Below are 144,179 nucleotides of genomic sequence, written 5' to 3' on the forward strand. Positions count from 1 at the left end.
CCTTCCTTCCTTCTTTCCTTCCATCTTTCCTTCCTTCCTTTCTTCCTTCTTTCCAGTCTTTCAATCCTTCTTCCTTTATTTCCATACATGAGGGTATACCATATACAATATTCTCTATCTTAATTCTTTCACTTAATAAGGTGTTTTGGCAGTTGTTCTATATCAGGGCATCAAGAGGATCCATTATCTTTTCCTATAAGTGCATGATTTTCCATTATGCAGATATACCACTAATTTAAATAGACTTCTATTAATGGAAATTTATATTTCTGATTTTATACTTTTTGCAAATTTGGATTAAAATTCTTTAATAGATAATGATGTTCTTTTATCATTTTCTGAATTGGTGGGAGTTCAGGGATTTCAGGGTTGATTAAAGAAAAGATGATGCCACCACATGAAAGTAGCAAACAAAAATCTTTATTTGATCAGAGTTTTGTCAAGGTTGCATGAGAGGAGAAGTCCCTCCCAACAAACAGTATGAGGCCACATTCAGAAAGAGTGTAGGGCAAGATATACCCCAGGGAGAGGGAAATCATAGAGGCACCTTAAGTGTCTAGGTGATGTCATGAAGCAGCAAGGTTAGGATTCTCTGGGTCAGAGAGCTATGAAGAGCAACAGCTATTTGGGGTCTGTGCTGGTTTGAAACTGTCATGTACCCCAGGAAAAAACATGTTCTTTAATCTTTATTCAATATGCTGGGTGGGCTCTTTTTTATTGTTTCCATGGAGATGTGACCCACCCAATCGTGGGTGGTAACTTTTGAACATAGTTTCCATGGAGATGTGTCTCCACCCATTCAAGGTGGAATTGCTTACTGGAGCCCTTTAAGAGGGAACTATTTTGGAAAAAATTTCAGAGCCAACAGAGGCCACACAGCCAGAGAACTTTGGAGATGTAGAGGAAAACGCCCGCAGGGAAGCCTTAAGAAATGAGAAGAGAAAGCTAGCAGACATTGCCTTGTGATTTCCCAGCTGAGAGAGAAACCCTGAACTTCATTTGCCCTTTCTTTGGAATTAAGTATCTTTCTCTGGATGCCTTTGTTGGACATTTCTATGGCCTTAGAACTGTAAACTTAACAAATTCTCCTTTTAAAATCCTTTCCATTTCTGGTATATTGCATTCCAGTAGCTTCAGCAAACTAAAACATGATCTTTTACAGCTGTATAGATTGTTTTATCTATGATTACCAGATGTCAGATGCAGTTTTTCAGGATGTGAAAAGTAGACAGGCATTAAATGACTGAAAAATGTGCTTATTTGGCCTATATTTAAAGCAACTGGATGTGTAAGAATTGACGTTTGGACCAGCATGCTTTGGACTAATGGTCCTAGCCAGCCGTGAAAGAGTAGACAATATAGGGCCAGTGCATAGGTGCCATCTATTACAGTGAGTATTATCTGTGAGATAAATTCCTAGACGTGACAGAGTGTATGCCTTAATTACTCTGATAAATGTTTATAAATATTTCAATAAATATTGCCATAATAGCCTCCAAAAACTCATTCCTATTGATCTCCCTTTAACCATGTATGAGACAACTTTGTCTATAAGATGTATTACCAAATGTTTTCACTTTGCCAATAGGATACGGAAAAAAAATACTATGTTAATGAGGTTTTAATTTTAATTTAGTTACCATGAATAATGAATATCTTTAATGTGTTTAAGGACCATTTACATGTGCTTATCCGTGAACTATCAATTCATATGCTTCACCCTCCCTTGTATTGTATTGTTGGCCTTTTCCTTAATGATTTATATCTTTTACATATTAGGAAATTTTGCCATTTGTTTTCTAAATGAGTTGCAAATAGACTCATTTCTAAATAAGTTTATTGTATGACTTCTGACTTTGCTTATAATAGTTTCTGCTCTGGAGAAAAATAGATTTTTAGGTACTCCAATGTATCAATCTTTTCCTTTATGGATTCTGAGTCTTTATGTCCTAATTAAAGACCATCTCTGCCTCACACACTTTCTTCTAATACTTATACATTTTGTATTTTTGCTTTAAATGTTTGATGCATCTATATTTTGGTTCAAAATGGATCTATTGATCTAGTGATATTTTTTACAGAAGTCTATCCGTTTGTCTCTACATTATTTATAAACAACTTATCTTTTCCCTACTAATTTATCCTACCTTTCTCATGTATATTCATATTTCACATATGCTAGAAAATATTTCTAGGCTTTCACCTTGTTTTATTTATCTTTTTTTCACATATATTGACATTGTCAGACTGTTTTAATTAAGCAACTATTTATAACTCTAACATATCTTTTAGTGGGCCTAATTCCCCTTCATTTTTTGATCTACGAATTTAATGGCTACTCTTCTTTACTTATTTTTTCCCTTTGAACCTTAGAATCACCTTCTCTAGTTAAAAAATATTAACTATGTGCTGACCTAAAATGAATATATTAATTTAAGGGATGTTTTATTTTGCTAAACGTGCTGGAATGCAGTATACCAGAAATGAAATGTCTGTTAACAATGGGAATTTATTAGTTTACAAGCTTACAGTTCTGAGGCTGTGAAAATGTCTAAAACAAGGCATCAACAGGTGATCCTGTGATCCTGGAATCCTCTATCTCATGGCCAGGCACATGGCAGTGTCTGCTGTCCATTTTTCCTGGGTTTTGGTGCTCTCAGCTTCTGGCTGCTCTGTCTGTGGTATGCTTTCTGTGCTTCTATGCAGATCTTTCTCTCTCAGCTTCTCTGTCAGTTTCTATTTTTTATCCTCTTATAAAGGACTCCAGTAAGAGGATTAAAACCCACTTGGGGCATGCCTCAAACAAATAACCTGATCAGAAGATCCCGCTCACAATAGGTCTATACCCACAGGAATGGATTAGCTTTAAGAACGTGATCTTCTGGGTAGCTTCATACCATATATAATATATAAAGATATAACAGAGAATTTATATCTTTATGAGATTATGTATACCTATATAATTATGCAGTATATTTTTTCTCTGTTTACATTTGCTTTTGTGTCACTACTTCTAACATGCCTGCCTGTACCACAGAGGAGGTCAAGCGGATGAGTTTTCCACAAAGGAGACGTATCCAGGAAAGAATTGGGAGGGAGACTTGAGCAGTGTGATGTGACAACTAGACTTGGGGAGACCAAATTTTCATGGCATCTGTGGCAAAGGTGCTACCATCACAAATGTTCACAAGTGATAAGGAGTCAGTGGTGGCAGCACTGGCATTTACAGGAGTTTCACATGGCTGCATCAATCCTGACTGTATGTGATTTTTGTTCTGATTAAATGATCATATGAACAACGGAACGGAAGAAACCAAACTACATAATAAAGACTTAATTGAGGCCTCTCTTTCCAAGGCCCCACAGAATCACATTGTTTTTCTAAAGATTTCCCTGCATTTAATGCAATTAAACATACTTCACAAATTAGAAAATGCAGAGCTATTTGGCTGAAAATTTTAGAAGTGGCATGTAAATCTAAAGAGTTATTATGATTATCATTGTCATGACTATTATGACATTGAAATTACTGAAGAAATATCAAAATGGACTATCTATTATCTCTTTCTAAGACTTTTGAATAGGTAATGTCTTTACTATATTATTTTGTTTGCTATACTATTAAATGCAGAACAATCCAGGATATTTTATTTTCACATTGTTTTTTATTTTTATGGGGTTTTTATTTTATTTTCAGTTATTATTTTGTGACACAATAATTACTTTGAAAAAATCACAGGTCATATTATCTCCGTGAACCATAATCATCTCAGACTCTGTTTAATTAAAATAAATCCATTGCTCATCCAGCTAATTCAAAGTAAAAATTCTGGGTAATATTTGTTTCTAGAACCTTATCGTTTTGCCTTAAGAACAGTGATACAATGCCATCTACTTGTTAGTTTGGAAGATTAGCCACTGAACAAATTACTTGCTAAAAAATTGCCACCAAAGAGAAAGGATCCCAAATATATTTTAAATTATTATATACCAGAGAAAAATTAACAGCAATGAGGTATCATCTTAGATTTTTTTCAGACAAATATTTTTCCAAGCGAAATTTTCAAAAGTCATGATTCTTTTGATTTTTCTATTAAAATATTGCTATTTTCTTAGATGGAATCTCATTATCACTCTCCCCAAATACTCTAGCTGCGCTTATATCCTTGAAAAGTTCACAAATAAAATGCCTCTGCATGGTTATTTATACTACACTAAAGTAATTTTTGTTCATGGGAATTTTTTAATGATGTAAATATTTTGTGGTTGATACAAGGACTATAGTTAGTGTTAATCCCTAAAATTTTACAACAAACAAAAGTGCTTCCTTCCTTATCTTTTTTCCATTTATCCAATTATTTTACCCTTTGTACCCCCTATTATTTGTTTATTTTTTATCCATATTTTTTACTTTATCTGTCCATACCCTGGATAAAAGGATCATCAGACACAAGGTTTTCACAATCACACAGGCACACTGTAAAAGTTAAATCTTTATACAGTCATCTTCAAGAGTCAAGGCTGCTGGAACACAGCTCAACAGTTTTAGGTACTTCCCTATAGCCACTCCAATACATCATAAACTAAAAAGGGATATCTATATAATACATAAGAATAACCTCCAGGATAAACTCTCAACTCTGCTTGAAATCTCTCAGCCACTGAAATTTTATTTTGTCTCATTTCTGTCTTCCCCTTTTGGTCAAGAAGGCTGCTTTCTCAATCCGTTGATGCCAGACTCAGGCTCAACCTGGGATCTCTGTCCCATATTGCCAGAGAGATTTACACCCCTGGGAGTCATGTCCCATGTAGGAAGGAGGGCAATGAGTTCACCTGCCAAGCTTGCTTAGAGAGAGAGGCTACATGTGAGCACAAAAGAGGTTCTCCGGGGGTGACTCTTAGGCCTAATTTTAAGTAGGTTTAGCCTATCCTTTGCAGGAATAAGTTTCATAGGGGCATACCCCAAGATTGAGAGCTCAGCCTATTGATTTGGTTGTTCCTACTGCTTGCGAGAATATTAGGAATTCTCAAATGGTGAAGTTGAATATTTCCCCCTTTCTCCCCATTCCCCCAAGGGAACTTTGCAAATACTTCTTTAACAGCCCATAATATTCTGGGATGTATCACAGTATCACACTAACCTGGACAAACCAACCAAATCTCACACCTTATTCAAGATTCCATATGTTTATGGTGTTCAACTAAACTGACCATACAAGTTAAATTAGGAAATGCACTACCCAAAATATAAATTTTGCACCAAATAAACATCTCTCACTTTAGTCTCACATAGAAGTCGAAGTTCTGAAATATGGATGATATCGTCCTTTACCCTGTATTCTGGTATACCTTAGTCCTATCCAAATCAGCTTTATTCATTTCTCTAGTTGAAGTCTGATCACTTTTTCAGCTTTTTGAACAATTCCTCTGTGGGGTACTGCTGACTCTCATACCTTCAGAGCTCTAACTCTGAGTCTCAGGTGTCACATAAATACCCAAAGCTTCTGGGAACAACCAGGTTATGTACAAACAGCTCAGTATCTCAGAATTTAGAAATAACAGTGACAACTCCTGGATATATGTGATTGCTGTAAGAGCTGACAATTTAGGACCCTTTACAATAGGCCCCAACGTGATAACCCACGTTCTCAATTTCAGTTCACCGCATTTTTATATTATAATTAGTCCAGATGACTGAGGCATGATAATATTGTCTTTTCCTGACATTTCTTTCAATATACCACCCTTAAGGTTCATATGCCTATTTGCATACCTCATAACTTCATTCCTTCTTGCCTCAAATCAGTATCCATTGTATGTATACACCACAGTTCTCCCTTCCATTCCTCAGTCCTTGTATTTCCTTATCTTTTTATCTCAAAGAAAAACGATCATAAATGACCATAAAATGAACTTTCCATTTAATTCTTCATTAAGCATTTTCTTGAGCTAGGTGCTGGGTTTACAAAGAGAGAGACATGACCTCTCCCAAATGAAGTACTAAATTTAATGTTGATTCCTGAATATGCAGCAAAATATAAATATACCATTTCAAATAAATAATGGGTTTTGCATATTTGTTTAACTTCATTTAGTCCAAAGTCACTTTAATAATAATTGTATAAACTAGCACATTTAGTAATTATGCCAAGCATTTGCAGATAATGTAACTAAAATTTTTTAACTTTTTCTTTTTAAATACAGAAATAATAATGAAATCCAATTATTACAAAAAATACATCATAAAAGCATTAAATAAAATAAAATGAAAAAAGAATAAAGTATATATTAGAAGAGAATGAAATTCAGAGACAGATGCAGAAGCCAAGAGAGATAGCTACAAAAACAGAGAGGAAGCCACTGAAGCCCAAAGCTGGAAGCTGGAAGTTGAAATCCAGAAGAGAAGTGAGAGACCAGCAGAAGTTGCTACGTGCCTTGCTGTCTGACAGAGAAGTCCAGTATCGCCAGCACCCTGTCTTCAGGAAGAAGGTATCATCTTAACGATGCCTTGATTTGGTCGTTTTCATGGCCTCAGAACTGTAACCTTGATAACTAATACATTCCCACTGTAAAAAACCTACTCTTTTCTGGTATATTGCATTCTAGCAACCTAGCAAACAATTTAAAAAGGATTTGCTATTAGAAATTCACAAGGATAAAATATTAGAAGCATTCACAACAAATTCAGGGGAAACACAAGGACGCCTATTTTATTCCTCGAAAATGAAGTAAGAAAATGAAAAAAGAAATAATATGTGTAAAGATTGGAAAGGAACTTTTTAAAAGTTATTATTTTCCCTTGATATGAATGTCAATTAAGACAATTTAAGAAAATTGCATGGAAAGTTATTAGAACCAATAATTCTAATAAAGTGATTATCAAAATTATAGCTTCTTTATATATAAGCAACAACCTAATTAGAAAGGAGAGTTTAAAATGTCCCATTTACAATAGCAGTAAAGACATAAGAAACCCAGAAACAAACATACTCAGAAATATAGACTTAGAAAAAGCTGTACCAAGTTAGTGAAGATTCTATCATCACAGATTTTTCCTTCTAGCTGCTCCAGAACATTGGAGGCTAGAAGGAATATCTTTTTTTTTTCATGGGCAGGCACTGGGAATCAAATCAGGGTTTCCAACATGGCAGGCAAGAACTCTGCCACTGAACCACGTCACACCGCCCATAGAAGGAATATCTTTTTTTTTTATCATCACAATCGACATTTTTTCTTTTTTGTAAAAAATATCATGTATATAAAAAAAGCAATAAATTTCAAAGCACAGTGCAGCAATTAGTTGTAGAACAGTTTTTAGAGTTTGGCATGGGTTATCATGATAACCCATGATAAAATCCGGGATCTGTTCTGTAACAACTTGTTGAAGAGTGCTTTGAAAAATATTACTTTTTTTCTTTCTTTGCTTTGTATAAATGTTATACTATACAATAAAGTTTTTAAAAAGCTACTAAAGAGCATGAAAGGAGACCTGACATATTATATTCCTTCATGAAAAATTCTTACCAAATAATCCTTAAAATTCAAATAAAATCTCCAATGGTATTTTTCTTGGACCATGACAAATATATTAGAAATTTCATCTGGAAGAAAAGTGCAAAAATAGTTGAAACAAAATTTTAAACCCTCAAAAGGAGCTTGTCTTTCCAGATGTCAAACATCTTATAGAGTTACAGCAAGCATTGTAGTATGGTATTGGTGCATGAACCAACAAATCAATCATTGAATTCACATAGAAACTGCACTAGCATACCCAAGTAAAATGGCAATTTAGCATATTCTAATGGTGGCCCTTTTCTCTATTTCTCTACCTGTATTCTCCCCTTCAGTGGTTATCATCCAGTCTCATGACTTTAAATACTATCTGGATAATAGTGATTCCTATATTTATATCGTCAGCCTGTTTTCTCTAACTGATTCAATTACTATCGAATCATCAACCCAAAGTTAACAAAATCAAATAGAACTTTTGATTTCTAGCCCCAGAAAACTTGGACCTCACTCTATATTCTTCCCTTAAGGAATAGGAATACCATTTACCCAGCTAAATGTCATCCCTCATTCTGCCTTTCCTCTTAACTCTAAGCAAGTATGGTTGGCTCTACCTCCAAAATAAATCAACCATTTTCATTGCCACCATCCTATTCCAAGCCACCACATCTCTCACCTAGACTGCTGCTACAACTTCTTAAGTTTTCTCCTGCCTCCACTCTTGTCTTCTTCAATCTTTTCTCCCAGACCAACCAAAGTGATCCTTTAAAAAAATGTATCATTCACTCAATCAATATAAGTATTATTGAGTACTACTATGCACCAGACACTCTTCTTTCTAGGCAGAAAATACAGCAAAGAACAAAATAGAGAAAATCCCTTACCCACAGGGAACTGCATTAATCTAGTGGTTAATGCAGACATGCACAGGGGTAGTGCACTCCAGAGCACTACCTCCCTGTTCCCAGCACATAAAGACTGCAGGGACTAAGTTCCATCATCAGGCTACCCTGCTCCCCCCCCACCCCCCACCTATAGTGTCACACAGCCTCACCCTGCCCTCCCTGAGTACTGCACCTCAGTTTATGGCACTCCTAGGCCCACACATGTGCACAGTCCCCCAACCATGTCATTCAGTTCTGGGAACCACACTTTACAGCAGTCCTAGAACTGTGCATGCACACAGCCCTCAGCCATACTTCCCAGCTCTGAGAAAGTGCTGACCTGTGCAGCCAGGTCACATCTGCCCCCAGTCCACAAAAGTGTAATGCCAACCTGCTGCCACAGCTCTATACATGCACACAAAGGGTCCCATGCCTTAAACCAGTGCACACCAGGGTTACAACACCCAGACAGGTACACCCACACAGCTACATCCCCCTGACTGCTGGGTGCCCACATTTACCCAGTGTATCAGTGTAATATCCCCAACCTGCAACTATACTTACCTTGAAACACTGAGTGCCCCACCCCAAACCCTGCACACTGCTGTACAACTATCCCACAAACACAAGGCCTTAGACTACTGAAAGAAATCAACTCCCAAAGTAAGTCAATCAAGATATTTACATGCCACAAAGACAGCAGAAGATCACTAAGCATAACACAATGCAGACAGATATAACCCTGCCTAATGACCAAATTAAAACACCAGAGGAGACACAGATGTTGGAACAACTCTATGTTCATGCAACTCTACTTAATAAAATAGGTGGGATAGCAAATGGCACAAAGGACATCAAAAATACAGTAGAAGAGCATAAAGAGGAATTTGAGAGAATAAATAGAAAAATAGCAGATATCACAGAGATCAAAGACTCTGTTGACCAAGTAAAAAACAAACTAGACACACGTAACCCCAGATTTGAAGAGACAGAAGAGAGAATAAGTGATATAGAGGACAAGAGAACTGGCTTCGAAGACTCAAAATAGAAAATAGCAAAAAAGATGGAAAAAATTGAATTGGGTGTCAGGGAAATAATAGACAAAATAAAGCACACAAATATAAGAATCATTGGTGTCCCAGAAAGAGAAGGGAGGAGTAAAGGGCTGGGATGAGTAATTGAGGATATAATGGGGAAAAACTTCCCAACCCTCATAAAGGGCATAAATACACAAGTCAAAGAAGCCCAAAGAACTCCAAACAGAATAAATCCAAATAGGCCTTCCCCAATGCACATACTAATCGCCTATCAAATGTTGAAGAGAAGCAGAAAATCCTGAAAGTGGCAAGAGAAAAACAATCTAATACATACAAGGGAAACCAAATAGGACTGAGTTCAGACTACTTAACTAGCACCCTGTATGATATATTCAAGATCCTGAAGAGAAAGACTTCCAGCCAAGAATTCTGTACCCAGCCAAACTGACCTTCAAAACTGAAAGAAAGATTAAAGTTTTCACAGGCAAAGAAATCAATAAGAGACTGGCACGACAAGAAATACTAAAAGGAGTTCTGCCACTGGAAAAAAAAAGACAAGAGAGGGAGGTCTGGAGGAGGGCACAAAATTGAAGAGTACCCCTAAGGGTAATTTAAAGAATACAAAGAGAAAGAGAGAAAATAGTATATAGAAATGATGAATAAAATGAAAAAGATAAGATGGTGGATTCAAGAAATGCCTTTTCAGTAATAACTTTGAATGTTAATGGACTAAACTTACCAATTAAGATACAGATTGGCAGAATGAATTAAGAAACACAGCCCAGCTATATGCTACTTATAAAGAGACTCATCTTAGACACAAGGATACGAATAGATTGAAAGTGAACAGATGCAAAAAGATTTTCCACACAAGTTGTAACCAGAAGAAAGCAGGAGTAGCTATACTAATATCAGAATAGACTTTAAATGTAAAGACATCATAAGAGACAAAGAAGGACACTATATACTAATTAAAGGGTCAATTCACCAAGAAGATATAACAATCATAAATGTTTATGCTCCCTTTGCCACAGTCCTCTGGAAAGACCCATTAGATAATACATGGCATGGACCAGATCCTGTTCTAATATGGGGTAGAGGATCAGTCTGTATATATTCCAAGGAATTAGATTCAGCCAGATGGTTGCCAGAGCGATTGGTGAAACAAATAAACAATAATAATCTGTCCAGGGCCAAGAAATCGCCCTGAGAGAAGCTATTATTTCTCTTTCTTTTCCAGCACATCTGAAGCCGCTAACAAACCAGCGAGCCCTGCTATAGCCCACCCGAAGACGGCTAGTCTACACACAGCTGAAGTCTAAGAACTTAACCTACTAGTAAACCGCCCCCACTGGTGTCACATAAATTGCTAGCTCTTACTGCCGATTGGTTTCCTAGCCCTGCTGCTTGCAGTCAGACTAGCGACATTTGCCCCTAAGGATTGGGATCCATTAGAAAGAATTTTGATCGCTGTAGCATATTTATGCACAGTAGGGTGCTTTGCTACGTTAGCTTGTCTCCCTTTCTAAGAGCCGGCCAATAGCACTGTAATCAAAGATGATTCCATCAGGAATAATACCCTGCATACTTATCATCTTGGGTTTATTCCTGAAAGGCTCTTATGGTGGCTGGGATGACCCACAGGCCATCAGAAAGCTGGTAAAAAAAATCCATGCCAGCGCTTGCAACTGCTACGAGGAAGTTGAAGCCACACCCTTGACGGGAACGTACACATTGCAGCGAAATTTTGGTGAGAAGGTAGCCTACTTATTAATTGGTCACGCCTCTGAGGCAGGGAATTATCAAAGATGGGTTTGTTTAAAGCCTCCTGACCTAGAATTCCCTGTTAATGGGGTATTACTGAAGTGTAATTGTACCACAATATATCCCTCTATTAATGCTCAATGCTATATGGTGTATTTGCAGTGTATAGACAAAAGCAACAACAAAACTTACTATTTTACTAAATTGGCTCACACGAATTTGATGTTTAAGCTGCCTGAAGGCTTAGGCAACTCTAAGCTCCAACTAAGCAACTGCGGCAGCAGCAACGCCAGAATAGGGAAGGAGGTGTGCTGGCCACCTACACCTCCAATACACATGTCAGACGGAGGAGGTCCACAAGATCAGGCCAGAGAGCTTGTAGTCAAGAAGAAATTACAAATAATGATTGATCACTTGTATCCTAAGCTCCATTATCACCCGTTAGCTAAAATAAAAACCCAAGACATAAATCTAGACCCTCAGACTTTTGATATTTTAACTGCCACTTGGAAGTTACTTAATAGCTCCATGCCAGATTTAGCTTCTGATTGCTGGCTTTGCCTATGGATGGGAGGCCCCCTGCCCCACGTTGGGTACCACTTGTCCCATTTAAGTGGAACCCTAGATATGTGTATGGGTCTTGTAACTGAACCTTTTCAGGGGCTATTTGGAGTCCATGAAATGCTAAAGCCTTAGTTAGATCATAATAACATTTTAAAACGTCCTGACTGTCTTTTCCTGCTATTAATATATCATCTATATAATGAATAATGTAAAGAGTTTCCCAATCCAGGGTATTTATGCAGCAAGAAAGGGGAGGTGACTTGTATCGGGCGTTAGCAGAGGTTGGGCATTACCCTGCGGTTAAGCAACAAATCAGCAGAGACTAAGTTAGGAAAGGCAGAATAGCCAAGGTTGGTCAGCTGATTTTGGGGAAGGGCAGAGCAGAAGTGAGGAAACTTAACTTGAGATAGAAACTTAACTTGAGTTAGTACCTAAGATGGCATCAGACCACAAGATGGCCGGCACACTGCCGGTGCCATAAGCAGTTTCCCACAACTATATACTAATTAAAGGGTCAATTCACCAAGAAGATATAACAATCATAAATGCTTATGCTCCCAATTAAGGAACTCCAAAGTACATGAGATAGACATTGACAAAACTAAAGGGAGTGATAGATGTTTCAACAATAATAGTAAGAGATTGCAATACACCACTCTCCTCTATAGACAGAACAACCAGACAGAATATCACCATGGAAAGAGAGAAGTTAAATAACCTGATAAATGAATTAGATCTAACATACATATATAGGTCATTGCACTCCAAAACACAAGAATAGACAATTGTCTCTAGTGCTCATGGATCATTCTCCAAAATAGATCATATGCTGGGGCACAAAACAGGTCTTTATAAATTTAAAAATATTGGAACTATTCAAAGCACTTTCTCTGATAACAGTGGGATGAAGCTGGATCTTAATAATCTCCAAAGAACAAGAACATTCACAAATATATTAAGATTAAATAACACACACTTAAAACCAGTGAGTCAAAGAAGAAACTGCTGGAGAAATAGTAGCTAACTGGAGATGAATGAAAATCAGAATACAACTTATCAGAATTTATGGGATGTGGCAAAGGCTGTGCTGAGAGGGAAATTTATTGCCCTAAATGTCTATATTAAAAAACAAGAAAGAGCAAAAATCAAGGACTTAACAACACACCTGGGGGAACTTGAGAAAGAACAGCAAACTGACCCCAAGGAAAATAGAAGGAGAGAAATAACAAAGATTAAAGCAGAGATAAAAGAATAGGAGAACAATAAAAAGAATCAATAAAACCAAAAGGTGATTCTTTGAGAAAATCAATAAAACTGATGGACCACTAGCAAGACTGACAAAAAAAGAGAGAAGATGCAGATAAACAAAATCAGAAATGAGAAGGGGTGTAAAGAAACAAAAGAAATCATAAGACGATATTATGAACAACATTACGCCAACAAACTAGACAACATATATGAAATTGACAAATTCTTGGTCACACACAAACAACTATGTTTGTTTGTGTGTGACTCATACTATGAGTCAGGTCTACACTGACTCAGGTAGAAACAGAAGATCTCAACAAACCAATCACAAGCAAAGAGGTTTAATCAGCCATGAAAAATCTTCCAACAAAGAAAAGCCCAGGATCAGTTGGCTTCACAGGGGAATTTTATTAAACATTCCCAAAAGAACTAATATCAATCCTGCTCAAAGTTTTCAAAAAAATTGAGGAAAAAGGAACTCTACCTAACTCACTTTATGAAGCTAATATCATTTTAATGCCAAAACCAGATAAAGATGCTATAAGAAAGGAAACCTACAGACCAATCTCCCTAATGAACATAGAAGCAAAAATTCTCAGTAAAATATTAGCAAATCGAATCCAACAACACGTTAAAAGAATTATACACCATGACCAAGTGGGGTTTATATCAGGAATGCAAGGATGATACAATGCAAGAAAATCAATTAATTAATTAATGTAATATAGCACATTAACAAATCAAAAGGAAAAAACACATGATCATCTCGTTTGATGCTTAAAAAAAAGCATTCGACAAAATTCAGCATCCATTTCTGATAAAAACACTCCAAAAGATAGGAATAAAAGGTGTTATGGTCAGGTTCATGTGTCAACTTGGCCTGTTGTTACTATGAGGACATTTCATAGAATTCAATCGTGATCACGTAAGCTCCATTCACAGCAGATTCCATTTGTAATCAGCCAAGGGGAGTGTCTTCTGCAGTGAGTGATGTTTAATCTAATCACTGGAAGCCTTTTAAGGAGGATTCAGAAGAGACAGATTCTCTTCCTGCTTCAGCCGGTGAGCCTCTCCTGTGGAGTTTGTCCAGACCCTACATTGGAATCGTCAGCTTCACAGCCTGTCCTACAGGTTTTAGACTCTATGTTCCCATGGTTACATGAGACACTTTTATTAATTTTAGATTTATAAATATTTCCTGTTGATTTTATTTTTCTAGAGAACACTAACTAATACAAAAGATAGCTACCTCATTATGATAAAGGGAATATATGAAAAACCAATAGACAGCATCATACTCAATGGAGAGAGACTGAAAGCATTCCCCCCAAGATCAGGAACAAGACAGGAATGCCCACTGTCACCACTATTATTCAACATTGTGCTAGAAGTTCTAGCTAGAGCAATCAGGCAGGACAAAGAAATAAAAGGCATCCAAACTGGAAAAGAAGAAGTAAAACTCTCATTAACTGCAGATGATATGATACTATACTTGGAAGATCCTGAGAAATCTATAGCAAAGTTACTTGAGTTAATAAATTCAGCAAGGTGGCAGGATATAAATTTAATGTCCAAAAATCAGTAACATTTCTATGCACAAGCAATGAACTAACTGAGGAGTCAGTTAAGGAAAAAATTCCATTTAAAATAGCAACTAAAAGAATCAAGTACTTAGGAATGAACTTAACTAGGGATGTAAGGGACTTGTACACAGAAAACTCCATAATATTGCTAAAAGAAATCAAAAGAGATCTAAATAGGTGGAAATACATTCCCTGCTCATGGGCAGAAAGGCTAAATATAGTTAAGAGGTCAGTTCTCCCCAAACTGATCTATAGATTCAACACAGTACCAATAAAAATTTCAACAATGTACTTTGAAAATTTGGAAAAGCTAATTAGGAAATTCATCTGGAAGAGAAAGAGACCCTGAATAGCTAAAAGCATACTAAAAAAAAAGAATGAAGTACAAGGATTAATGCTCCCTGAATTTAAAACCTATTATAAAGCCACAGTGGTCAGAACAGCATGGTACTGGCACAAAGATAGAAGCACTGACCAATGGAATCAAATCGAGAGTGCAGAAATAGACCACCAAATCTATGGTCAACTGACTTTTGACAAGGCCCCCAAATCTTCTGAACTGGGACAAAATCAAATGCTTCTCACCTCAGATGACTTTCTCAAAAAGGTGAAGAGGCAGCCAACTCATTGGGAGGAAATATTTGGAAATCACTTATCAGACAAAGGCTCGATTTCCTATATATACAAAGAAATCATATAACTCAACAACAAAAGAACAAATAATTCAATTCTAAAATGGGCTAAAGATATAAACAAGCATTTTTCTGAAGAGCAAATACAGATGGTTCAAAAGCACATGAAGAGATGTTCATTTTCACTGGCTATAAAGGAAATGCAGATCAAGACTACAATGAGATACTACCTCACACCTATAAGAATGGCTGCTATAAAACAGTCAAGAAACTATAAATGTTGGAGAGGATGTGGAGAAACTGGGACACTTATGCACTGCTAATGGAATTGCACAATGGTGCAGCTACTATGGAAGACTGTTTGGTGGTTCCTTAGGAAAGTAAATATTGGGTTGCCCTATGACCCAGCAATAGCACTACTTGGTATATACCCAGAAGAGCTGAAAGTAACGACACAAGCAGACAATAGCACACCGATATTCATAGCAGCATTATTCACAATCACCAAAAGATGGAAACAAACCAAATGCCCATCAACAGACAAGTGGATCAACAAAATGTGGTATATACATATGATGGAATATTATGCAGCAGCATGACAAAATGACATCCTGAAGCACATGACAAGATGGATGTGCCTTCAGGACATAATGCTGAGTGAAATTAGCCAGATGCAAAAGGACAGATACTGCATGATTCCACTTTTATGACCAGCATAAAGGTATAATTCTTATAATACACAATACAGGGGACTTAGAGATACATAGAAGCTAGAGATGGGTGAACTGTTAGCTAATGTGGTTGAACTCCAGCATAAGGGAATAAATAGGAGCAAAGGTGATTCTGTAGTGGGTCTAGAAGTAATATTACCATATTGAAGATGAACAAGATTGAAAGGAGTTGTATAGAGCTATGTGTCCCACTGACACACTAGAAATATGAATGAGTTCTTGTAAGAATTACTTCAAAGATATGATTCTTGTAAGAATTACTTCAAAAATAGATTCTTGTATAAAGAGTGTTTTAGTCCAGGGTACAGGGGGAAAACTGTTATTGCATTCTATGAGCTATGTTCAGAAGGGAACTATCAGCACTACCACAGCAACAGCAGAAGTAAATAATGGGGTGAGGGACAAGAGTTAAGAGGTTTAGATCTCCTATTTGGTGAGGGAGTGTTTATTGTTTTATGTCTCTTGGGAGCAGTGAAATTATTTAGAATTCAGAATGTTGATAGAGAAGTAGAATGGTGAACGATGGTGTATGCTTATGAATGAAGGCTGTGCTGCTACAAAAAGGAACAAAGTTGTGAGGCATGCAACACTGTGAATGAACATGTGGGACATTTAGTGGACATGTGGAGAAACTGGGACACTTATGCACTGCTGGTGGGAATGTATAATGTTGCAGCCACTATGGAAGACTGCTTGGTGTTTCCATAGGAACTACAAAATAAGTCAGAAACAAAAGAACAAGAGTGGTATGGTCACCCTTAGAAAATGCTTATAAGAAAACAGGGGCCTAGATTGTAAGCTTTTAGAGCAGACATATTAAGTCCATAGTGGTGGTTATTATTTCTGGATTTTGAGAGGCTGTTTTATATATAGAGAGAACTAAGAACAAAGCCAAACAGGTTGGGGTTAAAGTAATTCAGAACATAGAGGTAAGGAAGACAGTGTCTATATTTTAGAACTGCACATACTCTTTGAGACCAATGGAAGAAAGGTTTATTTGGTCTGGAACTGAAATTTTCTGAAGTGCATAATCTAATTCAACCTATCTGTATAGCCCATTTGAACAACTGAAACACAGGGAGCACAGAATAAGAAAGAGATCCTTTAATCTTATATAGATTATTGTAATGCCTGGATACATCCTAGAGTATATTAAGCAGATAATCAAAAAGTATTGGCAAAGTCCCCTGAGGGATGAGAAAAAGAATATGGAACTATTAAATCTTACCATCAGGGAATCCCCTGATACTGTGTCAAACTTTAGGGAAACCGAAATTAATAGGCCATGCCCTCGATCATGAGGCTTACTCCTGTGAAGCTGTGTAGTTAGGAGAAATTTAGGCTACCTGTAGGCATGCCTAAGAGCTACTTCTTGAGGACCTCTGTTGTTGCTCAGATGTGGCCTCAGTCTCTCTAAGCCCAACTCTGCAAGTGAAATCATTGCCCTCCCCCTACATGAGATATGACATCCAGGGCTAAAAATCTCCCTGGTAATGTGGGAAATGACTCCCAGGGATGAATCCAGACCTGGCACCATGGAATCAACAATTCCATCCTGACCAAAAAGGGGGAAAGAAGTGTAATTAATAAAGTATCAGTGGCAGAGAGAGTTCAAATAGAGTCGAGAAGCTACTTTAGAGGTTGCTCTGTGCAAGCTTCAGATAGATTTTACTACCTAGCATAACCTGCCAACCTCCAGCCAGGACCATTCCAGCCAATCCTACAGAACACCTAGAACAATATATAAGATTCCACAAGGGTTCCAGTCACTAGGGTAACTTTCCAGAAACCTACAACCTCCAGATGGGTCCCTGGTCCAGATAAGTTCTGAAACCTAGTCCAGCCTCTCCAGAACATCAGATGATTCCATCTCTCTACCCCATATTAGTGACAGACCCTTCCAATATGAAAAATTTAGAATTGCCACAGCCCAAACACCCCTAAAGAGAGGGATGGAAAGATCAAAGGTAATGGTGGAGTTAGATAGGTTTAACAAATGAATATGAATGCTGAATCATTGAATTGGTATCTATTTTAGTCTCCAGTATTTTAGAGCAGCTAGAAGTAAAAACCTAAAATTGTGAAATTGTAACCCATGTCAAATTGTGAAATTGTAACCCATGTCACTCTGAAATATGTTGTACAACTAATTGTGGTGCTGTGCTTTGAAATTTCTAGCTTTTTTGTATATATGTTATTGTTCACAAAAAAAAGTGATGATAAAAAAATATTTTTCCTTCTAGCCTCCTATATTCTGGAGCAGCTAGAAGGAAAAATATGAGAGGATCATATAGTAGCCAATGACAAACACTGGGATCTGTCCTGTTACTACTTGTTGAAGAGTGCTTTGAAAACGATTGCTTTTTGGTTTCTTTGCTGTGTATATATGTTATACTATACAATAAAAAAAGTTAAATATCAATATATATATATGAAAGTTAAAGATATATGTGTGTGTGTGTGTCACTGAAAAGAATAATTTAAAAAAATGTGAAAAGACCAGAGAAGTTTAAACAGAGTGAGGGAGAAAGTGGTTGGGTATGATGCCAGAGAGATAAAGGGGCAGGGGCAATGGAGCTAATCATGTAAGGTATCATGGGTCATAATAAGAACTTTTAATTTTACTTTGAATGAGATGGGATGCCATGAGGGCTTTTGAGTAGAATAATGACGTAATCTGACTTATGGAGACTGAGATGACAAGATCTCTCTGTCATGGTGAAAAGTCATGCTGATGAGATAAGTAAGGGGGGAAATTGGTAAGGAGATAACAGAAACAATCAAGGCAGGAAGTGACCATGTCTAGACCCAGAGTGGTAGCAATGAGTGGTAAATGATAAATTCAGAATATATTTTTAAAAGTAGTGTTGAAGGATTGGCTATAAGATCAGATGAAAAATATAGAAAAAGAGAGGAGACAAAACAGAGCCATGGATTGTTGCCTAAACAACTTGAAGAATGGAATCGTCAATAACTGACATGAGAAGGACTGCAGGACAACCAGGGTTGATGAGCAGTATCCTGAGTTTTATTCCAATCTTGTTAACTATAAGATGACAAATCCAAACAGATGTTGATTAGACAAATGGATATGTATGTCTGCAGTTCAAGAGATAGTTACAAGCTACATATATAAATTTGGGAGTCAATAGTTCAAAGATGATATTCAATGTCATTATTCTGGATAACAAAAAGTTAATGAAGGAAGTAATTTGAAAAAAAAGGTTCAAGGACTGAGTCCTAAGGAAATGCAACAGTTAGAATTCAGGGAGAGAGGAAAAAAATTCAGAAAATAGGTTTATAATCTGCAACCATAAACATAGAAAGAAACAAAGTGTGGTGTCTTAAAAGCCAAGTAAAAGATGTGTTTTAAGAGAATATAATCAAATACGCCACATGCTAAAAAATAGGTCTAATATTTTGCTGATTGGTATTTAAGCATCCAGTTTAACATGGATGTGTCATTGTTGACCTTAATAAGGACAGTTTTAGGTAGAATGGTAGGGATAAAATCCTCCTTGGAATGGGTTCAAGAGAAAATGGAGGCAAAAATAGAGAAACAGATTGGATTTTCCTTGCAACTGGAAAGAACTAGAACAAAACATACAAAAAAAATTATGAAACAAAGATATTTAAGACACTTGATATCAGGCAGTGAGGGCAGTGATATTCAGAAGATGGGATATAAACAAGATGAATACTATGATTGCCCAAAATTCTTCCTTGAGAAAGTGATAGCGGATGGAGGGGCCACCCCAGGAGAAGGGATTGTTGAGGAGATGGAAATGAGAGCCCAGTGAGAACAGACGGCTAACATTCACAGACTATAGTACAGGAGAGCAGAGAGCTATACAGAGAGAAGCACTGAAGATTTGCAGAGGGTCCTACTGAGTTTTCATCCGAGTACTGATCATCTCATTCATATGAGGAAACTTTCTGAGACTTGGGAAATACCTCCTGAAGGGATTAAAGGGGCAGTACCTGGTAATCACACAGGACAAGCAGAGTGCCTGTTCCCACCAGCCAGACTGGAAAACCACAGACTGGGAAATAGGCATTGAATATAGTACTCAGAAGGAACTTGCCTCATTTGTGGGAAAAGAATAAATAAATTTGTGGGATAGCTCTGTATACCTATATTAGAAAAGAAGGTCTCAAATCAATGACCTTCAGCTTTTACTTATGACTCTAGAAAAAGAAGAGCAAATTAAATGCAAAATTAGCTGATGAAATGAAATAAAACTCAGAGTAGAAGTCAGTGAAATAGAAAGCAGAAAAACAAAGGAAATTAAAGAAAACCAGAAGCCGGCTCTTTGAAAAGATCAATAAAATAGATAACCTCTGGCCAGACTGAGTAGGAGAAAAAAAGAGAAGACAAATTTACACATATCAGGAATGAAACAGGTGACATGACCATAGATTCTTCAGATAACTTGAATAGCTCTGTATTTACTGAGGAAATTTAATTTATAGTTAAAAATATTCCCACAAACTACCAGCCTTTGTGGTTTAACTCATGAATTCTACCAAACATTTAAGGAATAAATAATACCAATTTCTACACAAGGTATACCAGAAAATTGAAGAGAAGTCAACACTCTCCAATCCATTCTCTGAGACTAGCATTACCCTGTTGTTTTTTTAAGCAGACATTTCAAGTAAAGAAAACAACATATAAATGCCCCTCATGAACCCAGATGTTGGAAAACTGTAAACAAAAATTCAGCAAATCAAATATAATAATATATAATAAAGATAATATACCATTACCAAGTGGGGCTTATCCCAGGATATATAATATTTTAAAACCAATCATTAACCATATTTAAAAAAAAAGAAAAACCATATGACAATCTCAATAAAAACAGAAAAGGCATTTCACAAATCCAACATCAATTTCTGATTTAAAATTCTTAGTCAACTAGGAATAGAGGAAAATTCCTTTAACCTGATGAGGATTATTTATTTTAAAATAATACCTATAATTATCATTCTTAACAGTGAGAGACTGAATGCTTTCCTCTAAGATTAGGAACAAGATAAATATGTCTGTTCTCATGACTTCTATTTAACATTATACTAGAGGTTCTAACTAGTACAATCAGGCAAGAAAAAATAAATGGCATCCACTTTGGAAGAATCTACTAAGAAAGATACTAGGTTAGGTGAGTGTAATAAGGATGCAGGATACAAAGTCAATAGATAAGCTCTATTTTATTTCTATAAACTGTCAATAAAGAATTGAAGATTTAAACTAAAAAAAATACTATTTAGTGAAAGGATAAATGATAAATTTAAACTAAAAAATACTATTTAGGGAAAGCCCAAAGTATATGGGCTCAGATGCAGGCAGATGGGCCATTGTCACAGTGGTAGATGTGCAAGACCTGCACACTGAAAACTACAAAATATTGCTGAGAAAAATTCAGGACTCATAAAAATGAAGGGAAATTCCTTGCTACTGATTCAGGAGATTCGATATTATTGAGTTAATTATACTTAAATTCTTTGATTCAGTGCAATCCCTATCAATATTTCAGCAGGCATTTTTTGTAGGAATTGGTAGGCTGATTCTACAATTCATGTAGAAATGCAAAGGACTTAGAATAGCCAAAACAACTTGAAAAAAGAAGAATAAAACAGGTCTAAAGCCACCTGGTGTCAAGACATACTATAAAGCTATTGTGATCAAGAGAGTGTGGTATTGGCATAAAGATAGACAAATAGATCAATGAAACAGAATATGAGTCCAGTCCAGAAATATATCACATACCTATAGACTTTTAAATTTTAACAAAATTGCAAAGCCAGTATTGCCTTTTCAACAAATGGTGCTGGAAGAATTATGCATCCATATGCAAAGAAATCAACTTTGATCCATAACTCTCCCTATATACAAAAATAAACACAAAAGAGATCATAAACTTAAATTACAAACTAGAAATACAAAACTTCTAAATGAAAACATAAGAGAAAGCTTTCATGACCTTGGATTAGGCAAAAATTTCTTATATAAATTGATAAATGGACTTCATCATATTAAATACTTCTGATCTTTGAAGGTCCCTGGTAAGATAAAAAAAACAGTGAGCTGGTGAAAAAATATGTGAGGCATATATCTGATAAATAACTAGTTTTCAGAATATATAAGGAATTCTTAAAGGTCAATATTAAAAAAATACATATAAAAAATGGGCCAAAACAATTAGACAGATACTTCAACAAAGATTTACAAGATATGAATAAGCACATGAAAACAGGTCAACATTATTAGTTATTAGAGAAATGAAAATTAAAACCAAAATGAGATGCAACTTCACACCTATTAGAATGGCTGAGATTAATGACAAACCATACCAAGGGTTGATAAGAATGTGAACAACTGGAATCCCCACACAGTTTCTGCTGGTTGGAATGTAAAGTGGCATAATTACTTTGGAAAACACTGTGGTACTTTTCTTAAAAAGTTAAACATACATCTACTATATATACTTACATGAAGACATGCGAAGTGTTCATAGCAGTCTTACCTATAATAGCCAACACTGGAAACCACCACCCAAAGGCCCATCAACAGGTGAATTGATAAAGAAATTGTGGTATTTTCATGCAATGGAGTATAACTCACCAATGAAAATAATGAACTATTACTGCACACAACAAGATGAGTTAATCATGAAATAATTATACTGTGTGAAAAAAGTCAAGCATACCATTTATATAATTACAGAAAGTAGATCAACAGTTGAGGAGGGTTTACCAAGAGGCTTGAGGAAACTTTGGGAGGTGGCAAGTGGGTCTATAATCTTGAGTACAGTGACAGTTTCATGGGTGTATACATATGTCCAAGCTATTAAATTGTACACTTTAATTATGTGCAGCTAGTTGTGTATCAGTCATTCCTCAGTGAAACTGTTTAAAAAAAAACTAAAGGAAGGAAGGAAAGAGGGAAGGAGGGAGGAGAAAAATTGGAGACATCAAGTATAAACAATTCTTTTAAGGAGTTTGGGTATAAAAGGAAAGAGAAAAATGTAGTAGCTGGAGATGAAAGTGGAGTGGGAGAGGATGTGGGAGTTTTGTTTTTGTTTAAGCTGGGTGAAATGAAAGTTTGCTTGTATGCTGGTGGGAATGATTCAGTTGAGATGCAAAATTATGCAGAAAAGTAGAAGGAATATTGCTGGAACAATGTCATTAGTGGTCATGAGGGGATGAGATTAGGGCACAAGTGGAAGAACTGACTTAAATAGGAATAGAGACCATTTATAATAATAGGAAAGAAGGTGGAGTGGGATATATGGGCTCAGAGGAAGGCAAATGGTTCAATATCATGGTGGCAGCTTGTGAACAATTGTTCACACCCCAGCCCCAAACACTGTACCAAGGAATCATGTTGAATTTAGAATAATAACCAAGTCTGGTATGGCACTTGTCTACTATTCTGACGGCACCTCCTGAATCACTGAATTCCAGTCAGTTTGGGTTTTATTTCCTGCTTAACCTCCCTGAGTTCAGTACTGCCTTAGGTGAATTTGTATTTCCTGCCTCTTATGCATAGAATATTCTTTCTGCTGACCTCAGCTTACTGGCTTCTTCTTGTCCTGCATCTCAGTGGTTTCCTCCTCCAGGAGGACTTCCTTGACTGTACTTCAACTAAATTAATTCCCATACCCAGCAGTCCTCTATCACATACCCTGTTCAGTTTTGGTTATTGAACTTTTTAGTGTCTGACTTTTTCTTGTTCACTTATTTGTTCGTTCATTTTCTTCCTTTGCCCACTAGAAGTTAAGTTCCATGAGAGCAAAGGCCATGGCTGGCATGCCCAGCACCTAGCGTAGCAGGCAGCCCCTGTTTGCCCAAGCCACTTCCTCTTGCAGCAGGCAGGCCCTTCACTCCTCCTGGCAAATTTAAACTACCTCCTCTTTAAAAATTCCCCAAATTCCTCTGAGCAGTCAGAACTACACATAAACAGAACGCTTGCCCCGAAAGCAGGTAAAATTGCACTAGGCAAGGTAAAACAGATTCCTGTGAAGAAACCCCTCCCCTAACCACCCATCCGCTTCTGTAAACCCAGCTTCGCCCCTTTCCCAATTTAAATCAGCCAATCGTTTTCTTCCAACACCACCAGTTCCTAGCTTGTCTTTAATGTGTCATCCTGACTGTAAAAGCTTTTGTAGCCTTTTGGTCAGGGCTCAGACTTTTGAGTGGACTCGACTGGGCCCCGTGCACACGGACAAATAGAATCTTACTTCCTGAAGCTCCGGAGCCTCAGTCCCAGTTCCCTCGGTGTCGGCGCAGCACTAGGAATACGGCCTCATTTTCAGCAGTTCCTCAGTGCATTTTTTTGAATAAACACATGAAATTATTTCAAGTCAGTGGGGGATTTCAAGTCAGTGGGGGAAGAGAATTGAGAAAATTGTGTATCTATAAGGAAAACAATGTAGGTAGACTACGATTCACGCTACAATTCAATATAAATTCCAAATGAGATAATGTTTTAGAAGAAAATATAGAATATTTTTACAATCTAGAGATAGAGAAAGGCTTCCTAAGGAGGAGTTTGAATCCAGAATTCATTTTTAAAAGACTGATAAATTTGGCTTCAAAATTGTTTAAATCTATCTCTGAAAAAATAGAAAGGCGGGAAAATCGTGGGTAGAGATAAATTAAAGACTAAGAAAATAAAGACTACCAAATTGATAAATAACAGATTAATAAAGAGCGTACAAGTACATTTAAAATTACCATCTGATGACTAGGTAAGCAAAGAATATTCACAGGCACTGAACAGAATAAATTCAAATGACCAACAAATATGGAAAGCTGCTCAAGGTCACTATTAATAAGGGAAACACAAATTTACATTGCAAGTTTTCTCTCCCACAATGGAAAATTTTTAAATAATTCATAATGCCCAAATATTAGACTGTGGTGGATAGCCCATTCATACAATGCTTTGCATATGTAATTGATACAGTATTTGAAAATGGCAATTTGGCAATGTCCATTAAAAATCAGTATTCATACCCTTTGAAACAGCAATTCCAGTTCTAACAGCCTACAAGTATGTACAAAGACGTAAGTACAAAAAGATATTGCTGACAGTGTCCAGGCAATGCTCTAAATACTTCGTTTATATGCACTCTTTGAGTTAGGCACTGTTTTTATCCCACATTTCACAGTTAAAGAGAAGCACAAAGAGACAAAATACTTGGCCCAAGCTCACTTGTTCAAGTTTACTACTTGGGTTCAAATGCAAGCTGATTAGATACAGAGACTGCATCTTTAATAACTTTTCAAAACAATGTAAAGACCATCAGTGGAAAAATTTAAATAAATTATGAAACATCCAAATTATAGAACTCTATTTTTTAAAAGATATGCATACAAAGAGACTCAAAATATATTGTATTGAGGGGGAAAAGAGTAAACCACAGAACAATACTTATAGTAGGATCCCATTTATGTCAAATGTTAAAACCATAAAATAAATGTTTATGTACATTTCTCTATTATAATCTGCAGAAAACTGTCTGGATATCAATATCATGGAGACCATGATATTAGAAGCTAGAGGAGAGTTTTCAGATTTCTCCATGGTTTTGCTTGTTTGGTTTTTTTTTTATTAATCAAAAAAAAATTAACTAACACAGCATTTAGAAATCATTCCACTCTACATATGCAATCAGTAATTCTTAATATCATCACATAGATGTATGATCATCATTTCTTAGTACATTTGCATCGATTTAGAAAAAGAAATAGCAAGATAACAGAAAAAGAAATAAAATGATAATATAGAGAAAAAATAAAAATACAAAATACAAAAAATATATATATGAAAAAACAAACAAACAAAAAACTATAGCTCAGGTGCAGCTTCATTCAGTGTTTTAACATAATTACATTACAATTAGGTAGTATTGTGCTGTCCATTTTTGAGTTTTTGTATCTAGTCCTGTTGCACAGTCTGTATCCCTTCAGCTCCAATTACCCATTATCTTACCCTGTTTCTAACTCCTGATTGTCTCTGTTACCAATGACATATTCCAAGTTTATTCTCGAATGTCGGTTCACATCAGTGGGACCATACAGTATTTGTCCTTTAGTTTTTGGCTAGACTCACTCAGCATAATGTTCTCTAGGTCCATCCATGTTATTACATGCTTCATAAGTTTATTCTGTCTTAAAGCTGCATAATGTTCCATCGTATGTATATGCCACAGTTTGTTAAGCCACTCGTCTGTTGATGGACATTTTGGCTGTTTCCATCTCTTTGTTTGGTTTTGCCTAAGTTTTTTTTAGGATTTTTCTAGAAAACATATATAATATATAAGTAGAATAAATAAATATTGTTCCTGGTACCTACCAAGCAGCTTTTAAAAATAGAACCTCTGCAGGTTCTTTGTGCCCTACTAGGCCCATAATGAAACTATCCCAAAAGCATGGGGCTACATATACACGGTCAGGTTAAGTGTGATGGTTGTTTTAGAAGTATTTTATTTTCATTACCATTACTTTTTTTTTTTCAAGGTTGTGTGGACTCTATGGGAAATGTGTATGTGGTCTTTGTGCTTTGTGATTCAATTTATTATTAAAAAAAAATCAACAGCATGTTGTTCCTTTGCAGTCACATTGCCACATCTACAATGTTATGGTCATGGTTGCCTGTTACAGGAATATGGGAAAAGCCGCAGTTGAAACACAGCAACAGAACTGACCTTCACTCCAAGAAGGTTAAGAAAAAGTGCTAATATTGTGGACCTGGATGACATTAGTCATCTTTTACATTTAAAAGAAGTTGTATATTGTAATCCACATGGGTAATGCAGAAGACCAAAAAGATACACTATGATGACACTGCAGATTGATCACGGCTCTAAAGGGAATAATTATTGACCTGCAGACTGAGATTTGGAAGTGAGAATCTGATATTATTCAAGACAGAATAGACAATATTCAAGACAAGGTTTTACCACAGATTCAGAGAAAGACACATCAAGCGGCTCCCAGGATGTGGCCAGCCTCCTGCAATATCCTATATCCAGCAACAATAGAGTCAGAACAGCTTTTGGCTACTTCATCATCAGTTCCAGCCTCTGACATCCCAGAAAAGGGTTGGAACAGCCACTCAGCAGCTTGCACCCCTAAGGACACAATCCCAACTCCCCATCACACCAACAAACAATCTTTCAGGATCCTCAGAAAAACAAGAAAGGGGTTCTGAATTCACTGAGAAAAGGAAAGGGGGATTAAAATGACACTGGGGAGTTGTGCCTTGTTAGGTTAGACATTTCCAATAGTTTGAATAGTACAATAAATACTATATTTTGCTTTGTAAACTTATCCAGGATACCAGCTATGGAAGTGATTAACTGGAATTTGGAGAGATTCAGTTATAAGTTTCATGGAGAAATGGATCTGGAAAATTTTGGACAGCTATGTCATTAAAGAAGGTATAAACAACTCTCTTTTCTTGAAGGTCAAGAGCTGGCATGCTAAATGCTTTTATATATCCAACTCATTTTGCTAATACGGTACAGAACAACATGGGGTTTATTTGTGCCAAGTTAATGATAACAGTGGAGGCAGTAAGAGTTTTGGGCAGAAAGTTTAAATATCTTAATTTTATATTCAAATGACCTGTGTAATTGATGCCATTTTAGAAATTGGAATTATCTGGAATTTAATAGTTTCACTGTGGCAATTTTGTCTCTATGACAGGGATAGAGCTCAGTCAAAGCTGACTTCCCAAAAGAAATACTTCTTTAGGCCCTAGGTTTTCCCATTCAGGATAGAATCCAAGGGATGTCTGTGTTTAAGGGATATTGAAATTTCCTTGGGTAGTACAATATGCTAGAAATGCATTACTTAAACATTAGACATATTAACACAGGAATTGTATAATTTTGATTCTGAACCATGTTTAAAAATGGAGAAAGAACCCTTACTTCCTGGAAATCACAGGTATTATGGAAACTTTTGATAAAAATAGTAATAATTTGCTATTATCAGATTACCCTAACTTGCATTTAATAATGCAAATGGTTTTTGTGGCGTTGTACAAGGTTGATTTTGTACTTAATGTTTATAAGGTCCTCTGGGTAATGATTATGTCTGTGGCCAGCGTCACATTGCTTATGGATATACACACCAATAGTCTGCTCAGTCAATGCTGGGGGAGAAGTGTGCAGAACCCTCAACTGGTTGCTCCAGTATGAGGCCATATATTCTTCAGAACCTGCTTAAAATGGCAAAAGGGAAGGCTGACGGTGGGCAAAAGAGCCATAAAGAAGGAATAATTGTCTGGAGGGTGCTTCTGGGATTTTTCTCCCTTTAAAAATAAGAGCAAAGTCCATTATTATGGCATCTCTATAAAAGCGTTCTTACAATTTTGATAAACACCTCTTTTGGGGGTCTCCCAAGAGGTACACTCTTTATGATATAAACATAAACAAGCAACTGAGATAAATACCCAAACTATATGTATGCTGCCCATCTGTTTTAGACAAAGTGAGAGTGGAAAATTTTTTGTTATAGGTTATGCTTAGAAGTTTAGAGAAAAATATATGCCTGCTGATTTTCTGGGATATACATTTATCACCCATTATTTAGTACAGAGTGCTACATAATTTGACAATCACTGTGTGAGAAAATGTTCCATAATCTTAGACCCCAAAAATATGGGTCTTATGTTTATGTTCACAGAGGTAAAAAATTAACCATCACTTTAACTCTTTATATTCTACCTTCAAAGCTGAATAGGTTTCCATAATACCTGTGATTTCCAGGGAGTAAGGGTTCTTTCTCCATTTTTAAACATGGTTCAGAATCAAAATTATACAATTCCTGTGTTAATATGTCTAATGTTTAAGTAATGCATTTCTAGCATATTGTACTGCCCAAGAGAGAAAGAAGTACCCAAAAATTAATTTTTATTGTTAAGAGGTACCAAAAATTAGCAGGTTCTTGATCTTTAGAAAGACTTGTGACATTATTCTAAATTGGATATTTAGATTTGGGAAACGCCCTAAAGAGATTACTTCAATGTTCTGTACACAATGTTTTCAGATACACAGGTCAGGATATCGCTACCTCTTCCACAGCATATATGGACACCTTTTAGTATCTGATACTGTTATCTATTCTGCTTAGCTATGTACAGCATACAGCCTGATACTTGTTTTTATCACCTGCTAAATGTTGCCATTAATACAAAAAGTGATATCAGTATTGATATATATTCATTGGCTTGAAGAGTGACTGACCCCCAAAATTCATATCCATCTGGACCCAGTGAATGTGGACTTATTTGGAAATAGAGTCTATGTAGACACCATCAAGTTAAGATGAGGTCATACTAGATTAGGGGAGGCCCTAAATCCAATATGATTTGCATGCTTATAAGAGGGGGAAATGGACACAGAGGCAGAGATACAGAAAAGGAGAATGCCAGGTGAAGATGGAGAAGAGATTGGAGTGAGGTTCCTGCAAGCCAAGTAATGTGAAGGATTGACCAGCAGAACCTTGGAAAGAAGCATGGAAGAGATGCTCCTTCTAAGGCCTCAAGAAGGATCCAAACCTGCTAACACCTTGATTTAGAACTTATAGCGTCTGAAACTGTGAGACAATAAATACATTGTTTCAAACCACCTAGTTTGTGGTACTTTATTATAGCAGCCCTAGAAGACTAGTGTGAAGCAATATGATGACATATCATCTGCCATGCTTGCTGGGTTAGTAGCCTGCCCATCAAGCTACATTTTGAAAATGGTTATGCTATATTTCAAGTTTAAGATTTCTCCATTGGCTTCAAAGAAGCTACTTTCAGAGCTTCAATTTTAGGGTTGAGTCTAACTGTAAGACTCATGGTTGCTTTTAAAGACCATTTTTAGGTTCTTTTGGGGGTAAATAATATCTTTCTATACTGTGTTTCACCACGTGGGGAGAAGGCACACTACAATGTCATCACACACTTTTAACTTTTTGTAACCAAGTCCAAGAAATATTTTGGAAGGCACCACTCATAAACAAATTCTGATAATTTTCAAGATCTTCTGAAATCCTATTTTAGGCTTTTGAAGGTGAAATTGTACCCAAGTTATTATTTTTCCCAGCCTGCACTCCAGGGTAGGTGGAATACTCTTGTTCGAGCTTGGCCATACCTCTCCTGAGATCCCCTGACCCACCAAAAGAAGCCACACAAGTGAAGAATGTTGGTCAACAGAAGCCCGGTGTGATCTGGTACTGGGAAAGAGTTCTCGGTGCTAAGATTAATGAAGCTTGGCACTTAAAACAAACTTCCACTAAACTCTTAATGAACTTTTTGAGTACATTTGTAAGCCATAAACCCATAAACAGAGGCTTCCAGTTCCCCCAGCTGTATGTGATTCCAAATCAAAAGGCACAAATGTCCAGAGGATTAGCACCCTAAAGGGGATTTGTATTGAATCCCCAGCAATTGTATGAGAAGTCCACCAGAAGGCAGGCTGCTTTCACAGTTTACTGTGATATAAATTGGTTCAACAGTTAAATTTTTTCCACGCCATTTTAATGAGGATTTCTGCGAAGCTTGATCATTTCCTGTTTTCTCTTTCTTACGCTATGCCCTGGTACCAATTCATAGACAGTTATCTTGTTATAATTTTTTGTGAGTGTGATTAAAAATGAAATTACCTACCTAATATACAGCAATGCTAAAACTAGTGTTGCCTACTTTAACTCTGCATTTGCCTACAAGGAAGTTTATAATCCAGTTAATCGTTTAAACTAATCCACTTATTCAGTTAATCAGTAGTAAAAGATTCCATTGTTTTTAGCAGCAAAGGAGAGCAACTAGACCAAACTGACTAGTGGACCTGTGTCCGGGTGTCCATTGCAGGGGTTACCCCAATGCATCAGGGACCACATGCTGCCCTGGCTCAGAATTCTTGCACAGAAAGCACCCAAATCAATGCTGACACCTTGAGGACTTCAAGCTTGTCCACATGCCTCAGTAAGGGCAGGTAAACCTAAAAGAATCTTGAAAAAGAGCAGGCCATTGTGTATGACAATGTGGAAAAAAATTTCAGGGAATTTTCCATAACCAACAAGGCTTGGTGACTTTAAAATACTTCCTCTTACTAAGTTTCTGATAGTCCATGACAACTGCCCTTTACATAAGACTGGACAGGCCCTCTAATTTGGGAGGTAGGTGGAAGCTATTTTTGACAATCTATGGGAAGACATAGAAAAAATGTATCATTGGAGAGTTCAGTGAAAATTATCTGTCCTGTGTTTACTGACCATGAGAAGACATAGAAAAAATATATCCTTAGATATTTCAGTGAAAATTATCTGTCCTACGTCTACTGACAATGAGCTGCTGCACTGCTCCCCACAAACACTTTCTGGAAGTTCTTCTTGCAGCTTTTAGTGCTAACCTCTTGGCTACATGCATGTGACACAGTGGTTGTGGATGAGTAAATCAACAGAGCCCAGGCCAATAATGAGTAAGCAAACACTCACCAAGTATGTTATCACTGAACTTCAACCTCCTTTACATTGTTTAAAATGTTTTTCTGCAAGGGCAAGAGACATATGTAATCAAAGAGAAGAAAAAGTCATGGCTCATTTTTGTGTGTGTGCACTAATTACAACTGACACCACCCATAGAGATGCAAAACCAAACCCTTTTTAGACTGAAAGCCTGGCCTGAATCATCAGAGCCTCCAGGGATGCCTGCTGGTAGATGGGAAAACACCAGCTGTATGCCAGGTGCAAATAAATTTCTTTTATTTTACTGATGGGTGGTGAACATCTTTTCCTAGAGAAGTCTTTAGAGACTACATTCCCTTAGGGAACTGCCATCAGCCCTTCCGGAACCCATGTGGCAACAGCCATGTCTTGCTCTGTGATGAGAAGCCTAAACCTTTTGAAATCACTTCTGCAAATATCCACAAGACAGGAAAAAGCATGCTCTGACGAGGGTCAGAGGATCTAGTTTTTTCTAACCATTGAGATTGCAAAAAGGCATCACAACAGATCCAGATTGCAAAAGAAAGGCAGGAATGAGCAGAAATTTGAGTGATAACAGAGCCCCCTTAAAAGCTGTTCTAATGAAAAACCTGAAGAACATACCTGCTAAGGAAAATGTGATCACCACCAATACCCCCATGAAAGAAGCATTACATACACTGAGTTACAAAAATAAAATTTGGAGAGATAACAGATTATGAGTCTATGTTTCGACAAAACCTGACATGTGCTAGAGTGAGCAAGAAAAAGAAACTTTCGACTTTTGTTTTACTGAGAAGTCAACTGACATTTACCTAACCCTGCATGAATCAGCCATATAAAAATATAGAGAAGTGCTCCCAAACATGATGGAGCAAGAATAGAGGTCACTATGTGGTCAGAATAGGGACCTTTAGGGCACAGGAGCCAAAAAAAGTCCTTAAGCCTAATATCAGCGACTCAGTCTGTGTTTGCCAAACACCTGGGTGCAGCTAAACACAATATATAAGGTTGGGAGCTATTTGCAAGAGTCTTACCAGTCATTCCATCTTGTATCTTGTAGAAGCATGCTTGGAGATGGAAGCAGATGGAACAGATGAGATTCATGTCATCAGTGACTGAATGACACTGATATATGACTGCCTGGTATGTGACCCTGGAAAAGTGAAAGATTATTCCGATATGGAAATATACGGACTAGAAATTTTTAAGAAAAAAACACTAGCTTTCTTTGTAAAAGAAAAAAAGGTCAGTTTTGAGAAAGATAGGTGCTTTAAAGAGTTTGTCCTCTTTAAATGGGAAAAATGTACAGAAAGAGAGAGAGAATAAGAGCATGAGCAAAGGAACAGAGTGATAGTGGGTTGGTGAAGGCAAGTGGTGTGGAGTTGGGATCATGGTTAGGATAGAGCAGGGCTCAGAAAACCCTTTCTATAAAGAGCCATATAGCAAATATTTCAGAATTTTCAGGCCAGTCTCTGTTGCTTCTACTTATCTTTACCAGTGTAGCGAAACAGCAGCCATAAATGATACATAAATGATGGATATGGCTGTCTTCCAGTAAACATTTATTTACAAAAACAGGACTTGATTCACACAACCACAACTTGCCAATCCCTGCAATAGAGCAATTAGAAGAGGAGATGATAAAATAATTCACAGAGTAGGAAAAAAACAGATTTTACATTACAAATTGTAATGAATTTTTAAAAATATTTTTATTGACAAATCTTCACACACATCCAGTCTCTACATGGTGTACAATCAATGGCTCATAAATTCATCACATAGTTGTGTGTTCATCACCATGATCATTCTTAGAGTACTTGCATCATTCCAGAAAAAGAAAAAGAAAAAAGAAAAAAGTCTTACATCCCATACTGCTTACCCCTCCCTCTCATTGATTACTAGGATTTCAATCTCCCAAGTCATTTTACTCCTTATCCCTCCTATTATTTATTTATTTTTTATCCATATTTTTTTACTCATCTATCCATACCCTGGATAAAAGGAGCATCAGATACAAGGTTTTCATAATAATATAGTCACATTGTAAAAGCTATATAGTTATACAATTGTCTTCAAGAATCAAGGCTACTAGAGCACAGCTAATTTAGGTATTTTCTTCCAGCCACTCCAATATGCCATAAACTAAAAAGGAATATCTGTATAATGCATAAGAATAATCTCCAGGATAGCCTCTGGATTCTGTTTGAAATCTCACAGACACTGAAACTTTATTTTGTCTCATTTCTCTTTCCCCTTTTTCTCAAGAAGGCTTTCTCAATCCCCTGATGCCAGATTCCAGCTCATTCAGGAGTTCTGTCCCACGTTGCTAGGAAGATTTGCACCCCCTGGGAGTCATGTCTCATATAACAGGGAGAACAATGAGTTTACATGCACTCTAAGCAACAAAAGAGGTTCTCTGGGAGTGACTCTTAGGCATAATTATGAGTTTCATAGGGATATACACCAAAATCAAGAGCTTGGCCTATTGATTTGATTATCCCCACTGCTTGTGAGAATATCCGGAATTCTCCAAAGGAAGGTAAATATTTCCTCCTTTCTCCCTGGTCTCCCAAGGGGACTTTTCATATACTTCTTTATTCTTTGCCCAAAGTATGTGGTATTTATTCTGGGCCATCACACTAACCTTGACAAGCCAACAAGATCTCATTCCCTATTCAAGATTCCATGTACTTATGATATTCAACTAAACTGACTGTACAAGTTAAATTATGTAATGTGCTGCCCAAAATATAAATTTTGCACCAAATACACATCTCTCCCTTTGATCTCACACAGATGTTTTGAAGTTTTAAAATATGGAGATATCATCCTTTACCCTGTATTCTGATCTCCCCCAGTCCTATCCAGATCAGCTTCATTCACATCTCTAGTCAATGTCTGATCCCTTTTTCTAGTTTTTAAACAGTTCCTGTATGGGATAAATGCTGACTTTCCTAGCTTCAGAACTCTAACTCTGAGTCTTAGGTGTCACATAAATCCTGAAGTTTCTGGGAATGACCAGGTTACCTACAAACAGCTCAGTATCTCAGAATTTAGAAACAACAGTTAAATCTCCTGGATATATGTTACTGCTGTAAGAGCTTTACAATAGGCCCCAACCTGATAACCCATGCTCAAGTGAATTCAAGTTCACTGAGTTTTTATATTATAGTTAGTCCATAAGAGTGAGGCATGATAATATTTGTCTTTTTGTTTCTGACATTTCATTCAACATACAGTCCTTAAGATTCATTCACCTAGTTGCATCCCTCACAACTTCTTTCCTTCTTACAGCCACTCAGTAGTCCATTGTATGTATATACCACAGTTCCTTCTTCAGTTGTACCCTTAGGCCACCTCCATCCTCCTTAGGCCACCTCCATCCATTGTAAAAACTGCTGCTAGTGTGCAAATGTCCATTTGTGTCTCCATACTCAATTCCTCCAACTTTGTACTGAGCACTAGGGTTGAACGATCTTATGGCAACCCCACCCCTAGCCTCCTTTGGACCCACCGCACTGCCCTCCGTGGATGCATATCTCAGTTTCCCTACCAACAGTGAATAGGTACATTCCTTTCTTCACATTTTTCCTTGTTCTCGCTCTTCATTTTTAAACAGTTTCATTCGCACATCATACAATCCAACCAAAGTAAATAGACGTGCCTTCGCCACCATAATCTATATGAAGACATTTCATTTTCTTCCACAAAGAATCCTTACCTCTCCCCCATGCCTTGCAGCTGTTGACATTTAATTTTGGCATAATGCCTTTGTTACATTGAGTGAAAGCAAATTACAATGTTGCTGTTGATTATAGACCCTAGCTTGCATTGATTGTACTTTTTCCTGTACCTTGCAATGTTGACAATCATTTGTTCTGTCTCATGCAAAAACATTTTTATTTGTACATTTAATCACCATCTTTGTCCACTCTAGGCATTCCTAAGTTATACTGTCTTGTCTTTATCCTCTGTCTTTCCTTCTGGTTTCATATGTGCCTCAGCCCTTCTCCCTCAATCATACTCACATTCAGCTTCATTCAATGTACTTATATTATCATACTACAATCAAGTAGTATTGTACTATCCATTTCTGAATTTTTGCAATCAGTCCTGCTGTACATTCTGTACTCCTTTAGCACTAAATACCCAATTTCTACCTTCTTTCTATCTCCTGATAACCTGTGTTCTTAAATTCAACTTTCAAAGTTCACTCATTAATGTTAATTCATATCAGTGAGAGCATACAGTATTTATCCTTTTGTTTCTGGATAATTTCACTTAGCATAATGTCCTCAAGGTTCAACCACGTTGTTACATGCTTCATTACTTTATTCTGTCTTACAGCTGTGTAATATTCCGTAATATATGTACACCACAGCTTGTTTAGCCACTCATCTTTTGTTGGACATTTGAGCTGTTTCCATCTCTTGGTAATTGTAAATAAGGCTGCTATAAACATTGGTGTGCAAGTGTCCATTTGTGTCCGCCTCTGTTCCTCTGAATACACATCTAGTAATGATATTGCTGGATCGTATGACAATTCTATACTTAGCTTCCTGAGGAACTGCCAGACTTCAAGAGCAGGTGTACCCTTTCATATTCCTGCTAACAATGGATACATGTGCCTCTTTCTCCACATCTTCTCCAGCAGTTGTCGCTTTCTGTTTGTTTTTTTTTTGTTTTTTTTTTTGATAATGGTCATTCTGGTGGGTGTCAGATGATTTCTCATTGTGGTTTTGTTTACATTTCCCTGATTGCCAGTGAAGTTGAGCATTGTTTCATGAGTTCTTTACCCACGTTTATTCCTTTGAGATGTGTCTATTCATGTGTTTTGCTCATTTTTTAACTGGGTTTTATTTTAATTGTTGTTGAGTTGAAGAATCTCTTTATATAATCTGGATTCTAAACCCTTATCTGATATGTGGTTTCCAAATATTGTCTCCCATTACATAGGCTGCCTTTTTATTTTCCTGACAAAAGTTCTTTCATGCACATAAGTGTTTAATTTTTAAGAGTTCCCATTCATTTATTTCTCTTTTCAATGCTTGTTCTTTGGGTGTAAGGTCTAGGACACCATCTCTTATTAAAAAATTTATAAGATATTTCTATAGGTTTTCTTCTAAAAGTTTTATGGTCTTAGCTCTAATGTTTAGGATTTTGATCCATTTTGAGTTAATTTCCATATACGGTGTGAGTTAAGGATTCTTTTTCTTTTTTTTGCATATGGATACCCAGTTTACTGAAGAGGCTGCTCTGTCCCAGGCAGGGAAGCTTGACTGCCTTATCAAAGATTAATTGTCCATAGTTGAGAAGCTCTATTTCCAAATACTCAATTCAATTCCATTGGTCAGTGTATCTATCTTTATATCAATACCATGGTTATTGGTTTTTCTCTTTCTGCCAAGTAAGTTTTTGGAATTTTAATTATGATTACATCAAATCTGTAAATCAATTTTGGTAGAATTGAAATCTTAACTATATTTATTCTTCCAGTGCATGAACACAGTATGCCCTCCCATTTGTTTAGGTCTTCCATAATTTCTTTTAGCAATTTTTTGCAGTTTTCTGTGTATAGGTCTTTTGTATTCTTAGTTAAATTTATTTCTAAATATTTGGTTATTTTGGTTGCTGTTGTAAATGGAACTTTTTTTTCTTGATTTCCTCCTCAGGTTGCTCATCACTAGTGTATAGAAACACTAACTGATTTGGGGGTGTTGGTTTTGTACTTTCCCACTTTGCTGTACTCATTAGCTCTTTCCTGTAGATTTTTTGGAATTTTCAACATATAGTATCATATCATCTGCAAACAGTGAGAATTTTACTTCTTTCTTTCCAATTTGGATGCCTTTTATTTCTTTTCTTGTCTCATTGCTTTGGCTGGAACTTCCACACAATGTTGCATAAAAATAGTGATAGTGGGCATTCTTGTTTTGTTCCTGATCTTAGAAGGAAAACTTTCAGTCTTTCCCCATTGAGGATGATGTTAGTTGTGGGTTTTCATATATTCCCTTTATCACATTGAGGAAGTTCTCTTCTATTCCTATCCTTTGAAGTGTTTTCATCAAAAAGGATGTTAAATGTTGTCAAATGCCTTTTCTGCATCAATCAAGATGATTGTGTGGTTTTTCCCCTTTGATTTGTTGACATTAATTGATTTTCTTATGTTGAACCAGCCTTGCACACCTGGAATAAATTCCACTTGGTCATGGTATATAATTCTTTTAATGTGCTGCTGGATTCGATTTGCAAGTATTTTCTTGAGGATTTTTGCCTTTGTATTTCATTAGAGAGATTGGTCTGTAATTTTCTTTTCATATAGTATGTTTGTCTGGCTTTGGTTGGAGGGTGATGTTGGCTTCATAGGATGACTTAGGTAGCTTTCCCTTCTCTTCCATTTTTTTTAAGAGTTTGAGCAGGATTGATACTAATTCTTTCTTGAATCCTTGGTAGAATTCACATATGAAGCTATCTGGTCCAGGACATTTCTTTTTTGGGAGCTTCTTGATTACTGATTCAATTTCTTTGCTTGTGATTGGTTTGTTAAAGTCACCTCTTTCTTCATAAGTCAATGTTGGTTGTTCATGCCTTTTTAAAAAGTTGTCCATTTCATCTACATTGTTGATTTTATTAGCATATAGCTGCTCACAGTATCCTCTCATTACCTCCTGTATTTCTGCAGGGTTAGTCATTTATAACCACTCCTCCATTTCTGATTTTATTTATTTGCATCCTCTCTCTCTCTCTCTCTCTCTCTCGCTCTCTTTCTCTCTCTCTTTTCTTTTTGTCAGCCTAGCTAAGGATCCATCAATTTTATTGATTCTCTCTAACAACCAAATTCTGGTTTTGTTGATTTTCTTGATTGTTTTCATGTTCTCAATTTCATTTATTTCTGCTCTAATCTTTTGTTATTTCTTTCCTTTTGTTTGTTTTGGGATTAGTTTATTATTCTTTCTCTAGCTCTTCAACATGAACAGTTAATTCCTGATTTTTACTCTTTCTTCTTTTTTATATAGGCATTTAAGGCAATGAATTTCCCCCCCCCCCCAGCACTGCATTTGCTGTATCCCATACATTTTGATATGTTGTGTTTTTTTTTTTTTTTTTTTTGCTTTGAGACATTTACTGATTTCTCTTGTAATTTCTTCCTTGACTTGTTGGTTGTTTAAGAGTATGTTGTTTAGCCTCCATATATTTGTGAATTTTCTGGCCCTCTGACTGTTACTGATTTCCAACTTCATTCCATAATGACCTGAGAAAAAGTTTTGCATGATTTCAATCTTTTTGAATTTATTGAGACTTGCTTTGTGACCTAGCATATGGTCTATCCTTGAGAATGATCCATGAGCACTTGAGAAAAATGTATATCCTGCTGTTGTGAGGTGTAATATTCTGTAAATGTCTATTAAGTCTAATTCATTTATCATTTTATTCAAAATCTCTGTTTCCTTATTGATCCTCTCGCTAGATGTTCTATCCCATTGATGAGAGCAGGAATTGATGTCTCCAACTATTATGGTAAAGGTGTCTAATTCATCCTTCAGTGTTGTCACTTTTTGTCTCATGTATTTTGGAACACTCTAGCTCAGTATATAAATATTTATGATTGTTATGTCTTCTTGTTGAATTGTACCTTTTATTAATACATAATATCCTTCTTTGTCCCTTTAATTGTTTTACATTTGAAGTCTAATTTGTTGGTTATTAGTATAACTACTCCTGCTCTTTTCTGATTGTTGTTTGCATAAAATATCTTTTCCCAACCTTTTGCTTTCAACCTATTTTTGCCCTTGTGTCTAAAATGAGTCTCTAGTAGACAGGATGTAGATAAGTCCTGTTTTTTAATCCATTCTGCCAATCTATGTCTTTTTCTTTTTTTTTTTTAACATGGGCAGGCACCAGGAACCAAACCCCAATCTATGTCTTTTGATTGGGGAATTTAATACATAGCATTTAATGTTACTACTGTAAAGGCAGTACTTTCTTCTACTGTTTTGAGTGTTTTTATTTAATATATCTTATCTAATTTTTTCCTATTTTTACCTTTACTGATATTCTTGATTTCTACACTCTTCTCAGACCTCTCCTGCATTTTTCTGTCTGCCTGTCATGCTCCCTTTACTAGTTCTTGCAGATCTGATCTCTTAGTCACAAATTCTCTCAGTGATTGTTTGTCTGAAAATATTTTAATCTCCCCTCATTTTTGAAGTACATTTTTTCTGGATATAGAATCCTTGGTTCACAGTTTTTTCTTTTAGAATCTTAAATATACCATGCAACTGCCTTCTCACCTCATGGTTTCTGTTGTGAAATCCACACATAGTCGTACTGAGTTTCCCTTGTATGTGATGGATTGCTTTTTGCTCACTGCTTTCAAAATTCTCTCTTTGTTCTTGACATTTGACAGTCTGATTAGTAAGTGTCTTGGAGTATATATATTTGGATTTATTCTGTTTGGAGTACCCTGCACTTTTTGGATCTCCATTTTATGTCTTTCATAAGAGATGGGAAATTTTCAGTGATTATTTCCTCCATTAGTCTTTCTCCTCCTTTTCCTTCTCTTCTCCTTCTGGGACACTCACAACACAAATATTTGTATGGTTCATGTAGTCATACAATTCCTTGAGGTCCTGCTTATATTTTCCCATTATTTTCCTTTATTTTCTTTTGTGTGTCAGATTTCAGATGTCCAGTCCTCTAGTCACTAATCCTTTCTTCTGCCTCTTCAAATCTATTTTGTAGGTTTCCATTGTTTTTTTTTTACTTCTTCTATTGTGCTTTTCATTCCCATAAGTTTTGTGATGTGTTTTTTCAAACTTTCAAGTTCTTCTTTTTCCTTTGCCCAATGTCTTCTTTATATCCTTCCTCAACTTGTTGATTTAATTTTTGATGACATATCCCCTATCTGTTCAAACATCCTGAATTAGTTGTTTCATCTCCTGTATATCATTTGAATTGTCGGTTTGTTCCTTTGACTGGGCCATATCTTTGATTTTCCTAGTATAACTCATTATTTTTTTATGACATCTAGGCATTTGATTTCCTTACTTAGCTTATTCTGGAGTTGTTTTCACACTTTTACCTAAGGTTTTCTTGCTGGATGGCTTTGTTCTTTAGCTGTTCTTTGACATTCAGTTCAATTTATTCTAGACCTCTAACATAGGTTCTGTTTAACTGATCAAAAACTTTCCATTTGGGCAAGAATGCTCACCTGCCATGCCAGAGGACCCAGGTTCGATTCCCGGTGCCTGCCCATGTAAAAAAAAAAATTAAAAAAAAAAAACTTTCCATTCTTGTTTTTCTGTTTCTTTTCCTGCTTATATAGAGCCTTTTTTTTCTGAAGAGGGTGTCCTCAGATATTATGGACCCCAGTCAGATTTTCACAGACCAGACAGGCCTACATCTCAGGAGGAAAGAATAGCCATCATCAGTTTTCCCTGAGGGTGAGATCTAGCAGGTTGTCAGACTTTCTATGAAGCCTCTAGATTCTGTGCTTTTCCTATCCTGCCCAGCATGTGGCACTTGTTTTTCCACAGCTCCCCAATAGTGTAAAAGTGATGTGGTGCCTTTGATTTCAGCAGACTTTCCTACCCCAGGGCATAGTTGAGACAGAGTTGAGGTGGTAGGATGACTGATTGTTTCTGTTTTCCAGTCTCCGGGGCCTGAATTCCTTGAAGGATGTATTCCACTTAAGCTGAGTCCAGCCCCTGTTTTCTGGGGGGAAGAGACACCTTTTTGGGAATTAACCCATTTCACCTGTCTCTCAGACAAGCTTAATTCTGCCCCTGTCTGGGGCAGTGCTGCAGCCTGAGAAAGCTTCCAGTTCTATCTAATAAGCTGTTTAAGGAGTTTTAAAAACAGCCTTTTTAGAGCTGGATCCTGTTCCTGTCAATCAAGAGCTTGGGTTGGTACATGGCTGTATGTATCTCCAGGCTCTATGCACCCCCTTTTCTTGTGGTTCTGCCCTTCTCCAATATTTTGTGCTGTCTAACTCAAAAAGCCTCTGTTTTTTTTTTTTGTTTTGTTTTTTTTTATTTTTCCATCAGCCCTGCCCCCTTGACCAGGGCAAAAATTCCTAGTTCCTTTAATGCTTACTCCAGTTTTACCTGTGCTGGGTGCCTGTTTTCAATAGTCAGAGTTTGTTAAATAATTCCACAATTGGAGCTTGGTTGAGGCCAGCCCTTGCTGCCAGTAAAATCTGTTTCCCTTTCCCTTAGGGAACCAGCTTGCTGTGCCCATGGGGGAGGGGCAGCAACCTCCATAACTTGGGGGACTTACAGTTCTGTGTGTTATCTCAGCCATTCCACCTTGTCCAGAGTGGTGTATATTATGTGTCCTGTCACTGATGTTCCCCCAGCAGTTGTTCTATACTACTCCTGGCTATTACTAGCTGCTCTGGAGGACAAACTAAATTCCAAACCTTACTATGCTGCCATCTTGCCCCACCCTCCTATAATGAATTTTGAATTATACCCTCCTGTAATGAATTCATAGATTACCAAGCACTTCACTGGTTCCATCTTTCCTATAATGAAGTATTCCCAGGCAATATGTGTGTCTCCAGAGTAGAGGGTTCTCTTAGTAGGAAGTGAATGGGGAAAATGTTCAAGGTGCTGCTCCATATATGGGGTATTTAAATTACATGATACTGCAATGTAATTATCCATGCTCACATACAGTGAAATAACATATTTCATCTCTGGGCAACATTTAGACAATGTCCATAACACTATAGATGACTATTTTAACATTATAATAATGTTTAACATTGAGGATTTTATAATAGTTCCCATCAGTGGGAACTGTTTATGTGCTCTTTTGAAATAAAATAGAACTTGCCTAGGAATGCTTTTTCCCTCTTGGGGTACCCTCTCTTCCTCTTTCAATGTCCCCCGTGACATCTGGAAGAGCTAACATGCTCACTTTGGGATTTTTACTCTTTTGGAGCGGAAATATCTGAGTTTCATAAGGGTTCTTGTAACAGGGTGAGGTCCACTCCTTTCTCTTCTATTTCTTTACTGAATATGGCTTTTTATGTATGCACCAATGCATCTCCCTAAGATATTATTTTAAAGCTTTCTAGTGATCTTAAAGTCTTTCCTCAAAAGAGTTATTACCTTAATAAGCCCATGAAAGGATGCTCAACATCCTTAGCCATTAAGGAAATGAAAATCAAATCCGCAACAAGCTAACATTTCACACCCACTTTTAAACAAAAAAGGAAAGTATTGGTCAAGGTGTAAAGAAATAGGAACACTCGTTCATTGTTGGTGGGAATGTAAAATGGTGCAGCTACTATGAAAGATAGTTTGGTGATTCCACATGTCCTGACAAATCTCACTTTTAGGTGTATATCCAAAAGATTTGAAAGCAGGGACTCAAACAGAAATTTGCATTGTTCATAGTTGCCAAAAGATGGAAACTACCCAAGTGTTCATCAACAGATGAACGGGTAAGTAAAATGTGATAGTATTAACAATGGAATATTATTCAGCCATAGAGAAGAATGAAGTTTTGATACATAAAACAACATGGATGAACCTTGGAGGCACCATGCTCAGTGGAATAAGCCAGACACAAAAGAACAAATGTTGCATGATATCATTAATATGAAGTAATTAGAATAAGCAAATCCACTAGAGTAAGAAACTAGAATTCAGGTTACCAGAAGCTGGGGTGGGGGGAGGGAATGGGGAGTAAATGTTAATTGGTACAAAGCTTCTCTTTGGGGTGATGGAAAAGGTTTTGTAATGGATGATAACAATGGTAGCACAAAATTATTATTATAATTAATTCCAATGAATTACATACTAGAATATGGTTAAAAGGGGAAATTTTAGGTTGTATGTAAGTTACTAGAATAAATTATTTTTTAAAAATCCATAGAACTGTACAATTTATACAGTGAACCCTAATGTGAACAATGGACTATAGTTAATAGTACAATTATAATAATATTCTTTTATCAGTTACAACAAGGGTACCATACTAATGCAAAGTGTTAATAATTGGGATAACTTAATGCATGTAACAGGGGGATGGGTAGTATATGAGAACTCTGTATTTTCTGCATGAATTTTCTGTAAGCCTACAATAATAAAAATTTTAAAAGAACTATGGCTCATTCCAGTTTGTCCAGAAATGTTCCTGATTTTAGCACTGAAAGTCACACATAAGCAGTGACAGTTGATCAACCAGCATGGTCTATCAAAATGAACCTCTAAAAGATTCTGATACCCCACACATAACTAGGGTTCCATGAAAACCTGCTAACCCAGAGTCCTCTTTTAAAAATCACTTTTTTATTCTTTCAGTTAAACAGTCCTCTGCTTTGGGGATACAAATCTAAATGATATATCTTTAAAATAAAAACAATAAATGATATATCTTGGTCCTTGTTCTAGTTTCCAGCTAGCTGCTGGAATGCAATATACCAGGAACTGAATAGCTTTTAAAAAGGGGAATTAAATAAGTTGCTAGTTTATAGGTCTAAGGCTGAGAGAATGTCCCAATTAAATCAGGCCTATAAAAATGTCCAAATGAAGGCATCCAGGAATAGATACCTTGGTTCAAGAAGGTCGATGAAGTTCAGGGTTACTCTCTCCACTGGAAAGGCATGTGTCAATATGGTGATGTCTACTAGCTTCCTCTCCAGGCCTCTTGCTTTGTGAAGCTCCCTGGGAGGCATTCTCCTTCTTCATCTCCAAAGGTCACTGGGTGGTGGGCTCTGTGGTTCTCTTGTCCTTCTGTTGTGGTTCTGTGTCTCTCTCCTCGTTCTCAAAAGGAACTCTCTCCAAAATGTCTCCTCTTTTTTAGGATTCCAGGAAACTAATCAAGAACCATGTAGAATGGGTGGAGACACGTCTCCATCTAATCAAGTTTAATAATCACAATTGATTGAGTCACATCTCCATGGAGACAACTTAATCAAGTTTCCAACATATAGTACTGAATAGGGATTAGAAGAAACCATCGCTCCCACAAGATTGATTAGGATTAAAACATGGCTTTTCTAGGGTCTAGAAATCATTTCAATCCAGCACACTCCTCATCAGTCTTTCTCAGAATAGCAATAATGCTAATGAGATGGATGCTTCAGCTATGATTAGACTTGTGAAAAGTAAGGCTCACCGTCATACTTCCCACTACAGGCCAGGTCATGTCTCAAGGATGGTACATGGTGTCTCCAATAGCTGACACTGACACTGCATGGTAACCAGGTATATTTACAGAGAATTAAATATTCTTATAAAGCTAGGAAGCAGAGGGACTGGTATATCTGTGGGTCCATCCTATAGCAGGGCCAGAGTGTCTCTGGTGGTTATATGATAGTGACCCCAGCAGGCTTTATACTCTCCAGATCCCAACAAAGTTTAATTGAGGTTGAATTTAGTTTAGTTTTATCGACACTATGTCTACCAGATTGTAATTTACGTTTTGTGCTACTTTCTTCAGGGAGCATTACCATGTTCTGGAAAGCTCTAGGCAGCAGTCAGCAAACCTGTATATGGCCGGATAAGAAATATTTAAGCCTTTATGGATCTTCCTGTCTCTGTCATGACTACTCAACTACATAGATGTCTTTCTGAGGTGTATAATATTAAAATCAGTTTCATCTATCTCCAGACTGATAATGGTTTCAAATCTTGATCCAACTTTTAAGCCACCTTAGACAATTCATTGAAGCACTGTTATTAATGCTTTTTGTCCAGGAGAATTGTGACAGAGTAAAAAGATCAGAGTAGATGCTGATCTTTTTCAGTTCATCTGGATAAATAAGAACAAATTCTCTGCATTTTGCAAAATCACTAACTTTGAACATAAAACTGGACATAGCCCCTTAGTTAAAAACTTTTAAAAATTAAATACCTCATTTGGATGTTATTCCTAACATTTTCAAATTTCTCTTCTAACTTAGAAACTCCCATCTGTACAACTGGTACATAGGGGCCTTCGTTGATTGTTCTCTTGGTAGTTGGGATGCATCAAATCTCTCAGACCACACATGAATTTGCCTGAGAGACACCTAGGGCCTTCTACGATTCCTCAAGGGTTTTAGCCATTCAAGATCTAGATCTTAAAACACATTGCATTCTCAGTGTGTTTTAAGCTGTAAATGCTCCCATTTTAAATTCTGGGATCCATTAATTCATTCAACAGCTCTTGCCATAACTGAATCATTGGAAACAAAATGCTCTTATAATATATAGGCTTTTAAATTACTTTTCCACTTTTAGAAATTCTGAAACCTATTCCCTGATCAACTTTCCATGCCCTCCTCAAAATATTCCCAAATAAGAGTGACTACCATTTTGGTTTCCAGCAGTTTCCCAAAAAAGCAAATGTTATTTTAAAAATATCTGTACCACAGACACTTCAGAAAGCTATCATAAGAACAAATCACATTTATTTACATAAGCAAATTTTAGAGGAAAAGCAAGAATTTATTACATCAGAGAAAGTTCTTTCAGATGAGATCACCTTGGGGGCACAGGTTCAGACCAGTTCCCTACCCAGCTGCTTCTGGCAGATGGTTCTTTGTGATTCTCACACAGACCCAACCCTACTTTAATGATCTAGGATGACTCCCACAACATCTGCCAAAGCATCAAACTGGGGTGTGAAATTATTGCAAACTCTTGTATGAATTTTTCATCCTAAAAACAGTCCAAAGTTGCTATCATAAAGTTAAAAATTTCCCTAGTGGAATACAACATCAGCATTTTATATCCATCCTGGGTTATCAGCCCCAGCAGAGCAGGTACTTTGATTTTGTGTCTTTCTTCTTACATAGTGTCAGATACAGTTAAGAGAACTCTTCTGAGTCCCAGATTATATAGATAATACAACAGTTACCAGGTGACATTCAAAAATAACCTTCCCCAGGAGGCCTTTCACAGGCATCTCTTGAATGACTAGCTGACCTTGAAAGAAAATGGAAAAAATTGGCATATGGTAGATGGTGAAGGCTGATAGTTCATTCACATTGGCAGACACATCTATGCTCTTGTTCTCTTGGTCAGTCATAAAATATTAGTATAAGGAAGGAAATAACATGAGATAAAATAAATTCCTATGAAATGCAAAACATGCAAAGTTAAGTCATAAACCAACCCTATTAGTACATAAAACCCACCCAGATTTGGGTTTCAAATTCCTCTTCAGTCCATAGCTCTCCAAATCATGGCATGCACTACCTTTGCTGATAGTAACAGTGCCCCAGATAATTTTTTTCATAGCATTAGGGATCAGCCTCAATCTATTTTTCCTTCTTGCAGGAAATTCTGGGAGACTCTTCTTTCTTTCTCTTAGGTCCCTAGTTGATTCTTTACTCATATCAACATCATGATTTAATTCATCTATTGTTTCCTTTTTCATTTCTAAGAACACTTTCCCATAGATAGCTATGAATCCTCTTTCATTCATGTTTTCTCTTGTCCACCCCACCCCTCATTAACTCTGTTTCCTTGCATATTATTTCTGGTATTTTCATGATATTGGGGCCTGTCTTCTATACTATTTATTTTATTTAAATTTTTGAATATTTAGAACTACATTCCTATTTTGAATTGAAGGTTTAGGTTAAAATACCATTGATCACAAGTCTAAATTCACTGTTCAAATGAGAAAACTAGCAGATGACGACACCATGTTCGCCATGTGCCCTTCCAACTGAGAGAGAAGCCTGATTGTGTTCACCATGTGCCTTCTCACTTGAGAGAGAGAGACCCTGAACTTCATTGGCCTTCTTGAATCAAGGTATCTTTCCCTGCAGCCTGTAACTGGACATTTCTATAGACTTGTTGTAATTGGGACATTTTCTCGTCCTTAGAACTGTAAACTTGCAACTCATTAAATTTCCCTTGTTGAAAGCCATTCCGTTTCTGGTATATTGCATTCCGGCAGCTAGCAAACTAGAACACCTCTTTCCTTGTAGGCAGTGTAAGTGGGGAAGAAGAAGGATCTCCTTCTGGCCCAGCTGTTTTGAACGCAGACCTTTAATTAATTGCCTTGATGATTGCCCAGGGAGCCATCTCTTTTTTTTTTTTTTTTTGTATTGGTTGATGCTGGCCTTAAAGATTCTCTTGTGCCCTTTAAGGAAGAAAGGTTATGTACTGAGGAACTATTCTCCAACTAGTGTTTTGGGTTTTATTTTTCAACTCTGATTCTGTCATCATAAAAATATCTGTTCCTTCAATAGAACATTTTGTTTTTCATCATTGTTAGAATTTATTTCTTTTGAAATACATTTTTCAGACTTGTCAATGAAGTTTAGGACAGAAGAGGCAAAGGGTGCCAATGCTGCTTCCTCCAACTTATAGGAGAGGTTATTTAACCTTCAAAATGATCCTTTAAAACTGTTTTTATTTTAAAGGAATTTCAAACACAAAAAGGTGAAAAAATAGTGTAAGGAACTCCCATATACTCTTTACCAATATTTGCCTTTTGTTAACATTTTACTCTGTTTGCTTTATCCTTTGCTCTCTCACACATATAGATTTATATAGTTTCTGCAAACTTCACAATGTTCTCTTAAAGTATTATGATCATCTTATTATAGATTGAGGCCTGAGAACTATCAATTAACTTGATTTAACTTCAAATGTGTAGGAAACTTTGTATGGCACTTGACCTAGTACAAGCCTTTTATCTGTTTCTGTTTTCAAGTAGTTTGCCCCAACTAGACTTTGACCTGCATCATTTCAGGATATTAGTTTGCTCATCTCTCCATTACTAGTGCCTAGTGGTGCCTGGCAGATACAGTAGACACTCAATGCATGTTTGAATTTGGTTGACTAAAAGACCAGGGATCTTAAGCCAAGTGTATCTGACTTAAGAGCTTAAGTTGTTTCTACCACACTCCACTGTCACAGCTTTCGATTGCTCTTAGCATTAAGACACCACTCTCTCCCAATACAATGTAAGAAAAATGCATTCTTGTGATCATTCCATATTCAGTAACTGTTCTGGACAGGAGTTTCCAGCTGTGAATTCTAGAGACTAGAACCCTAGAAATAGCCAGCAACATGTTTCAGTGATGTATTTCTAATTGTTTCTCTATTGCTTCATGAACTTAAGATAATATGTATGTTGGAAAATATTAACTAGATGTGAAAATATGTTGTAATGTTAGGAGCAACATCTTTGGAGGCAAGCAGGCATAATGGCCTTAAGCTGAGGCTGCATCTGATATTGGAATTCAACAGTGTCTGATCATAATTACCAAGCAATACTTAAAAGGCATCAGTATGCATAGATTGACTTATGCTAGGATTTTTGCTTTGGTTTAAGAGAAAAAAAGAAGTATAAGCAGGTTTATATATATATGTAAAGGCTTAAAATGGGTTGATGGAATTTAGCTTTAAGTATTTCTGAAGACCGAGTCCGTGGATCCAGTTCTCAACTCTGTAGAGCAGCAGAAAGCAGAGGGAGAAAAGTGTCTTTTTATAAGGGACACTCTCAGACTTGGGCATGTGTAGGGCCGCTTGGATCCCCAGGCAGTAACCTGTAACACTGCATGAGGGGTTAAACATTGTCCTTCCCAGGAGGTTTTTCACAGGCATCTCTTGAATCACCTAGCTGGCCTTGAAAGAAAATGGGAAAAAAATGGCATATGGTGGATGGTGAAGGCCGATAGTTCATTCACACTGGCAGATACGTCTACGCTAACCATAGAACCCACTAACCGTCATGAGTGTAGCCCTAAGAATTAGTGCATTCATGACGGGGCCACAAGCAGCCATAGGAAACCCATGGGGACTATGATCCTCAGGCAGGAGATATTGGGAGCCCACTGGATATTTGTGCAGAAGAGCAGTAGTACCTAGTTCTCACTTGTAATTATTGTGAACAGCCCATAATTATTATGGACATGCCTAAGAACTCTTGTGGACATTGCAGAGTGGACTTCTCAGAGGCTTTGGATCATGCTTCAAGAGGTGAAACAATGAGCCAAAATAATTTAAGAATTAATGTGAATGTGAGCTCATTTACCTGCAAGTTGTGGGGATCTATGAAGATTCTGATCTTATTTATTTTATTTCAAATCTTTTCCTTCATTCCTCACATCAAATCTGCTTAGGCATAGTGCCATAGCCTCCTTTAATAGAATAGGCTCTGAAGTCTAAGTGCTCCAGTCTGGGCACTCAGTTTTGCCATTTATGAGTTGAGTTATTAATGCCCTGGGTCTAGTTGCTTCCACTTTTTGTGCTCTCTATACTCATCTGCAAACTAGTATCTACCTCAAAACATCATTGTGAGTATTAAATGACATAATTGATCTTTTCAACTGAGAAATTACAGACTTAGCTGCAAGACAACAAAAGTATTTATTTGAGGTCTTGGAATTGCAGTTCCAGAAGCACAAATTCAGGTAGCAACCAAAACTATGTCCTATCTTGAGACATCTAAGCAAGGGGTTTTAAAGAAAATGATGATTATAGAAATTGTTTGTAAATAATTATAAATGATAGATATTTTGGGTTTTCCCAATATCCTTCAAGTTAGACAATTTGCTGATTTCTTTATCTTACAGTTGGTTCACAGCATCCAGATGTCCTCAAAAACATAGTTGCTTTCAGTTCTGCAGACCTTGGCCGTTTGTGGTATCTGGCTAAGAGTAACTTCCTGAATGGTCTCCCAACTGCATTTTAAATCTTTTAGCCATAGTAACTCCATTAGTTTTTGCTCTTTTCTCAATCTAAACACAGAACCAGGCTCAGCCACTGTAAACAATAAATTAGAGTTAGCTGTGATAATTATTGGCATTATTATCATCATTATTGTTGAGTTCATAATCCTTTGAGGCACTGTATCTAGTCATCCTAATCTACTTTTCACTTTCCCAATAATGTTATTTTCCTATTACTTGGAATGTTTATTGAAATAATCATCTATGTCCTGAGACTAGACTCTCACTGTGCTTTTCCCTTTTTTTTTTTTGAAGGTAGAGGTGTTCATTTGCTTCTTTATTCCTTGACTTCTACATCAAACATTTATTCAATAATTATCTACTGAGTGCCTACTAAATGCTAATCAGTCTTCCAGGAATCTTGTGTACAGCATTAAACTGTTAGGTCACATAAGTGTTACGAAGAAAAATAAAACAGAAAAAAAGTCTAAAGAGTGACAGGTAATGTTAGTTTAAATAGAGAAATCAGGAATGACAGCTCTATCAAGAGGCCATCTTGAGTTAGTGATGGATAAAGCCATGTAAAAATCTGGAGGAAGAGAATTCTAGGCAGAGGAAGCAACAAGTGCAAAATAGAGGGTATTTCATGTGTCCACAAAATGGCATTCATCTAACAAAGATTTTTAAAATAGTTACTAATTATCAAGCATGTATTATATACTGAAGTTGCAAAAACACAGGTGAGGACTACAGTACCAGGTACACCTGGAGAGGTACTCAGAGTCAGTTAATGAAGGCCTGATAAGGGCATGGAAGTGTTTTGGTCTTTATTCTGAAGTCTGTGGGAAACCATTGGAAGGGATTTGGGCAGAGGATTGATATGATAAAATTTTGATTTTTAAAACACAATGGGGGATATCTGGGAAGATGGCTGACTAGAGTTGCCTGAGATTAGCCCTGCTCCATGGAAAAGTTAAAGAAGGGACAGGAGGGCGACTGAGGCAGCAATTCTGGAGTGCGGCTGATCTGGGAGAGCCTTTTGTATCACATGTGGCAGCCCTGATTGCAGGGACCAAGGAACTGAGAGGCAGAAAATTGGAGGCACAGAGCGGTGGAGCCCACAGGAGTGCATGGAAGGGAGCACAGGACTAGGAAGTAAGCCAGGCCATGCTCTTTGGGTGCACTACTCTCACCAGCACAGTCCTGTGACCAGCAACTCACCCCATCCCCCACACACCTGAACCCCATCACCCACTCCCATTCCCCATGCTCCAGGAGCTCCCACCCCACCAACCTCCAGTGCACATACCTACCCCACACCCCCACCCCAAGTGCAACCCAACCCACATCTCCTGCATCCCTCCTGAGCATTGCCTCCCCCTCCTGATCCTTGTAGGCTGTTACCAGTGCATAAAGGTTGCAGGCACTAACCTCCATAACTAGGCTACTCCAGCTCCCCACCCATAGTGTCACACAGCCTCACTCTGCCCTTCCTGAGCTCAGCACATCCATTAATGGCACACCCATGACCACACATGGGCATGGGCCACCAATCACGTCATTCAACTCTGGGAACCACACTTTACAGCAGTTCTAGAACCACACATGTGCACAGCCCTCAGCCTCACTTCCCAGCTCTGAGAAAGTGCTGTGCTGTGTAGCCAGGTCACATCAGCCCCCAGTCCATGAAGGTGTAACACCAACCTGCTGCCAAGGTCTACACATGCACACAAAGGGTCCTGTGCCTTAGAACAGCTCACACCAGGGTTACAACCCCCAGACTGGTGCACCCACACAGCTACATCCTCCCTGATTGCTGGGGGCCCACATTCACAAACATCAGTGTTACATCCCTAACTTGTGTCCATACCTACCCTGAAACAAATCAGTATACTGACTGCTCCACCCACTATCCTGCTCCCTGCTGTACAACCATCCCAAAAACTTAAGGCCTTACACTACTGAAAGAAATCAACTCCCAAAGTAAATCAATCAAGATATTTACATGCCACAAAGACAGCAGAAGATCACTAAGCATATCATAATGCAGATATAACCCTGCCTAATGACCAAATTAAAACACCAAAGGAGACACAGACATTGGAACTAATCGATGTTTATACAACTCTACTTAATAAAATAAGTGGGATACCAAATGACTTAAAGGAGATCAAGAAGACAGTAGAAGAGGACAAAGAGGAATTTGAAATAATAAATAGAAAAATAGTGGAAATCATGGAGATTAAAGACTCTGTTGACCAAATAAGAAACACACTAGAGGCACAAAACACCAGATTTGAAGAGACGGAGGAAAGAGTAAGTGATATAGAGGACAAGATAATTGACTTTGAAGACTCAAAACAGCAAATGGCAAAAAAGATGGAAAAATTTGAATGGGAATTCAGGGAAATGATAGACAAAACAAAGCACGCAAATTACTGGTGTCCCAGAAGGAGAAGAGAGGTGTAAAGGGCTAGGAAGAGTAGTTGAGGAAACAATGGGGGAAAACTTACCAATCCTCATAAAGGACATGAATATACAAGTCAAAGAAACACAAAGAACTCCAAACAGAATAAATCCAAATAGACCTTCCCCAAGACACATACTAATCAGTCTGTCAAATGTTGAATAGAAGCAGAAAATCCTGAAAGCAGCAAGAGAAAAACAATCTACTATATATGAGGGAAACCAAATAGGACTTAGTTCAGACTACTCAACTAGCACCCTGGAGGTGAGAAGGCAGTGGTATGATATATTCAAGATCCTGAAGAGAAAGATTTCCAGCCAAGAATTCCGTGCCCAGCCAGACTGACCTTCAAAACCAATGGAAAGATTAAAATTTTCACAGGCAAAGAAGTCACAAAGAGACTGGCATGACAAGAAATACTAAAAGGAGTTCTGACAGTGGAAAAAAAGAACAAGAGAGGGAAGTCTGGAGGAGGGCACAGAATTGAAGAGTACCACTAAGGGTAATTTAAATAATACAAAGAGAAAGAGGGAAAAGAATATAGAGATCTGACAAATAAAGATAAGATGGTGAAATCAAGAAACACCTTTTCAGTAATAACTTTGAATGTTAAAGGACTAAACTTACCAATTAAAAGATGCAGACTGGCAGAATGGATTAAGAAACACAATCCAGCTATATCCTGCTTAGAATAACCACAGCTATATCCTGTGGTTATTAAGATCTGGCTTCATCCCATTGTGATCAGAGAAAGTGCTTTGAATAATTTCAATTTCAATGTTTTAATATTTATAAAGACCAGTTTTGTGCCCCAGCATCTGATCTATCCTGGAGAGTGATCCACGAGCACTAGAGAAGAAAGTATAACCTTGTGTTTTGGGGTGCAATGACCTATATATGTTATTAGGTCTAATTCATTTATCAAGTTATTTAACTTCTCTATTTCCTGTGGGTCTTCCATCTGATTGTTCTATCTATAGAGGAGAGTGGTGTAGTGAAGTCTCCTATTATTATTGTTGAAACATCTATCACTCCCTTCAGTTTTGCTAATGTCTGTCTCATGTACTTAGGAATTCCATGATTGGGAGGATAAACATTTATAATTGTTATATCTTCTTGGTGAATTGACCCTTTAATTGGTATATAGTGTCCTTCTTTGTCTCTATGATGTCTTTACATTTAAAGTCTATTTTGTCTGATATTAGTATAGCTATTCCTTATTTCTTTTGGTTACAACTTGCATGGAAAATCTTTTTCCATCCTTTCGCTTTCAATTTATTTGCATCCTTTTGTCTAAGATGCAAGAACATTCACAAACATATGGATATTAAATAACACATTCTTAAACAACCAGTGGGTAAAGAAGAAATTGCTAGAGAAATTAGTAACTATCTTGAGATGTATATAAATGAGAACACAAGTTATCAGACCTCATGGGATGCAGCAAAGGCTGTGTTGAGCCAGAAATTTATTGCCTTAAATGCCTATATTAAAAAAAAACAAGAAAGAGCTAAAATTGAGGAATTAACAGCAAACCTGGAGGAACCTGAGAAAGAACAGCAAACTAACCCAAAAGCAAATAGGAGAAGAGAAATAACAAAGGTTAAAGCAGAGATAAATTAATGTGATAACAAAAGAGCAATAAAAAAGAATCAATAAAACCAAAAGTTGGTTCTTTGAGAAAGTCAATAAAATTGATGGGCAACTAGCAAGACTCACAAAGACAAAAAGAGAGAGAATGAAAATAAACAAAATCAGAAATGAGAAGGGGTGCATTACCACAGATCCTGTAGAAATAAAAGAAACCATGAGAGAATACTATGAACAATCATATGCCAACAAACAAGACAACTTAGATGAAATGAACAAATTCCTGGAGACACACAAACAAGCTACACTGACTCAGGAAGAAGTAGAAGATCTCAACAAACCAATCATAAGTAAAGAGATTCAAGCAGTCATCAAAAATCTTCCTACAAAGAAAAGCCCAGGGCCAGCTGGCTTCACAGGGGAATTTTATCAAACATTTCAGAAAGAACTAACACCAATCCTCCTCAAGCTTTTCAAAAAAAATTGAGGAAAAAGGAACTCTACCTAATTGATTTTATGAAGCTATCATTTTAATACCAAAACCCAGTAAAGGTGCTATAAGAAAGGAAAACTACAGGTCAATCTTCCTAATGAACATAGATGCAAAAATTCTCAATAAAATATTAGCAAATCAAATCCAATGATACATTAAAAGAATTATACAATATGACCAAGTGGGGTTTACACCAGGAATGCAAGGATGATTCAACACAAGAAAATCAATTAATGTAATAGAGCACATTGACAAATCAAAAGGGAAAAATCACATAATCATCTCTATTGATGCTGAAAAAGCACTCAACAAAATTCAAGATTCTATCTGATAAAAGCCCTCCAAAAGATAAGAATCAAAGGTAACTACCTCAATATGATAAAGGGAATATATGAAAAACAAATAGACAGCATCATACTCAATGTAGAGAGACTGAAAGCCTTCCCCCTAATATCAGGTATAAGACAAAGATGCTCACTGTCACTATTATTCAACATTGTGCTAGAAGTTCTAACTAGAGCAATCACGCAGGACAAAGAAATAAATGGCACCCAAATTGGACAGGAAGAAGCAAAACTTTCATTATTTGCAGATGATATGATACTGTACTTGGAAGATCCTGCAAAACCTACAGCAAAGTTACTTGAGCTAATAAACAAATCCAGCAAGGTGGCAGGATATAAAATTAATGTGCAAAAAACAGTAACATTTCTATACAACAGCAATGACCTAGCTGAGGCATCAGTTAAAGAAAAAATTCCATTCAAAATAACAACTTAAAGGGTCAAATACTTAGGAATGAACTTCACTAGGGATGTAAAGGATGTAAAGGACTTGTACACAGAAAGCTACATAATATTGCTAAAAGAAATCAAAGGAGACCTAAATAGGTGGAAAGACATTCACTGCTCATGTATAGGAAGGCTAAATATAATTAAGATGTCAATCTCCCCAAATTGATCTTCAGATTCAACATGGTACCAATCAAAATTCCAACAACCTATTTTGAAGATTTGGAAAAGCTAACTACAAAATTCATCTGGAAGGGGAAGAGACCCTGAGTAGCTAAAAGCATCCTAAAAAAGAAGAATAAGTTGGAGGATTAACATTCCCTGAATTTAAAACCTATTATAAAGCTACAGTGGTCAGAACAGCATGGTACTGGCACAAAGATAGAAACATTGACCAAAGAAATCGAATCAAGAGTGCAGAAATAGACCACCAAATCTATGGTTAACTGATTTTTGAAAAGGCCCCAAATCCTCTGAACTGGGATAAAATAGTCTTTTCAATAATTGGGCATGGAATAACTGGATATCAATAGCCAAGAGAATGAAAGATGACCCATATCTTATACACCCTACACAAAAATTAACTCAAAGTGGATCAAACACCTAAATTAAGAATTTGCACCATAAAGCTTCTAGAAGAAAATGTAAGGAAACATCTTCAAGGCCTAGTAGTAGGGATAGCTTCCTGAACTTTACACCCAAAGCACAAGCAACAAAAGGGAAAATAGATAAATGTTAACTCCTCAAAATCAAATGTTTCTGCACCTCAAAAAGACTTTGTCGAAATGGCAAAGAGGCAGGCAACTCAATGGGAGGAAATATTTGGAAATCACATATCATACAAAAGTTTGATTTCCTATATATACAAAGAAATCATACAACTCAAAAACAAAAGAACAAACAACCCAATTATAAATGGGCTAAAGATATGAATAGACATTTTTTGAAGAGCAAATACAGATGACTCAAAAGCACTTGACGAAATGCTCATTTTCACTGGCTATAAGGGAAATGCAAATCAAGACTACAATGAGATACTACCTCACACCTATAAGAATGGCTGCTATTAAACAACCAGGAAGCTATAAATGTTGGAGAGGCTGTGGAGAAACTGGGACACTTATGCACTGCTAATGGGATTACACAATGGTGCAGCCACTATGGAAGACTGTTTGGTGGTTCCTTAGGAAACTAAATATTGAGTTGCCCTATGACCCAGCAATAGCACTACTTGGTATATACCCAGAAGAGCTAAAAGCAATGACACAAACAGACATTTGCACACTGATGGTCACAGCAGCATTATTCACAATCGCCAAAAGATGGAAACAAACCAAATGCCCATCAACAGACAACTGGATCAACAAAATGTGGTATATGCATATGATGGAACATTATGCAGCATGAAGACAAAATGACGCCCTGAAGCACATGAAAAGATGGATGAGCCTTGAAGACATAATGCTGAGTGAAATTAGCCAGACACAAAAGGACAGATACTGTATGATTCCACTTTTATGAGGAGCGTAAAGGTATAATCAGGGGCTTGTAATACAGAATATAGGGGACTTAGAGATACATAGAAGGTAGAGGTGGGTGAACCATTAGCTAATGAGGTTGAACTCCAATGTAGAGGAATAGATAGGAGTGAAGGTCATTCTCTAGTGGATCTGGAAGAAATATTACCATATTGAACATGAACAAGATTGAAAGGAGTTGTACAGACTTATGTGTCCCACTGACTCACACTTGAAATCTGAATGAGTTCTCGTAAGAATTACTTCAAAGATATGATTCTTGTATAATGAGTGTGCAAGTCCAGGGTACAGGGGGGAAAGCTATTGCATGCTATCAGCTATGTTCAAAAGGAAACCATAAGCACTACCACAGCAACAGCAGAGGTAAATAAGGGGGTGAGGAACAAGGGTTAATTTGGTAAGGGTGTGTTAATTGATTTCCTGTCTCTTGGGAACAATGAAATTATTTAAAATTGAGAATGTTGATGGGCTGTGGACTTTGGGCCCTCTATGTGATGCCCACTGAATGTAGGTGGCTGAAGGACGCACTGCCAGAGAAGTAGATTGGTGAATGATGGTGCATACTTATGAATGCAGGTTGTGCTGCTACAAAAAGGAGCAATGTCACAAGGCATGTGATGATGTGGATGAACATGTGAGACATTTGGTGAGACAAAATAAGCCAGAAACAAAACAACAATAATGGTATGCTCACCTTTAGAAAATGCTTATAAGAAAACAGGGACCTAGACTGTAAGGTTTTAAGAGCAGACACATTATGTCTGGAGTAGTGATTATTATTTCTGGATTTTGAGAGGCTGTTTTATATATACACCCTGATATTTAGAGATAAGAGCAAAGTGAACAGATTGGGGTTAAAGTAATTCAGAACATAGGGGTAAGGAAGACAGGGTCTATATTTTAGAACCACACATACTCTTTGAAACCAATGGAAGAAAGGTTTATTGAATCTGGAACTGAAATTTTCTGTAGTGTCTAATCTAATTCAACCTATCTGTATAGCTCATTTGAACAACTGAAACACAGGAAGCACAGAATAAGAAACAGGTATTTCAATCCTGTGTAGATTATCGTAATGCCTGGAAACATCCTAGAGTACATTAAGCAGACAATCAAAAAGTAGTTGCAAAGTCCCCTGAGGGATAGGAGAAAGAATATGGAACTATTAAACCTTACCCTCAGGGAATCCCCTAATACTGTGTCAAACTTTAGGGATACCCAAATCAATAGGCTTACTCTTGTGAAGCTTATGTAGGTAGCAGCGAAACTTAGACTACCTATAGGCATGCCTAAGAGTTACTTCTGGAGGACCTCTGTTGCTGCTCAGATGTGGCCTCAGCCTCTCTAAAACCAACTCTGCAAGTGAAATTATTGCCTTCCCCCCTATGTGGGACATGACATCCAGGGGTAAACATCTCCCTGGCGACATGGGAGATGACTCCCAGGGATGAATCCAGACTTGGCACTGTGGGATCAACAATTCCATCCTGATAAAAAGGTGGAAAATAAATATAATTAATAAATTATCAGTGGTAGAAAGTGTTCAAATAGAGTTGAGAGGCTACTCTAGAGGTTGATCTTATGCAAACTTCAGGTACTCCTTGCTACCTATCATAACCTGCCAATCCCCAACCAGGACCATTCCAGCCAATCCTAAAGAACACCTAGGGCAATATATAAGATTCCACAAGGGTTCCATGCACTAAAGCAACTTTCCAGAAACCTACTACCTCCAAATGAGTCCCTGGTCCAGATAAGTCCTGAGACCTAGCCCAGCCTCTCCAGAACATTAGATAGTTCCATCTCCCTACCCCATATTAAGGCAGACCCTTCCAATATCCAAAATTAAGAATTGCCATAGCCCAAACAACCCTAAAGAGAGGTATGGAAAGAGCATAGTGATGATGGAATTATACATAGAAGGTAGGACTTAACGAATGAATATGATTGCTGAATCATGAAATTGGTATCTCTTTTAGTCTCCAGTATTTTAGAGCAGCTAGAAATAAAAACCTAAAATTGCAAAATTGTAACCTATGTCAAAGTCTGAAATATGTTCTACAACTAATTGTGGTGCTGTGCTTTGAAATTTATGCTTTTTTGTATTTGTGTTATTGCTCATAAAAAAAGAAGAAGAAAAGTCTATTATGATGATAAAATAGTATTTAAGCCCTATAGCTTCCTATATTCTAGAGCAGCTGGAAGGAAAAATATGAGAGTATCATATGGTAGCCTATGACAAACTCTGGGATCTGTCCTAAAACCACTTGTTGAAGAGTGCTTTGAAAACTATTGCTTTTTTATTTCTTTGCTTTGTATATATGTTACACTATACAATAAAAAAATAATTTAAAAAAAAACACAATGGGGAGGGAGCATTCCCAGAATGGAGGTGTAAAGAGCATTATGGACCCACTCTCCAACAAAACAAGTATAATTGGTGAAAATTATTTTTTAAACAATCATTTAAATTCCCTGGAAAATAAACTAAGGTGATATAGGAAGTGGATTCAGGAAAATATATTAAATCTCAGAGCAACAGCACATATCTGTGGCTCAAATTCTTGTCCTTTCCCCAACACCACGCCAGCTCAATGTGATGGAAGATCTACTCCTGTAGGTATGGCTAAAAAGATGGAGCTCCCATTTACCCTGGCTCCCAATATAGATTATATTTTCTCCCCAATATGGGGAGAACACCAACAATTCTCATCCCTAGTTCCCCCTCCACCCCAGTTCTAAGTTGCAAAAATTCTATTCCTGGCAAGTACAGCCAGGAGGTTTGGGGCCCAATGGCTCCACCCAGTCTGTACTCACAGAAAATCATCTTTAATCCAGGAATGACCAATTGTGCATTCTGACCCCATGCCTCCACCTCAACTTGCTCATAGTGCAGAGGTGCCACACTGGGAGAGGCAAGCCAAGAACACCAGAAGTTATCATTTCACACCATATTGCAGGGTTGTCATTTCCAGTGAAGTAGGTTGCTCTCCAACTCCAGCTCTTGAGCTGTGGTTCTGCCCCAGGAGAGAGTCACATGATAAAAACAGAGAGCTCAAGTTGTTCTCCCTAAAGGACTGCCTTTATTTGCAACAGAGTGCTAGGTAGTTCAAGCCTAAAGTTACTGTCAAAAGCAATAAAGCTCTTTCTGGTGAACAAGAGAAGGGTGGTAGCTCCTCATAGCAACAAACTAAAAGATAGACAAGCTAGAATTATAAAAGAGAAAACCAGGGAACAATATAGCTAAGGAGAGACCTTCTGGGGTGAAGCAGATCTCAAAAACTACTCCACAAAAGGGCTCAATTTTAATAGGATTAGACAGCGGCAAATTGTATGACCCAAGGTGTTGCCAAAAACAAACAGGGCAATCAGCTAGCAGTTAGCAGAAGCTAACTAGATGTGATAGCGGCTTGAAGATTGACAGGGATATAAAGCAAAGAGATAATCAAAGAGAGCTCTGCGTAAACCACAGTCATCTAGAGAGGAAAGTCAGGGAGACCCTGCACATACTCAAGACCACGCCCTCTGAGGAGCAAAGTCAGTACCTGCACGCTGCTTGGGAAACAGACTTCACTGAACTGATCCAGAATGTCTCTGAACAAATAGCAACATCATCCAATGGAGAAAGAATAATATTTTGAACAAATGGACTAGGAAAACTGGATATCCATATGAAAAGTAATGAATTTGAACCACTACATCAAAGACCTAGATGTAAGAGCTAAAATTATAAAACTCCTAGGCAGAAACATAGATGCACATTTTCATGACCTTGGATTAGTCAATGGTTTCTTAAATATGGCACCAAAAGCACAAGCAACAAAAGGAAAAAGTAATAAATTGGACTTCATCAAAGTAAAAACTTTTTAAACATCAAAGGGCATTATTAAGAAAGTAAAAAGACAACCAACAGAATGGGAAAAAATTGTAAATCATATATCTGTTCAGAGTCTAGTATCCAGAATATATAAATAACTTTTACAACTTAACAACAAATGACCCAATTAAAAATGGGCAAAGGATTTGAATAGACATTTCTCCAAAATGACACACAAATGGGTAATAACTGCATGAAAATATGCTCAACATTCTTATTCATCAGGGAAATGCAAATCAAAACCTCAACAACATACCACTTCACTCCCATTAAGTTGACCATAATAATGATAAAATTAAATGGAAAATAATAAGTATTGGAGAAGTGTGGAGAAAATGGAACTCCTAGGCATTTCTGGTGGGAATGTAAAATGGCATGGAAAACAGTTACGCAGTTCCTCAAAAAAGTTAAACATAGAATTATGATACAAACCAGCAACTGCATGCCAAACCAAGACAATTGAAAACATTTGTTCACACAAAAACATGTACACATGTGTTCATAGCAGCATTATTTATAATTACCAAATGGTGGAAGCAACCCAAATGTCCATCAAATGATGAATGCAAATATGAAATGTGGTATATAGATATAATGTATATTGAAAGACTGAAGTACTGATACATGCTGTGACATGGATAAACATTGAAAACATTATGCTAAATGAAAGTAGCCAGACATAAAAGACCACCTGATTCCAACGATATGGAATGTCCAGAATAAGTAAAACCACAGAGATAGAAAGTAGATCAGTTGTTGCCAGGGGTTGGAAGGAAGGGAGTATTGGTATTGGAGGTACTGACTTCTTTTTGTTGCAATGGAAATGTTCTGGAATTAGAAGTGATGAGGGTTGACAATATGAATACGCACTGAAATTTTCCTGCACTGAAATTTTTCCTTCAGTCTTCAGCAACTTTTTAGTTAGGCAGAACCTTCTTAGATACAATACCCAAAGCACAAGAGACAAAGAAAAAATAAATAAATTGGATGATAATTTATTTGGGGGAAGATAAGGATGTTCTAAAATTGGATTGTGCAACGGTTACACATGTTTGTGAACATACTAAAAGCCATTAAATTGTACACCTTAAATGGGTCAATTTCTGATATATGGATTATATCTCAATAAAGCTGCTAAAGAAATAAACATGATGGAGACTGGAGTGGAAAACAGATAGAGGCAAGACTGAATGCTGGGACCCCAATTCAGAAGCAATCCCACCAGTCTCAGCAAAAGACAGTAATAGCTTAGACTAGTCTTGTGACGGAGAGGAAAATGTGACTAGATTCAAGAGACATTTAGTGGTAAAATCTGCAGAAATATGAAAATAAGCACGTGGTTAAATAACATGAGGCTATAAGTGAATACGGTATTGAAATAAGTTACTCTAATGAGCTCTTTAGAGAATAACTGGCAGATAAATCTAAATGATGAGAATTGGCTCCATTGACTACATCTTTTTTGTTTGCTTTCACCAAATTCTCAGAAATTCTCATGTAAGTGTGTTTTTGTGAGGATGGAAGCCTTGTTATATCTTCTAACACCTCCTTTTCCAAAATAAAGTCTTCAGCAGCAACTTAGGGAAAAAGTAGAGGGGCTCAGGCTGTCTAACATAAACAGAAAGTCATTTATTTCAGAATAGCTATTTAAAGGCTGCTGCATTATTAACTTAAAGCATTCAGTAAGAGGGGGTCTCAATCTTTATGAATTTCTTTCTCTGTCTCATCTTCAGGGTACTACAACAGACAGCAAAAAAGTGACTAATAAGGTAAATTATGGTTTTCTCATACGTATGAGTTCCCCACTCATTCTCAGGTTGGTAAATCTAAAGCATTAAATCTGCTGATGTCCATTTAATCAAAGTAATGCTCTATTTCACTTTTAGCCTTACTATTCTAGACTGTGTCAGCTTTAGTTCCATCAGCAAAATTTGTGCTTTTAATTTATGACTTTACTTTTAATTATTGATTTATTTGCAAAACGTACTTAGTCCCATTTCTGTCCCTGAAGATAATCTGATTTGTAACTTTTTTTTATCAAATATAATTTAAAAATATAATTTGGTGGATGTTTTTAGAATTACATGGCCTAGAGGGAAAATGCTTTGCTGAGCCAAGCATAAAAAAAATACTATTTTTAAAAATCTACTAGCAGATGCAGTTGATATGGATTATCAAAAATTTCACAGCTGATGGTTGTTACCATTTGATTTTGTATTTTTGAAGTAAAAAACCAAGTTTTAGTAATCTTGTTTTTCGTAGGTGGTGTTCTGTTTTGTTTTGTACATACTTCTTCTAAGCGGGTGCTAAATTCAATACCAATATCAAAACTAATGTATTTTTATATCTAACATCGATGCTGTAGCATATTAGAATGCAAAAGGTATTTAATGTCATAAATTTTCCTAAATGTGTATGGAAACTTCAGAATCTGTAGATCAGATATCTCCAGACGTGTAGTTTTTATGTTCCAAAAAGAATTTAATATGTAGCTTACAAAAGTACAACATAACAGGGTCAGTTAAATTCTAGATAAATAAAAATCAGGGGAAGAGTTGATTACTAAAATTGAGGAAAGAAAAGAGTAGGCCCTTACAGGAAACCCTGTGGGTTTTTTTAAAAGCAAACTACATTATACATTATAGCAATATATAGCCTCTTAAGTACACTCCAAAAATAGCCGAGCAATTGTGACAGTTCATTATACTGGCCGAAGTGAGACTCTACCTATTGGGATAATAGCACTTTGCCTTAAATTATGCTACGTATCTTTCTTTGATAGCTAAATTAAGGTAGATGGTAAAGAGAACATTAGCAGTTACTATGTGCTTATGATAGGGCTTAGTCCCAGCTTCACAAATTGATGGCAGACACTTAGGACACTGAAAGTCGCCAAAGTATTTTTTCTCAGTGGTAGTATCGATAGCAACATAGTTAATTCCAAAGATGCAGGCCAAATTTTTACTGCAAATAAAAAATGAAGTATTCAGATTTATGATAAAGAACTGAGGTGGTAGAGCAAAGAAGTACAGATGAAAAATATTAATAATTACCACCACAGATAATACTAATTGCAAGGATTCCAGTAGTGCACTGTATGTACTATGATAAATTAATTTTCCAATCTGGTAGTGTTATGATGGGGAGGGGATATTTTTGTTGCATGCTTTTGTCTTGATTGCCCTCTTTGGAAATGGGCTTAACTCCGACTGCAGCTCTATAAACTCTGTGGGTTGGTGTGATTTGATCTCAGATAAGCAGGTATTGCTGAACCTGAAAGAAAAACCCTTGTAAGATATAGATCCTAGATGGATGTATGGATGGATAGATATTTAGAAAGATAGATGACTATTTCTGGAGTACTTCCTATGCCTTAGACATTGTATCAGGTGCTTTGCATAAGTACTCCTTCCAATAGACCTATTTTTTCCATTTTACAAAGGTTTCAACAGAGAGGTTTATAATTGTACCAGGGTCAAATGGTGCCAAAGTAGGAATCCAACCCAGGTTTGCGTGTTCTCAGATCATGTACTTTAAAAATAAAATCATTACATCAGGCTTTGTCTCACACTATCAACAATTATACAGGAAGCATTTACTGGGTGCCAGTATGTTTATTCTTTTGTTTCGTGTTAAGTGTTTCAAATTCATGATCTCATTTGAGCTAGGTATTATTTTACATGGGAGGCTCAGAAAGTCCAAATATTAGATATTTTTATGACTGCCAGTTCCTGGTGGTCCTTTATTGACCATTCAAATCCAATCATTTGGAAAATAATATCTTTACTCTTAAGTACTCTAATAATCAGTGCATAGGAAGGAAGGTGCAATACCTTTTTATATTTGAAAGCATGAGACAAATGAATCATAAATAATTCAATGAATTGCAAGATCTCCTTAGCCAGGCAATGCTAAAGCCAGAATTATAGCTCCTGGATCTGAGTCATGCTGTTTCTCTAGAAGGCTCCTTACCTGAAGAGGCTACATTTGGCTGTGTTGTTCCACTGCTCAAAAATCAAGCTTCTGGGACTTTAGACATTGTTTTGCCCTTCAGTGATGGTCTCCAAGGAGACCAGGACTATGTGGCTGCCTTGTAATAATAGTTTCTCTCTTCTAATATACGATAAGACCGTGATGGATCTGGGAGCAGTGTGGGTTTTATTCTTGTGTGGATTTTGTGTGTGTGTGTGTGTGTGTGTGTGTGTGTATTTGTGTGTATACTTGTTTTTGTTTTTAATAAAAGATTTTTGGGGCATAACATGCTGGCTTAACTTCAGTTTAAAAAGTACAAAAGGCCCACGCCCCGCAGCAGCCGACCCGCCCGCCCTCCTTCTCCCCCCTCTTCCCCCTCCTGCTCTGGCGGCTCTCCAACCACCACGGTGCCCTCTTCCCCTGCCTTCACTGGCTCCTCTGCCACCAGCCACAGCCTTGCTGCCCTCACCTTTCCTCCTCCAGAACAGCTACTGGGGGAGTGGAGACAATACAGAGCAGCTCCTGGAGCCACGATGGAGATCAAAGGGACAGCGTACCCCATCCTGGAACGGCTGACTGTCTGGGAGAACCAGCTCCGGTGAGAACACCGAGGGACGTGGGCTTTCCTGGGCGGGACAGCAAGCGGCCGGAGTCCCTCCCTTCCTCCTTCCCAGGCCAGCTGGCAGAATTGGGCAGGCGGTCCCCTCAGACCATGGCGGCTGGCATCCCCACCACGTGAGGCCCCCCGAACCAACTGAAAGAGTTGGGTCAGAAATCCCCAGACTGCAGAGAACGGTGACCAGGGGGTCCCTTCCAAACACGTGACTCCCCGGTCCGCCTGGGAACAGTGCACTCTCCCGGGCTGCGACAGCTGGCACCCTTCCGCCACGCTTGGCGCCCCGGGCCGACTAGGAAATTTGGTCGGGCGCTCTCACGTGCTGCGGCGGCCGGCGACCCTCCCCGCATTCGGACCCCCGGGCCGGCTGGCACTCTTCCAAGACGCTTCGGCTGCCAAACCTCCCCTACGGCGAGAGTTTTCCAGAGTTAAAGGACCCACAGCAACTTTTACTGGTGGATCCCGTAGACAAACATGTGCCACGAGCGCCACCTACTGGGCAGGATAAGAAAAACAGAACCCAGAGATTTCACAGAAAAATCTTACAACCTGTGGGGTCCAACACTCAGGGAAATCTGACTAAATGCTCAGAAGCCAGCAGAAGATAACGGATCACGCTCAGAAAATTGAAGATATGGCCCAGTCAAAGGAACAAACCAATAGTTCAAATGAGATACGGGAGCTGAAACAACTAATGCTGAATATACAAACAGAAATGGAAAACCTCTTCAAAAACGAAATCGATAAATTGAGGGAGGACATGAAGAGGACATGGGCTGAACATAAAGAAGAAATAGAAAAACTGAAAAAACAAATCACAGAGCTTATGGAAGTGAAGGATAAAGTAGAAAAGATGGAAAAAACAATGGATACCTAAAATGATAGATTTAAAGAGAAAGAAGATAGAATTAGTTATTTGGAGGATACAACATCTGAATTCCAAAAAGAAACAGAAACTATCTGGAAAAGAATGGAAAAATTCGAACAGGGTATCAGGGAACTCAAGGACAATATGAACCGCACAAATATACGTGTTGTGGGTGTCCCAGAAGGAGAAGAGAAGGGAAAAGGAGGAGAAAAACTAATGGAAGAAATTATTACTGAAAATTTCCCAACTCTTATGAAAGACCTAAAATTACAGATCCAAGAAGTGCAGCGCACCCCAAAGAGATTAGACCCAAATAGGCATTCCCCAAGACACTTATTAGTTAGAATGTCAGAGGTCAAAGAGAAAGAGAGGATCTTGAAAGCAGTGAGAGAGAAGCAATCCATCACATACAAGGGAAACCCAATAAGACTATGTGTAGATTTCTCAGCAGAAACCATGGAAGCTAGAAGACAGTGGGATGATATATTTAAGTTACTAAAAGAGAAAAACTGCCAACCAAGACTCCTATATCCAGCAAAATTGTCCTTCAAAAATGAGGGAGAAATTAAAACATTTATAGACAAAAAGTCACTGAGAGAATTTGTGACCAAGAGACCAGCTCTGCAAGAAATACTAAAGGGAGCACTAGAGTCAGATACAAAAAGACAGAAGAGAGAGATATGGAGAAGAATGTAGAAAGAAGGAAAGTCAGATATGATATATATAATACAAAAGACAAAATGGTAGAGGAAAATATTATCCAAACAGGAATAACTCTAAATGTTAATGGACTGAATTCCCCAATCAAAAGACATAGACTGGCAGAATGGATTAAAAAACAGGATCCTTCTATATGCTGTCTACAGGAAACGCATCTTAGACCCAAAGATAAATATAGGTTGAAAGTGAGAGGTTGGGAAAAGATATTTCATGCAAATAACAACCAGAAAAGAGCAGGAGTGGCTATACTAATATCCAACAAATTAGACTTCAAATGTAAAACAGTTAAAAGAGACAACGAAGGACACTATATACTAAATAAAAGGAACAATTAAACAACAAGACATAACAATCATAAATATTTATGCACCGAACCAGAATGCCCCAAAATACGTGAGGAATACACTGCAAACACTGAAAAGGGAAATAGACACATATACCATAATAGTTGGAGACTTCAATTCACCACTCTCATCAATGGACAGAACATCTAGACAGAGGATCAATAAAGAAATAGAGAATCTGAATATTACTATAAATGAGCTAGACTTAACAGACATCTATAGGACATTACATCCCACAACAGCAGGATACACCTTTTTCTCAAGTGCTCATGGATCATTCTCAAAGATAGACCATATGCTGGGTCACAAAGCAAGTCTTAACAAATTTAAAAAGATTAAAATCATACACAACACTTTCTCGGATCATAAAGGAATGAAGTTGGAAATCAATAATAGGCAGAGTGCCAGAAAATTCACAAATACATGGAGGCTCAACAACACACTCTTAAACAACAAGTAGGTCAAAGAAGAAATTGCAAGAGAAATTAGTAAATACCTAGAGGCGAATGAAAATGAAAACACAACATATCAAAACTTATGGGACACAGCAAAGGCAGTGCTAAGAGGGAAATTTATTGCCCTAAATGCCTTTATCAGAAAAGAAGAAAAGGCAAAAATGCAGGAATTAACTGTTCACTTGGAAGAACTGGAGAAAGAACAGCAAACTAATCCCAAAGCAAGCAAAAGGAAAGAAATAACAAAGATTAGAGCACAAATAAATGAAATTGAAAACATGAAAACAATAGAGAAAATCAATAAGACCAGAAGTTGGTTCTATGAGAAAATCAATAAGATTGATGGGCCCTTAGCAAGATTGACAAAAAGAAGAAGAGAGAGGATGCAAATAAATAAGATCAGAAATGGAAGAGGAGACATAACCACTGACCTCACAGAAATAAAGGAGGTAATAACAGGATGCTATGAACAACTTTACGCTAATAAATACAACAATTTAGATGAAATGGACGGGTTCCTGGAAAGACATGAACAACCAACTTTGACTCAAGAAGAAATAGATGACCTCAACAAACCAATCACAAGTAAAGAGATTGAATTAGTCATTCAAAAGCTCCCTAAAAAGAAAAGTCCAGGACCAGACGGCTTCACATGTGAATTCTACCAAACATTCCAGAAGGAATTAGTACCAACTCTCCTCAAACTCTTCAAAATAATCAAAGTGGAGGGAAAACTACCTAATTCATTCTATGAAGCCAACATCACCCTCATACCAAAACCAGGCAAAGATATTACAAAAAAAGAAAACTACAGACCAATCTCTCTAATGAATATAGATGCAAAAATCCTCAATAAAATTCTAGCAAATCGTATCCAACAACACATTAAAAGAATTATACATCATGACCAAGTAGGATTCATCCCAGGTATGCAAGGATGGTTCAACATAAGAAAATCAATTAATGTAATACACCACATCAACAAATCAAAGCAGAAAAATCACATGATCATCTCAATTGATGCAGAGAAGGCATTTGACAAGATTCAACATCCTTTCCTGTTGAAAACACTTCAAAAGATAGGAATACAAGGGAACTTCCTTAAAATGATAGAGGGAATATATGAAAAACCCACAGCTAATATCATCCTCAATGGGGAAAAATTGAAAACTTTCCCCTTAAGATCAGGAACAAGACAAGGATGTCCACTATCACCACTATTATTCAACATTGTGTTAGAAGTTCTAGCCAAAGCAATTAGACAAGAAAAAGAAATACAAGGCATCAAAATGGGAAAGGAAGAAGTAAAACTATCACTGTTTGCAGACGATATGATACTATACGTCAAAAATCCAGAAAAATCCACAACAAAACTACTAGAGCTAATAAATGAGTACAGCAAAGTAGCAGGCTAAGAGATCAACATTCAAAAATCTGTAGCTTTTCTATACACTAGTAATGAACAAGCTGAGGGGGAAATCAAGAAACGAATCCCATTTACAATTGCAACTAAAAGAATAAAATACCTAGGAATAAATTTAACCAAAGAGACAAAAAACCTATATAAAGAAAACTACAAAAAACTGCTAAAAGAAATCACAGAAGACCTAAATAGATGGAAGGGCATACCGTGTTCATGGATTGGAAGACTAAATATAATTAAGATGTCAATCCTACCTAAATTGATTTACAGATTCAATGCAATACCAATCAAAATCCCAACAACTTATTTTTCAGAATTAGAAAAACCAATAAGCAAATTTATCTGGAAGGGCAGGGTGCCCCGAATTGCTAAAAACATCTTGAGGAAAAAAAACGAAGCTGGAGGTCTCACGATGCCGGACTTTAAGGCATATTATGAAGCCACAGTGGTCAAAACAGCATGGTATTGGCATAAAGATAGATATATCGACCAATGGAATCAAATAGAGTGCTCAGATATAGACCCTCTCATCTATGGACGTTTGATCTTTGATAAGGCAGTCAAGCCAACTCACCTGGGACAGAACAGTCTCTTCAATAAATGGTGCCTAGAGAACTGGATATCCATATGTAAAAGAATGAAAGAAGACCCGCGTCTCACACCTTATACAAAAGTTAACTCAAAATGGATCAAAGATCTAAACATTAGGTCTAAGACCATAAAACAGTTAGAGGAAAATGTAGGGAGATATCCTATGAATCTTACAACTGGAGGTGGTTTTATGGACCTTAAACCTAAAGCAAGAGCACTGAAGAAAGAAATAAATAAATGGGAGCTCCTCAAAATTAAACACTTTTGTGCATCAAAGAACTTCATCAAGAAAGTAGAAAGACAGCCTTCACAATGGGAGACAATATTTGGAAATGACATATCAGATAAAGGTCTAGTATCCAGAATATATAAAGAGATTGTTCAACTCAACAACAAAAAGACAGCCAATCCAATTACAAAATGGGAAAAAGACTTGAACAAACACCTACCAGAAGAGGAAATACGGATGGCCAAGAGGCACATGAAGAAATGCTCAATGTCCCTGGCCATTAGAGAAATGCAAATCAAAGCCACAATGAGATGTCATCTCACACCCACCAGAATGGCCATTATCAACAAAACAGAAAATGACAAGTGCTGGAGAGGATGCGGAGAAAGAGGCACACTTATCCACTGTCGGTGGGAATGTCAAATGTTGCAACCACTGTGGAAGGCAGTTTGGCGGTTCCTCAAAAAGCTGAATATAGAATTGCCATATGACCCAGCAATACCATTGCTAGGTATCTACTCAAAGGACTTAAGGGCAAAGACACAAATGGACATTTGCACACCAATGTTTATAGCAGCATTATTTACAATTGCAAAGAGATGGAAACAGCCAAAATGTCCATCAACAGAAGAATGGCTAAATAAACTGTGGTATATACGTACGATGGAATATTATGCAGCTTTAAGACATGATAAACTTATGAGGCATGTAATAACATGGATGGACCTAGAGAATATTATGCTGAGTGAGTACAGCCAAAAACTAAAGGACAAATACTGTATGGTCCCAGTGATGTGAACGGACATTCGAGAATAAACTTGAAATATGTCATTGGTAACAGAGTCCAGCAGGAGTTAGAAACAGGGTAAGATAATGGGTAATTGGAGCGGAAGGGATACAGACTGTGCAACAGGACTAGATACAAAAACTCAAAAATGGACAGCACAATAATACCTAATTGTAAAGTAATCATGTTAAAACACTGAATGAAGCTGCATCTGAGCTATAGGGTTTTTTTGTTGTTGTTTTTTACTATCATTACTACTTTTATTTCTTTTCTCTATATTAACATTTTATATCTTTTTCTGTTGTGTTGCTAGTTCCTCTAAACCGATGCAAATGTACTAAGAAACGATGATCATGCATCTATGTGATGATGTTAAGAATTACTGAGTGCTTACAGGAAACACATCTTAGACCCAAAGATAAACATAGGTTGAAAGTGAAAGGTTGGGAAAAGATATTTCATGCAAATAACAACCAGAAAAGAGCAGGAGTGGCTATACTAATATCCAACAAATTAGACTTCAAATGTAAAACAGTTAAAAGAGACAAAGAAGGACACTATATACTAATAAAAGGAACAATTAAACAAGAAGACATAACAATCATAAATATTTACGCACCGAATCAGAATGCCCCAAAATACGTGAGGAATATACTGCAAACACTGAAAAGGGAAATAGACTCATATACCATAATAGTTGGAGACTTCAACTCACCACTCTCATCAAGGGACAGAACATCTAGACAGAGGAACAACAAAGAAATAGAGAATCTGAATATTACTATAAATGAACTAGACTTAATAGACATTTATAGGACATTACATCCCACAACAGCAGGATACACCTTTTTCTCAAGTGCTCATGGATCATTCTCAAAGATAGACCATATGCTGGGTCACAAAGCAAGTCTTAACAAATTTAAAAAGATTGAAATCTTACACAACACTTTCTCGGACCATAAAGGAATGATGTTGGAAATCAATAATAGGCAGAGTGTCAGAAAATTCACAAATACGTGGAGGCTCAACAACACACTCCTAAACAACGACTGGGTCAAAGAAGAAATTGCAAGAGAAATTAGCAAATACCTCGAGGCGAATGAAAATGAGAACACAACATATCAAAACTTATGGGACGCAGCAAAGGCAGTGCTAAGAGGGAAATTTATTGCTCTAAATGCCTATATCAGAAAAGAAGAAAAGGCAAAAATTCAGGAATTAACTATCCATTTGGAAGAACTGGAGAAAGAACAGCAAGCTAACCCCAAAGCAAGCAAAAGGAAAGAAATAACAAAGATTAGAGCACAAATAAATGAAATTGAAAACATGAAAACAATAGAGAAAATCAATAAGGTCAGAAGTTGGTTCTATGAGAAAATCAATAAGATTGATGGGCCCTTAGCAAGATTGACAAAAAGAAGAAGAGAGAGGATGCAAATAAATAAGATCAGAAATGGAAGAGGAGACATAACTACTGACCTCACAGAAATAAAGGAGGTAATAACAGGATACTATGAACAACTTTACGCTAATAAATACAACAATTTAGAGGAAATGGACGGGTTCCTGGAAAGACATGAACAACCAACTTTGACTCAAGAAGACATAGATGACCTCAACAAACCAATCACAAGTAAAGAAATTGAATTAGTCATTCAAAAGCTTCCTAAAAAGAAAAGTCCAGGACCAGATGGCTTCACATGTGAATTCTACCAAATGTTCCAGAAAGAATTAGTACCAATTCTCTCCAAACTCTTCAAAAAAATCGAAGTGGAGGGAAAACTACCTAATTCATTCTATGAAGCCAACATCACCCTCATACCAAAACCAGGCAAAGATATTACAAAAAAAGAAAACTACAGACCAATCTCTCTAATGAATACAGATGCAAAAATCCTCAATAAAATTCTAGCAAATCGTATCCAACAACACATTAAAAGAATTATACATCATGACCAAGTAGGATTCATCCCAGGTATGCAAGGATGGTTCAACATAAGAAAATCAATTAATGTAATACACCATATCAACAAATCAAAGCAGAAAAATCACATGATCATCTCAATTGATGCAGAGAAGGCATTCGACAAGATTCAACATCCTTTCCTGTTGAAAACACTTCAAAAGATAGGAATACAAGGGAACTTCCTTAAAATGATAGAGGGAATATATGAAAAACCCACAGCTAATATCATCCTCAATGGGGAAAAATTGAAAACTTTCCCCCTAAGATCAGGAACAAGACAAGGATGTCCACTATCACCACTATTATTCAACATTGTGTTGGAGGTTCTAGCCAGAGCAATTAGACAAGAAAAAGAAATACAAGGCATCAAAATTGGAAAGGAAGAAGTAAAACTATCACTGTTTGCAGACGATATGATACTATACGTCGAAAACCCGGAAAAATCCACAACTAAACTACTAGAGCTAATAAATGAGTACAGCAAAGTAGCAGGTTACAAGATCAACATTCAAAAATCTGTAGCATTTCTATACACTAGTAAGGAACAAGCTGAGGGGGAAATCAAGAAACGAATCCCATTCACAATTGCAACTAAAAGAATAAAATACCTAGGAATAAATTTAACTAAAGAGACAAAAAACCTATATAAAGAAAACTACAAAAAACTGCTAAAAGAAATCACAGAAGACCTAAATAGATGGAAGGGCATACCGTGTTCATGGATTGGAAGACTAAATATAGTTAAGATGTCAATCCTACCTAAATTGATTTACAGATTCAATGCAATACCAATCAAAATCCCAACAACTTATTTTTCAGAGATAGAAAAACCAATAAGCAAATTTATCTGGAAGGGCAGGGTGCCCCGAATTGCTAAAAACATCTTGAGGAAAAAAAACGAAGCTGGAGGTCTCACGATGCCGGACTTTAAGGCATATTATGAAGCCACAGTGGTCAAAACAGCATGGTATTGGCATAAAGATAGATATATCGACCAATGGAATCGAATAGAGTGCTCAGATATAGACCCTCTCATCTATGGACATTTGATCTTTGATAAGGCAGTCAAGCCAACTCACCTGGGACAGAACAGTCTCTTCAATAAATGGTGCCTAGAGAACTGGATATCCATATGCAAAAGAATGAAAGAAGACCCATCTCTCACACCCTATACAAAAGTTAACTCAAAATGGATCAAAGATCTAAACATTAGGTCTAAGACCATAAAACAGTTAGAGGAAAATGTAGGGAGATATCTTATGGATCTTACAACTGGAGGCGGTTTTATGGACCTTAAACCTAAAGCAAGAGCACTGAAGAAGGAAATAAATAAATGGGAACTCCTCAAAATTAAACACTTTTGTGCATCAAAGAACTTCATCAAGAAAGTAGAAAGACAGCCTTCACAATGGGAGACAATATTTGGAAATGATATATCAGATAAAGGTCTAGTATCCAGAATTTATAAAGAGATTGTTCATCTCAACAACAAAAAGACAGCCAACCCAATTACAAAATGGGAAAAAGACTTGAACAGACACCTCTCAGAAGAGGAAATACGGATGGCCAAGAGGCACATGAAGAGATGCTCAATGTCCCTGGCCATTAGAGAAATGCAAATCAAAACCACAATGAGATATCATCTCACACCCACCAGAATGGCCATTATCAACAAAACAGAAAATGACAAGTGCTGGAGAGGATGTGGAGAAAGAGGCACACTTATCCACTGTTGGTGGGAATGTCAAAGGGTGCAACCACTGTGGAAGGCAGTTTGGCGGTTCCTCAAAAAGCTGAATATAGAATTGCCATACGACCCAGCAATACCATTGCTAGGTATCTACTCAAAGGACTTAAGGGCAAAGACACAAACGGACATTTGCACACCAATGTTTATAGCAGCATTATTTACAATTGCAAAGAGATGGAAACAGCCAAAATCTCCATCAACAGAAGAGTGGCTAAACAAACTGTGGTATATACATACGATGGAATATTATGCAGCTTTAAGACAAGATAAACTTATGAACCATGTAATAACATGGATGGACCTAGAGAATATTATGCTGAGTGAATCCAGCCAAAAACTAAAGGACAAATACTGTATGGTCCCACTGATGTGAACGGACATTCGAGAATAAACTTGAAATATGTCATTGGTAACAGAGTTCAGCAGGAGTTAGAAACAGGGTAAGACAATGGGTAATTGAAGCTGAAGGGATACAGACTGTGCAACAGGACTAGATACAAAAACTCAAAAATGGACAGCACAATAATACCTAATTGTAAAGTAATCATGTTAAAACACTGAATGAAGCTGCATCTGAGCTATAGGTTTTTGTTTTGTTTTGTGTTGTTTTGTTTTGATTTTACTATTATTACTTTTATTTTTTTCTCTATATTAACATTCTATATCTTTTTCGGTTATGTTGCTAGTTCTTCTAAACCAATGCAAATGTACTAAGAAATGATGATCATGCAGCTATGTGATGATGTTAAGAATTAATGATTGCATGTGTAGAATGGTATGATCTCTAAATGTTGGGTTAATTTCTTTTTTTCTGTTAATTAAAAAAAAAAAAAAAGAGAAGGGATAATTGGAGATGAAGGGATACAGACTGTACAACGGGACTGGATATAAAAACTCAGAAATGGACAGCACAATACTACCCAATTGTAATGCAATTATGTTAAAACACTGAATGAAGCACATGTGAGGTATAGGTTTTTTGTTTTTGTTTTTTTTGTTTTTTTTTTTCTTTCTATTATTGTTTTAATTCTTATTCTGTTGTCTTTTTATTTCTTTTTCTAAATCGATGCAAATGTACTAAGAAATGATGAATATGCAACTATGTGATGTTATTAAGAATTACTGATTGTACATGTACATTGAAATGATTTCTAATTGTTTTGTTAATTCTTTTTTTAATTAATAAAAAAAAAAAAAAAAAAGAATTACTGAGTGCATATGTAGAACGGTATGATTTCTAAATGTTGTGTGAATTTCTTTTTTTATTTTTATTTATTTTTTCTTTTTTCTTTCTTTCCGTTAATAAAAAAATAAAAAATAAAAAAAAGTACAAAAGTATGTCAGTTTTTCAGCTTGTAATTTAAATGACTCAACAAAGATGTAGAAACCTAATAAAAATCCATGATAAAAAACTGAAGCAGAGATTGTCCTTGCACAAATACATGAGGCTCCAAGGTTGAGACTGAAGCACTTTGCAAAGTAGGTTCTACAGAAAATTTGCCATCCTGCTGAATACCTAAATGTGTACTGTGAGAACCCAAGGATCTGCCTTCTGGCTGGCCTTGGCAGAGAAGAACACTGTTTCTTGTCACTGGGTGATGTGGTTCTCCCAATGACAGAGCAGGGTGCCAAGTTATCTGGCCATAATGGGCAAGCAGGACAAAGACATCTAAGAAAATTTAGATAATTCTTGCTCCTATGTGGTTTAATAAAAGTGAACATACTTAACCAAGTAATCCTGAACTGGTTACCTAAATACTTGAAGCCTTGCTATCTTGGTCAGTAAAACAATCAACAATGGTAACTTTAGAGGGATATCGTGAAGATTTAAAGAAAAACAAAACAAAAAATACAACAATAAACATATACATGTATGTGTGTATTAACACAGTATTCATTTGTTGATTTGTTAATTCATTCAAGTACACAGTAAATATTAGTTTCCTAAATTCTTTTTGTCCTTCCCTCCTTCTTTGTCACAACCTGCTGTTTTGTTCAAATTATCTCTTAAATCCTATTTTCAATTTTGATTCAGATTTTAAATATATTTTGGTGGCTTAAAAAAATCATCTCCTCTCTTCTATTAGAAGGATGATGACTTAGATGTTCCTGTCGGCTACAACCAACCTACATCCCTTCCAAGACAGTAAACAGCTAAAATCGGAGGGTTTCAGAAGCTGATTATCTCCACTACATGACAGACACAAAAGGGAAAATAAGAGAGTGAAAAGCAATCTCCTGAATGTGTCCTGCATTCTTAAAGCTCGATTTTTCCCTGTGTAATCGTATCTACTCATCAGCCACAACATTCCATCATCTGTGTGTGTTTTATATATATATATATATATGAATACAACATTTCATCATCTGTGTGTGTTTTATTTATATATATATATATATATATGAATACAACATTCCATCATCTGTGTGTGTTTTATATATATATATATGTGAATATATTATGATATATATATGTAAACATTTAGAAATATTTTTATTTTTAAATACATTCAAACACAGGACAATTGGAAAAACATACCAATGCACAGAAGTCCAATATACCCCCAACCAAGATACCCAGATCCACCAACTTTTAATATTTTGCCACATTTGCCATACCATTCTATCTACCTGTCTTTCTGTCTATCCATCATCTAGTGTCTGTTTATCTAACCATCTATTTTTTATTTTCTAAACACTTGAGAATAAACTGTATTCTGTGGTTACATTAATAACTAAGCTGAGTTGGAGACCTTTCTATTGGGGTCAGATTATGTACTCTAGAAGTTTTAGAGTTTTCTTTGTAATTTATCTCTTACAATGTCTGAAATGGCATCTGCAGACAAACCCCTCTTATTCTCTGCCTCAACATCTTCACACATACTGTTCTCTTTGCTTGAAACACTTTGAATCCCCTACGCAAAACTACCAGCCACCCCTCAGCCACCAAACAGTTCTGCTCTCTTAGTTAACTTCTAGTTAGCCTCCAGATCTTGACTGGCTCCTTAGGAAAAGTGGGCCCCCTGTGATGTAGCCTCAAAAAAAAACACCCGTATTTTTTTTTCCTCAAAGCCCTTACTGTAGGTGCTGTCATATACTTATGTGGTATGGTTATTTGATAGTGAAGTAACTTTTCTATAATACCATGGGCACCAGAATGGTGACATCTGTTTCTGTTTTCTTCTCCATTTTTATCTTCTATGCTCCAAGTGCAAAATCTGACACTTGATTGACACACATTCATTTGTTAAATAAATACAATATTGGAAATGCCTGTTGTTCTAGTTTGCTAGTTGCCAGAATGTAATATATCAGAAATGGAACAGCTTTTAAAAAGGGGAATTTATTAAGTTGCAACTTTGCAGTTCTAAGGCCTTGAAAATATCCCAATTAAACAAGTCTATAAAAATGCCCAAAGTAAGGCACCAACAAGAAGTTACCTATACTCAAGAAAGGCCAATGAAGTTCAGAGTTCATCTCTCAACTGGAAAGGCACATGGCAAACATGGCAACATCTGCTAGCATTCTCTCCAAGCTTCTTGCTTCATGAAGCTCCCCCAGGGACGTATTTCTTCTTCATCTCCAAAGATCTCTGACTACATGGGATCTCATGGTTCTCATGGCTCTCTCATGGCTCTCAAGCTTTTCTCCAAAAATGTTTCCTCTTTTAAAGGATTTGGAGTAAACTAATCAAGACCCACCTGGAATGGGTGTGGTCACATCTCCATGTAATTGAGGTTAATACCCACAGTCGAGTGGATCACATCTCTATGGAGATAATCTAATCAACTTTCCAATTTATAGTGCTGAATAGAAATTAAAAGAAATGGCTGCTTCCACAAAATGGATTAAGATTAAAACATGGCTTTCCTAGGGTAGATAATTCTTTCAAACCAACATACCCATCATAAAAAAATAATTCACCAAAGTATTTCTAACTTTGGCAACCACTTATCTTCCAATTATCTTTTTAGTTTTGCCTTTTTAAAGAATATTATTATGATGGCTTTATGGACTCCGGAAGATTACGTCTTTAAAGCTAATCCATTCCTGTGGGTGGGATCTTTTAATTAGATTATTTCAGTTAAGGCATGGCCCAGGTGGGTCTTAATCCTCATACTACTGTTCTATATAAGAGATGAAATTCAGAGAAACACACAGAGAAATGCCAGAGAAACTGAGAGAGAAGGGCCCACAGAAAACAGAGAGAGACCACAGAAACAGAGAGGAAGCCACTGAAGCCAGAAGCTGGAAGCAGTGAAACCAGGTAGAGAAAAGAGAAGTCTGCAGATAAAGCCATGTACCTTATGGATCACCAGTAGCCAGTGTTCAGGGAGATAGCATTGCCTGTTGATGCCTTGATTTGAACATTTTCACAGTCTCAGAACTGTATGCTTGTAAATTAGTAAATCCCTATTTTAATATAATCAATTCCTGGCATGTTGCATTTCTGCAACTTTAGCAAACTAAAATAGATTTTGGTACCAGATATGAGTGTTGCTGAGAGTGCAAATACCAAACATGCTGGAACAACTTTAAAAAGGGGTAAAGGGAAGATTCTGAAAGAACTGTGAGGTGCTTGATAGCAAAGGCCTAGATTGCTTCAAAGAGACTATTGGTAGAAAAATGGAAGCTAAAGGAATTTCCAATGAGGCCTGAAACAGAAATGATGAATGTGCTGTTCTAGTTTGCCGGCTGCCAGAATACAATATACCAGAAATGGAATGGCTTTTAATGAAAGGGGATTTATTTAGTTAAAAATACATAGTTCTTCAGAGGAGAGGCTGCTAACTGTGAACTGAGGTTCTTACATGGGAAGGCATAGGGCGATCTCTGCTGGCCTTCTCTCCAGGCCTCTGGATTCCAACAACTTTCCCCGGGGTGATTCCTTTCTGCATCTCCAAGGGCTTGGGCTGAGCTGCAAGTGCTGAGATGAGGTACACTGAGCTGCTTGGGCTGTGCTATGTTGAGCTCTCTCATTTAAGCATCCAGCCAATTGAATCAAACATCCTTCACTGCAACAGGCATGCCTCCTAGTCGACTGCAGATGTAATCAGTGACAGATGAGCATCACGTGCCATTGGCTCATGTCCACAGCAATAGAACTAGGCACCTTCACCTGGCCGAGTTGACTCCTGAACCTAACTACCACATGTCCACCCCTTGTCAACTTGGCATGTATGCACATCACCTTAAACAATATTAAAGTGGCAAAAATTCTCTTTTGGCTCTGGACTAATGAATCCCAAAACAAGTTATCTGGTACTGAGATGCAAAGGAGGGGCAGGCATAGGATACATGTTTTCATTTGTATAGGGAAAAACTGGAAGGAACACAGGAGTCACAAGACTCAAACAGTTCTGAAAACCTGCAGAGCAAACCCCATTGGATTTCAAAGTCTGAAAGTCATACATCCTTTGGCTTTAGAAAGTGTCAGTCCCACCCCTTCCAAGGGTCTATGCAGTGGTCTGCCTCTTTCTGAGTCAACCTTGGGGGACATTGAGGAGATTGATCACCTTTTTTCTCAGCTCCACCCTCTCCAAGCATCAGAACCATACCTGGGCTCTCTGCCATTTCCAGGGCACATGCTCAACCCCTCCATGTAGTGGCAGCCAGGCTCTCCGCAATCCCCAAGCGGTATGTTATACCTTCTCCAAGGCCTGAGGCTGCATGACTCTTCCACTGCAATGAGGGGAGAGGCTCATCCTCTGCCTTCAGGGAAAACTCACCCTCTCCATGTATATGGGTAGGTCCACTCTCCTGGCCCAAGGTTTCTTGGCTTCAGACCTGAGCTTCCATGGTTCTCAGTCTGCAAACTCCAATTTGTCCCTTTTGTGTCCCCCTTTGTCCAGATTAGCATTGGTTCCATTTACACCAACAGTTTCTTCAAACACTCCAGGACTTCTTTGTTGTTCTCTTCACAGTTCCTCCAAAGTCTTCTTTTTCAGTTTCCAAGAAACTGTTCCAACATGTCTGGTGTTTGCAAACCACAGCAGCACCCCACTCCTGGTACCAAAATTTGTTCTACTTTGCAAGCTGCCAGAATATGATATACCAGAAATGGAATGGCTTTTAAAAAGGGGAATTTAATAAGTTGCTAGTTTACAGTTCTAAGGCCAAGAAAATGTCCCAATTAAAGCAAGTCTACAGAAATGTCCAATCTAAGACATCCAGGTAAAGAAACCTTGGTTCTAGAAGGCCGATGAAGTTCAGGCTCTCTCTCTCTCAACTGAGAAAGGATATGGTGAACAGGGTCAGAGTTTATCTCTCATCTGGAAAGGCATTTGGTGAACTCAGCATCATCTGCTAGCTTTCTCTCCTGACTTCCTTTCATGAAGCTCCCCGGGAGACGTTTTCCTTCTTCATCTCCAAAGGTCGCTGGCTGGTGGGCTCTCTGCTTCTTGTGGCTATGTCATTCTGCTCTCTCAGAATCTCTCACATTCTCCAAAATATTTCCTCTTTTATAGGATTCCAGTAAACTAATCAAGACCCAAACAAATGGATAGAGACACATCTCCACCGAATCCAGCTTAACAACCACTCTTGATTGAGTTACACCTCCAGAGAGATGATCTAATTACATTTTCAAACATACAGTACTGAATAAGGATTAGAAGAAACAGCTGCCTTTACAAAATAGGATTAGGATTAAAACATAGCTTTTCTAGGGTACATACATCCTTTCAAACCAGCATATGTGCCATTGCAAACTGGAAGAAAGGCAACCTGTGTTTTAAAATGGTTGGGAATTTGGCAAAATTGACTCCTGATGTCAGATGGAAGACAGAATTTGAAAGCAACAAGCTTAGATATTTAGCTGAGGAGATTTACATCCTCAATGTGGAATGTGCAGCCTGGCTTTTCCTTCTAGTTTATATTAAAATTTGAGAGGAAAGGGATAAACTGAGAACTGAACTCTTAGGTACAAAGAGACTAGAAATTGATGGTTTGGAAAATTCTGAGCTTCCAGAAGGTGAGTTCCCAGAGTATAGTGCCCCATTTGGGGATTTAACTGAATGTTAACCAGTCCCTCATTTCAGTGCAAGTCAGGATTAGCTTTGCAGTTATCCAGAAAGGTTTTGTGGAAAGTCCTGTTGTCTAATGGTTGTGACCCCTGTGTAGTACATGTGAAACTCATGTTTTTTTTGAGAGATCTGTATGAACACAACTACTGCTAGTCCAGATTAAAAGGAACAGATTGAAGGAAAAATGACTTTATAGGCAGAACCATGGACGCTGAAGTCTGGAACAAAGACACCTTCATCCAGGAGAGTGACCCACTCATATAATGGGAAGGGGAAGTATGCCCCAGAGCTAGTAGAGAGATAGCCTTACATCCCTATTTTTCAGGAGGAGTGTTTACTACCCTAGGGTTCTTAGATGCCAGGGGGATTGCAGAGAGCTTGGCTGCCCTATTGTTCAGGAAGAGTGCTGCCACATAGGCTTCAGAGAGGGTGGAGCACATTCCCCAGAGATTGCAGAGAATCCACCACCACCCCAATGCCTGAGGGTGGGCCCTAGAGTCTGGCCTTCAGCTCAATGCTTGGAGATGTTGGAGTCTTTGCCCCATTGTTTGGGGAGAGCAAGACCACTACAGAAAGAGTGGTACTACTGCTCTATCAAGTCCCCAAAACAAGGCATTGTATAGGTCACTCTCAGACCTTGAAATCTAATGCCATTTACCCTCCAGGTTATCAGAACTATTTGGGACTGGTAACCTCTGTTTTGTATCCAATTTCTCCCTATGAGAATGAAGATGTTTACTCTGTGCCTTTCCCTCTTTTGTATATTGGAAACAGATAACTTGTTCCAAGTTTCTCAGGTCCACAGCTGGGGAGGAATTGTGCCCCAGGAGAGGTCCCACCTGTAACTGATTTTGATAAGACTTTGTACTTAATATTGTTACTGAAATAATATAAGACTTTTGAGATATCATGATGGAATGAATCTATTTTGCATATGGGAAAGAACATGTCTTTTTGGGGTGCAGAGGGTGGAGTGTAATGGTTTGAAGGCTTTATGGACCCCATAAATCTTCTTTAAAGAGATTAGTTATTAAAGCTAACCCATTCCTGTGGGTATAGACATATTGTGGTCAGGACCTTTTGATAAGGTTTTTTCAGTTGAGGCATGCCCCAGGATCTTAGACCTCTTACTGGAGTCCTGTATGAGAAATGAAAGTCAGAGAAGTTCACAGAGAAGCTGACTAACAAAGAAAAGGTAGAGAAACTAGGAGAGAACACATAGAAAACAGAGAACCTGAGAGAAAAACCACAGAAACTGAGAGAGAAGCAGCCAGAAACTGAAAGCAATGAAACCTGGAAGAAAAGGACCAGCAGATGCCGGCCATGTGCATTGCCATGTGTTAGAAGAATCCTAGATTGCTGGTAGCCAGTCTTCAGGGAGACAGCATAGCCTGTTGACGATGCCTAGATTTGAACTTTTCATGGCCTCAAAACAGTAAACTTGTAAATTAATAAATATCCATTGTAAAAGCCAACTCATTTCTGGTATATTACACTTTGTCAGCTTTAGCAAATTAAGACAGTTATGTACTTGGAATCATATAATAACTTTCAGAATGACTTCTTTCACATAGTAATATGCATTTAAGGTTCCTCATGTATTTTTGGGTCTTGATAACTCAATTCTATTTATCACTGAATAATATTCCATTATATGAATGTATTACAGGTTGTTTATACATTCACCTATGAGAAATATCTTGATTTCTTCCAGCTTGGGGTAATTATGAATAATTGCTATAAACAATTGCTAAAAAATTGTATGTAGGTTTTAGTGTAGAGATAAGTTTTTAACTCATTTGGGTAGACACCAAGGAGCATGAATAATGGATCATATAGTAATGCTGTTAGGGCTTTAGGGTAATGCTGGCCACATAGAATGTGGAAGAGCACATTCTGGAAGAGACTGCATGAATTGTTATTTCTTTCTTACATGTTTGGTAGAAATCATTAGTGAAATCATTTTGTCGAGGTGCTTTCTGTTTTGAAAGGTTGTTAGTTATTGATTCAATTTCCTTAATAGTTTCAGAGATATTAAGATTATTTCCTTCTCCTTGAAAGGGTTATGGTAGATTGTATTTTTCAAGGTATTCATCCCTTTCATCGAAGTTGTCAAATTTGGGGGCATAGTATTGTTAATATTCTTTTACTACCCTTTTAATGTCCATGGGTTCAAAAGTGATGGATGCTCTTTTTTTCTGATAGTAGTAATTTGTGTCTCTTTTTTCTTTGTTTGCCTAAATAGAGATTTATTAATTGTACCGATTTTTTTCAAAGACCCATCTTTTGGTTTTATTGATTTTCTCTATTGATATCCTATTTTCAATTTCATTGATTTTTTTCCTTTGCAGGGGGCAGGGGGCTGTGCATGGTCTGGAAACAGAACCTGGTTCTCCTGCGTGGAAGGTGAACATTCTACCACTGAACCACTCGTGCTCCCTAATTTCTAATTTCATTAATTTTTGCTCTTATTTTTATTACTTTTTTTCTGCATTTTTTTTTGTTTGTTTGTATTGCTCTTCTTTCTTTACATTTCCAAGAAAGGGCTTAGGTGATTGATTTTAAGTCTTTTCTCTTTTCTAATATATGCATACATAATTTCCCTCTAAGCACCACTTTCACTGCATAGCACACATTTTGATAAATTGTATTTTCATTTTATTTATTTATTTGACCTATTTTTATTTAGGTCAAAATAGCTTTCATTTTCTCTAGAGATGTATTCTTTGACCCATGTGATATTTAGAAGTGTCATTTAATCTCTAAGTATTTTCAGATTTTTCAGCTACCTTTCTGTTATTAATTTCTAGTTTAATTCCATTGTGTCTGAGAGCATATTTTGTATTATTTCTATTCTTTTCAATTCATTGACATATGTTTTATGCTCCAAGTCATTACAGTTATCCCATTTTTGACACATGGGAGTTAATTCAAGTTGACTCTTGAGTCCATTTGGTATGACCCCAGTGATTTTTAATGGTTTCCTTGCTTTCAAGGAAAGACTTATTTTGTACATTTACTATGCTACACTGGAATAAGCCCTAGTTTCTTTTTATGGGAATTTGTATTTAAGGAGTGCTGTCTAGATGCTGGGGGTGATTATTTCTCTGAGTTTTTTCTAGAAATTTTCAGTGGGAAAATTTAGAAAATAATTAGTTTTTCAAGAGAAAATGCATCATGTGTTCATAAAATGCATACTGGTATTTGTAATTCAAATTGGAACTACAAGGTTTTATGTAATGTCTTTGGTTTTTGTATTTGTATCTCTTTTCTCTTACACTGAAAAAACTGAATTTTAACAACATTAATTTAATTAACATAATGACTTATTTTGCTGTATCCTAACACATACACACATGCATGCATGCACTCATACATTGATGAAAACATAAATTGATTTAAAATGACAATAGCAATAGCATTATTAGCAATATAATTACTAAAAACCATTTAAAATTTTATTGTTCTATTTGCCTTAGGATATACTCCACAAGTAATAAGCTGTCAAATTATTGCATTTGAAAGTAACTTGAAGATATGTTTCTCTATTTAGCAAACTACCAACTCAATTCAGAGTTTGCATCATTGGTATTATTTTGCTTTTTGTTGTTTAGATTTCATTTTTATAATTATGTAATACATAAACATGTTGCCAAAGTTAAATCTGCAAAATAAGATAAATACCAAGAAGTCTAGCTTTATCTCTATTTCTTTGGCTCTGTTTCCTTTCTCCCCCAGAGATAAAAATTGTTAGCATTAGGTTTATCTTTCCATTGTTTTTTTAACCATTTTTTATTGTGAAATATAACATATATACAAAAAAGCAATAAATTTCCAAGTACATTTAAACAAGTAGTTATAGAACAGATTTCAACTGCATGGAACAGATTTCAGTTATAGAATAAATTCCAGAGTTTGGTATGGATTACAGTTTCACAATTTGTTTTTTCTTTCTAGCTGCTCCAAGACACTGTAGACTAAAATAAATATCAATATAATGATTCAGCAATCACACTCATTTGTTAAGTCCTATCTTCTTTTTTTTAACTGCTCCTTCTTTAATCCTTCCCTCAGTTTTTAAGTATATTTGGTCATTCTAACTTTTTCATGTTAAAAAGGGATGCTGACAGATATGGGAATTGAACTAGTTGATGTTCTTGAAGAGTCTGGCCCCTTTGAGTTGCAGGACGTATTTGCTCTACGAACCATCTTGAAGTGATACGTTTCTGGAAAGTAAACTTAGTGCATGAAACTTTTGTAGAATCTCAGATAGATCTTTAGATATTCTTTAGGGTTAACAGGTTGGTTGAGGGTTGGCAACCTGTGGCAATTAGCAATATCTAGCTGACGCTTGCATAAAAATAGCCTCCAGAATAGCCTCTTGACTCTTTTTGAACTCTCTTAACCACTGACACCCGATTTTGTTACATTTCTACCCTCCCCACCCCCACCCCTCACCCCTGCTTTTGGTCAGGAAGGCATGTAGATCCCACAGTGACTGAGCCAGGCTCATCCCTGGGAGCCATGTTCCATGTTGCTAAGGAGACTTTCACCCCTGAATATCATGTCCCGTGGGGGGGGGGGGGGTGATTTTTCCTTGCAGAGTTGGGCTTAGAGAGAGAGAGAGGCCACATCAGAGCAACAAAGAGGATTTCAAGAAGTAATTCATAGGCATAATTAAAGGTAGGCTCATCTTCTCCCCTACAGAAATAAGTTTCATAAGAGCAAACCTCAAGATCAAAGACTTGGCCTATTAACTTGGGAGCCCCTAATGTTTGAGATAGTATCAGGGATTTCCCAAATGAGAAGTTTAAAAGTTGTATGTGTTTCTCCAATCCCTCAAGGGACTTTGCCAATACTTTTTAATTATCTGCCCAACATACTCTGGGATTTATCCAGGTATTACATTAAGCTACGCAGAATTACAAGCCCTCATTCTTATTCTGAGCTCCATGTGTTTAGGTTGTTTAAATGGGCTGTCTAAGCAGGTTGAGTTAGATTATGTGCACAGAAAATTCAGGTTTGAGACATAATGAACCTCTCACCTACTGTAAGTAGGTGAAGCTCTAAAATACAGATAAATAATATCTTCCTTTGTCTTATATTCTGATTTACCTTAGCACCAACCAGATCAGCTTCATTCTTATCTGTACTTGAAGCCTGATCCATCGAATTTTTAAATATAAGCTAATATAGGTATTTATTTGCATCTTCCCCTTCCTTAGGCAAATGGTACATAGGTATGTTTTTTTCATTTAATAAAATATCCCACAGATCCTATCATAGTGGCATATGGAGATTCTATACAACCATCTATTATGTGTACCTGTCAGAGTTTTTCCCCTATCTTTAGACTTTTGGGTTGTTTCCTGTCTTTTACTATTACAAATAGTGCAGCAATAAATAGACTAGTACTTGGGTCTTGTACATATTTGCAAGTGTATCTGTTGTCTGTGTTTACTTAAAAATACAATAAGGCAGTACAACAGTCGCTCAGCTGCAGAATTCTTGCCTGCTGTGCCGGAGACCCAGGTCTGTTTTCCAGAGCCTGCCCATACCAAAAAAAAAAGCAGGGTAAAAGGGTAGATAAATGCATATGTAATTTTTCTAGATATTGCCAAATTTCCCTCCATTTAGGTTTTTGCCATTTTGCATTCCCACCAATAATGAATAAGAGTTGTTGCTTTCTCACAACCTTGCCAACAATTCATGTTGTCAAACTTTGTGATTTTTGCCAAATTGAGAGGAGAAAAATGGGAACTCAGTGAAATTTTAATTTTCATGGTTCTTAATATGAATGACGGTGATCATCCTTTCTTATCCTTAAGGACTTTTGAAGTGCTTTTCCTTGTTTTTCTAAATGTTTGTTGATATTTTCTTCTTTCTTTCTAGCAACTCTTCATACATGAAGTGATATAAGTCTCAGTATACTCACCAGCTCATCACTTAGCTTTTGACTCTCTGTGCTGGTTTGAAGCCACTATGTATCCCAAGGAGACCAGTGGCCTTTTACCAGGGTAACTGTGCACTGGGGAAAAGGAAATGATCATGTTTTGATCTAAATTCAATCTTGTGGAGACAGCTGTTTCTTTTAATCCTAACTCAATACTGTAGGTTGGAAACTTTGATTAAATTTTCTCCATGGAGAGGTGGCATGCCCAATTGTGGGTGTGACCTTTGATTAGATGGGGATGTGAGTCCACCCATTCAAAGGTGGGTCTTGATTAGTTTACTGGAATCCTTTAAAAGAGGAAACATTTTGGAGAGAGTCAAGAAACAATAGAAATGACAAAGCCAACATAGAGAGCATCAACAAAAACTTCAGAGCTGACAAAAAGAGCAGAGACACAGATATTTGAGATGCTTGGAGCCCAGCAGATGTTGTCATGTGCCTTCCCATGAGATGTTAAACAAGCCAGAACCTGGAGAGAGCCAAGGGAAGCCAAGAGATGAAAACCAGCCCCAGAGAAGCAACGTGAGGAACCCCCACAGGAGCAGAGGCTAAAAGCATAGGAGCCCAGGAGCAGGGGACCAGCCAATGCCAGCCACATGACGTCCCAGCTGACAGAGATATTCCAGACCCATCGGCCTTTTTTGAGTGAAGGTAACCTCTTGTTGGTGCCTTCATTTGGACACTTTCACTTCCTTAGAACAATAAACGTGTAACTTATTAAATTTCCCTTGTGAAAAGCCATTCCGGTCCTGGTATATCACATTCTGGCAGCTTACAAACTAACACACTCTCCTGATGGTACTTTTAAAAAACTTTGCACTTTATTGGATATTCTTTTTGGTGTGGGAAAGGGGCAATTTTTTTTAATTAGAAAAAGTGTATATTTACAGAAAAATCATGCAGAAGATACAGATTTTCCATACACAGTTTTCATTATTATTGACACTTTGCATTAGAGCAGTAATTTTTTATAATTGATAAAAATAATATTATAATTGTATTATTAACTAATAGTTCACAGTTTAAATTAGGGTTCACTGCCTGTGTTGTATAGTCCTATGGGTTGTTTTTTTTCCTACTTTTATCATATTTACATATATACAATCTAAAATGTCCCCTTTAAACCACATTGAAATATATAATTCACTGATGTCATTTACATTCACAATGTACAACTACATCACCAACTACCATTACCAACACTTATTTACATCACCCCAAACAGAAATTCCATAAAAATGAGTTGTATTCCCCATTCCACACCCATGGTAACCTATATTCTAATTTCTGACTCTAAATATCCTTATTCTAATTATTTCATATCACTGAGATCATACAATATTTGTCCATTTGTGTCTGCCTTACTTCACTCAACATAAATTTCACTGAACAAGGTCCGTCCACGTTTTCATATGTTTCAGAACTTTTTTCCATTTTTTAGAGCTGAATAGTATGTCATTGTATTTAAATACCACATTTCGTTTATCCATTCATCTGTTAATGGACACTTGGGTTTCTTCTGTCTTTTTCCAAATATCGCTTTGAGCCTGCTTTCAATTCTCATGGGTAGAAGTGGGGTTGTCAAGTCATATGGTAATTCTATAGTTAACTTTCTGAGGACCCGTCACACTGTCTTCTACAGGGCCTGTGCCTTGAATGGGTGTTCCTATCTCTCCACATCCTCTCCTACACTTGTTGTCATCCTGTTCTTCCCCAATAGTAGCCACTCTAATAGGCATGAAATGGTAAATCATGGTTTTGAATTGCATATTCATATAGGTAATTATGTTGAGTACATTTTCATTTTTTTTTTGCCATTCGTACATCCTCTTTGGAGAAACGTCTATGCAAATCTTTTGCCCATTTTTATTTTTTGTCTTTTTGTTGTGTAGTTGTCAGATTTCTTTATGTTCTGAATATTAAACCTTTATAAGATATGTGGTTTCCAAATATTTTCTCCCATTCTCTAGGTACCCCTTTGACTTTCATGATAAATCCTTTAATGCACAAGAGTTTTAAATATTCATATTTCTATGAAGTCTTCATCTATTTTTTTCTTTTGTTGCTCATGTTTTTGTTGTAATCTAAGCAGCCAATTCAATTCGTTCACATGGTCCTAAAGATGCTCTCCTATGTTTTCTCTAGAAGTTTTACAGTTTTGCTTCTTATATTTATAACCTTAATCCATTTTAAATTAATAGTAGTATATAGTGTGAATTAGGGGGTCAATCTTCAAAGTTTTGCAAGTGGATGTTTAGTTTTCCCAGAATCAGTTGTTGAAAGGACTATTCTTTGCCAATTGAGTAGCCTGACACCCTTGTCAAAAATCAACTTGCCATGGATGTAAGGGTATATGTCTGAATTCTCAATTTAATTCCATTGTTCTATATATCTGTCCTTGTGCCAATACTTTGCTGCTTTGATTACTATAGTTCGTACAGTGGTAAGTTTTAAAATTGGGACATGTGAGTCCTCCAACTTTGTTCTTCTTTTTCAAGATTTTGTTTATTCAGAACACCTTAACTTCCATGCAAATTCAATGTTTGACTTTTCCATTTCTGCAAAGAATCCTGTTGGAATTTTGACTTGGAATGTGTGGAATTTGTAAGTTGCTTTAGGTAGAATTACATTATGACTATAGTTAGTCTTTCAATCTATGAACACAGAATGTCCTTCCATTTATTTAGGTTTTCTTTGAATTCACTAAGCAGTGTTTTCTACTTTTCTGTAAAACTTTATACCCTCACTTAAATTTATTTCTAGATATTTTATTATTTTAGTTGTTATTTTAAATGGATTATTTTTCTTGATATCCTCTTCTGATTGTTCATTACTAGTGTTCTAAACACTACTGATTGTGTATATTGATTTTGTATTCTGCCACATTACTAATTTTTTTTTATTAGCTTTAGTAGCTTTGTTGTGGGTTTCTCAGAATTTTCTATACATAAGATCATGTTATCTGAAAACTGGAAAAGTTTTGTTTCTTCCATTTCAGTTTGGATAACTTTTATTTATTTTTCTTGCCTAATATATCCGGCAAGAATAACATACCCAGATGTAGTGACAATGGGCACCCTTGTCTAATTCCTTCTCTTAGAGGGATAGCTTTCAGTCATTTACCACTGAGTATAATGTTAGCTTTGGATTTTCCATATAAGCCTTTTATGATGGTAAAAGTTTCCTTCAATTCCTAGTTTTATAAGTGTTTTATTAAGAACAGGTGTGGATTTTGTCAAATGCCTTCTCTATATCAATTGAGATGCTTACTTAGATTTTTCCCTTCATTCTATTGATGTGTTGTCACATTAATTGATTTACCTATGCTACCACACTTGCATACCTAGGATAAATCCCACTTGATTGTGGTGTTTAATTCTTTGAAGGTACTGTTTTGGATTCTGTTTGCTAGTAATTTGTTGAGGGTGTTTACATCTATAATCATAAGGTATATTGTTTTTAGTTTCCTTTTCAACTTTTGATTTTGCCGATTTTACTTTTTATTCTCTATTACTTTTATTTCTCCTCTAATCTTTGTATTGTTATCTTTTTTCTCACTTTAAATTTAGCTTGTTCTTCATTTTCAAGATACATCAATTATGAGGGTAGGTATCTGAACTGAGATCTTTCTTCTTTTTTAAGTAGGCATTTAGTACTATAAAATTTCCTCTCCAGGACTGCTTTTGCCACATCCCATATGGTTTTGTATGTTGTACTTCCAATTTAATTTCCCTCAAAATATTTCCTTGTGATTTCTTCTTTGACTCATTGATTGTTGAAGAGTGCATTGTTTAATTTCCTCATATTTCTGAATTTCCCAGTTCTCCCACTGTTATTACAACTAGCTACATTCCATTATGGCATGACAAGGTACATTGTATGATTTCAGTATTGTTAAGTTTACTGAGACTTGTTTTGTGACCTAATATATGGTTGTGGAAGTTTGAAGCTAAGTACCTCAGACAAACGTGTCCTTAAATTTAATCCATTCTTAGTGGTGTGAAGCTATTTAAATAGAATCTTTTGATGGGGTTACTTCAGTTAAGGTATGGCCCAACTGAATCAAGACTTGTCTTAACCTTGTTATAGAAGGGCTTATAGGGAAGGCCACAGAGAGAGTAGCTAGAAGTTGAAAGTCAGTAGAGCCCAGAAGAGAAAGGAGAAGCCAGGAGAGGCTGCTGTGTGTGTTGCCATATGACAGAAAAGCCAAGGACCAAGGATACCAGCATTCAGCCCCAGAATATCTGTCTTCTAGGAAAAAGCACCGCCTTCATGATACCTTTATTTTGAACTTCTCCTAGTCTCAAAACTATATGCCAATAAATTCCCATTTTTTTAAGCCAACCCATTGCATGCTATTTGCTTTTGCAGCTAGGAAACTAAAACAATAGTCTATCCTGGAGAATGAACCATGTACACTAGAGCAGAATGTGTATTCTGCTTCCTTTAAGCAAAGTATCATATATGTGTCTGTTAGGTCTAGTTGATGTATAGTATTATTAAAGTCGTTTATTTCCTTATTGATTTTTTTATCTAAGTGTTCCATCCATTACTGAAACTGGTATATTGAAATTTCTCACTATTAATGTAGATCTATCTGTTTCTCCCTTCAGATATGTCAATATTTGCTTCATAAATTTTAGAGCTATGCTATTAGGTGAATATATATTTAGAATTGCCATGTCTTCTTGTAGAATTGACCACTTTGTTATTATATAAAGACCTTCATTGTCCCTTGTAAGAGTTTATTACTTAAACCCTATTTTTCTGATATTGGTAGAGCTATCAATATTGGTTATTATTTGAATGGTATAATTTTTCCCATTCTTTCACTTGTGTCTGAATTTAAGGTGAGACTTTTGTAAATAGCTTATAGTTGAGGCATGCTTTTTTTATCTTCCTCTAATCTTTGTCTTTTGAGTGGGGAGTTTAACTCATTATATTTAAAGTAACTACTGATAATGCAAGACTTTCTTCTGCCATTTAACTATTTGGTCTTTGTAAATCATACACCTTTTTTGTCCTTCAATTCTTCCATTAATGACCACTTTCATGTTTCTTTAAATTCTTTGTAATGTACAATTCTTGGTCCCTTCTCATTTCTTTCTGTATATACTTTTAGATATTTTCTTTATTGTTACCATGAAGCTTAAATTTAACATCTTACATGATCTATTGCAATCATATTTGATTTGATACCAACTTAACTTCAATAACATACACATCCATTCATCCTAAATCCCTTTATCTCCCGCCTTTTTGTTGTACTGTTAGAAATTATATCTTTATACATTATATGTACAAAACCATAGATTTACCATTACTTTCTATGCATTTGCATTTTAGAACCAGTAAGAAGTAAAAAACTGGAGTTATACACCAAAAATATAATACAGTAGTACTGTAATTTATAACTACCCATCTGTTACCTTTCCCAGGGAGCTTTGTTTCTATACTGCTTTGACCCACTGTCTAGTGTCCTTTCAATCTAAAAGACTCTCTTCAGCATTACTTGGAGGACAAGTCTTGTATGAAAAATTCCCTCAGCTTTTGTCTATCTAGAAAAGTTTTACTTTTCCTCATTTTTGAAAGTTACTCTCTCTAGATATAAAATTCTTGAGCAGTTGTTTTCTTTTGTAATTGAAGTATTTTGTCTCACTGTCTTCTTGACTTCATGGTTTCAGATGAGAAATTGGAACTCAGTTTTATTGAGACTCCTTTGTACATTTCACCTTGCTTTTCTCTTGCAGCTTTCAGAACTTTCTCCTTTTCTTGTCATTTGACATTTTGACTATCATGTGTCTGGATGTGGTTTTCTTTAAGTTTTCCTGTTTGGGGGTTGTTGGGCTTCTTGAATTTGCATATTTGTGTCTTTAATTTTGGAAAATTTCTGCCATTATTTGTTTGACTATTCCCTCTGCCCTTTCCTTTCTTTCTTCTCCTTCCAAGACTTCCATAAAGTATGTATTTGCGTGGTTGGTGGTCTCTCACAGGTTTCTTTGGCTCTGTTAGCTTTTTAAATTATTTTTTCTTTCTGCCCCTCAGCTTGCCAATTGTTTTGACTTCCAATTCACTGATTCTTTCTTCTATCATCTCCAGTCTGCAGCTGAGACCCTCTAGGAAAATTTTCATTTCAGTTATTGTGGTCTTCAATTCTATTGTTATTCTTTGATTCCTTTTTAACATGTCTGTCTCTTTATTCGTGTTTTCATATTGTTCATGTATTATTTCCCTGACATCCTTGAGTTCTTTCTCCTTGTTTCCCTTATTTCTCTGCACATATTGAAGACTTTTTTTTTAAGTCTGTCCAGTCTTTCCAAAGACTGATCTTCTTTATGGATAGTTTCTGGAATTTTTCCCTCTTCTGTCACCTAGGCCATCATTTCCTGGTTCTTTGTTTGTCTTGTAATCTTTTGTTGCACAGTGTACATTTTAATATTTTGAAATGTTAACTTTGAGATTTAATCCATGAGTTGTCTGTTCCTTAAGTTTATTCCCAAGTAATGATATGACAGAGTTTTCTTTGAGTGTTAGGAGCTATTGAAAACAAACCAAGAGGGTGCATGGATAGTTCAGTGGTTAGGATGCCTGCCTTTCATGTGGGAGACCCAGGTTCGATTTCCAGATCATGCACACCCCCCTCAAAAAAAAAAAAAAAAAAAAACCAAGACAAAACAAAAAAACACACCTTTCACAGAGTTTGTAAATTTGCCCTGTGTTGGTTTGGGCTCTTCTTCAGAGTTCAGCTCTCCTACCAAGAAGATCAGGTGGAGACAAATGTGTAGTGCAGGTTACTCTTTATCTTTTCTGAACCTAATTCCTAGGCTTGTACTTGCTCATGGTCTTAGGAATTCTCCCATCTATAGGAATTTGTATTGCCCCTGTACTCCCTATGACACAGGATTTCTCCTTTCCTATGTGCTCTATTTTATGATTTAAAGTAGATAATCCTTTGCCCCAGGCCACTTTGACTTGTTTCTTATACTGCTTTAACTATCTGCAAACTGCTCTGTCTGCAGGGCAAGTTCTGGGAAACTGAGCTTGAGAGGAGCCCCCCAGTTAGTTCAATCTTTCAGACTGTCACCCAGTAGATTGGCACTGGTGCAAAGGTATCCACAGCATGTGAACATGAATTATGCTGCTTTCTTCAGAACAGGGCCAGTGACCCACAATGGGAGTGCAAGTTGGCGTCACACTGCACTGGGAAAGGGTAGGAAAGGGACAGTCAAGGATACCAGGAGCTTCTTATTCCATTTTTAAACCTGTGTTTCTTAATTCAGCACTCACCCGGGTTCTGCACCCTTTTGAGAAAGATGGTGCCACAATTTTTGCTAGTTGTGCAAAGATTCTATGGGGTACATCACCCGGGGACACCTTACTTTGCTGTCTTGGTCAACCAGAAGGACCTTATTGTGGTTTATGCCATATAAAAACTGCTTCTGGATTTGAGTCATAATTAGGAAAATATTCCCCATTCTTATTCTATAGAGGACTTCACCCATGTTTTTTCCTGTTTAAAGGATTTCATTTTTCAATTTGAAATGTTGATAAAAATATAATGACTAAACTCAGAAATTTCTAAATTTCTAGGATAAATAGGTGAATATTCATATAAATATGTGGTGGGTGATCCTTTCTGAGCCCATGGCAGAACCCTTACTTGTTAAGATTGATGGATTCAGTTGCTGAAATGTTGAAAATTTCTGTGCCCCAAAATGCTGTGAACATGATTCAAAGGAAAACTACTAACAAAAATATTTTCTATATATGACAGAGGGTAAATATCTTTATGATATGACATGATTAAGAAAATTATTATAATAATAAACAGCAGAGATCATCAACACAGTTTGTAAGAAAAAAAATTGACCACAGAATACGTGAAAATTTGTTTTTTAACTTCATTATTAAGCAGAGGAATGCAAATTGACCACAAGGAATCATAATATTTTCCTTGCAAGACTGTCAGCTATTCAAATTTCTGATAACACTCAGCCTTTGAGATGATATAAGACAGACATGCATGACTACAGGAGAAAAACTGGAACAGTCTTTCAGTAAACATTCTGGGAAAAGATTAAATGCCTTAAAAACCACTGCTAATGTTTTAGCCTAAGGAAATTTTTAGAGCTGTATGAAAGATTTAGCTCTGAAATTTTATCCTAATGCTGTTATAAAGAGTAGAAATTTGGAGACACATAAATGTTCATAATAGGTGATTAATTATATAAATTTTGGTATACGACAAAAGTTTATTTTGTTGTTACTCAGGCTTTGAATGGAAATTTGTGGTTATAGAAATTTTCTCATGATATTATAAATGGAACACACAGGTTATAAAACATTATAAAAAGAGGCAGACACAAATCACTAAGCTATTAAATATAGTTATAGCTGTGTGAAGTGATTCTTAATATTTTTGTAATTTGAGATTTTAATTATTTGTATTTTTCTAATTGTTATACAGTAAATATGAAATATTTGCAATAAATTACATGATCCTATCATGAATAAAATTATGCCAACAATTATATTAACAGTAATTATTTCTGTGAAAAGACTGTGAAGTTTTTCATTTATTTTGTAAGCTTTTCTATATTTTCCTTTAATGAACAGGTAAAACCTTTGTAATCTGAGAAAAAAATGTCATTTTTTAAAAACAACAGTAAGATCTCTGTTGCCATCTTAGAGTCCAAAGCTTATTAGAAGAAGTAAAGCTCCTTCTGCCTTCGGACCTGGCTCATCTCAAGCTCGCTGTCTTGCCACCTGATCTACTGCATTCTAAGACTGAACTGAATGACTTCCAATTCCCTGAAAGCAGCAGTGCTCACTGCCCCTTTGGGGTATTTGCTCCTGCCCACACTCCCCTTCCTGATTTATCACAATCCTTTCCTCAGGAATACCACCTCAACCCCACCCTTCAATAGCAGCTTAACGGGTCAGGTGACCTGTGTATACCTAGATAGTTGCCTTTATCACATGCTATTCTCTTCTCTATCTGCCTGTCTTCCTCCCGACCTAGACTTTAAGGTCCTACAGGACTGCACCTGCTGAATGGTCAGCAAAGATTGCTCTTGAAGTTGGTAATGAATGAGTAAGAGAATGAATGGCACCAGTCTCCCACATGCAAGACATTGCCTTGTACATCTCAGTTATTTAACTTATTTAACTCACCGAAGCCTAACCAAGACTTCCCAAAGTAGAAATTGCTATCCCCCTTTTTCAGATCAAGGGACCACAGCCCAAAGAATTTAGGAATATAGATCACTCTCAGCAGCCCCCAATACATAATAAGCGTTAATGATTAAACCTTGAAAGAGCAAGCATAGTCTATGCCCATTTCTCCAAAGACAAAACTAAGTGAAGAACTGAGCTCATTGCCTAGATTCTTAAAACAAAAAGCACCTTGCTGTGAGGATGGGCTTGGGAGTGGAAATAGTGTCCAGTTGTTTACTTTACTTTTTCATTTTTATTCTGCACTATTTCAGGAGGCTACATCGAGTGACTGAATTGATCTGCATTGAAACTGCTTGAGAATTTTTATAGGTTGAGCCAAAAGAGAATAATGAAGTGAACCCCTCTTAGGAAGGCAAAAGTAAAAGTAAAAGATGATGTCTCTGCATTATTTGGCCTTTAAACAAGGAGCCATGATGAGCTTCTAGAAAATGCATTATTGATGGGATAGAATAAGGCAGGCTTTCTTTTTCATTTCAAATAATAACTTATTTTATTTTAACTGAGCTATGAAACATTGCCACTAAAGGTTGTTTATCAGCACAAGTGAATTGCATTTGATTATATACCCTGACTTTTTCATCTATTTCAGTAGCTTCCATGTTTTGTCAATGAGTCTTTATTATGTTATTACTCAATTTTTGATCAGTACGGATTCAAGATATTTTTCTTTCCATACTCACACGCTTTATCTTCTAGATGTATTTCTATTCTATTTCTAAGAAATTCCTGGTTAATTTATGCTTACTTCTGTATTTCATTTCCTTTTACAAAAATAATACTCTTTAATTGTGCTACAGTTGAGAAAAAAGATATGTGCTTGCAAATAATTATTTTTGTTTGTTTGTTTTTCAAAGGGGTAGTTTCTTACTTGCTGCTTTGAAAAATATTAAAATCCACAGCCCACTTCTCTTATTGTATATGCAAATTTCCAATTGCATGCAAGGTTTTTTATCAGAGTACATGGAGAAACAAATTCAAAATTCAAATAAAGGCATTGCATTTAGAATGCCAATTAGAGGAGAAAAGCTATTTTGAGTTTAATAGAAAATTTATGAATCCAAATCACACAAACAATATTGCTGTTCTTCCTGAGATACATTTGATAATGATTTATAGTATTGGGGGTATTTGTTTGGCACTGTTGTATAAATTCACCCTTAGCAACTAAACACCTGTTCATGCTAGGCACTGTGCTAGACACAGCCCCTCTTCTCATGGAGTATGTGGTCTGGAAGGAAGACAGACAAAACCCTAGTAATGAACACGTAGTTACAAACTGTGATTCATGCTCTGAAGAACTGGAGCACAGTTCCCAGGAGTTTGCTCTGCACTATGGGGTTGGAAAGTCTTCTCTGAGGTGGGATAGTCAAGCTGAGACCTGAAGAATGAAATAAAATCCAGGCCCTGCTCTCCAGCACCCCCGGCACGTGGCTCACTCCCAGTCCTCAGGCACACTCTCTGGGCTTTCCTACCATGGTGACTGACAAGTCTATGGCATTTCTGCCTGTCTGTGACCCTACTACATGCCTAAGGCTAAAGCTTTGCTAAGCCTGATCTGGCCTGCATCTAAAAATCCCATGCTATGTTAGATTAGAAATTCTAATGGGACAGGTATCATCTAATAGAATGGGACAGATAGCATCTAATACAATTACAGAAAAATGCCCCTCAAAAAACAAGCCAAGGTCCCGTGACTTCTAAGTGGCAGATCCTAAATTCAAACTGACTAATGCAGAGCTCTTTCACATCATTATTTTTGGAGAAAATGTTAATTTCTAAAGTATGATGAAAAACCTAGAGTCCATTCTGTGATAGCAAGAAAAGTTCATAGAGAGGATCCAGGGGAGACAATTAAAGTTCATATTATAAGTCTGATTATAAGAGGATTCTGAATGAGCCATCCTTCCTCAGAGAGAACTGATTATTTCCAGGATAAAAAAAAAAAAAGGGCCTGAAAAATATTTTACTTTATTCAGTAAAATTTGTTTTTATCCAGTTTTCCAGGTCATAATGTTTGATCTAGAATCCAGAAAAGAGATTCTGCCTTCATTTTTTTCCTCAAAGATATTGTTATGGTCTGATCCTTTGTTCTCCAATGTATTTTCTTTTAGGTTTTGTTCTGATTCCTATAATAATATGGTTGAAAATTATTGAACTGGATATTTTAAAACTATTAGTTTATTGTCTTGATTTCTCTGTTTCCTAGATATATCCTATGATCAATACTGTAATATCTACTTAGTGTTTGGTGGTAGAATACTAAATTGATAAGTATTCTATCATCAATTTGGTGGTAGAATTGAAGTAGGGAAGAAACAAATGTGTAAACGCTGGCTAACAAGCAATTTGTACAATAGAGAGAGAATTTTATCCTTCCCACTACCCCATAAGATTTCTATGATTATCACTAGAGCATACAGAGCAATTATCCTGCGAGGAGAATGCAGCTACCAGGTCAAACACCAGCCACAGGAAAGGGGGGCAAGTTGGCCTGTAGCATTACAAGCGCTTCTTTAGGCTTGCAAGAAATAGCTAAGAACTGTAAGAAAGAGGATTAAGAGAAGAAAAGGCTATTCCTCCACAGTGTGAGGGACAAGGCCAATCAGCTACAGAAAGAAATAGAATGAGGCTCCATCAGAACTGGACCATTAGATTGTTACCAATGACACTGTGAGTGGGGACTGAACATTAATATCCACACCTTTTATATACCCTTTAGCACTAATCAAATTTATTCATACTTATCCCATCAACTTATATACATTTCTCATCACAGAGTAAAGGCAAACTCTTTCTATTTACACATATGATTATCATCTTTTTAAGGTCCTAAATCAAAATACTCCATGCAGGTATCATTTTATACCTCCCAAGGGGTACTCAAATGATAAATGATGTCACCAGAAGGCTACTGAGACAGTTCTTGATTTGCTTACCGTGAGGCTGGATACGCATACTGCAGCTAGTTTCTGGAGCAAGTTTGAATTGCTCTACCTGATTGAGGAGGAAATTATTTTAATGGAAAGGGCAAGGAAGGGAGGAGAAGGGAGCCTGTAAATGTCATGTGGGGAAGGGAAAAGAAGCTGGTGTCCAGGGGCCATATTGCCAAGAAATGACTTTAAAGAGCAGACATTTCTAATGGGGGGGCTTGCAACTTATTTCTTGTGGAAAGTCTGCCATAACCACCTTCCTCTCCCCTCAAAGAGTTTTCAGTAAGTTTTACATTGTTCCCCAATGCTTTTCCATAAATAGATTCTTAGAAGAGAATCAAGACAGGCTGAGTTCAACATGTGGAATGTTGAACTGGACAAACATAGAAGCAGTAGGTTGGGGGAGACATCACCAATGACACATCTGTGACATCTGAATTGGCTATATTCTCTGCCACTTCTACAGCCAAGACTGTGGTATCCCAATAGGAAAAGAAGAAGGCGGAGGAGAAGAGGGAGGAGTGGGAGGAAGAGAATTAGGAAAAGGAGGAGAAGAAGAAGATGGGGAAGGGAGGAGGAATGCAGAAGAAGGAGGAAAAGGAAAAAAGAGGACGTATGCAATGAAGAAAGTAGAAAGAAAAAAAGAGCAAAAAAAAAAGAAAAGACTAGAAAGGGGAAAAGAGGGGACCAAAGGAGAGATGGAAGAAGGAAGGAAAGGAGGGAGGAAGTAAGCAGCCCAGTTCACAGGTTGTTTTATTTCTCTTTGGAAGTGCAGTGTGCTGGTTTGAACCCGGCTTCTCAGACCCCAAAGCTCTACATTTTCCACTAAAGTATAAGTATACAATAAAATCCCCATTTATAAAAGTCAGTCTGTTCCATACTCAAACTGTGTGGTAGCCAGAAAATAAAGGAACCTTTAATGGCTCCTTATGTCCCAATGAAAACATCCCCAGCTCCCAGAAGGCTTCATGGCCTCCCACCCAACAGCCCCAGAAGATTTGTCTAATCCTACTTTCCTAATTCCCTGAGGCTGAAACAAATCCCTTGTGAGCTCTCCACTCTGTACTCATCTCCTGCCTGTACGTCTAAGGTCCCCTTTATCCATCCCTGTAACTCCCTGAGACCTAGCACAGTGCTGAGCACATAACTGAGTCCCAGTGAGTACTGAATGCATTGAAGTTAAAGAGGATGGATCTGTAACATTACTTGTAGCTAATCCAAATAATTTGGCTTGAGAAAGTGTTCCCTCTAGAGGTTTCTCCTGGAAGACAAGTGAAGTTATTTTTAAGTGGTCTAATACAGAATTCAAGTGTAGAAAACCTCGTATGTTTGTCCTGAAGTGGCCCCAGTTCGAGCTAGCACCTGATTTAAGAGGTTGAGATAATGTTTCTGTTAGATCCAATTCAGAGAATGAAATTATCTCTGGGCAGGGAAAAAAAAAGGCCCGTTGCAATTGTTTTGGGCTCCCCAGCTCACCAGCTGTGCCAGCCTTAGCCATTGCAACAAAAACCAGCGGTGCCAGTTTTTGAGGTGAGCTTGGGTGCATTAGGGGGTATGGTGGGGCTCACAGTTTTCGCTGGGAGACACACCTACTGAGATACCATCGGGGTTTCAGATTTCCTGGCAAAGGCCCTCCAAGGGCCCGGACCTCAGCTCCAGGAGACACCTGCAGGTCCCTGCTCGGCCCTCATGGTCAAGGGAGGAGATCCATTCGGCAGGACCCTGAAGAGACAGAGCCCACCTATCCTTAACACCTTCACTGCGCACAGGTAGATTCCCAACTCCGGAAAGAGCTGTACCTCATGGAGACAAGAAAAATACCTGTCAGTAGTTTCCTGAGCATCAAAATGATACCCATTTACTCCATGAGCCCGCACACGCAACTGGAAGCACTTAAAATTACCAAGTGGTTTATGTCCTTTTCCTTATTCATTACTGCCAGCATTATTGTTCAGAGCCACATACTGACTTCCTTGTAAAAGCCCCAAGCACTAATGTCCTTTGGATACAAACATCTCTAAGCAAGTGCTGCTTAGTGCCATATACCGTCCCAGCTTAAACAGGCGTCTCGGGTTCAGGAGTATTTGAACATAAGGAGGGAAGCAAAGTAGAGAGGAGGTAGAGATTTAGAGGGAGAGGGAGTCAGACAGGCAGACAGAGATAGAAGGAGAAAAAGGCAGAAAGGAAGACAAGAGAGAGACAGCAGCCAAGCAAGCAGAGATAGGAGACAGAAAGAGCCAGAAGAAAGGCTGAGAAAGTGAGATAGAGACATTGACTCAGCGGCATAACCAGAGGCAGAATGATGCACAGACAGATGCAGAGTCTGATGGAGCAGGCAGACAGCTAGACAGAGACAACACCAAGGTATGTGCAGAACAGCCTTAACCGAAGCCAGTCCTCATGGCTGCTCTGGGCTAACTGGCTTCCAGGACTTTTTTTTTTCTTTTCAAGAGCTGCACCTTGACCTTAGTCCCTGTGCGCTTCCTCCCCTAAAACGCATCGGCCCTTCAGCCTGGGCTACGGTGGCAAGGAGATGCTTCACAGAATGACAGATTAATAAACAGAGACAGGGAATGACAGCGTGGGAAAAGGACCACGGAGAGAAGAAAAGGAGGAGAGAGAGAGAGAGAGAGAGAAGACAGGGTGAGGCTGTGATAAGGATAGCTAGTTCCTAGAAGCCATCCATTTTCCCATTTTAAAGTAAATCAGATGAGAGGGGAGGAGTCGTGGAGGGGTTGCTTCCTATACAACGGGGGCCAGATTTCCTGGAACATGGGGCGGGGCCCTTTCCTCTCACCGCTATAATTCAGATGCTGTATGCCCAGGGACCTTGAGTCTCCCCAGCCTTTAGGGCCCACCCTTCCACTTAATGTTTAAATGATATTGGCTGGGGAGAAAAAAAAAATCCTTGGATATAGGAGATATTCTAGAACCTGCATTCAAATGGTTCCACAAAAACTCAATAATTAAAATTAAAACCATAGAGAACTAAAGTAAATATAGAAAAAGGTTAACAATCTTGACTTTATGTGATGGCTATACAGGATGTCAGAGTGCGATTCTTTCAACATTTCAGTACATTTAAACTTTTCTTTAAAAAAAAAAAAAAAAGACCCCAGCCCCTTTCCTTAGCATGGTGGGAAATTAAGTGCCCGTCCCCATGTTTCTTCCAACTTTTACTTGCTTTCACTTCCCACTCCTTCTCCTTCCTTGGTTTCCATTAAAAAACCCACATGAAGCAGTTGTGTGGAACAACTTTTCCTAAGATTGTGGGGCAATGAGGAGGGAGGTTTATATTACAGAGTTTCAAAGAACATAAATGAAAACTGAGGTTTTGAAAGCAACACTTAGAAAAATTCAGTTTGTCTTGATGGTTTTTAAATGAGTAGTAGCCTTTAATATATTATTCGTGCAGTAATTTTTTTTTAATAAAACAAAAACACTGAAGGTTGGCTAGTGCTGTTTTGAGACATGCCCTGGGACCACCCCATCACCTGGAGAGCCAGCCTCCCGGAGCTGCTCAGCTATGCTGTCCGCCTCCACCCACTCTCTCCCACCATCCACACAAACTCTGAATTTAACTCAGTTTCGTATGCAGAACCATTCAGTTCTCTTTCTGTCCTGTCTTATGCTTCTAAAGCATGTGCCTTTCTGTTAGGAGAAGGAGCTATAACCCTATAAACAAAACTATTAATATATTTGGCTAAGCAAAAAATATCATTTGCCCCCTGAGAGTAATTAGGATACTAGAAGGCAGAAGCTTCAATGGAGTGTTTGTCTTTAAATAGCAATTGTGATAATTCTTGCTCCCCTTACCTGCAATGTCACTGCAGGTAAAGACTCCTATTTAAAATGGGGTGAACACTGTAGAAATTTGTATGGGAGTCTGTCTGCAGCAGGAAAGCAGTCCTATTTAACATGAGCCGTAAGAATGTTACTGTTGCCATATTTTCCTGGGTCATTAGCCTGGGACAGGACAATTGAAAAATGGGGTGGAGTCTACACTAGCCCCATTTTTCCAACCCTGTCATCTGTCGACCATCATTTGTATTCTTAACTCAACCCTACTGCTGACAGCTTCATTCCATCTCTCTTGACCTCTGGATCTCTACTCCCCTTTGGGGACTTACTTTGTTCTTTTCCTATGCCTCTGTCCAAGACCTGTTCTGCATTTCCATATTCTGGATCTGATTTCCTTGCTTTGTCCAAGGGGCAGACCCACACCATCTAGTCTGGGCTCAGATTAATAGGTCTCAGTAACCTCTGTTCATCAACCTTTTTTTTTTAACCTTTTTCTTTTATTGAAGTGAAATTCAATGACATAAAATTTGACCATTTTAAATTGAACAATTCAGTGGCATTTAGTATGTTTACTGTTATACAAGCAGCCCCTCTATGTAGTCCAAAACATTTGCACCATCCCAAAAAGAAACTCTGTACCCATTACGCAGTTACTCCCCAGTCTTTGCCACTCCAGCCCTTAACAACCACCAATATGCTTTCTGTCTCTACGGCTTTACCTATTCTCAATGTTTTATATAAATAGAGTCATGCAATATACAACCTTTTGCTTCTGGCTTCTTTCATTTAGCATGCTTTCTAGGTTTATCCATGTTGTAGCATGTATTGGAATTTCATTCCCTTTGATGGACATATTCCATTTGTTTATCCATTTATCCATTGATGGATATTTGGTCCATTGATGGATATCTGGGTTGTCTCCATTTTGGGATTATTGTGAACAGAGCTGCCATGAACATACATGCCCATGTATTTGTTTGAGTACTTGCTTTCATTTCTTTGGGGTATATACCTAGGAGTGAAACCTCATATCATTTGGCCATCCCAAAATTTTGCAGTAAAAATTAAAATCTCTGGAAACTGGATCTTTTCCCTGTCATTCGTTCTACCACCCCACCTCCCATAATCTGTTTTTTGCCAGAGATGCTAATTCCAGCTCTCCACTCTTGCGGAAGCCAGTATACTCTCTGACCTGCTCCTGAAGCATTGATCACATCAGGACCCCCTAAACATAGATGCTCTAAGACTGGCCAAAATCTTCCTCTCTCTGGATAATACCACTCTTGGAATCATTTGGTTGTAATGAAATGGAAACTTTAGGGCAATAAGAAACAGAAACTTGTAAAAGAGTTTCACTCTCCCCAAACCTATTAAATGAAGTACATGGTAATATTTAAATAGCACATATACATACAGCTCTGGATCAAGAAGGGGATTTTCAGCTGACAGAGCAGCCCTGGCCCAGAGCAGTATGAGGCACTAAGTCGCAGGCAAATGGTCTTGACAGCCAGGACTCGGTGAGAAACAACATACTGTGTGACTTTCTAGGGCCGAGGAGTTGTCCCACCCTCTTATAATTTCATTCAGGTCATAATAATAGTTTATCAGATTTGGGCTAAATGACATCGGGATTTCAGTAGAATCATAAAAGCAAGTTGAGAGATTTCTAAACAAATGGGCTTTAGCACAGGATTTGTCATGTAGACAACATTTAGCACTGTTGTCATTTAGATTCTCTGCAAAGAGACCCTTAGACCGTATGGTACTTCCTTATTAACTGCAAATCCTAGCCACGGCCTATTAATCCTATCTGCTTCCCATGAACAGGAAAAGCTCTACTTGCTGGAATTAGGAAATATCTGTGACAACTGCACACCAGCAAAAGATGTCGTTCAGAGAAGAGTATCTCCCCTGTCTGAGGAGTTGTTTTCCTACCCACCATCCTCCTACAGACATGCACACGTGGCTTAGGGTTGGCAACCTCTTTGGCCTGGGCTCATCAGAATTCTTCCCTTGAAATTATAGAAGTCTTGCTAGCAACATAGAGTCCTTTCCCTCTGGAGTTAAGATCTGGAAAACATGAGCCCAGAGCTACCAGCTTCCCCTGGGCCCCCACTCTTGTCCAAAGCCCAGCTCAGGAGGACAGAAAGAACCCAACACAGACGAGAGGAACAGAGGGAGGGAAACGATAGTGTGCCAGGCCTGGGTTCCATTATCAGGAATTCCTGGAACATCTCAGTACCACCTTCTGAGGCTCTGCCTTTTAGGTGGTGTTTTTATTTTCTGATGTTGGGTTTGATCTTCTGAGACTTCCGATATCTTTTTAGGGTTCAATGAATTTAAGCTGGTTTTATACTATCTGGAACTAGGTGAATCCTAACACATGACACCTAACTGATTTACATTGATAATTAATACAATTACGATGGGCCAAGAATTGTGCCAGACCTTGAGGAAATGCAGATAAATAGGATGACCCCTGCTTTTAAGGCACTCACAATCCAGGGATAGATAGCAGTCCTTTCCCTGAAATCCTGGTTTTGCACCCTGTGGGCCAACGACTGATCACAGGACACCCTTCCCTACCCTGTTCTTCATAGGGAGTGGCCCCTCCCCCTCTCTCCCCATTATATTCTTGTCATCCAGGACAGTCATAAAGGCTCTATGAATGTTTGCTATGGGAATAAGTGAAATGCCAGAATAACAACAGTGCTGCCTTTTGGTTACCAAAGCCCTTTCAGATAAATTATCTCAAATATCAAGAATATCCAATCCAAGGAATTGCTTACAGTAGAAAGTGGATGTTTATCAGGCATCACAGTCAAATAAAACATCCCTATATGGATTTCAGCTTCCTTTCCTTTTTCTTATCTAATCTTAATTTGGGTTTCTAAATGGGCTTCCATACCAGGAAAAGAATGAGTTAACAGCGGGGAATAAGGGAGAAGGAAGTATCTGGTTAACTTGGTTGCATTTCTTGAAAATAAAAATTAATTGGTTTCTGCTGAAGAGAAATCTCAGGGCCTTAGATCCTCAGGAGCCTGATCGTCCTATAGAGAATAAGCAGCCGAAGTTTAGGATCTGCAAAGCTGAGGCTCCCACACCTCCTGCATTCACTTACTTAATAAGGTCTGTCGTATGCTTATTATGTACCAAACAATATGGTAATTTTAGGGGCTGTCTCTCATTAAAGACTAACGTGGTGTTCTCACGCTTAGCTTGTACCCTTGAAACATCTGGAAATCTCTAAAAAATACTGATGCCTGTCTCCCACCATATAGATGATGCTTTATTAATGGTAAGCAAGAAGTTACCAGAAAGGGGTTAAGTCCATGATGCAATAAGACTAGATGAGGACCTCTGAGCTCAGGCTTAGGAGACCAAGAGAAGCTTCCTAGAAGAGGCATACCTCAGCTGAGCCTGGACACGAGGGCCAGCCAAGCAATGATGCTGGGGAGATAAGAGAAGAATGTTCTGGGCCAAAAGAACAGGAAATAAATACTGTAAGAGAGTGCCCCAAAGGAGAGAGAACTTGGTGTGTTAGAGAACAGAAAATGGCTTGTACCAAAGGAGAGACAGGAAGTGCTCGATATTGAACTGGAGAGCTGAGCAACAATCAAGGCACAAAAACTGAAGTTTTGAGATGTAATTCTGAAGGCAATGGGGGAGGCATTAGAAGGTCTACAGCAGGAATATTAAAGGATCTAATGCATTGTAGATAGTGTTCTGCCATCCTCGAGCCCCTCCTCATCAGAAACACTCCGATGGCCAGGCCTATAACTGAAACCATAAGGCAGCAGCATGGCTAATGTGGACTGGTGAAGGTATTCATGATTTATCATTCATTTTTAAAAATCTCATACATACCTGGCTAGCTCTGTCTTCTCATCAACCTTTACTCAGCATCCTGGGGAGGAGATGGGAAGGTAAATTATATCAGGGGCAATTTTAAACATAAAGTTTGAAAGGTTTGCCAAAAATATCAGTGCCATAAGCTGAGAAAAATGCCAAGCCCTGGAGCTGATTTTTTCCCCTGATTCTCAGACTCCGGTTTATCTACAAGATGACATTGTCAAGAAGAGCAGGTCAGGTTGGAGCAGCATCTTTGCAGAACAGGGTAGTGGTGAGCTTCAAGCTAACGTGCACTTAGAAAAGGGGAAGAAGAAAAAAAGCCAGAGGGGAATAAATTGCTTTTTTCCTTGGGGAAACTCTGCCATTTCAGTTCCAGGGGAAATACTTAATTCATGAACTAAGCTTGTGAGAGAAATGATTACACTGGGTCCCAGTGGAAAAGGATCTGGCCAACTCTCCCATTGCTAATAAAAAATTTAGGCTATTTAATATTTGCCCTCATGGGGGAGAAACTGGATATTGCTTATCTAATGCTAAAACACTTCCAATTTTACTTGACCTGGTTGATTTTTGCTTATTCAGCAAGCACACGTTGAGGCCAGACCGTTTGGTTTTTGAATCAATCAACTGTTTTCCCCAACAAACTACCACTTGCTATAAGCCTAGTTCTATTTTTCTTCTGCTCCTGCCCTAACTCCCTTTCACTTGATGGCCTGAACAGCGGAGTTTCAAGTTCACCTTTCCATTGTAGCTCTAAGCCCAGCTCTTTGGCTGAGTTTAGACAGAGTCATAGTGTGGACTGGAACAGTGTTCCCCAAACTGTAATGTACCTCCACATCACCGGGGGAGCTTGTTAAATACCAATCAGTAAGTCCTGCTGAGGCCCCAGGTTATGCACTGCTGACAAGCTCCCAGGTGATACTGAGGCTGGTGGTCCAATCTTTTTTCCTATCTGTCCAGAAGCTCTGGAAAAATCCATCCTCTGCCAACCTACTTCAATTTCCACTATTAGAGATAAAATCATCAGAGTTTGGGAGCTCTTTTGTCCATCCAGAGTTTCCTTTAAAAATGACTTTCCCAGGGGTACAAGGGTAGTTCAGTGGTAGAATTCTCGCCTGCCATGCAGTAGGCCCGGGTTCGATTGTGGTCCATGCACTTCCCCCAAAAACGAACAAACAAGCAAACAACAACGACAACAACAACAAACAATTTCAACAAATGGTACTGCAATAGCGGTTACTCACATGGAAAAATAATGAAATGTGACCCCCGCCATATAGCATACAAAAAAAATTCACTTTCCCTAGAGGATTATTATTTAATACCTCCTCTCAGCATTAGAGTGAGGGACTAAGTTTCAATTGGTTGAAATCCAAACCAAGATGGAATGAGTCAGGATTTGTGGATACTGAAGAAACAGACAGCAGGGAACACAGAAAGAGGCCCATTGATGGCACCATTCTCCCACCCCACCCCCACCCCAGTGAAAGGAAAACGAACAAACAAAAGACAAGCTGTTCTTTTTTGCCCCTGAGGAGTTACAAACCAGAGGATGTTACCTAGTGGTTAAGCGAACACTCTAGGAAATTACAAAATTGGAGTTAAATTCCAACACTGTATCGGATTTGGGGGCAAATTACTTAACCTTCCCCACCTGTTTCTTAACCTGCAGGTTGAAGATGATGCCAATATCAACCCCTATGTCGTGAGGATTAAGTGAGGTGTGCTAGGCATCTAGTCATGTAGCTCTACTTGTTACTCAAACTATAATCAAAATGTAATTAACAGTGCCTGTAAAGTTTGCCAACTTCAGATTAGCAGGGCTGAAGTTTTAGGAATTAAATGAACTCCAGTTTAGTGGTTGGGGAAGGAGAATGTATCACACAATTCCCCAATCTCTTTCTGTTATTAGTTCTCTGTATTTTATGCTCCTTGTCAGCTCTGTCTTGAGTGATGTTTTACTCCCTCCTTTCTTCGCTGTTTAGTCCTGTCTAATTCACTTGTAGCGATTTCCCTTAGGGATATTTCACATTTAAGAAGGAAAGAACACCAGTGGTTACAGAGGAAACCTGATGAGATACTGTTTCAGTTTGCTAAAGCTGCTGGAATGCAATATTCCAGAAATGGATCATCTTTTATAAAGGAGATTTATTAAGTTACAAATTACAATTCTAAAATGGTTAGAATGTCCAAATTAAGGCACCAACAAGAAAATAACTTCTCAGAAGAAAGGCAGCCGGCATCTGAAACACCTGTCAGCTGGGAAGGCACGCAACTGACATCTGCTGGTCCTTGTTCCCTGTACCTTGCTTTCAGCTTCTGATTCCAGTGGCTTTCTTGCTCTAAGTGTTTGTGGGTCCTTTTTTAGCTTCTACAGGGCAAACTCTGGATTTCATTTCTTAGCTTTGCATCTCCTGCAGGCGTTTCTGTCTGCATCTCCAAACATATGTGTGTAGGTTCCATCTCTCTGCTCTCTGCATTCGCTCTGAGTCTCTTTATGTGTTCTGCCTTTTATTTTCTTCACAGAGGATTCCAGTAGAAGAATAAAGGCCCACCTTGAATGGGCAAGGTTACATCTCCATGGAAACAGCCCAATCGAACTTCCCACCTAAACAATATGTCTGCCCCCACAAGATTGTATTAGGAGAACATGGCTTTTCTAGGGGTACATGACAATTTCAGACCAGCACAGTTACTTTTCTTTCATTTGCCATTTCCTAGCCAACCTTGAGCAAATGACTTTTCCCACCCTTGGTTTCCAACTCTGTAAAGCAGGAGCAACAACAGCTATTGCATAAGTGAGATATTATATATGGTTCCTGGCACATACTGGACCCTCAATAATTTTAAGTTGCAGTCCCTTCTATCTCAAATCCCTTATCAATGTCCCTCCACCTCATTGCATCAAATGGCCATGCACCTTGGGAACAAATAGACCAAGCTAAAGATTGATTATAGCCTTATTTCTTCATGTGTTCTCCAAATTTGAAATATTCATTATTGTTCTCTTAATTCCTGCCTAAGCTGGTGCTGCCAACTTTTCCCCCAAATCATAGTAGCCCAAAGAACGGTTGTTGGAAAAGCTGAGTTGAATGTGATGCTTTGGAACTGTTTTTATTTTTTTTGCCTAAGAATAGATCTGAACAGGCCAAAATCAGATTTCTAAGGCATTCAGCCTCAAGATGGGGTTTGCTCTCAGAAATGGAGGTGGTAGGGGCAGAACTCTGGCAGGGGCACAGGACACCTGGAATAGAGTCCCCCTCATACCCCTACATTGCAAACTGAGCCAAGAATCAGGAGCAAAATTGCCAACATATGCTTGTTTTCCTGACAAATGATACTCAACATAGGCCATGATGATTTCTCCAAAATTCCACTAAATATAAATTTTGTTTTATATGGTCTAGCAGATGGGGCCCAAAAGCTGCAGAGCAGAATGGCTGTACAGTATGCCATACGTCATGTTGGTAGGAAGACAGGCTCCATGTGTCTGTGTAGGGAAGAGAACCGTGAGAAAATAAAAATAAAATCCAGTCTATGCCTAGGTGTTTTGGAGGTGAGAAAAATCATAATTTGGAAATCCAAGTATTGGCAGTCTGATTTTTTTTTGGATAGGAAAGAAGTGCTGAGGCACCTGGTAGATAGAATACTAATGAGGTAGTTTGGCTTTTCTCAATTCTCTCATCCCATCTAAATCTCAGTTTCCTCATCTCTAAAATGAGGGAGGGCTTATTTGGGATTAGAGACTTCAAAGAAAGTTCATTCCACATATTAACTCTGATTTATGGTGGTAGCTGCTAACAACACTGGCCTGAGAATTCTGAGACTCTATCTGGGTTGAGGCCGCAACAGATAACCCCTGACATGAATCTAGGGTAGAAAGAGAGTCCTTAGGATCATGCCAACCCCTTGGAACCCACATGAATTAAATGTTCTCTGGAGTCGCTTGCATTCTTAATATCAAATCTAATTTCCCCACCCAGAATGAAAAGCATGCAGAGAAGGCACAGCAGAAGATGGAGCCATGGATGTGGATGTGACTGGGAAGACCCAGAACGTGGAGAGAGCCACCAAACGATTACCCAGGAGTGTGGCTGCAGTTGATAACGGCCTGAAAGTTGGCTTTGCCTGCCACTAAATGCCATATTCAAATTCAGCTTATGTGACACAGAAAACAAAAAACGTTAAAAAAAATTGTTTAAAGCTGTAGGTCTTCATCATTCCCTGAGTCTCCTGACAAATGTGGTGGATTGCACGGTGAACCTCAAAAAGAAATGCCCGTGTTCTATTCCCCAGAACCCGAGAATGTGACATTTGGAGAAAGGTTAATGCAGATGTGATTGTTAAAGATATTGTGATAAGATCAGCCTGGATTACCTGGGTGGGCCCTAGTGAATTTGTAAGACACAGAAGATAAGGGACACACAAAAGGAAGAAGTGATGAGATCATGAAGCTTCGAACAGGTTGGACAGATGCAGTCAAGTGCTTAGAATGAGGAAGCATAGGAAGGGGTGAGAATCCTCCCCTAATGTCTTTGGAGGGAGCATAGCCCTACTGACATCTTCATTTCAGACTTCCAGAACTGTGAGAAAATAGGTTGTCTTAAGCCAGCAAATGTATGTCATTTTGTTATGGCAGACAAAGGAATCTAACATAGCACCTGCAGAGGAAACGGTGGCCAACAAGTGGTTTGGGGTGGGGCAGAGGACGAGCTCATGCTTTTTGCAGAGGACATAAACCCAAATCCTCCCAGTTTTCTCTGCCTTTCCAACTCCTTCCTTTAAACAGAATGTCTTCTACAGCCCCAGAAAAAAAAGTATCTTGCTTGGTCTCCCTTAGGCCTCACCACTCATCTCTGACAACTTGGACTTCAGACAGCCTTACCCAAGCTGCCCCTCAGGCCCACCTGACATCAGCCAACTTCTATAAACCAATTCAGTTACCAGCCTAATCATTACTGGCTATTTGCACAAAACAAAAAGTATGTTGCAGGAGAACATGCTTCCAAGCTAGACTTCCTCCCCTTTATTACTTAAATCACAACTTAACTATTGCAGATATAAACATTGCTGGAACATTACACAAAAGAGAGCTCCCTCCCTTTAATAGTGTCTGATAAGGAATCTCTTGTCTCTAATCTGCAGTTAATAATGCAAATTTCATTATTATGGTTTCCTAATTGTAATCTATGGAAGCAGCAACTCACCATAAGAACAAGAGGTCCAAACCCTCAAGTTCTTTCGATGTTAGTGCTTCTGCCTATTTTGTTGTAATGATGTGTATCACTTGCACATACTGAGAAGATCTGAGTTTCACCATATACCAGACTACCCACTCTGAAACTTTCACTGTCTACCTCTACTTCTAATTTCATTGCACAGCCACTTGCTTACACTGGGGGCTCACTAGGAAAAGACAGACCAAGCTACTTTGAGAGCATTGCCTCAATGGGGGTGTCCCATCCCCACCATCACAGAACAGGATGAGGAACTAAGACATCATCAGGCTCTGACTTCTGGTTTTACAATGAGAGTTGTAGCAAGGAAAAACTATCCCATAGATTCAGAATATCTGAATTTCTATTGTAGGTCTACTATTAACCCATCTGATAAAGGTTAATGAGAGGTTGAATATACAAATATACAAATGTCCAGACCATATATAAAAATGGAAGTCAGACTATAATCCCTATAACAATTGACCCAAAATTGGTAGGACTTCATCAGTTACTCCCAGCTGCCCAAATTTTGACTCCTACTTCCAATGTAGGACCAACAGGAGAAAGCCAAACATGCTCCTCTAACTAATCACACAGGATGTCTTATTTCTATTTAATTTTTAATTTAATTTTTTTTATTTTTAGGGAAGGGAGAAGGGAAGAAAACAAGAATAGAGGAAAAAAGGCAGAGAAGGAGAGAAAGAAAAAGAAAGAAAAGAAGGGAGAAAAGAAAGGGGAAGGTGGGAAGGTAATGTGGGCAGAAGAGCACCACTTTCCCCAACTGTCCTCAAAATCTTCATCCAGATCATATTAGAGCGAAATATCAGAGGAAGTTGCATTCACTTTCCATCTGGGAGCTGATCACTTCTTGACCTATTATTCAAAGCAACTCAATCATCTCGTCTGAGCCTAGACATTGTCATCTTTATCAGAGTCACAAAATCGAGATTATATTGTGTCTGGTTTTGTCCCACTCTTAGTTAGCCCACATCCACCTTTTCCATGCCAACAACTTCAAATCAGGGCATATCTGGAGCCTTCCCTTGTTTTCCACTGGAAAGCATTCTCACTACTCTGCCTGCTTTTGAATCTCTGCTAAATCCAAGTGAATTTGTCATAGCAAGCTCTGAATAAATCACCTTTACTTGTTCTCATTTGGATGTTCTTCGTTTGTTTCCATGCTAATAATTACTTAAAAACTGTGTGAAAGAGGTTTCTCAACTATAAGAAGTGAATAATAATGGTGTCTTTGCATGATTATAATGAGAACCAGTTATAGAGCTAGTCCAGCTCCTGTCACCTGTAAAGTTCTCAGTAAATGTTAGTTACAATGAGTCTCATTGTTATTATTTTATTGTTGTTACCACCCTCTCCCAGGAGACATAATGATTTGTTTGCCTATGTCTCCCTCCACCGTTTCCATTTTCCTTCATGTTTGCTCACACAATTGCTAACAGAGAGACGAAGAAGGTGGAATATGTACTACACGGACTTCTAGTCCAAGATGGTGGTATAAGGTGCTCCAGGGTGATGTTCCCTAACAGAATCTTTGAAAACCTAAGAAAAACTGACAGCAACATTTTTTTCAAAACTATAAAAACAGTTAAAGAGTTGGAGGAAATGGGCAAGTGCCAAATCAAAGAAATACAGCTTATAAAATGACAGGAGAGGTGTATGCTAGGGTGCTTAGATGTTGGTGCCAATCTAGTGGGTGGCAGCATGAAAGATTGAACCAGAAGTACATCTCTAGTTCACCCTCCCAGAACTTGCCCTGCAGGCAGAAGCAGTGTAAGGAACTATTAAGCCAAAGTATCTGGGAAGGGGGTCTATTTCACAGGAAATAATGGGAGCATTCAAATTCCTGTAAATATGGGGAAATCCTAAGACCAGGAACAAGTCCAAGCCTAGAACAATATGCAGGCTCAGAAAAATGGAGAGAAACTGTACTTCACTTTCACCCCAAGGCTGATATTCTTGATAGTAGGGCTAAACTATGAAAAAAAAGCACCAGCCAATGCTGAGCCAATTTGCAAAGGTAGTATAAGGTGTTTTGTGCCATTGGTTTGTTTTTGATAGTATCTGAAGCTGAAGAAAATCTTTGCATTATAACTAGATGGATACATACTTAAGGAAGACTCAGCTCAGGGACTGGATCACAGACTTAACACTTGAACATACTGCAATGTACAGTATGCAACAAAGACACAGTAAATGATGGACCATGAAGAAAATGATACAAATTCAGGAAATATCAGTAAAGAAGACCAATCTCTGAACATGGCAATCAACAGCTTAAAAAGATCTTCAGTATGCCCAAGGAAATAAAGCAAAACACAGAGAAAGAACTAAAGGATATCAGAAAAATTCATAAACAATATAAGATCTCAATAAAGAGATAGAAAATTTTTAAAAGAAACAAAGGGAGTTGGAGACCACAATAACTGAAATTAAAAATTCCCTAGAGGGTTTCAATAGAAGATTAGAGCTGGCAGATGAGAGAATCAGTGAAATCACATTGAAATGAATCAGGCTGAGGAGCAGAAACAAAAAAAAAATGCAAAAAATAAAAGGAAACAGACTCTGAGACACCTGTGGGACAACATCAAGTGCACCAATGTATACATTATGGGAGTCCCAGAAGGAGAAGAAAGAAAGGGAAAAAAAGAATATTCAAAGGCTAATAGCAGAAAACTTCCCAAATTTAACAACAACAAAAAACGAATATCCACACTGAAGAGTTCCAACAAACCCCAAACAGATTAACCTGAAAAGAATCATGCCTAAACATATGCCAACAACAAGCAGAGAGTTCTGAAAGCTGCCAGAAAAAAGCAAACATGTTATAGCCAAGAGAACAGCAATAAGAATAAATGCCAATATCTCATCAGAAAAACACTGAGGCAAGAGAGCAGTGGAACACAATATTCAAAGTGCTGGAAACAATAATTGTCAACTAAGAATTTTATATATGGTAATACTGCTTGTCAAAAATGAGGGATTAAGACACTTCCAGATAAACAAATGCTGAAGGAGTTCATCATTGTCAGGTCTGCCCTACAAGAAAGTATAAGGAGAGTTTGCACACTAAAAGAAAAGAGCACTAGATAGTGGATCAAAGTGGCATAAAGAAATAAAGATCCTCAGTAAATGTAACAATTTGGGTAATTATAAATGCCAATACTGTTGTATTGTATTTTTGGCATGTAACTCCATTTTTCACTTGTTACAGGTTGTAAATGCAAATATATAGAAAGCAATGATAAACCAGTGGTTTGAGACACACAATTCATAGAGATACAATTTGCAACAAGTACAACAAAAAAGATGGAGGGACAGGGCTATCAGAACAGTGTTTGTGCATGCTATTGAAATTAAGTTGGTATCAAATCAAATCTTAAATTGTGTAATTGTTACAATTTAAGAAGTTAAATGTTAGCCCCATGGTAACCACAAAGAAAATATCTAAAATATATATACAGAAGGAAAAGAGAAGAGACTCAAAATTATATACCATACAACATCAAATAAATATGAAACTAGGCATTAATAGAATAGTTGAGGATGAAAAAATGTATCAGATTAACAAAGACAAAATAACAAAATAACAGAAGAAAGTTGAGCATTATTAGCAGTTAACTTTAAGTGTAAATAGATTCAACTCCGCAGTCAAAAGGTAGAGATTGGCAGAATGGATTAAAAAAGCATAACTATATGCTGTTTAGAAAACACTCATCTCATATGCAAAGATACAAGTATGTTGACTTCTGGGAAGATGGCTGACTAGAGTCCCTCAACATTAGCCCTACTCCACAGAAAAATCAGAGAGAGAACAGGAGGGAGACTGAGGCTGCAATTCATGAGTGTGGCTGACCTGGAAGAGCCTTCTGCACCACATGTGGCAGCCCTGGTTGCAGAGGCCAAGGAATTGAGAGGCAGGAAGGTGGAGCCTGATGCGGAGGTGCAGATCCTGCAGGAGTGCACAGACGGGAGCCAGGGACTAGGAAGTAAGCCAGACTGTGTTCCTTGGGCACGCTACCCTCACCAGCACAGCCCCATGACCCAACCCACTCCCAATCCCCAAACTCCAGGTGCCCCCACCCCACCAGCCTCCAGTGCACTTACCTGCCCCATGCCCTCACCCCAAGTGCAGCCCAACCCACCTCTCCTGCACCCCTCCCGAGCACTACCTCCCCCTCCTGGTTCCCTGCTGGCTATTGCCAGTGCATAAAGGTTGCGGGCACTAACCTCCAGACCTAAGCTACCCCCACATCCGTTCACAGTGTCACGTAGCATCACCCTGCAGCTCAGCACATCCATTTATGACACTCACAAACCCTTGCATGTGCACGGGTCCCCAGTCACATCATTCAGCTCTGGGAACCAGCAGTTCTAGAACCATGCATGCACACAGACCTCAGCCGCACTTCCCAGCTCTAAGAAAGTGCAGACCAGCACAGCCAGGTCACAGCTGTCACCAATCCACGAAGCCCAACCTGCTGCCACAGCTCTACACACAAAGGGCCCCATGCCTTACAGCACATACCAGGGTTATGCCCTTCAGACCAGTATACTGGCACAGATATATCCTCCATGGCTGTTGGTCACCCATGTTCACAAGCATCAGTGTAATATCCCCAACCTGTGCCCATACCTGCCCTGAAACAAATCACCACACTGAGTGCTCTACCCCCTGCCCTGCTCCCTGCTGTACAATCATCCTGCAAACACAAGGCTTTAGACTACTGAAAGAAATCAACTTCTAAAGTAAATCAATCAAGAAATTTATATGCCACAAAGACAGCAGCAGATCACTAAGCATATCACAATGCAGACAGATAAAGCCCTAACTAATGACCAAATTAAAACACCAGAGGAGACACAGACATTGGAACAACTAATCAAAAATGTTCATACAACTCTACTTAATAAAATAAGTGGGATAGCAAATGGCATAAAGGAGATCAAGAAGAGAGTAGAAGAGCATAAAGAGGAATTTGAAAGAATAAATAGAAAAATAGTGGAAATCATGGAGATTAAAGACTCTGCTGACCAAATAAAAAACATACTAGAGGCACACAACATCAGATTTGAAGAGACAAAAGAAAGAATAAGTGATATAGAGGACAAGATCATTGACTTCAAAGACTCAAAACAGCAAATGGCAAAAAAGATGGAAAAAATTGAATGGGAACTCAGGGAAATGATAGACAAAACAAAGAGCACAAATATAAAAATCATTGGTGTCCCAGAAGGAGAAGAGAGGAGTAAAGAGCTAGGAAGAGTAGTTGAGGATATAATGGGGGAAAACTTCCCAACCCTCATAAAGGACATAAATAGACAAGTCAAAGAAGCTCAGAGAAATCCAAACTGAATAAATCCAAATAAGCCTTCCCAAAGGCACATACTGAAAAGTCTGTCAAATGTTAAAGAGAAGAAGAAAATCCTGAAAGTGGCAGGAGAAAAGCAATCTACTACATACAAGGGAAACCAAATAAGACTGAGTTCAGACTACTTAACTAGCACCCTGCAGGTGAGAAGGCAGTGGTATGATATATTCAAGATCTTGAAAGAGAAAGACTTCCAGCCAAGAATTCTGTACCCAGTCAAACTGTCCTTCAAAATTGAGGGAGGGATTAAAATTTCACAGAGAAAGAAGTCCTGAAAGAATTTGTCAAAAAGTGACCAGCCCTACAAAAAATACTAAAAGGAATTCTGCAGCTGAAAAGAAAAAAGACAGGAGAGGGAGGTCTGGAGGAGGGCACAAAACTGAAGAGTAACACTAAAGGTAATTTAAATAATGCAAGGAGTAAGAGGGAAAAGAATATATAGATCTGACAAATAAAATTTAAAAAATAAGACAGTGGAATCAAGAAACACCTTTTCATTAATAACTTTGAATGTTAAAGGACTAAACTTACCAATTAAAAGATATAGATGGGCAGAATGGATTAAGAAACACAACCAAGCTCTATGCTGCTTACAAGAGACTCATCTCAGACACAAGGATACAAATAGATTGAAAGTGAAAGGATAGAAAAAGATTTTTCACACAAGTTGTAACAAAAAGAAAGCAGGAGTAGCTGTACTAATATCGGACAAAATAGACTTTAAATGTAAAGACATCATAGACACAAAGAAGGACACTATATACTAATTAAAGGGTCAATTCACCAAGATGATAAAACAATTATAAATGTTTAAGCTCCCAATCAAGGAGTCCCAAAGTACATGAGCCAGACATTGGCAAAACTGAAGGGAGTGATAGATGTTTCCACAATAATAATAGGAGACTTCAATACACCACTCTCCTCTATAGATAGAACAACCAGACAGAAAACCAACAAGGAAATGGAGAAATTAAATAACTTGATAAAGAATTAGACCTAACAGACATATATAGGTCATTGCACCCCAAAGCACAAGGTTATACATCTTCTCTAGTGCTCATAGAACATTCTCTAGGATAGATCATAAGCTGGGGTACAAAACAGGTCTTTAAAAATTAAAAAATATTGAAATTATTCAAAGCACTTTCTCTGATCACAATGGGATGAAGCTGGATCTCAATAACCACCAAAGAATGAGAACATTCACAAATATATGGAGATTAAATAACACACTTTTAAACAACCAGTGGGTCAAAGAAGTAATTGCTAGAGAAATCAGTAGCTATCTGGAGATGAATAAAAATAAGAATACAACTTATCAGAATTTATGGGATGTGGCAAAGGCTGTGCTGAGAGGGAAATTTACTACCCTAAATAATTATATTATAAAACAAGAAAGAGCAAAAATCGAGGACTTAACAGCAAACCTGGAGGAACTTGAGAAAGAACAGCAAACTAACCCCAAAACAAATAGAAGAAGAGAAATAACCAACATTGAATCAGAGATAAATGAATGAGAGAACTAAAGAACAAAAGAAAGAATCAATAAAACCAAAAGTTCGTTCTTTGAGAAAAGCAATAAAATTGATGGGCCACTAGCACGACTGACAAAGAAAAAAAGAGAGAGGATGCAAATGAACAAAATCAGAAATGAGAAGGGGTGTGTTACCATAGGCCCTGAAGAAATAAAAGAAATCATGAGAGAATACTATGAACAACTATATGCCAACAAACTAGACAACTTAGATGAAATGGACAAATTCCTGGAGACACACAAATAAGCTACACTGACCCAAGAAGAAATAGAAGATCACAACAAACCAATCACAAGCACGGAGATTCAAGCAGTCATCAAAAATCTTCCTACAAAGAAAAGCCCAGGACCAGACGGCTTCACAGGAGAATTTTATCTAACATTCCAGAAAGAACTAACACCAATCCTGCTCAAACTTTTCCAAAAAAATTGAAGAAAAAGAAACTCTACCTGAACTCATTTTATGAAGCTAATATCATTTTAATACCAAAACTGCATAAAGGTGCTATAAGAAAGGGAAACTGCAGGCCAATCTCCCTAATGAACATAGATGCAAAAATTCTCAATAAAATATTAGCAAATTGAATCCAACAGCACATTAAAAGAATTATAAAACATGATCAAGTGGGGTTTACACCAGGAATGTAAGACTGGTTCAACACAAGAAAATCAATTAATGTAATAGAGCACATTAACAAATCAAAAGGGAAAAATCACATGATCATATCGAATGATGCTGAAAAAGCATCCTCTTCTGATAAAAACACTCCAGGGTGGGCCACGGTAACTCAGCGGGTAGAGTTCTCGACTGCCATGCTGGAGACCCAGGTTCGTTTCCCGCTGCCTGCTCATGAAAAATAAATAAATAAATAAATGAATAATTAAAAAAGAAAACACTCCAAAAGATAGGAATCAAAGGTAACCACCTCAATATGATAAAGGGAATATATGAAAAACCAATAGCCAGCATCATACTCAGTGGAGAGAGACTGAAATCCTTCCCCTAAGATCAGGTACAAGACAAGGATGCCCACTGTCACCACTATTATTCAACATTGTGGTAGTAGTTCTAGCTACAGCAATCAGGCAGGACAAAGAAATTAAATACTTAGGAATGAACTTAACTAATGACGTAAAGGGCTTATACACAGAAAACTATGTAACATTGCTAAAAGAAATCAAAGGAGATCTAGATATTCATGGATAGGAAGGCTAAATTTAGTTAAGATGTCAATTCTCCCCAAATTGGTTTACAGATTCGACACAGTACCAATTAAAATTCCAACAACCTACTTTGAAGATTTGGAAAAGCTAACCACCAAATTCATCTGGAAAGGAAAGAGACCCCAAATAGCTAAAAGCATCCTAAAAAAGAAGAACAAAATGGGAGGATTAACTCCCTGACTTTAAAACCTATTATAAAGCCACAATGGTCAAAACAGCATGGTACTGGCACAAAGACAGAAGCATTGACCAATGGAATCAAATTGAGAGTGCAGAAATAGACCACTATATCTATGATCAACTTATTTTGACAAGGCCTCCAAATCCTCTGAACTGGGACAAAATAGTCTTTTCAATAATTGGACATGGAAGAACTGAATTTCAATAGCCAAGAGAATGAGAATGACCCCTATCTTACACCCTACACAAAAATTAACTCAAAGTGGATCAAACACCTAAAAATAAGAACTAGCACCATAAAGCTTCTAAAAGAAAATGTAGGGAAACATCTTCAGGACCTAGTAATAGGAGGTAGCTTCCTAAACTTTACACCAAAGCACAAGCAACAAAAGAAAAAATAGATAAATGGGAACTCCTCAAAATCAAAGTTTCTGCACCTCAAAAAACTATGTTAAAAAGGTGAAGAGGGAGTCAATTCATTGGGAGGAAATATTTGGAAATCACATATCAGACAAAGGTTTAATTTCCTGTACATACAAAGAAATCTTACAACTCAACAACAAAAGAACAAACAACCCAATTCTAAAATGGGCTAAAGATATAAATAGGCATTTTTCTGACGACCAAATACAGATGGCTCAAAAACAAATGAAGAGATGCTCATTTTCACTGGCTATAAAGGAAATGCAGCTCAAGACTACAATGAGATACTACCTCACACCTATAAGAATGGCTGCTATTAAACAATCAGGAAACTATAAATGTTGGAGAGGATGTTGAGAAATTGGGACACTTATGCACTGCTGGTGGGAATGTATAATGGTGCAACCACTATAGAAGACCATTTGACGGTTCCTTCCAAAACTAAATATCGAGTTGCCCTATGACCCATTAATAGAACTACTTGGTATATACCCAGAAGAGCTGAAAGCAATGACACAAACAGACATTTGCACACCGATGGTCACAGCAGCATTATTCACAATCGCCAAAAGATGGAAACAACCAAATGTCCATCAACAGACAAGTGGATCAACAAAATGTGGTATATGCATATGATGGAATATTATGCAACAGTAAGACAAAATGATATCCTGAAGCATAAGACAAGATGGATGAGCCTTGAGGACATAATGCTGAGTGAAATTAGCCAGATGCAGAAGGACAGATACCATATGATTCCACTTTTAAGACCAGCATAAACGTATAATCAGTGGATTATAATACAGAATATAGGAGACTTAGAGATACATAGAAGCTTGAGATGGGTGAACCGTTAGCTAATGAGATTGAATTCCAAGGTAAGGGAATAGATACTTGTGAAGGTGATTCTCTAGTGGGTCTAGAAGAATATTACCATTTTGAAGATGAACAAGATTGAAAGGGGTTTATAGACCTACATGTCCCACTTATTCACAATAGAAATATGAAGGAGTTCTTGTAAGAACTACTTCAAAGATATGATTCTTGTATAGAGAGTGTTTAAGTGCAGGGTATAAGGGGAAAACTGCTATTGCATGCTATGAGCTATGTTCAATAGAAAACCATCATCACTACCACAGCAACAGCAGAGGTAAATAATGGGGTGAGGGACAAGAGTTAAGAGGAGGTTTAGATTTCCTATTTGGTGAGGGTGTGTTTATTGGTTTTCTGTCTCTTGGGAACAAAGAAATTATCTAAATTGAGAATGTTGATGGACTGTGGACTTTGGGCCTTCTACATGATGCACAATTAATGCAGGTGGCTGAAGGATGCACTGACAAGAGAAGCAGATTGGTGAATGATGGTCTATACTTATGAATGAAACTTGTGCTGCTACATGTTGTGAGGCATGCAATGATGTGAATGAATATGTGGGACATTTGGTGAGACAAAATAAACCAGAAACAGAAAAACAACAATGGTACGGTCAACTTTAGAAAATACTTATAAGAAGACAGGGGCCTAGACTGTAAGCTTTTAGAAGAGGCACATTAAATCCGGAGTGGTCATTATTATTTCTAGATTTTGAGGTTTATATATGTAACCTGATATTTAGAGATAAGAATGAAGCCAAACAGGTTGGGGTTAACAAAATTCAGAGCATAGGGGTAAGGAAGATGGGGTCTATATTTTAGAACCACACATACTCTTGAGACCAATGGAAGAAAGTTTTATTTGATTTGGAACTGAAATTTTCTGTAGTGCATAATCTAATTCAACCTATCTGTATAGTTCATTTGAACAACTGAAACACAAGAAGCACAGAATAAAAAAGAGGCTCTTTAATCCTGTATAGTTTATTGTAATGCCTGGAAACATCCTAGAGTATATTAAGCAGATAATCAAAAAGTATTGGTAAAGTCTCCTGAGGGAGGGGAGAAAGAATATGCAACTATTAAACCTTACCATCAAGGAATTCCCTGATACTGTGTCAGACTTTAGAGATATCCAAATCAATAGGTCATGTCCTCGATCATGAGTTTTACTCTTGTGAAACTTATGTAGGTACCGGAGAAGCTTAGACTACCTTTAGGCATGCCTAAGAGTTACTTCTGAAGACCTCTTTTGTTGCTCAAATGTAGTCTCACTCTCTCTAAGCCTAACTCTACAAGTGAAATCATTGCCCTTCCCCCTACTTGGGACATGACATCCAAGGGTGAAAGTCTCCCTGGTGACGTGGGAGATGACTCCCAGAGATGAATCCAGACCTGGTACCATGGGATCAACAATTCCATCCTGACCAAAAGGGGGAAAAGAAGTGTAATTAATAAAGTATCAGTGGCAGAGAGAGTTCAAATAAAGTCGAGAGGCTACTCTGGAAGTTGCTCTTGCACAAGCTTCAGGTAGGCCTATCATAACTTGCCAACCTCCAACCAGGACCATTCCAGCCAATCCTAAAGAACACCTAGGGCAATATATAAGCTTCCACAAGGGTTCCAGACACTAGAGTAACTTTCAGATAAGTCCTGAAACCTAGCCAAGCCTCTCCAGAACATCAGATAGTTCCACCTCCCTACCCTATATTAGTGACAGACCCTTCCAATATCAAAAATTTAGAATTGCCATAGCCCAAACGACCCTAAAGAAAGGGATGGAAAGATCAAAGATTATGGTGGAATTATACATAGAAGATAAGACTTAACAAATGAATACGAATGCTGAATCATTAAATTGATATCTTTTAGTCTCCAGTATTGTAGAGAAGATAGAAGTAAAAACCTAAAATTGTGAAATTGTAACCCATGTCAATGTCTGAAATATGTTCTATAGCTAATTGTGGTACTGTGCTTTGAAATGTATAGCTTTTTTGTATATATGTTATCATTCACAAAAAAAGAAGGAAAAAAGTCAATTGTGACGATAAAAAATATTTAAGCCCTCTAACCTCCTATATTCTGGAGCAGGTAGAAAGGAAAAATCTGAGAGGATCGTATGGTAGCCCATGACAAACTCTGGGATCTGTCCTGTAACTACTTGTTGAAGAGTGCTTTGAAAACTATTGCTCTTTTATTTCTTTTCGTTGTACATATGTTATATTATACAATTAAAAAAATTTTTTTTAAAAAGATACAAATATGTTGAAAGTGAAAGGATGGAAAAAACTATGCCATACAAATAGTAACCATAAGAGAGATGGAGTAACTCTACTGATATCAGATATCAATTTTATCAAATAAAATTGACTTTAAGTGAAAAATGTCTCAAGGGGGCAAAGAAGGTCCTTATATATGATAGAGAGGTCAATTTAGCAGGTCAGAACATCATGGCTAAATGGAAGAAAGGGGAGCAGGGAAGGTAAAAGTGGGTGAATTTGGGGGTTGAAGGGTAGAGTCAAGTGTTGAGATGTGCAGGGGCAGAGCTAAAGCTGAACAGAGGGTGTTGTCCTGGAAAGACCTGGCTCTTGACAAAAATGTGGGCTATTAATAGTGCCTCTGACCTCCTTAAACAGACTCTCAATCTTCCTGATAGCTCCCACCAACTTTACCCCAGCCAAATTCACCCCAACTCTATCATAAGTAGGAGGCAGACCCTGGGATATGTGTCTGGTCATCTGGACAATACTTCAAGTTCTCATCCCAGGGATCTCATCACCCCAGTAAAAAATCCTCACTCTCCTTCCCAAAGCCAAACACTCTTCAAGAAATGTACCTGTTGAACTAATTCATACTATAGTGTAAATGACTGGTAGGAATGTCATCTAAGGGGACATTACCTTCCCATAAGAGGGATTCCTTGTAGTCCTTTGCTGGCTAAAACATTCGGACAGAAACCTTTGTACCTTCCTCAAAAATTACTTATTTCAACTCAGATCAGTCACTCTGGGTACAGAATATTCTTATTTATGTTGAGGATGCATTCCTGAAGATTTAATTTAAAACCCTCATAATAGAAAACAAATTTTTCTCCAGCATAAGCAATGGTTGATGGTAGGGTAGGGATGATATTGTCTCAAAGTGCATTTATCAACAAAGATGTAGCATGTTCTTCCTTTAGTGGTTTATTTATTTATTTATTTATTTTATTGTCTAATATATCCCATGGGGCTCTTACTTAAATTTACTGGCCTGCCTGTTCTGTGTTTGTTTGACTTGTGAAATGGCATTTTAGGTAGTTTTCTTTGCAGGGTTACTGATTTTCAGACCTGGTTTTCAACACTAGCCTGAACAATCTGATTTGAATTATTGGATGATATTGCAATGTGATATAAAAAATTCTAAATTTTTAAGCAACAATGAATATTAAAATAATAGCACAAAATGACCAAAATCACTCACATAAATTCTAGTCCACGTAAACAAGAGGGGCATCCACAACCCACTGACAACAATTAAAGTGAAACTATCATCTGGCCATAGTATGAACATGTTATACAATTTATACGGGGCCTCTGCTTTGAAATTGTGTGATTTTTTTCTATACTTTTTTAACTTGGAGGTTTGATGTTTTCTGTTTCCAGTTTGGGGAACCATTTGAGTCTTTATCAATATTTTGAGGTCACCCTATTTCATAATCACATAGCTCCAATTTGCTTTAAATGTCACTGCACTGGCTAACATGTAATTTCCCTTCAGTAGGAGGAATCTAGCAAAACTACCAAAGGGACAAAAGGCAGACTGGAGCCAGAATGTGGAGTTACAGAGTTCTGCCTTCTGTAGATTAGGGACTATATATATATGATTTTAGACATTTCTTGATTTCTAATCTTATATCCATTTCCAGGTCTTCTCTGCCTAGTTTTGAAAACTATTAACTAAAGAAGTATGACCTGCATTGTTTGTTTTATTTTATTCTATTGTCCTTCCTTGATGCCAGCCACTGAAATAGGCCTGTCATCCTCTGGTATGAAGGTTAAGCTCCTATAACAAAATGATTGTGGTGGCTTCCCGGATGCTTAAACAAATGCCACATGATGGGTTCGTTTGAACAATGGGAATTTACTGACTCAAGATTTTGAGGCTAAAGTCCAAAATTGAGGCATCAGCAAGGCAACGCTTTCTTCCTTAAAACTGTGGCACTCCAGGGCTGGCTATAGGGATTATTGGTCTTTACCTTATCTGTCACAGGATAACGCACCTGATGGCTCTGAATTCCACTGACTTTCAGCTTCTCTATCTTTTCATGGCTTTCTTTGCTTATAAGGACTTCAACCCAACCGGTTTAAGCCCCCATCCCCCACTCAGTTTGGGTATACCATCAGTAATAATACCTTCAAAACTCCTAATTACAAATGGATTACACCCACGAGACCAGGGTGTGGGACCTGAACATACTTTTGGGGGGTACATAATTCAATCCCCCACAGTGTCCTAAAGGCAACATTGGTGAGTGCATGCTCAGTAGTGTGGTGCCGTAGAAGACCATGTATGGAGGGTTCTGCGACTTGGCTTCTACTCTTGATTCTGCCACCAACAAGTTTTACTGCCTGGAACATGACTTATCTTGGCCTCATTTCCTTATAGTAAATGGTTTTATACATTTTGTCAAATTGATGGAATACCAAAGGCAATACATGGGATGCACAACTGAACTCATAGATAGAAGCATGGGTCATGTGAAAAGGATTTCAAATCACCCATCTCTTCCCTGCAAACCCCCTGGGTTCCCTGAGACCTCCAGGCAATTTAGAGCTCCTTGGGCTGCTCCTGCCAGTTTCACCAGCTGTCCCATGATGAATATCCTCACACACAACTCTCCTCTCTCCCATGGCTGTAGCCTACACCTTCATGCCTGTCCCTGTGGGGGAAGGAAAGGCCATCTTGGCAATGGTGTGCAAACTATGACCTTGCCTGCCCATCCTTGGACTCCTGGATAAAATGGCCATAGATAAATACAGAGTGCATATTTTCTGAAACAAAACACATGATTTGATTCAGCAGAGATCTGTGAATTTTTTTTTTTTTTTTTTTTGCATGGGCAGGCCCTGGGAATTGAACCCCGGTCTCCAGCATGGCAGGTGAGAACTCTGCCTACTGAGCCACTGTGGTCCACCCTTTTGACACTTCCCACTGAGATTTGTGAATTTTGAAAGTAAAATAATGTGAAAAACTATGGAAACACAATCATATTTGGTTAAGCCTCTAGTTTATTACCTTAATCAAAAGAAGAAAAAAATTACATTCAATATATCTTAGAAAATCCAGAATGGGACACGTGGCCACACACTCTCTGGTTATAAGTGAGGGAAAGGAGTCTTCATTTCCATTGCTAACTCCACAGCCCAGCTCCTTTTCTTCTCTCCAAAACTTTTTTCTCTATATAAAGGAAGAAATTAATCTTCAGCATCTTGGAAAAGTAAACAGAAAGAAGAACACATCTTTTTCCAGTCTTTGGGAATTTCAATGTAAAAATGTGTTCTATCTGTAGAGCAGAGGCTTGTTTTCATCCTGTCTTCAGTAAAAGCGATCCCAGAAAGGTTTGGAAGTTTACCCTCCAGTTTCATGCTTGCCATCTGGCTGGGTCTGTTCATGTTGCTTCTCTTCTTGGGCGGGTGGGAATGGAGAGAGAAAGGCATTAAAGACTCAACTCTCATCTGCCCGTACTGCACTGGCAATGACTGATGTCAATAAAAGATAGTGGAAAATAAGTTTGTATTCCAACATCTGTGAACCAGGGCTCTCTCAGATCTGATTCAAAAGTTGAAGAGCAAGTCAGGAAGACAGGGTCTTGCCTTTACAATCGGCACTAAAATTCCAGAAGAAATTAAAAAGACTCCTGGGCCTCAGAGTCTTCCACTCCTTTTCTCTGGAAAAACTACTCAGAAGATGGTTGATAAGGTCAGAAGACAAAATTGTTTTAGAGCCATTTGGCTTGTTTTTTTTTTCTCGTACTCCACCAAAAGGTCATTTAGAATTGCAAAAGCTGAAGCTGTTAGCCATCGAGTTTGCAGGAGAATCCAATTATCACAAACAAAGCCCTCTTGTCTATGATCCGTTTACCATCCTGCTTTCTGCAAACAAAAAGCAGCAGATGTTTCTTAAACTCTGACTTTAACAAGCCTCCTGCCCACCCTCCCTTCTGATCCTAAACCAAATGTGCACCTACTAACCAAAATCCCGTCACCCCCTGGCATAAGGTCTCCTCCCCAGTCCCTGCCTTAGGGACCCCATCATGGTTTAAAGGAACCAGGTCTCTTCTAAGTTGCTTTCTTTTTAAAAAGCAAACAAATTATGTCTCCTAGTTTTAAAAATAACCAAGAGCTGCAGCACTAAATCTCAAGGTGAACTTGACAGACTGAAAGCACAGTTGCAGATGCTGTGACCTGCAGAATTGAGTGACAACCTGTTTACAGTCATTAGGAGACTCAGGAGAATCGAAGACCTTTCTGTGGTTTTCTTGATTTTTTTTTTTTTAATATTTAAAAATGTAGTGGTTTTTTAAAGGACATCATTTAGGAATCACTTAACTAGCTTAGATTTCCTGATCTGTTTAAACTTCTATGTATTTTATCAATTTTGTAGAAACTGATTAACAATGAGGAATAACTAGAGTCAAGCTGGATTTGAGCCCTGGTTGTGTGGCTTCAGAAAAGTGACTTAACTGCCCTGGGTCTTAGTTTCCCCATCTATAAAATGGGCACGAGAAATGCACTTCTTCACAGGATTGTGTGAGGAATAGAACAGTGCTATATCAGTGATAGATCATGACATCTATAGTTTTTGAAGCACAAACTTGAATAATGCATGCTGCAAATTTTGACATACAATAGCCTATCATCTGACTTGAGAGATGGCCTTTGCAGATCAGGGAAGGAAGGATAAATGAATTAATAAATGATGCTGGGACAGCTAGTTATCCTTATGGGAAAAAATTAAAATCATTCCTACCTCAAGACATAATGCAGAAATCAATTAAAAGCTTAAATATGAAAGGCGACACTTTAAATCTTCTAGAAGAAATCATGAGATACTATCATTATGACCTTGGGATGGGAAAGCATTTCTTTTAAAAAGATATAAATAGGTGAAACTATAAAAAGAGTTATTAATAAATTCAGCCACATTTAATGTAAGAAACTGTTCATCAAAACACCATAGAAATTGGAAAAAAATAAGCATAAACTGAAAGAAGATATTTACAGCACACCTATGGCAAAATATTAATATCTAGAATAGTAGATTGCCTAGAAAAGAAGTGTAATTTATAAAGTATCAGTGGTAGAGAGAATTCAAATAAGGTCAAGAGGCTACTCTAGAGGTTGCTGTTATGCAAGCTTCAGTTAGACCTTGCTACCTACTGTAACCTGCCAACCTCCAACCAGGACCATTCAAGCCAATCCTAAAGAACACCTAGGGCAATATATAAGCTTCCACAAGGGTTCCAGACACTAGAGTAACTTTCTAGAAACCTACAACCTCCAAATGAGTCCTTGCTCCAGATAAGTCCTGAAACCTAGCCCAGCCTCTCCAAAACATCAGATAGTTCCATCTTCCTACCCCATATTAGTGACAGACCCTTCCAGTATGAAAAATTTAGAATTGCCATAGCCCAAACACCCCTAAAGAGAGGGATGGAAAGATCAAAGGTGATGATGGAGTTATACAGAGAAGATAAGACTTAACGAATGAATATGAATGCTGAATCATTAAATTGATATCTCTTTTAGTCTCCAGTACTGTAGAACAGATATAAGTAAAAAACTAAAATTGTGAAATTGTAACCCATGTCAAAGTCTGAAATATGTTCTACAACTAATTGTCATGCTGTGCTTTGAAATTTATAGCTTTTTTGTATATATGTTACCATTCACAAAAAAAGAAGGAAAAAAAGTTGATTGTGATGATAAAAAAATATTTAAGCCCTCTAGTGTCCTATATTCTGGAGCAGTTAGAAGGAAAAATCTGAGAGGATTGTATGGTAGCCCATGACAAACTCTGGGATCTGTCCTTGCTGTGCAAGAGTGCTTTGACAACTACTGCTTTTTTATTTCTTTGCTTTGTATATATGTCATACTATACAATAAAAAAAAATTTAAAAAAAAGGCAGAAGGGGAGCCTGAGATATGATAGAGATAGTAACTGTAGGAAACAGATGTCACCCCTAGGCCTGGGGAGACAGAGTAGGATTTAGGCTTATGGGAACCTAAAAGCTTATATGAAAGTCCCCACAAGAGCTGGAACCTAAACCCCTGATAGTGAGAGTGTATGAGTTTCCATTGTTACCATAAGATGTTACCCTGAACTTAGTGACTTTAGAAACAAACCCATTTGAAGTTTGGGTAATAAGTATTGGTAATGGTACCACAGAACTGTGAATGTAATTAGTACCGGTGAAGTTTATACTTCAAAGTGGTTAAAATGGAAATTTTTGAGTTGTATTTATGTTACTGCAATAAAAAGTTAAAAAAAAAAAAAAAGATTGCCTAGGAATTGATAAGAAAAAAGGAAACAATCCCCCAAAAATGAGCAAAAGATGTGAACAGGCATTTCCCAGAAGAGGAGATAGGGAAGGCCAATAAATATATGTGAAAAATGGGACAATATGCTCAACGTCATTAGTAGTCGAGGCAATGCACATTTAAACCACAATATCATTCTATTTCCACCAAATTGATGAAATACCAAGTATAGCAGGAGGATGGAAAGCAATGATCAGGGACTTCGTTGCATCATTAATAGGAGACACATAGATGAAACCACTTTTTAAAAACAAATAGGCATTGCCAAATGAAGCTGAAGATGCTCAATCCTACAGTTCAGAAATTCCACACTGAAGAGTGGATCTCAAAACTGGATGCATATTAGAATCACCTGGGGTGCTTTTTAAAGTCCCAGTGCCCAGGCTGTATCCCTGGAAGCTTGAGTTTCTCTTTTACAGATATGAAAATATTGTATGTAGAAGTTTTATATACAAATTCAATATTTAATGCTTTGTATTTACAAAATGCTTTGTATTTCTCTAATGATTTGTATTTATAAAAATGAACCCTTTTTCATTAAGACCCATTCAGATTTATCCCCAGGATGCTAAATTTAATTAATCTTATTAATTAAATAAGAATCTTTGCAGGGTGAGACCCAGGCATCACATTTTTTGAAGCATTCCTGGTGATTCCCATGTGCAACTAAGTTTACCAGCCTATAGCGCCCCCTGGCGTGGCCTCTGATGCTCATCACCATGTTTCTTCTCACAGTGCTTCCTGTAGGAAACAAGTCCTCTCTGCCTGGATCTCTACCCTGGTGCCCCATGAAAAAGGAGCTCCTCCAGCAGCCCCTTGACCAAAGGCATGGCTGTAACTTCCTTTCCCACATGAGTCGGGTAGCTCTGTCCAAAGGGTACAAATTAAGAAAAGGCATTTCTGGACTGCAGGGTTGTGAGACTCCCAGCCAGCATAGCTCCATTCAGAGATCTAAACTGGAAATTTCCAGCAAGTTCATCTTCCATTTCATGACACCCATACTAGCTGTAGGGTGCTATCTAACCGTGTGGGTTGACTCAGGAAATAAGAGCATCCTCGTTATTGTGTAATAATTGATTTAAAATATTTTGATGGACTTTTGAAATCTACTTCCTGTATCAAAAGTAATTTCAACTTAACATTTGTCAGTGAAAGAATAGTATGCTCTGTTTGATTATTTAAATACCATTTTCAAATGATCATATTCTTTTAAAAGCCTTATTTTACTTACCTATGAGGACAAGATTTTTCCTCAATTGTAACTATGAAAAATTTAAAGAGATCATCATCTAAAATCTTGATCAGAAATTGTAAGTAGCCATTTCATCCATAAAACTTGACTTTTAAAAAAAGTATGTTCAAGGAATGAAGGTTGAGTTTCTCTTTTACAGATATGAAAATATTGCATGTGGAGTTTTATATACAAATTCAATATTTAATATTTTGTATTTATAAAATGCTTTGTATTTCTCAAATGCTTTGAGAAATGAATCATTTTTCATTAAGACCCATTCAGATTTACCTAAATCACCTCCAGTTTATCCCCAGGATGATAAACAAATACTAGCATGCCATGAAGTGAGAAAGATTAGAAAACATAGTCTTAAAGAGAAACTTTTGCATGAAACATTGCAAGTATTTTTATAGTATAGCAGCATTGTCCATAATAACACACAAAAAACCTTGAAAACCATTGTCCACATTGACAATGGAATGCACAAATGGTGGTGCACCCAATCAACAGAATAGAATGCAGCAGTAAAAATCAGTGAACTTCAGTGATGCCAGCAACATGAATAAATCTCAAGAAGTTCATTTTAAGCAAGAAAAAAAATTAAGTCACAGAGTGAGGTATACAAAGTTCAGAAATAGAACCAAATAATAAATACAGCGGGCTGGAGGAATTAATGATATCGTTAGGGGAAAAATAAAGTCATTCATTCATTCAAGCATACGATGGCCTCAGGAACCTTGCACTTGCTGTTTTCTTCTGCCTGAAACATTCTTTTCCACAGTTATTTGGCCTTTCCTTCTCTGCAATTAGGTCTCTGTTCAAGCACTACCTTATTAGAGAGGACTTCACAGACCAGTTGATATAAAATAGTGCAAGAAAACATGTAGCATGCACACAATATAGACAGGCTTGCACACACACACGACACATCAGACACTCTCTACCCCTTTCCTTATCCTCCTTATTTGATGTATTTTCATAGAATTTAACACCTGACATATATAATCGTTTATCATCTGTCTCTCCCACTAGAATGTAGACTCCCATGAAGCAATAACTGTTTTGTTCACTTCTGAGTCCCACCACCTAGAACAGTGGCTGGTACATACGGGGATTAAAATGTGTTGAATCCAAATGACCGATTATTTAGCCCTTAGTTTATCGCTACCAAATTCTACGACAGCAGGTACAAAATTTAGAGTCACTAATCTGGTGGTGACACTAATTTGCTATAACTGCATTCTATTTTATTCTCAAACCCTGAATCCAACGATTGGAAGAACTTTCCAATTCAAGGTGAACCATTTCCTCCTGGTTTTTTCCTCAGGCTGTCTTTTGGGTAGTCAACATTTCCCCCACACAACACATCACTCCTTTTTTCTCCCTTTATTCTTGGAAGTGAGTTCATTTGCTGAGGGTGGAGGGCTTATAGTACAGTGTGAAGGGCCTGATTTTCTCCTCCTCAATGTTCCCATTATATGCTGACATTTATGCTACTTGTCAGATCTTTGCTCATGTACATCTGTCTCCACTGTAGGGACCACTGAAATATTTGAACTCTGCTCACAAGAGCCACGCTCAATGCTGTTTATTTTAGTTCTTTCTGCAAGGCAGGTCCACCCCCCCCCCCCCACTCTCAGCCATTCATGAGTCCCTCCAGGACGCTGAAGCAACTTGAAATGGCTGCAGCACATTAGATTTGCAACAGACCAGGAAAGGGGAAGCACAGCTTGTCTCTTTCCACCATGCCCCTTGCACCATTTCATCTCTACTGTGTCCCCTACAGACAGCTTGATAGATCTGCTTCCTCAGGCTTCCCCCAAAGAGAGATGCTCTGGAGTACCCAAAACTCATCTGGAATTTCTCTGCCGCTAACCAGGGCTCAGGCTAGAAGTGAACAGTGCCTGTTCCCTTCTCTAGGATTCACCTGGGTCTAAGCTTTGGCTGGGTCCTCCTTGAGCATCAGGTAATCAAACTTGATCTCATTTTCTGCTAAGGGGAAAATGAGCTCTTCCATTATTCAGATTTTTTCCCCCATCCTCTAAAATCTCAAACTTCTTCCTCTCAAAAATCTTGGCTCTGGCTCTATTTTCAGAAGTTTTCAAAATAGTTGACTCTATTCAGAAACTTGATAAATTATGAATTCACCATCTCCCAGAGCAATGGATGACTCAATGGGTGGAGGGCTGGGGGCAACAAGCAAACTGGAGAAAAGAGAAACATCTGTTATTTTCTTGGAATGTTATCTCACCACTTCAGAGTCCATGGCACCACAAGAGAGTAGGAATGGCTTTGCTAATTTAGATAATGCTTTATTTACCTCATCCTTTGGGAAACCTGTGAAACTTTTTTTTTTGGTAACAGATGTTCACTACCTGCAACTCCCACTGTTTGTTTTTAACTTATTAATTCTTGATGAAAATATTTTTGCACACCTTCTTAACCTATTAAATGTTCTCATGGTCAAGTTCATTTGTCAACTTGGCCAGGTGGTAGTACCTGTTTGTCTGGTTAGGCAAGTGCTGGCCTGTCTTTTGCGATGAGGACATTTCATAGAATTAAATCATGATCATGTCGGCTACATCCACAGCTGATTCCAATTGTAATCAGCCAAAGGGAGTGTCTTCTGCAATAAGTGATGCTTAATCTGATCACTGGAAGCTTTTTAAGGAGGAGTCAAAAGAGAGAGGCTCTCTTCCTGCTTTGGCCAGCGTGCCTCTCCTGTGGAGTTTGTCCAGACCCTCCATCGAAATTGTCAGCTTCACAGATTGCCCTACAGATTTTGGACTCTACATTCCCATGGTTACATGAGACACTTTTATGAATTTTATATTTATGACCTACAGATTTTGGGCTCTACATTCCCATGGTTACATGAGGCACTGTTATAAATTTTATATTTATGAATATTTCCTGTTGATTTTGTTTCTCTGGAGAACCCTAACTAATGCAACTTTGTATCAGGAGTGATTCTTAAGAAACAGAATCTTAAAAATGGGTTTTTATGAATGGTTTTCTGAACTGACTGGACTCAATGGCACTAAGGACTCTGATTCCCATAATCAAAATGATACTCCCAATCCATGATGTGAGTTGGCAAAAGAGATAGTCAAATATTATTCAATTCTTCCAATGCTTTGCTTGTACAAAGGCAGGCTCTGGGGGATAATGTTTTGGACACCTTTAGGGAGTTTTTTGGAAAAAATAAGTATAGAGATGTTTGCTGGTTGTTGTTAGATATACTGTATACATTAATGAGTGAAAGGGAAGGGCTTAAGGCTTCAAATGAGCAGCTTTAGCGCTGTCTGACAGATGTAGATGTAGCTGTTTCTGTGAGTGTCCTGAACAAAAATCTTATTTCCTATAGCTGTAGATTTGAAATCTCTGAAAACCAGACTCAGAATCTTATTGTTAGAGTAGCAACCTTACAACATAAACTGAAATCTCAATCTTGCATGCTGTCTGCCATTAAAGTGAGGGCATTGATTGGCAATGAGTGGGACCCTGAAAAATGGGATGGTGACATATGGATTGATAATGATGTCAGTGGAGAGGTTGAAACCAAGGTCATGCTGAGTCTTCGCTAGATAACCCTGTAATATTCTGCCCTGAGGACATAGTCACCCCACCTGCAGTCTGCCTTGAGAAGTTGGCCACCCAACCTCCTCCTAAGGGATTAGACCTAGAGTGATTTAATCCTATTTCACCAGATGGAACTGCAAGTGAACGCCCTGAAATAAGTGGCTTGGAAGATATTTCTAATTCTTTTCATGACCCACCCCCACTACCCCTCATTTCTTCCAGACCTATAACTAGACTAAAGTCCCAACAGATTCCTAAAGGTGAGGTACAAAGTATCACACATGAGGAGGTATGTTATACTCCAAAAGAACTGGGTGAGTTTTCCAATTTATATAGATAGAAATCAGGGGAATATGTGTGGCAATGGATTTTAACGTTGTGGGATAATGGTGGGAGGAATATAAGGCTGGATCAGGCTGAATTTATTGATATTGGCCCACTAAGCAGAGATTCTGCATTCAATGTTATAGCTCGAGGGGTTAGAAAAGGCATTAACAGTTTTTTGGATGGTTGACTGAAACATGGATCAAAAGATGGCTGACATTGCCTAAGGTTGAAAGGCCAGAACTGCCCTGGTTTAATGTAGATGAGGGGATCCAGAGGTTTAGAGAAATTGGAATGTTAAAGTGGATTTATCATGCAAAGCCTGTTCTTACATCCCAGGAATGTCTGGAGGATGCACCTTTTACCAGAACAGTGAGAAATGAATTTGTGAGACTAGCGCCATCATCCCTAAAAAGCTCTGTAGTTGCACTTCTCTGTAGGTCAGATATTACTGTGAAAACTGCTATCACTGAGCTGGAATCCTTAAACACAATGAGAATGACCAGATCCTGAGTTGGCAGAAGCCAGGTGGCGGCACTTAATTGCTAAAGACAGGGTGTGCGTGGCTATTATAATAGATAGCATACTCAAAGGAAGAGTCAAAATAATTTGACTCTCAGAGATTTGTGGTGTTGGCTAGTAAATCATGGGGTACCTAGAAATACAAAAATGGGTGATCTACTAAATTCTTGTTTGAGCTGTATAAACAAAAGAGTTCTAGGTCAAGTGAACAGAAGTCTAACTTTAATTACAAAAAGACAGAGTCATGGTCCCTTAATCAATTTCCAGAATTGAGACAGTTTACAGACCCAGAGCCCCTTGAATGAAGGTGAGGCCAGGTCCCTTTGGGGGTGAACCCTGCCACAAAGCTATACTGTTGATCTTCCTCCAAGCCTTGCCCAAGGAGACCAACAGCCTTTTACCAGCATAACTGTGATTGGGGAAAAGGAAATGATCAGATATTTGGGGGATTATTAGACACTGGTTCAGAAGTGACAATTGCATGGGACTCAAAACATCACTCTGGTCCACCAATCAGAGTGGGGGCTTATGGAGGTCAGGTGATTCTTGGAGTTTTAGCTCAGGTACGTCTCACAGTGGGTCCAGTGGGATCCCGGACCCATTCTGTAGTTATTTCTGAGTTCAAGAATGTATAATTGGTATAGACATACTGAACAACTGGCAGAATCCCCACATTGGCTAACTCGTGCAGTGAAGGCTATTATGGTGGGAAAGGCCAAGTGGAAGCCGATAGAACTGCCCCTAACTAGCAAAATAGTAAATTAGAAGCAATACCGGATTCCTGGAGGGATTGCAGAGATTACTGCCACTCTTAAGGACTTGAAGGATGCAGGGGTGGTGATTCCCACCACATCACTATTCAACTCTCCTATTTGGCCTGTGCAGAAAACAGATGGGTCTTGGAGAATGACAGTGGATTATCATAAGCTCAACCTGGTGGTAACTCCAATTGCAGCTGCTGTTCCAGATGTGGTATCATTGCTTGAGCAAATCAATACATCCCCTGGTACCTGATATGCAGCTATTGATCTGGCAAATGCTTTTTTCTCAGTAGCTGTTAGTAAGGACCACCAGGAACAGTTTGTTTTCAGCTGGCAAGGTCAACAATATATTTTCACTGTCTTACCTCAGGGGTATATCAACTCTCCAGCCTTATGTCATGATCTTGTCCTCAGGGAACTTGATCGTTTCTCCCTCCCACAAGACATCACACTGGTCCATTATATTGATGATATCATGTTGATTGGACCTAGTGAGCAACAAGTAGTAACTACTCTAGACTTACTGTAAGGCATTTGTGTGTCAGGGGATGGGAGATAAATCCAACAAAAATACAGGGGCCATCCACCTCAGTGAAATTTCTAGGTGTCCAGTGATGTGCTGGTTTGAAAGGATGTATGCCCCCTAGAAAAGCCATGTTTTAATCTAAATCCCATTTTGTAAAGGCAGAATAATCCCTATTCAATACTGTATGTTTGAATCTGTAATTAGATCATCTCCCCGAAGATGTAACCTAATCAAGAGTGGTTTTTAAGCTGGATTAAGTGACGACATGTCTCCATGCAATGGGTAGGTCTTGATTGGTTTACTGGAGTCCTATAAAAGAGGGACTATTTTGGAGAATGAGAGAGATTCAGAGAGAGCAAAGAATGCTGCAGCACCACAAAGCAGAGAGTCCATGAGCCCGTGATCTTTGGAGATGAAGAAGGAAAATGCTTCCTGGGGAGCTTCATGAAACAGGAAACCAGGAGAGAAAGCTAGCTGATGACGCCTTGCTCACCAAGTTCCCTTTTAGCTGAGAGGGAAACTGTGACTGTGTTCACCATGTGCCTTCTCATTTGTGAGAGAAACCCTGAACTTCATCGGCCTTCTTGAACCAAAGTATATTTCCCTGGATGGATGCCTTTGATTGGACATTTCTATAGACTTGCTTTAATTGGGACATTTTCTCAGCCTTAGAACTGTAAGCTAGTAACTTATTAAATTCCCCTTTTTAAAAGCCATTCTGCTTCTAGTATATTGCATTCCGGCAGCTAGCAAACTAAAACAAGTGGTGTGGGGCATGTCAAAATATCCCTTCTAAGGTGAAGGATAAGTTGCTGCATCTGGCCCCTCCTACAACCCAAAGAGAGGCACAACGCCTTGTTGGTCTCTTTGGATTTTGGCGACAACATATTCCTCATTTGGGTATGCTACTCTGGCCCATTTATTGAGTTACCAGAAAAGCTGCTAATTTTGAGTGGGAACCTGAACAAGAGGAGGCTCTGCGACAGGTCCAGGCTTCTGTACAAGCTGTTCTGCCACTTGAACCATATGATTCAGAAGATCCAATGGGACTGGAAGTGTCAGTGGCAAATAGAGATGCTGTTTGGAGCCTTTGGCAGTCCCGTATAAGAGAATGACAATGCAGACCTTTAGGATTTGGGAGCAAAGCCTTACCATCTGCTGTAGATAACTACTCCTCTTTTGAAAAACAGCTTTTGGCCTGCTATTGGGCCTTAGTAGAGACTGAACATTTAACCTTGGGCCACCAAGTAATCATGAAACCTGAGTTGCCAATCATGAGCTGACTGTTGTCTGACCCACCAAGCCATAAAGTTGGGCATGCACAGCAGCACTCCATCATAAAATGGAAATGGTAAATACGAGATAGGGCCAGAGCAGGTCCTGAAGACACAAGTAAGTTACATGAGGATGTGGCCCAAATGCCCATGGTCTCCACTCCTGCCACATTACCTTCTCTTTCCCAGACCAGAGCTATGGCCTCTTGGGGAATTCCTTACAGTGAACTGACTGGGGAAGAGAAAACACAGGCCTGGTCTACAGACGGTTCAGTATGATATGCAGGTACCACCTAAAAGTGGACAGCTGCAGCATTACAACCCCTTTTGGGGGTTTCCTTGAAGGACAGTGGTGAGGGAAAATCCTCCCAGTGGACAGAACTTTGAGCAGTGCACCTGGTTGTTCATTTTGCTTCAAAGTAGAACTGGCCAAGAGGTGCATTTATATTCTGACTCATGGCCTGTTGCTAATGGTTTGACTGGATGGTCAAGTACTTGGAAAATCCATAATTGGAAAATTGGTGACAAAGAGGTCTGGGGAAGAGGTATGTGGATAGTTCTTTCTGAGTGGGCTAAAAACATGAAGGTACTTGTGTCCCATGTGAATGTGCAGTAGAAGGTGACTTCAACAGAGAAAAGTTTTAATAATTAAATGGATAAGATGACCCATTTTGTGGATTCCAGTCAGCCTCTTACTCCAACAACTCCTGTCATTGCCCAGTGGACTCATGAACAAAGTGGTCATGGTGATAGACATGGAGGTTATGCATGGGTTCAGCATCATGGACTTCCACTCACCACCAAGGCTGACCTGGCTACAGCCACTGCTCAGTGCCCAATTTGCCAGCAGTAAAGACCCACATTCAGCCCCCGATATGGCACTATTCCCCGAGGTGACTATCTGGCTACATAGTGGCAGGTTGATTACATTGGACCACTCCCTTCATGGAAGGGGCAGCAATTTGTTTTAACTGGGATAGACACACATTCTGGATATGGGTTTGCTTTCCCTGCATGCAATGCTTCTGCCAAAACTACCATCCATGGGCTTACAGAATGCCTTATCTATCATCATCATCATGGTATTCCACACAGCATTGCTTCTGATCAGGGAACACACTTCACAGCAAATGAAGTACAGGAATGGGCGCATGCTCATGGAATTCTGTGGTCTTACCATGTTCCCCATCATCCAGTAGCAGCTGGAGTGATAGAACATGGAATGGCCTTTTGAAACTCAATTATGGTGCCAACTAGGTGGCAATACCTTGAAGGGCTGGGGTAATGTTCTCCAGAGAACTGTGTGTGCTCTGAATCAGCATCGGCTGTATGGTGCTGTTTCTCCAATAGCCAGGATCTATGGGTCCAGGAACCAAGGGGTGGAAATAGGAATGGCAGCACTCACTATTGCCCCTAGTGATCCACTAGGAAAACTTTTGCTTCCTGTCCCTGTGACCCTGAGCTCTGCTTGTCTACAGGTTTTAGTTCCAAAATGGGGAGTGCTTCCACCAGGAGAACCAATAATGATTCCACTGAACTGGAAACTAAGACTGCCACCTGATCACTTTGGATTACTCATGACCCTGGGTCAACAAGCCAAGAAGGGGATTACATTGCTGGCTAGGTGATTGACCCTGACTATCAGGGGAAAATAAGATTGCAACTACACAATGGAGGTAAAGAAGAGTTTTCCTGGAATATAGGAGATCCCTAGGGCATCTTTTAGTACTACCATGCCCTGTGATTGAAATCATTGGAAAACTGCAACAATCCAATCACGCAGGGCTACCAATGGCTCTGAAACTTCAATAATGAAGGTTTGGGTCACCCCACCAGGAAAAGAATCATGGTCAGCTGAAGTGCTTGCTGAGGATAAAGAGAACATGGAATGGGTAGTGGGAGAAGGTAGTGGTCAATATGAACTACAATCACATGATCAGTTACAGAAATAAGGACTATAATGCCATTTTGTTCATGTTATACTATTTAAGTTGTAAGATATCAAGTTTAAGAATGAATATTACCCAAGGACTTGCACCCTATTCTGGAGAGATTTAACGTGTTTCTGATTATATGCAGGACAGTAGAGTACTGTTAGGTAAGAAAAAAAATGTATCTTTTACTGTTTTCCATTTAGAAATTAGGTATGGTTTAAGGGGAAATGTATAGCTGCCAAGATGACAAGGGGTGGACTGTTATGGTCAGGTTCAGGTGTCAACTTGGCCAGGTGGTGGTACCTGTTTGTCTGGTTGGGCAAATGCTGACCTGTCTTTTGCTATGAGGACATTTCATAGAATTAAATCATGATCATGTTGGCTACATCCACAGCTGATTCCATTTACAATCAGCCAAAGGGAGTGTCTTCTGCAATGAGTGATGCTTAATCTGATCACTGGAAGCTTTTTAAGGAGGAGTCAGAAGAGACAGGCTCTCTTCCTGCTTTGGCCAGTGAGCCTCTCCTGTGGAGTTTGTCCAGACCCTCCATCGGAATCATCAGCCTCACAGCCTGACCTACAGATTTTGGGCTCTATGTTCCCATAGTTATGTGAGACACTTTTATAAATCTTATGTTTATGAATATTTCCTGTTGATTCTGTTTCTCTAGAGAACCCTAACTAATACAAATGTATCATCCAGAAGATAATGAGCCTATTATTAACAAAAATACCAATTATTATCCCATACTATTCAATAGCATAGGATCTATCATGAGTCGGAGCAATGGACAGGATTCCTTGACTTTACATTCTGGCTGACAGTCTTTCTTCCCTCACTTTCCTTCCAACGTTTTTTTTTTGCCAGGCTGTTAGTCTGTCAATCAGCAATAGTGCCTGGCACCCTTTCTGACATTGGTCTCGCTCTTCCAAGTATGGTCTTTGCATCAGCATCACTAAGAGTTTTTGCAATGCAGTATCTTGGTTGCCTCCCCAGACCCCCAGGATCAGAGTCTGTGGTTTATCAAGATCCCAAGTTCATCTATGGGCACATTCGAGTTTGAGAAGCACTGTTCTACATTCAGTGCTTCTTGAACCAGACTGAGTCCCAGCCCCACTTCTGAGAGATTTTGCTTCAGTCTAGAGCAAGTCCCAAGATTCCCCCAGGGGATTCTGATTTAGCTGATCTGTGGACCAGCATTTGGGTTTTAGTATATGATGAACTAAAAAAATTAATGAGAGCAGAGTGGGGTAGATAAAGTGAGATCAGTTTTGAGCTCTGCTGACCTGGGTCAGGAGCATGAGTTCTGGAGCTAGACTGCCTGGGTTCAAATCATGATGCTGCTTGTATAACTGAATGACACAACACAAATTATTTAAACTCTCAGAACCGCAAAAGTATGATCCTATAAATTCTTGTTTAAGCTAACCCATTGTGTGGTATTTGTGATGGCAGCCTGGCAAACTAAGATACCACCTATCAGGGTGAGCAAAAGAACTGTGTAAGTTAATGCATACAAAGTGCTTAGAACTGTTACTGATACATAGCAAATGCTATTATTATTTATTACTATTATTATAATCCCTAAACCTTAAGATAGAAGGACTTAAGCTACTTTTTTCTCCTTAAGCTATTTGTTTAACTGTGAGACCTTAGGTAATTAACTTATCATCTCTGAGATTCAGTTTCCTCATCAATAAAAAGAGGATAACAATAATGGTTCCTCACAGTGAATTGAAAGTTAAATGAGAAGTACCTAGCAGACACTAACACATTGTGGGCATAAACCAAATATTAGTTCCTTTCTCTCTTTTGTCATGAGAACCAAATAGTCAATACAATTAAATGAGAAATGTTATTCTCTGGGGATTCACATTCAAGATGCTAGTTCTATAAAACTTTTATTCACCTACAACAGGACCCAGCTCAAATGTCCCCTTCAATGAAGCCTCCCCTTCCTTCCTCAGGGACTCATAGCTCTCTTTTCCTGCCTCTCCTGATGTACTTAGACCAGTGGGATATAGTGTATCCGATTGTATAGGCATCTCCCAATTAAGCCGTGTACTTTCTGGGGCAGGTGTCATATTTTGTTCATATCAATATCCCCCAATGCCCCAGACAGGGTCTTATACAGAGTAGACAGTCAGTATTGATTGCATGGGTGGGTGGATGAAAGGTTAGGGTAGCTCCACAGCCCTCTTGCTGTGGGAAGATAAAGAGACTTGGGGACAGCCATTTCCTTTTAAACTCCAGTTGTTTTGGATGACTTGAGCTGCACATTACTCAAATGGTGCATAACCCTATTCCATTACGAATAATTAACTCTTTTCTCCCAGGTGTGTTACTGACAGAAAATAGAAACAGGTTCTTGGCATTCAGTCGTTTCAACTCCATATCTGAAGGGTATGTGTAAATTAGGGTTGTTCAAAGTTTAAGAAGACCCCTTAGGATCTTATCCTAAATCCTCTCTAATCTGAGGCCAAACTCTCTAATCAGTCTTATTTCTCCTTCATCTTTTTCATTGCCTCCTGACCAGTCTAAGAAGATTTTCTAGATGCCCCATCACAGTCAGTTACCCATTCCCTGCACACCCTCAGAACACTTGTTTTAGCTGCATTATTTCTCCATTTTGTTGATAAAGCAACTGAGGATTAGAGAAATTAAATAACCTGCCCAAGCTCACATAGTTAATGAGTAGAAGAGCCAGGATTTGAACTTGGACCATATGACTCCAGTACAAATGCTGGACAATGAGAATAGTGGAGATGCTAACTAGTTTTAACAGATATGTCAATAGTACTCTGAAGAAAAGTGTTGATGTGCTGGACAGGCCATGAACCATTACAAAAATCAATGTGTAATTGGCAAATCACAGTTTTAGGTTGCTTCAGTAACAATCCCTTTATCCACAGTATTTAAGTTATTACTTTGTGTCATGGTCAGGTTCATGTGTCAACTTGGACAAGTGCTGGCCTGTCTGTTGCAATGAGGACATTTCATAGAATTAAATCATGATCACGTCAGCTGCATCCACAGCTGATTCCATTTGCAATCAGCCAAGGGGAGTGTCTTCTGCAATGAGTGATGCTTAATCTAATCACTGGAAGCCTTTTAAGGAGGATTCAGAGGAGGCAGGCTCTCTTCCTACTTTGGCCAGCGAGCCTCTCCTGCAGAGTTCATCCAGACCCTCCACTGGAATCGTTGGTTTCACAACCTGCCCTGCAGGTTTTGGACTCTGCATTTC

At 38.0% G+C, this 144,179-nt stretch overlaps 1 long non-coding RNA gene across 2 annotated transcripts; it reads left to right on the plus strand.

Moving 5' to 3' along the window:
- Positions 1–17,730: 17,730 nt before the first annotated feature.
- On the plus strand, positions 17,731–113,708 carry LOC143685050 (uncharacterized). Of its 2 annotated transcripts, none has more exons than XR_013176345.1 (4): positions 17,731–17,919; positions 32,508–32,590; positions 111,340–111,868; positions 113,221–113,708. It is a non-coding gene; the product is annotated as an uncharacterized LOC143685050 (long non-coding RNA). The 2 variants fall into 2 exon arrangements; XR_013176343.1 differs by having other exon boundaries at positions 111,340–111,680.
- Positions 113,709–144,179: the final 30,471 nt, after the last annotated feature.

The sequence above is a fragment of the Tamandua tetradactyla genome, chromosome 1 (genome assembly GCF_023851605.1).
Source record: "Tamandua tetradactyla isolate mTamTet1 chromosome 1, mTamTet1.pri, whole genome shotgun sequence".
Taxonomy (NCBI): domain Eukaryota; kingdom Metazoa; phylum Chordata; class Mammalia; order Pilosa; family Myrmecophagidae; genus Tamandua; species Tamandua tetradactyla.